The sequence below is a fragment of the Schistosoma haematobium genome, chromosome 4, assembly GCF_000699445.3.
Source record: "Schistosoma haematobium chromosome 4, whole genome shotgun sequence".
Classification (NCBI taxonomy): Eukaryota; Metazoa; Platyhelminthes; class Trematoda; order Strigeidida; family Schistosomatidae; genus Schistosoma; species Schistosoma haematobium.
The window spans coordinates 43,168,157-43,305,050 of record NC_067199.1 but is presented as its reverse complement, the minus strand read 5'-3'; the positions used below and the strand labels follow the sequence as shown (position 1 = coordinate 43,305,050).

General features: G+C 34.9%; 1 protein-coding gene across 1 annotated transcript; it reads right to left on the bottom strand.

The window, feature by feature from the left end:
* Positions 1-41,118: 41,118 nt before the first annotated feature.
* SH3BP5_2 (SH3 domain-binding protein 5) lies at positions 41,119-128,624 on the bottom strand (the record flags this gene model as incomplete). Its single annotated transcript, XM_051219397.1, has 39 exons — positions 41,119-41,504; positions 42,938-43,058; positions 45,793-45,918; positions 47,309-47,413; positions 49,488-49,752; positions 51,022-51,167; positions 52,485-52,662; positions 54,904-55,154; positions 56,364-56,543; positions 57,065-57,197; positions 58,413-58,594; positions 59,748-59,830; positions 63,578-64,209; positions 65,348-65,895; positions 67,802-67,969; positions 70,442-71,319; positions 73,071-73,155; positions 75,448-75,540; positions 76,964-77,257; positions 80,271-80,352; positions 82,440-82,564; positions 84,378-84,448; positions 85,624-85,706; positions 86,417-86,550; positions 87,416-87,546; positions 89,639-89,747; positions 90,371-90,418; positions 92,743-92,896; positions 95,164-95,264; positions 98,704-98,893; positions 113,182-113,265; positions 114,642-114,775; positions 117,522-118,093; positions 120,392-120,758; positions 122,462-122,871; positions 123,838-123,940; positions 124,079-124,144; positions 126,349-126,614; positions 128,585-128,624. 39 exons carry the CDS (start codon positions 128,622-128,624, stop codon positions 41,119-41,121), a joined length of 8,124 nt encoding a protein of 2,707 aa, XP_051067091.1.
* Between the last annotated feature and the right edge of the window lie 8,270 nt (positions 128,625-136,894).

Genomic DNA, 136,894 nt, shown 5'->3' with positions numbered 1-136,894 from the left:
CATTATCAGCAGTAGCAGCAGCATCAATCATCAGAATCTATACAGTTAAAGTTAAGATATTAACATTATGAATTAGTATGATATTTGTTTCTGTTAAATGTTATCATTGATATCATCGGTGTCAATTTCATAAGTCAATATTATAACATTGTTAATCAGATACATTTACTTATAACACTTAATTATGCCCTAGAATTCTGAATGATATCAGAAAGAGAAATCTTTAATAAACCATTAATATTCATTAATATAAGATAGTTTCATGTTTTATTCATTATAGATTGATCTCATTTGAAATGACCATTGGCAATCAGATTGTACTATACAGTTATTTCATTCTCATTTACACCTACAATAACTCTTACACAATCAAGAAGTTTCATCCTAGAATAAAACAATCGTATAGTACTCTTTAATTTAAAACAGTACCTTAATCAATATTAGTTCGTGACAAGTATAACCTATAAATTAAACTAATCCCTCAATCTCCTACTCCTTGTCCCCCCCCATTCGTTCACATAAAAACCCCCCTTTCAACTAAAGTATATAACAGTTATGTGATATATATTGATGAATTTAGGTCAGTAGAGAAATTTACCCCAAGTTGACATAGAAATAACACATTCTATAAGAGAAAAACAAAATAATCACAATTTGCTTAATTTTGATGAAATCTTTTTAACCTCTTTGAAAAGAAAAAAAGAAACAAAAATCTAACTTCTAAGAGGATAAAAAGGATACAACTAAAGAAATGGTTAATCAAATTGACAATGTGATAAAAGAAAATATGATCCATTGGAATTAGGTCAATATTTATCGTCGCCTTCTTCTTCTTCTTCTTCTTCTTCTTCTTCTTCTACTACTACTACTACTTCTTCTTCTCCTACGTCTTCTTCTTCTTCTTTATGATGATAAGATAATTCATGTTTAGACTAATCTGTAAAATGTTTGTTGAAGGCCAATGTCTTTCTTCAAGTTGAGAGAACTTTTTTTCTTCTTTTATTTGATTGCAACTATGTTTAAAGAAATGTTTATACTGTGAATGGTTATTTTTTATATATGTATATATGTGCTCCCAAGTGCCCTGGTACGGCCGAGAGTGGGAACAGTCCGCTCTCCCTCTCGAAATGCTCTCACATGGCCACGCGTAAATAGCCTCTGTCAGAGAAGTGTTACTCACTGCCTTCTCGTGGCGGGGGTGTTGTTTACGAAAGTGAGAGGACGAAAAGCGAATATCTGGCGCTTTAGCCAGTTACTGGACACGTAGAGTCCACCCAGAGGAGTTAGAAAATCCTCAGTCCAAATCAATGGTGTACATGGGCTCCCGAATCCTGAAGGAACAAATGGCGTATGGACCAATTGTTGGTCACCGGCTAACATGGGACTGCATCTCCTTACGATGCTCCACTACCTTGTGAATCAGACCTTTAGGTCGAAGGCTCCGGGTGTGACCCCCTAAGAAAACCACCTGCTTCCGTTTGGGCACCCGTGTAGTACCACAGCCCTCGCACATATCAAATGAGATTAGCGTGGCGCATATGTATTTGGTGCCTCCTTGTACCAATGTCTATGTGTTAAAATAAATAAATAAATAAAATTTTATATGTGAAGTTGTGATGTATACTATTGATGATGGCAGATATAAGTAGTATGTATGATCAATCGAAAGTGAAATATCTGAAAGTAGAAGATTAAGAAGATGGAAGAAAAGAGAATGAGGACAGAAAGTAATCGATGTGAAAATGAAAGAACAATGAAATCTGAGACGATTGATTAACATTTTGCAAATAAAGTATTTACTGTTAGGTACTCAGATTTGACTTAGAGATTCTATAATTTGTTTGTATTCAAATACATTCGATTATCCCCACTTGTGTTCTCGTTCTAATACAATACCATAACAGATACAAATGTTCATTTAATAGAGGGATATTTTCGGATTGCACAACAATATAAATAAATAATGATTAGGGTAGTTACAATTGAGTTAGAATATTTCTAATTTTTGTCTATTGTATTTGTCAAAGCTATGTAAATTACCTCGTTCCACTTTAGGGTAAGCCAATGTTAATATACGTCATCATAAATCTTTTTGAATGAGATCAAGAATTGATCAATTTTAGACACCACCATTATGAACCTGGAAGCACTGGACGGCCTTTTTGTCATATCGTGGGACCCCCCGGCAGTGAGCACCCACGATCTCGCTCGCAAGGTTTGAACCAAGGGTCTTCAGTCCCACGTGAACGCTACTATCTTCTGTTTTTTGAGGTAGATACCTGTCTCTACCCGACGTGGCTTAGCTCCATTGGTCATGACCATATACTCACTAATTAAAAACCTTTCATAATATCTTGAAGAAGTAGCACATAACCAATTAACAAGTTCTTTAAATTTTGTTTTAAAGACAAGATCTTATTATACCCACATAATTATATATTCAGAAACCAATTGGGATTGTTTAAAAATAATAAAGAAACACAAGGGAGGAAATGATTTTATTTTCATGTTGTTGAGTTCGTACATTTGGGCAGGTTATTTATAGAGACTACATTGTAGTACTAGATAGCACAAAATCCGGTTGACGAGTCTCGGATAGGACGAAACGCGCGTCAAACTGGATTCCTCTACTAGCCACCATTCATCTTTGCTTAGAATGCTTGTGAATTAAGGCAACATCAAGGCAATCCGTACACGATGAACATATGCCAATAAGAGACTGATCAATCTCAGTCTTTAACCAACAACAATGAAAAGATACATATAATGAACACCAAGTAAATTAAAACTTCGTCCGATTGCACAAGCAAATGGCTATCACGATTCTGACTAATATTTCTTAGCTATTTTTGAATCATGATTATACCAGTGATAGTGTAGTGATTACATAAGAATTCATGATGAATGTTAGTTTATAAAGAACCATTTTCAAATTAAGCAACAATCAACATTTTCACCATCTTTAGTATATCACCACATAGCGAAGAAGTTATAGCAAGAAGGTGTAAGCATTGAAATGAATCAACTTGTATGTGAAGCAATGCTTCATCGATTACTATAACTAATGATTGTACCATAAAGGAATATGACTGAAGATCAAAAAAGTGATAACAGTTAAGAAACCTTCTGTGTATATGAGAGATCCAGTGTGAGATGATAAGCCATAGAATAATGAATCACTTATCTTCCATAATCAGTAAATTGTTCTCCATTTATAACCATCTTTATTCCATACCTTATGTTGTACGAACGTAAATAATTCGTTGAATAGAATATCTTACATTATTGTAAACAAATTACCGTCTAGTATTTACTGAACTTGTAGATATTCCAGCAGCAAATAGTTGCTATTTATTTTCGTTTACAAGAGTCAACGACCTCAGTAATACATATCCATAATTCCGCCCTTAAGACTCGAACCCAGGACTTTCGATTTTGTACACGAATACTTAACCTCTAGACAATTGAACTATCATCTAATGTCATCAATGTCTAACTCCAATTGATTCATGATCTTGTGCGACGTTTCATCTATTATCTGAAGTTAATAACTCTCTCACACCTGACAAAGATTGAACTCGATTGGTCGCAGCTTCATAGTATTTCTTAATCAAGTCTACCATTTATTAATTCGAACAGAAACAATTCCAATTAGAATTCAATTAGCCTCATAGAAGGTCAACAATATTATTATTTATTTATTTGAATACATAAATAGTGGTAAAAGCGGGCACCAAATATATATGCGCCACACAAAACAATGAGACTTTGAAGAGAAGAAGGAAAAAAATGAAAGGTAAAGAGCGTTAAAAAAGGACAATAACGAACAAATTAGCGTAATAATAATAATAATAATAATAATAATAATGGGGCAACGGAAAGGTACAATCAGAAGAAATCTTTCAGGTAAGGGAGACACAACCACTTTTTATGAAGAAAGTAAAAGAAGGTTACAGCAGGATCGCCACTGGCTTCTATTCTGAGCCATATCTGATAACGTCTCTAGCCACTGAATTGCGCTATCTCTCGGACCCCAGCCAGGGAGTCGTGAAGGACCAACACAAGCCAGCCCTTTGCAGCTTTCTTTCATACTCCAACACCATATCATACACTAATCACCTCTCCGCTTCTTCCAACCAGTCCCAGAGTCGGCAAATAATGCAAGACGTGGAATTCTCTGAGACGACATTCGTAGAACATGTCCAAGCCACCGACGTCGGTGTCTCAAGATGGTGACACCAATTGAATTATCGTCCCTGTGCCCGAACACACGATGCTGAACCACTGCATTACTAACATGATGTTGCCACTGGATGTCAGCAATCCTTCGGAGACAAGGATAATCAAACACAGAGAGTCGTCTAACATCCTCAACTTGGAGATGCCAGGTTTCACAAGCATAGAGCAAAACTGCTATCACCGACGCGTTGTAGATCCGAACTTTTACAGCCATACTAACATCACGAAGGCACCAAAGATGGCCCAGATTGGCATAAGCCGCTCTGGCTTTCACTAAACGTGCATTGATCTCATCACTCACGCCACCACCAGCAACAATCTTTATTAGCCGTGAACGCTAAATAAAAAAGAAATATGAATGAAAATAATAGCTTTATAGTTACGTAGCTTGTAGTAAATGTATTTAAAATTAGGTAATGTAGTTTAAAGCTATCTAATCAGTCACTTTACTTATTGAATAATTGTGTTGATCATTCTGAGATCCATATTCCCAGATTTCAACATTATAGATTGTTGTTGATGAATACAAGTTTTAATTTGGATATACTGATCATGGAATATACAAGATTGATGAATATCTTCAGTCTATAGAATAGTTTTTATAAGTAAAGGATAGAACTATTTGTATTCCAAATTTTATGTGACTAGACTAAGGTCATCCGTCTGAAAGTTTCCTGATAAACGTTGACGCTTCAGTTATGTTCAGAATATACCGTAGTCGGAGACTATTTCTGATACTGGGGGGGGAGGGTTGTGGTACAATGCACCGTAATTATAATAATAATTCTGACATAATCATCATCTTCCGACTAGACGTATGCTTTGGACGTCATGTTGATTATCTCCCAATATGATGATTTCATCCTTCTTTTTCATGGTTGAATTCTTTTACTAGAATATAGATCTCCATCTACATCATATTCATTTTCAAGAACTGTTCCTAGATTGTCATTAATAGAAATATTAAAAGCGAATAACAAGTTAAGATAACTCTAGATGTGGAGGTGTAGATCGGCAAAACAAGAGCAGCATATCTATAATTGAAGAATACCTGGAACTCAAAACATCTGTCTGTCAACCAACACCAAGGTCACAATTTCCAACACAAATATCAAGAAACTTGCAGAACTACGAAAGACATCATCCAAAAGATATTGGTGTTTACTAACAGTTGTCTACGCAAAATAATTCGGATCCGTTGTTCAGACATTATCAGCAACAACTTAATGTGGGAGAGAACAAACCAGATTTCAGAAGAGGAAGAAATGCGGAAAAAGAGTTGTAAGTGGATAGGACACATATTGAGAAAAGTACCCAATTGCGTCACGAGGCAAGTCCTCACTTGGAATCCTCAAGGCTAAATAAAGGAGAAGAGGAAGACGAAAGAAGGACACATTACACCGAGAAATGGAGTTAGACATGAGAAGAATGAAGAACAATTGGATATGAGTAGAAAGGAATGTGGAGGACAAAGTGGGTTGGAGAGCACTGTTCGGTGGCTTGTCCTCCATTGGGAGTAACAGGCGTAAGTAAGTAAGTAAGTAAATTTCAGTTTTCTAACATTTCAATATGCATCTGATATGCATCATATCTAAGCACAAATCACTGGTACAGTGTAGAAAAATCGAAAGAATTCCATTGGCTCCAAAGTTTAAACAAAGATAACATTGGTTATTGCTAAGCGGCTGCGTAAAAATCTCAGTTTCACACAATTTCGATCGTGTCACGGATATCTTCGTGAAAATCCCTTTGGCCGAAAGAATGGAAGGCAAAGATTTAAATCCTGTGAAATGGATCATTTCGCTCAAAGTATAATATACCAATTAGAATGAGCTTTCGTAAACTGTTAAATCTGTCGCAATGAGATATTCGTATCTATTCTTTACTACCATTGAAATTTTGATTTTTAGTGCAATTTCACACATTTCATGCTTTGTTTTGAATGATTCTTCTCACATTTATCCTTCTACTACAATTACTTTTCAGTTTCTATTAACTTTTACCAGTGTAATATGGGGGAATGAAGACTGGTGTGTAAATCTGCCAGGTACTACAACATCTATGACTAACATAATTGAACTTCAGACAGCTCATTTTTGAAATTTTAATGAAATTTGTTGGTGGTATTTGTTATAGATAGATATTAGTCTGGCTAATGTCGAAACCCAGGGAGCTTTGAATAACTGTTCTGACCTAATATAAGCAATCAAATTAGTGGACACATATGACCTGTCCAAGAATCGAATCTAGGAATTATAGATCTTTCTGTAAGTGAAACAGTTACCAGTAATATTAATGGACGATACCCATCCTAAATTGGAAATGAATGAAATTTATAAATATATACAATCAGACGATAACTTGATGGTGTAATGATCAATCAGTTGTTGTAATCTTGGAATATCCTGACTTCATTCTATGTCAGAGTCATGGACGTACATTCTGAAAGAGTTCTATATACTCAGTCAGTCAGCCAGTAACAACGTAGAACTTCGTACGTACGTACATCAGTTCGAGTTGCCATACCACATTAGTACAGAGATACAGTTGTCGATTCGAATCCCGTAGTGGTAGAGGTAGTAAGAATATAAGTAGTAATCGGAAACATTGGGGTTTGGAAATGTTATTCAAGGAATACAATCCAGTGAAATAAATTTTGAAAGGGAAAAAAAGACCCCAACCAGGTAGTCAACACCTACCAAAATTGCTCAATCCACTTGTCAGTGACTTCATAAACTTGCGTCATGTCTTGGTCTGACCGCCCATAGCTTCCCTCCAATCTACTCCTACACCATAAAACATCGCTCGTCGTGGCAGTGGGTGGTTGGGTATACGTAACACATGTCCCAGCCATCTAAACTTATGTAGTTTCACTACCTCACCAATTTATTTGCCATCCTTACCTAATGCCTGTTTCCTAACAACTGGATTACTTATCCAGTGTTCCCAGGATATACGAGCGATGTTTCGAGGACATCTATGATCGAATACTAATAACCTACGAATATCCTCTACTCTTAGCGGCCATGTCTCACTGCCATAAAGTAGGACGGAACGAACTGCTGCACAGTAAACACGTCCTTTGGTTGATAGACGGATATCTTGTCTACTCCATGAATGACGAAAATTGGCAAAAGCTAGTCGAGCCTTCTGTATCCGTGCTGAGATTTCGTCACACACCAGACCACAAGGGCTGATGAGACCTCCAAGATAAGTGAATCGATCGAGCCCCTAAATGCCCTGGTATTGCCAAGAGTGGGATGGGCTCGCGCCCCCTCTCGAAATACTCTCACATGGCCACGCGTATACAGCCTCTGTCAGGGAAGTCCTAATCACTGCCTTCTCGTGGCGGGGGTGTTGTTTACGAAAGTGAGAGGACGAAAAGCGAATGTTCGGTGCTTTAACCGGATTTCAAATCAATGGTACACATGGGCTCCAGTATCCTGAGGGAACAAGTAGCGTATGAACCAATCGTTGGTCACCGGCTACCATGAGACTGCATCTCCTCACGATGCTTCACTGCCTTGTGGGCCAGACCCTTAGGTCCCAGAGCTCCAGGTATGGCCCCTTTAAGAAAACCACCTGTTTCGGTCTGGGCACCCGAGCAGTATCCCAGCCCTTACACAAATCGAATGATTTATGTGGCGCATATCTATTTGGTGCCTCCTTGTATCAATATCTATGTGTTTAAATAAATAAGAAACGGTCGACACGCTCGACTACTTCACTCTCTATCATTAGTTAAGGTGTCGATGCTCTTTGATTACCAATGATACAACTGAGATCAATCTAGAATGAATATTACCTACAAGTTAAAAGAATAATCTCTGGCAAACTATCTCATCTAATGATGTACCAGAGTTAATATCGATGGGAAATCATTAAAATTTGTTTTTTAATGTGTTTTTTATTACTTTTTCAATCGTTCTAATGGAGAATAACAATCGATATCGAATCATAGTGATAAGTTGTTGTTTTTTTCATTGTAGTTAATGACTTTTTCTAAACAAAATTTGTTTTATCGTTTACAAAATCTTTATTAACTAATTCATATAACAGTTATAGTGAGATAAACTGATCATGGTAGATTTTAACATTTTTATGACGCCAACTTGTCTAATTTAACAATCGATGAATGTTAGACTACTATTGAAAACGTGGAAGCACTAGACAACCGTTTCGTCTTAGTATGGGAATCGCCAGCAGCGCACACTTACAATTTTGCATGCGGGATTCATACCCAGGACCTTCGATTTGTCTAGCGTGAGAAAACTTAACCTCTAGGCCACTGAGCTGGTATTTGATGGTGTTAGTGTTTAACTTCAACCAAATCAGACTAGGACGAAATAGTCGTCCAGTGCTTCCAGGTTTTCAATGGTGGTCTAACATTCATCGATTCATGATCTCAATCAAAAAACTTAACAATAATATGATATACCCTTGTAGGCTAGGGTAATTTTACATTGGTTTCCAGGAGAACCAGACATCATCCAGACTTTTATGTGACAACCCAAACAGAACAGTTCAATCCCGTTAAATAGGACAGCCAGACACCGTCCAGGCATAATTCGTGCTGTACAGCTCAATTTCACTTTCAGGAGAGTCAGACACTACCCAGGCTTAAAATCTATAACTCGAATAGTTCGGCTCAACCCCGTTTACAGGAGACTCAGACACCATACTTTACAATCTTCTATGTTTTCGTACATAGGACTTTTTTTCATTTTTGTATACATTTGAAGATATCACAGATAAGCAGTATTTGACAACTCTACAGTCCAAAACCTATCCTTATACAGTAATCAATAAATTCAATCAAACTAAAAGTCAAAATTGAAGGGAATGGTCAACATGTCACAGTGTGGTGTGGGTTACTTATATCCACACAAGTAGTATATAATGGTGGTCAGACATATAATATATTTCAGTAGAAGGCCGGTGAGAAAAGAAAGGGAACGGAACGCAATTGGTATGAAAACGGATGAACAATCAAATCTCAGACAATGGATTGATGTTTGCAACAGGAACAGTCAAGTTTGAGATGATGGATTGATATTTTGCAAATTAACTATTTAATATATGGTTCTCGGATTTTAGTGCGATGTTCTGTAATTTTGAACTCAAATATATTTGATTGTCTCCACCCGTATTCTTGTTCAGTATAAAAGTATGTGCAACCTAAGATGACCGTTTGTCATGGAAGATGTGCTGAATATGGTAACCAAAAGTGATTTGATCAAGCGGCTTGTCCAAATAACTTCGACTAGAAGTGTATCCAGTAAGATTAATAAGGTCAACATCAATGTTGATGGTTCATAAATCTGTATATTTTGGAGATTTATTAACTAATATATATATACTATGCCCCCAGATGCCCCGGTACGGCCAAAGGTAGAGAGAGACAACTCTCTATCTCAAAATGCTCTCACATAGATACGCGTATACAACCACTACAAGGGAAGTTCTACTCGCTGCGTTCTCGTGGAGAGGTTGTTATTTACGAAATTAAGAGGACAAAAAGCGAACATCCGACGCTTCGAGAAGGTTGGTTGTAGAGGAGGATCCACCTTTGGGAGTTGGAAGACTGATTTCAAACCAATGGTGAACATGAACTCCAGTATCCTCGATAGGACAAAAGGCGTATGAACCTTATTTTGGTCACCATAGGACTTCATCTCCTAAGGTTACTACACTGCCTTATGGATCAAACCTTTAGCTCAAAGTTTGAGGGAATAATCCTCTAAGAAAATCATCTGCTTCGATTTGGGCACCCGGGCAGTATCTCAGTCTTCACACATATCAATGATAACTACTATTAACCTCGTTGTTATTATGTAGTGAATATGTATTTGGCGCACACACCTAATGATACTTATCCACAAAAACATAAAATTAACATTTTAATAGAATATTTTGGGAATACAACAAAGAAGGAAAGAAACTAAACAAGGTGCATAGTCCCTAAGCTGTTATCATTCATTAGTTTATTTAAATGTGATCAGAATTTATGCCAAATATACCCTTGTTATATATTATGAAAATCATACAGATTTCCAGTTATTTGCATTACGAATACAATACTGTACAGGATTAGTTTTAACTTCAGGCAACTTATAATGTATGTAATGGTTTCCTCCCTATTAGTTTTAACATTGCTTACTTACTAACGCTTATTACTTCTCATGGAGGAGCATAGGCCACTCAACAGTATTCTCCACCAAACTCTATCTTGAACAATCCTTTCCAGGTCTTTCCAGTTGTTATTCATCCTTTTCATACCGGTTTTCATTTCCCGACGTAATGTGTTCTTCGGCTTTTCTCTTTTCCTTGCCTCGTGATGCAATTTGATTAATTTCTCAATATATGCCCTATCTACCTTCAGTATTTTTTTCTAATTTCCTTCTCAGATGGAAGTTAGTTTGTTCTCTTCCACAGAGTTCTAATGTTGTATCGATCAGACTAGTAGATACATGTTGCAACTTGATCGATAGAATTCTATCAACACATTAACAACTAAACGAACATGACATTGATTACTGAATATATATACATATCATATTTATCACGAAGAGAAATCCGACCTAAGACTTGCTTGTGGCGCTGACAGACAGTGGGAGCAATCCTGTTAACCTACTTAGGAGGTTATAGAGATCGAACCCATCACCCAATCTATTGTATCTAATTCATAGTAGGCTTCAGCAGATGTTTCTGGTTGAGACACCACCACCGTCACTACCACCATATTTATCCCATACTTTAATTATTCTATAGAAGGAGGAATTGATTACTCAACCATTTTGTTTGTTTTCATCATTCACTTTTAGTTTTTTTCTAAAAAAAATTATTTTCCAAATAGTTTCTTCCTTTGTAAAAACCAAATTATCTTTTTGATAAATAGAAGTTCCCTATAAACAAGTCAGTTTTATCTTTTGTGAAATATATTTAATCAATTAACTAGTGTTTATTATGTCTTAAGCGCCAGCATGCGAGGCCAAAAATCCTGGGTTCGAATCCTCCAAGTGAGGTTTTGGATGGGCACTGATGCGAAGTCCTATACTAGGGCGAAACGGTTATTCAGGGCTTCTAGGTTTTCTATGGTGGTCTAGCTTCAAGTGACTCATGAATTCGACTATTAAATCTCATAACATTTACTTAATTAGAACTCATTGATTGATTCTATGAGTTGATATGATCTATGTGATCATTTTAATTATGAAAGTATTAATGATGAGTTTTAATTGAGATCATGAACTGGTCAATGTTAGACTGTCATTGAAAACTTGGAAGCACTGGACGGCTGTTTCTTCTTAGTATGAGACTCCTCGATAGTGCACATCCACGATCTCACACACGAGATCACTCGAATTCAAGATTTTCGGTCTGTCTTGCACGCGAACGTCTAACCTCTAGACTACTGGTACGGGATTCTATGGCGTTAATGTAAAACTTCAATTAATTCACGATATTTCTTTACCATCTTCAGTGGGTAACTGCCTAACACCAGAAACGTCTGTAAAATTATTAAACAATGAGTGCTATGTCAAATTTAAAACTTTCCTATTCTTTTGTTCTTAAAGACTGTGTTGAATTACATCAGAACTTTACAAAAAATATTTATCGATATTATTGCTTACTTAATTACACCTGTTACCCTCATCGAGGAGCATAGGACAACAACTAGCACTCCCCATTCAATCTTTTCCACTTGTTTCCAGCTGTTGTTCACTGTTTTCATGTCTGCTTTCAATTCCCGATGTAATGTGCTCTTTGGCCTTGCTCTTTTCAGGTTCCCTTCAGGATTCCAAGTTAGTGCTTCCCCTGTAACGCACTTTGATTATTTCCACAAACTATGTCATATCCACCTAAAGAGTACTTTCCTAATTTTTTCTTCAGTTGAAAGTTCGTTTGTTCTGTCTCACAGTATGTTTCTGCTGATGGTATTCAGCCAACAGACAATCCGTATCTTACATGGACAATTGGTTATAAATACTTGTGCCATTTTGATGACGATTGTAGTAATTATCCACGTTTCAGCTCCTTACAATCGAACTATCTTGCCGTTCGTTTCGAAGAATCAAACGTAGCTTATAGGATATCTCGAAATATAGGTTGAGATTATATTGTAATTGGATCTTCTTTGAAACTTTACATGCTCTCATCAATGACGTATATTTTAAGCTGAATAAACAATGGTTTTCCATAGGCGAAAAAACTGATTAAGATAACTTTAATCTACATTTATTGCAAACAAAATGTTTTGTAAATGAATGCATACTAACTTACGCCTACTACTTCTCGTGGAGGAGTATAGGCCGCCTACCAGCATTCTCCACCAAACTCTATCTTGAACAATCCTTTCCAGGTCTTTCCAGTTGTTATTCATCCTTTTCATATCTGATTCTATTTCCCGACGTAATGTGTTCTTTGACTTTCCTCTTTTCCGCTTCCCTTCAGGATTCCAAGTTAAGGTTGCCTTATGATAGAAGAACTTTTTAATTACAACGACTTATATTCGTAGGTATTAAACCATGTGTGTTGAATTTAGAAAATTGTTAAAATACTACTGACAAATCTGTGGACATTTATCATTTACAAAATGATATTAACACTATTGACAAAGTCATTACGTCAATAATATAAGTTGAATTCACGAGTCAATCTAAACTAGACCATGAATGAATACGTGGAAGCACTAGATAGCTGTTTCGTCCTAGTATATCCACTACTTAGGAGTTCTATACAATCTTCATAACTTACATTACTAGTAATACTGTTTCATAGTTTCTATCCATTAGTTTACAGTTAAATTTCAAGTTAGTGAAGTTCATACATGAAAAGCTGAACTACATTTAAGCACATTTGTAAGATGTATTCTCTTTTCATCTGTAATTGAGCTCATTCAGTGTTACATAGTCGAAGAGTTTAATTAGGTTAATTTCAGCCTTCAGGTATATCAATTCCATAGAAAAATTATAATAACTTATCATAATATTGAGAGAAAATGGAGAAGTAGTGTTTTATAACTTGTGACCTTGTGTACTATTAATGTATAACGTAATGATACCGCCAATTAGAGAGTAGTGATTTATCGACAGGACCAGTGACGCATAAAACCGGTACGAGAATTCCTTATTGGTCCTTCTCCCTGCCCAACCCTGCCTGTTAGAGTCCAGAACACTAATATCAACCTCTGCGATATGAATCGTTTATTTCAAACATACGGGGTTTATATACAAACCAAACAGACCACATCGTACCATAAAATAGAAAATAACATTTATACAAGATCAACCACAAAAGTGGCTGTGAATGTGGGAGACTGTAATTAATAGACTTGGCATAACTCAAGAACATCAAATGGTATAATAATACTCTTTGGGTCAACAACCTACTGTGGGAAAGAACAAACCGGATTTCATAGGAGGAAGAAATGCGGAAAAATAGTTGTAAGTGGATAGGACACACATTGAGGAAAGCACCCAACTGTGTCACAAGGCAAGTCCTCACATGGAATCCTCAATGCTAAATAAAAGAGAAGAGTTAGACGAAAGAAGAACACATTACACTGAGAAATGGAGTTAGACATGAGAAGAACGAAGACGATTGGATATGAGTAGAAAGGAATGTGGAGGACAAAGTGGGTTGTAGAACACTATTCGGCGGGCTATACTCCACTGGAAGTTACAGGTATAAGTAAGTAATTAAGAGCCAAAATAAAGCTTATAATAGGAGGAACATGAATGTGCATATAGTTTAGCTACTTAACAACTACATAATAAGAAGTGTATGTATATTAGTAGTCCATAAATAGATCTCAATAGTTACCATCCATTATTCTCATCGCTATCTATCAGAGTCAAATTAAACTATCCCCCCCAAACATTTTTTCTAAAAAAAAATCAATAAAATTTTTTTTTGAAAATTCATTGTCATTCCGTAAAATCTGCTTTCATGAATATACACTCTGTTTTTCTTTTCATTAATAAACGATACACTTAATTAGTTTTAAAAGTATTTTATTGTTTAGTTATATCTAATCTCAAGAATACTTATCAATGTTTAGTTGGATTGTAAACAACTAAATTACAGAATGTGGGTGGGTGTGGAGATTGTAGTGCCGGCTCAGTGATCTAGAAGTTAACCGTTTGCTCGCGAAACTAATAGGCTCTGGGTTCAGATCTCGTGAGGCAGAGTCCTGGGTGCGCACTATTGAGGAGTCCCATACTATGATGAAACAGTTGTCCAGTGCTTTCAGGTTTTCCATGGTAGTCTAGCTTTAATTGACTCATGAATTCAACCATAAAAGTTCCTAATAGTTGAATTCGTGGGTCAAATAAAGCTAGACTATCATGGAGAATTTGGAAGTATTGGACGATTGTTTCTTTGTAGTATGGGATTTCTCACCAATGCTCATTCATGATCCTGCATGAAGGACTTTTTGGTCTTTTTGGTCTTGAGTGCACGCTTCTGAGGAATCCCATAGTAAGACAAAACGGCCGTTCAATGCTTCCATGTTTGCAATTGTGGTCTAGTTTAAATCGACTCATGAATATACTAGATAATTCAGAAATTTGTAAAATAATATCAGTAAATCGATGAACAAAGTATATTTCAATGTTGGATTCGAAGATGATATTTAACATAAACCACATAGTGATCGTTCGAATAGTCCAGTGAAAAAAATAACGTATGCAGCCTCAATGTGTACTATAGGTTGACGTGAACCCATCTATTCAAAAAGTATTACATTTCGACTGACAGGCTGAACGTTCTTATTCTTTTTCACTTACATTTAACGATCTAGGTTCATTAATCATTCATCAAAGAACATTTCTAATTATATTTCAAAGAGAAATAATGAGGAGTTATGAAATCGTCTATTTTGCACCTGCATTTGACTTGAATCTCGAAACATCGGGTCCTGAAGCGGAAAGGAAAAGAGAAAGGCCATAGAACACACTATGCTGAGAATTAGAAGCAAACATCAAAAGAATGAATAGCAACTGGAATGAAGTGGAATGTATTGTTCAAGTTACAGTTGGATGAAGAATACTAATGAAGTAGCCTACTCTCCTCCATGATGAATAACAGCAGTAAGTAAGTAATCTGTATATTTTTTTATTGTATTCATCAAATAAATATATAATTTTCACTGGTTAAGATCATGAGTCAGTTGAAGCTAGACCAACATGGAAAACCTAGAAGCACTGGACGAACGTTTCGTCCTATTATCGGACTCTTCAGCAGTGCACACCCAAAGCCTCGCCCCCTGAGAGATTCGAACCCAGGACCTACTGGTTCCGCGCGCGAGCACTTAATCACTAGACCACTGAGCCAGCACCCAACGGTGTTAATGTCTAACTTCAACTAATCCACGAAATTGAGCAACACATCCACCATTGTCTTCAGTGAGTTGATATCTCATAACAGGCATGGTTGAACTCTACTAGTCACTACTTCTCACTAGAACTCCAGGATAAACCTCTTGAAGCCAGTCACTAGTGAGCATATGTTATATGAGTATCTGATATAATTTTCATTTTTAAAAATATAAATCATCAAATTCTGATTGGTTGAAATCTTTTTCACCTACAAAAAAATTTATTTTTTTTTCTAATTTTCGACCAATCAAATTAATTTTATCGACAATTATTTTTTTTTATTTTGGTTATTGTTGCTGGGTAATTTGAACAGACGAAAATAATTATTCCATCCTCTCCCTCCCCCCCCCAAAAAAAATAAATAAATAATTGTGTGATCTAATCATTATTTCAACCAGAAATAAACCAATAGTAGTACAGTTGAAAAAGTTAGAAGAAGAAGAAAAAAAAACTTTTATCCCACTCTATAAATACAAAACTTTTAATGTAAATTATTCTCTTTTTATCAATTATCATAGAAACATATTGAATATTGAATAAATAAGTGAAAGAATCAAATTAAACAAAGAGAACAAACAAAAGAAGAAGTAAATTTTTTGAAAGAAAAATAAAAAAGTAAACAACAGCAACAGCGATAAAATGAACACATATATGGTGCTAATGTTTATCTTAACTATTATAAGTAAGTTATGTATATATGAATTGAATTATTTAATAAACTATGATTTGTATTGAGAGAGATGTTTATTGGATGCCGGCTCAGTGGTCCAGTAGGTTAAGCGTTCGCGCGCGAGATCGAAGGCCCTGGGTTTGAATCCCGCGAACGGGATCATGGATGCGCACTGTTGAGGAGTCTCACAATAGGAGGAAATGGCCGTCTAGTGCTTCCAGGTTTCTAAAGGTGGTCTAACATCAATCGGTTCATGATCTCAATCAAAAAAAATTTATTTTATTTGAACATATAAATATTGATACGAAGGGGAATTAAATAAATATACACTATATAAGTCATTTGATATGTTTGTGGGCTGTGATAATGTTCCGGTGCTCAAACCGAAGCAGGTAGTTTTCTTAGGGAGTCATATTCGAAGCGTTTGACTTAAAAGTCTGATTCGTAAGGTAGTGGAGCAACGTCAGGAGATACAGGTCCCATTGGTAGACGGTGACTAATAATAGGTTCATATGACTTTTGTTCTGTTCAAGATCCTGGAGCCTATATGAAACATTGGTATGAAATCAGAGTTTTTCGACTTTCCTAGGTGGACTTTTCGTATACAGCAACCAGGTTAAAGCATCGGACATTCGCTTTTTGTCCTCTTAATTTCGCGAATAAAAGCCCCGCCGAGAGAAGGCAGTAAGTAGGATTTCTTTGTCAATTGCTATATGCATGTGGCCATGTGAGAATATTTCGAGAGGGCTAGATGACTCTCACCACTCTCAGCCGTACCAGGGCATTTGGGATGTTTTATTCGAGATTAGGTTGTTCAAAGAGATTTGAGGTAACAAGTTTGTATATTGATGTTAGTTGTGTAGCTTCATTCCATACGTGATCGTTGTTTATGTGTCGTATAATCATACATTATGCATTTAGTTTCGAATGGTTATTTGATTATAAACGAGGATAAACAGACAATATTTTGTTAAAGCAATGTAGACTAAGTCGAAGTGGAGAAGTGTTTCGCTTTATTTTAGTACCCATCAGCATTGAGCAATTAATTTTGGATTGAAAATCGAACAGTAGACTTTCATGAACTCACAATGAAGATATTTTCTAACTTTTATGTTTAAATCGCTATGAATCGTTTAGTTTATAGGGAATGTGATTGACAGCGGAATCCGGACTACACGTTTCATCATATCTGTAACTCATCACTTGTATATCCATAGAACTAAGTCTTGATGTTGAATCTGAGACTTCAGTCTGGTATCTGTTTCTTTTGTTTTTGAATCCTAATTTTATGACATAAAGTCTACATCAACTCAATCTGCTCAAAATTCAAATATCCTAATACTAACTGAATAAAATTTCACTCTGAATATAAACAATGGGATATTACAAACTATTACCAATATAATGCATCTTGACTGAGACCATGAATTGATCAATGTTAGATCACCACTAAAAAATGAAAGCACTGAACGGCCGTTTCGTCTTCGTATGGGACACGTGAGCAGTGCACGAGAGACGTGAGATATTGGATGCTCACTGATGAGGGGTCTCATATTAGGACGAGACGGCTATCCAGTACTTCCAGGTTTCCAGTTATTTCCAGTTATATAATTTATCATGCCAAAGTCTATATTCTACCCATGTGATTTAGGTAAATTATTGTTGCTGACCATTTTAACGTACATAATACTTTGTAATATTATTGAAATGAAGGGAAGTTGTTGTTTTTTCCTTATTCAAATATGTAGATTCATAGATTTATTAACAGGGTATCTAGTCATTAAAAAAAAAGACTCCAATAAGTGATTGTTTTCAGAATGAGGGTCTATGGAATTTGTAGTAAATTTTAATGGTTGAATTCATGAGTCGATTTAATCTAGACCACTATAGAAAACTTGGAAGCATTGAACGGCCGTTTCGTCCTAGTATGAAACTTATCAATCCACGATCCACCTAGCAGAGCTTTAATCCAGGACCTTCAGTCTGTTTCACGGGCAAACACTTCATCTCTACATCATTGAGCCGGTATTCAACGTTGTTAATGTCCAACTTCAATCAATCCACGATATTTCGCGACTGTTCATTATGGTCTTTAGTGATTAACTGCCTCGCAACAGACACAGTTGATCTCTACTGGTCATAGCTTTTCATTACAATTTCAGGAAATACCTCTTGAAGCCAGTCATTAGTGAGCAGATGATGATTATTATTAAAAGGTAGTTTCGTAGAGACTGTAATAATTTAATAGTTGAATTCGTGAATTGATTCAAGCTAGACCACCATGGAAAACCTGGAAGCACTAGACGACCATTTCGTCTTAGTATGAGATTCCTCAGTGGTGTGCATCCACAATCCCCCATGCGAGATTCAAATTCGGTTTTTACGTGTAAATTCTTCTGATCTCAATAAACTCTTCTCTTCAATGACTTAACTAAAAGTGTTTCTTTTTCTTCTTACATTTCCCTCAACTAATGTATTTGTACATTTGAACTGGTATTTATCGACCTGAATGTTAAAAATTAGATTATTATTATTATTACTACTATTATTATTGATGACTCTATTCAATATCATCTATATTTTGGTACAAAATAAAATTCTCAGCAAAACGTCTCCATTTCTTACTTCTTGGTCAATCCTTACGATGATGTATTCAATGATCACCAGTTAGAAGTTAGCAGCGCACTCAAGCGACATCTAAATATTGTACACTTTTTTCCGCTGCATATTGTCAGAGCAGTGAAGAGAACACGAGTGGGGACAATTGAATGTATTTAAAACTAAATTACAGGACTTGTTAATAAAATCTAACAATCAAATAGTAAGTACGTAATTTGCAAAATGTCCATCAATTGTCTCATAATGACTCAGACTTGATTGTTCTTGCATTCTCATACAAATTGCATCCTATTTCTATTCTTTACTGTTTAATCCTCTTGTCTCTTTGCTGTCAGACCTTCTGTTCACGACTAAAATCATATACTATTTATGTCAATATAAGTAGCACACACCACACCAGTACCCATGATATCTCTGTTTGGGCTCTTTTGTAACTTGTACAATGAAAGGTTGTACAGTTTTCACAAATGTACTTGAATAGATTATGCATTTAATTGACATCATGATGTATTAAAACAAACAAAAAAAGAAAGAAACAGATAACTTGTTGAGATATCTATATAGTAGGAACTGATAGCTCAGATATTCACCCAGGTCGAATTCACAAGTTTATTTTCATTTAATTTGATAAAATACCAATTATAGAGTTATTTAAAATTTCAGTGATATCTAATTCTATCGTCTTAAAGAGGAAAAAATGTCTGAAACTGATCCTTACGGAGCCACCTCTTCTCTTTTCCATAATTATTTTGTAATGAATAAGAATAGTGTTCTTCCAGTAGTTGTATGATAACATCGTATTAAATTCCTGTACTGATTTTTGTGAAGTGCTACTGATATTGACAGATATAAGTAGTATGTATCATTATTCGAAAATGGAATGACTAGCATCAGAAAGTTGAGAAAATCGAAGAGAAAAGAACAAGAACAGAGAGTGATTGGTTTGGAAACGAAGGAACAATTGATTGACATTTTACAAATGAAGTAATTACTGTATGATTCTTAGATTTTACTAGGAGATTTTGTAATTTTGTGTTCAAATACATTCGATTGTCCCCATTTGTGTTCTCATTCACTACAAATCCATATAAGATAACTTCAAATATTTCTTGGATGGATATTGTAAAGTTCCCCCTTGAAAATTCTTGTAAAAATGTCTACATTAATTACATTTACTTTAGTCAATAAACTATGTTCTGTTAGACAGAAGAATTCACTTTACACAATGTACAATATTTAGGGAACTCTTGTATAACAACCACTTAACTTGTAACTATTCAGCATACATATGTGTATTTCAATGAAGATTTGATAGTTTCAAGTTTGATCCATACCTTTTTATTGGATAGTTTATAATGGACTAATCAAGTAAACACTTCTTGTTATAATAAAAGATGATCAAAAGAGAAACTAACCAACAACCGCAATGATTACGTAATAATTTTATAATATTACATATTGTGTAAGGTTTTTAAGCGTTTTTTGGAAATCGGCTAGAGTAAAATAGAATTAAATCTTAAACAGAAAAATCTATGTGAATGCGTGAACAATTAAGAAATATTTTTGGTTGAGATCATGAACCGATTGATGTTAGATCAACGTTTGAAACCTGGAAGCACTAGACGGCCGTTTCGCCCTATTGTGGGACTCCTCGGCAGTGCGCACGCACGATCCCACTAGCGGGATTCAAACCCACGGTCTTAAATCTCGCGCGCGGATGATTAACCTACTGGACCACTGAGCCGGCATCCAATGATTTTAGTGTCTAACATCAATCGGTTCATGATCTCAATCCAAAATTTAATAATCTCCACAACCCCTATACTGATAATTAAGAAATAATCGGCTCACGGATCCGATCAGAACTTCACTTCATAAATTATAACACCATTCGCAACGCTCATTGTTATTGTTTATCTTTGTTACAGAATTTACTTGATCGTAAGTTTAGCTGAATTCAACCTATGCAAATAAATCTGTACAGGTGCCCCCCACCCGCAAATAAATTTTGTATAATTTACTAAACTACTTAAAACAAATAAAGTACAAAGAAACAATTTCCTTAATTTATTATGACCACTACCATGAGAGAATTAGGTTGACTAGTACAAAAGTTAAAACTGGAATAGAAAATCAGGTTTAAAATAATGAACTTTCAATAAAATATTCTTGAATGATAACCAGATGAATACAAGCATTAAAAACAACTTTCATTTCATTTTGTTAGTGTAATTTATTGTGAACTTACATTACGATTTCCAGTTAGTTACACAGGAAAACGTGTTCTTTTTTTAATACTTTACCTGGAAAGATTTATCATTAAAAGTTGGTATTACTTAGAGAAAGAATAAAGATGCAAGAAGAGAAGATTTTTCTATCGTTTTCTACAAGGAGTTTAATGAATTGACCAAAGACACAACAGTACAAAGAATTGAATTCAGTAGTTTACAGTTTTGATATTGAGATGGTGGAGAAGATTTGTAGTTCAGGTGGATGATTTTGATGGAGTTTTGATAGTTTTATTCCACTTGCTATGCAATACATTTTAATGTTCACTTTATTTATTGATAATTGGTGTATAAAAATGATTGAATATTGATGAAATGATTTATTTATCAGTTAACAATGGAAACTCAGTATATTATTAAGTGGAATGAAAATTATAATCACAGATGAATGGTGGTTAGCAGTGGAATCCAACACTTTTGTTTCGTCGTATTTGAGACTCATCAACTGCATGTACCTGTATCCTACAGTTGACGTTAAATCCATGACACTAACTGCAGGATCCAGGTACATTCAGCTGATGAGTCTCAATTGGGACGAAACGCGCATCCTACATTCCACTCCTAGTCACTATCCAACTTTGCTTATAATACATGTGAATTAGGTCACTATTCAAGCAATCCGTACAGGATGCACATATGTCATTAAGAGACTGATTAATTTTAGTCTTAAATATCAATGAAAAGATTTAAATAACCAATACAAAAATGAATGACAATGAAGATTATTCAGCAAAGTAAATATACTTTTCCACTATAACATTTATTTGAGTTTCATTATGGTATTTATTATTATTCTACACATAATAATCTAATAGTTGAATTCATAAGCTGATCTCAACTAGACTATTATAGAAAACCTCAAAGCACTGGACATCTGTTTCGTCCTAATATGAGACTCTTCAATAGTGTGCATATCCATGATCCTCTTTCTGATATAATAATCTATATATGTAAAAGAATAAGTTTTAATGCATGGGATTATTGAAAAGATGTAAATTTTTTCATTGATTTATTAACTGGAAAACGATTTATTTGTATTTGCATCGATTCTACTGAAGAGAGAACAACAAAAAGCGCGCACACACACACACATTAAACTGGCTTATGTTTTATCAGATTTTTCCCATCAAGAATAGTTTGTTCAGACAAATCTGATAAGTTCTGTGTTGTTATGTTTTTTTTTTGATAAATTTTAAACTGGGATATTAAATTTAGTTTAGTTAGTGTCGGTTACTATGGTTAAGCTGATATAACTTATTGTTGCTTCATATACCTGTGGTTTTTTATGATCCGTGCGTGGTTCGATAGAAAACGTAATCAACGCTTCGTAGTCATCTTCTGATTTATACACCGTTGGAGGGGGGGTGTTATCTAATAACGGTTATCAGGATAAGCAGTGTACAAAGATTAAAAAATTTAAATCGAATATCGACCGCCATAGAATTGATGATTCCTGATGTGATCAGTGAATAATTAACAAGATTGAAGCTAGATCTCTGATGAAAACCTGTTGTACAGAACGAGAACACAAGTGGGGACAGAATCTTTTAGTAATATCTGAGAATCTTACAGTAAATAATTCATTTGCGAAATGTTAATCAATTGTCTCAGACTTGATTGTTTCTTCGTTTCCATATTAATCATTCTCTGCTCTCGTTCTCTTTCTGTTTGGGCCTCCAGTCACTTGACTTGCTATTGATGATACATACTACTTATATCTGTCAACATCAGTAGAACACACCATATTGAAAGGACTGAACAACATCTGTGGGGAAGCATGGGATACGGAGGACAACTAGGATGCAGCTGGATGATCTGGCTCTACTATCGCACACGTAACTACAAATGCAGGAGAAGACAACCAGTGTAGCAACAGCCTCAGTAGTAGTAGGTCTCAATATACACATAAGGAAAATCAAGATTCGCTGATACAACACAGTATGCATCAATCAAATCACACTTGACGGAGAATATTTTGAAGTTAAAAAAGTCATTACATATCTGAGCAGCATCATTGATGAACACGATGGATCTGATGCACATGTGAAGGCGCGGATCTGCAAAGCATGAGCAGCATATCTACAATTGAAGAAAATCTAGAACTCAAAACATCCGTCTGTCGATCAGCACCAAAGTCACAATTTCCAACACAAATGTGAAGACAGTTCTACTATATGTGGGGGAAACTTGCATAAATACGAAAGCCATCATCCAGAAGATACAAGTGTTTATTAACAACTGTCTACGCAAAATACTTGGGATCCGTTGGTCAGACACTATCATTAACAACTTAATGTGGGAGAGAACAAACCAGATTTAGAGAATGAAGAAATCGGGAAGAAGAGTTGTAAGTGGATAGGATACACATTGAGAAAAGTACCCAATTGAGTCACAAGACTATCCCTCACTTGGAATCGTCAAGTCTAAGTAAAGGAGACGAGGAAGACCAAAGAACATATTACACCGAGAAATGGAGTTAGATATGAGAAGAATGAAGAACCATTGGATATGAGTAGAAAGGAATGTCGAGAAAAAAGTGGGTTGGAAAACAATGATCGGTGGCTTGTGCTCCACTTGAAGTAACAGTTATAAGTAAATAAGTAAGTTCATCAGTACAGGGTTGTGAAGATTATTAAGTTTTCGATTAAAGTCATGCACCGATTGATATCAAACCACCAATAAAAACCCGGAAGTATTGGACGGCCAATTCATCGCATTGGGAAACTCCTCAGCAATACGTATCTACGATCTCGCTCACAGGATTCAAACCCACAACCTTCAGTCACGTGTGCAAACCCTTAACCTCTAGACCACTATATCGGCATTCAATCTTCACAAATTCTAATTCTGATAAACCTCTTTTTATGAAGAAAAAAAAGAAACCTCTTTCACTGGTTTATTATCGAGAAGAAATCACAATGTAAAGTACATAAGAACACATTTCTCAAAGGAGAAAACTAATTAAAAATTTCAGGATATTAATTAGGTCATACAATTGTTATATTAATTGGATTTTATTCAAATAGTATATGTTTATCTATGTATTTATGCATATGTGTGTATGTGAGTGTGTATAATGGATTAGGTATAACTGACAGACTGGAAATCAGTTTTGCTTCCCTACTACTACTGTTATTACTACTATTACTACTATTACTACTGCTATTACTACTTACGAACATTTGAGTAGTTCATTTACGTAACAGTTAACTACTTAACAAGTCAATGTAACTTATTCAACAAACTTGTTGTAGAAGAAGAAGAAGAAGAAGAAGAAGAGGAAGAAGAAGAAGAAGAAGAAGAGAAGAAGAAGAAGAAGAAGGAGAAGGAGAAGAAGAAGAAAAACAAACAAACTATTTGACCTAATCCACCCCCCACCCACCTCTTTTATTTTTTCTAATTAAAACTGTCTAAATTTAATTAACTATTTATAGATTGAATAGTGTAAGTATATTTGTATGTATCTATGTGACAAACAAACAAACAAACAAAAAATTCATTTTATTATAACCATGGTGATTAATAAGGAGTACATATATTTATTATTATATTGTTTATTCATTTAAAATTTTGAAATGATAAGATTTATGGTTGATAATAATATAACTGAACAATTCATTCGACAAGTAGTTACTTACTTACTTACTTACTTACTTACTTACTTACTTACGCCTGTTACTCCTAATGGAGCATAGGCCATCGGCCAGCATTCTCCAACCCACTGTGTCCTGGATTTGACAAGTCAATTAGTAAAATTATTTAGATTTCTAATTAAAAGCCTTAAATATAAGTTGATTTAGACTAGATCAGCAATAGAAAACCTGAAAGCATTTGATGGTCATTTTATCTTAGTATACGATAAGTCAGTGGATTGGTTGGAGTTAAAAATTAACATCATTGAATGCCGGCTCAACAGTCTAAATGTCAAGTGTTCGCCCATGAGATAGATCGAAGGTCCTGATTTCAAGTCCCGAATGCAAAGTCGTGGGTGAGGATTGCTGAAGATTCTCATACTCCGACGAAACAGCTGTCCATGGTGGTCTAGTTTTAATCAATTCATAAACTTAACTATTAAAAAAAAATTAGTAAAATATCCACAAAATCCCATCCTGATAATAATTTCCATTAATCATACTGGTTAACATGAATTGAAGTCTGAAAGTAGATTGTTAGTTCTCCTATGATTTCAGATACACTTAACTAATGACGATCATAGGTTTAATACACATTATTAACAAGATAATTATAACTAATTGTTTGATTTTGGTATGATTCCAATCCCGCACGCAGGACTCGAATCCAGGACCTTCATTCCCACACGTGAACGTCAAACCTCTAGACCACTAAACTGGCATCCAATGGTGCTAATATTTAACTTCAACCAATCCACGGAATTGCGCAACCTTTTTCCATTATTGTTAGATGCTGACTCAGTGATCTAGAGGTTAAGCGTTCACCCATGAGACAGATCGAAAGTTCTGGATTCGAGTGGATATGCACTGCTGAAGAGTCTCATACTAGGAAGAATCAGTCGTCCAATGTAACCAGATTTTCAGTGATGGTCTAACATCGATCCATTCATGATATCAATCTAAACTGAACAATCTCCACAACCTCAATACTGATTAAACAGATACTTTTTGTTAAATATGAAAACAGTTTTCCGACTATGCTAAATTCAGTAAAGATTAGAAGAATTTCAGAAAATGCAAGTAAACTTGTATTTTAGCCTTTAAGATTATGTAACTAAACAATAATATTCATAGTTACTGTCATTCGATTTCTTTCTATCAACTTATCATGAATTCTAAGAAGTCTAAGATTCATGTGACAACTTATTAGATGTTTATAGTTTCATTTAAAAGAAGATGTTCCAAAAGCAGATCTTAATTTCACGAAATCATTCAAGTCGAAATGAAACATTCTCGACAAAATACTCATTATATTGATTTATAAGGATTTGAACTGTCACATATTTGATGATAAAGTGTGAAACGACCAGAATCTCTTGGAATTTATTTACCTTACTTTATTCACATGATTTTATTGTTACTGTGTATTAAGATCATGAACCGATTCGTTAGACAATCGTTAGAAACCTAAAAACACAGGGGGACTATTTCATTCTCGTACGAATACACATTGAACCTAGGTTTTTTGTTCTTGCATGTGTCTGACTGAGGAGAAACTCACTGGTGTATTTGTCTTACTTCGTTGAGTTCAAGATATTGAGTGACCATTTTACATTGTCTTCAGTCGGTATCTTCGTCATAGCCGATACGTATGAACTCCACTAGTCATAGCATCACATGGAGGAATGGCTGGTTTTAATGGTGGTCTAACTAATATTAGTCCATGATGAAAACTGAAAATAGACACGAATCGTCAATAACATTTGACCTGAATGACATGATCAGAGCTATGTGTTAGGAGTTTTATACTAGGACGAAACGATCGTCTAGTACTTTCACATTTTCCATGATGGTCTATTTTAGATCGATTTATGAATTCAACTATTGAATAAACAGTTGAGATAATGAATCAATTGAAGCTAGACTACCGTGGAAAACCTGGAAGCACTAGATGGCCGTTTCGTCCAATCGTAGGACTCTTCAGAAATGCGCGTCCACAATCTCGCCTTACGAGATTCGAGGATAAGTTGAGATTAGACATTAACACCGTTGGATGCCGGCTCAATGGTCAAGTGACTAGGCGCTCACGCGAGGCAGGATCGTGAATGCGCTCTGTCGAGGCGTCCCACAATTTATTTAAACTTGTGTTCATTTAATTTTGGTTATTTATTTACCCTGAATAAGTTGCTTACATGAAGTCACGAAACATCAGAAATAAAAATTTTTTATTTATTAAGGTATAACAAGAATATATTTATTACTATTATAAGCAAAGATGCATAGTGGATAACAGTGGAATCTAGGATGAACGTTTCGCCCTATTTACGACTCATCAGTTGGATGTACCTGCATCCCATAGTTGATGCTGACTCTGGGACTCCAGCCTAGCACTATTCGCTTCAAACGCCATCGCGTTATCCACTTTAGTTTTATGAGCGTTTCTTTTCTTACAAAAGCTATCAGCCTCTCAACAGCTCCTTACAACCCTTAAATATAACAACACTGAAATTACCAATAAATTCGGTTGAATGTTGACTGGTAAAGCTGTTAACCCTTCCAATGTTATTTAAAGAATCCATAGCTGACTCTTGTTGGGCACTGAATTTAATATAACTTAAGAGATTATCTAGACTTAGTAGGTTAGTGGTTAATGAGTTCTGTGTTTAAAACTAAGTGTACTGTATTAGATCCCATTACTAACCATCATATAATACGATAGAGCATTATTTAGTGAGGAATATCAACAACAAGGTAATACGAATCTGTAGAAACTAAATTATAAAAAAAATGATTTAACTTGTAAAGATTTCAACTATTAAATGTGAAATAACTTCAGCAGTCTGGTCAGAACGTAATGTAATGTAACAAACATTTTCGAGAGTTAAGATCACAAGTTTATCTAAGCTAGACCACTAGTGAGAATCTAGAAGAACTGGACAATCGTCTCGTCCTAGTATGAGACTCGTCAGCTGTGGGCATTCGCGACCCCGCTCGCAGAATGGATTAAAGTTAGACATTAACACCGCTAGATTCCGACCCAGTGGTTTGAAAGTTAAGCGTTCGCGCGCGTGACCGAGGACATAGATGATTGTCATGATATTTCAAGATGAGAACTAACGAAGATAAGTTAAATAGGATGTAAAAACCAACTTTTGATGAGTCTCAAATTAAAACGAAACAATTACCTAGTACTTTCTTACTTCAAATCGTACATCAATTGAGATCAACATCATCTATCAATATAGTGTGATGATGCAAAACAATAAATCAGATAAGATAGACAGTATAAGAATTTGGACTTGATAGCTTCAATTAAATTGAGCATTAAGTAGAAAGTTAATAATAAAAATAGATTTTTTGTGATATTCAAATTAGTGAAAAATTGTATTTCAGACGTTTTGTAACTTAATGTAAGCCACCTCTTCAGAATTCACTGTAGTGAGCGAGAACCCATGAGTGCGGGACAATCGGATGTATTTGAATACAAAACTACAGAACAATTTGTAAAATCTGAAAACCATACAGTAAATACTTTATTTGCAAAATATTAATCAATCGTTTCAGACTTCATCGTTCTTTCATTTCCACATCAGTCACTCTTTTTTCTCGATGTCTTTTCTTCTATCTTCTTAACCTTCTGTCACCAGACACTTCTCTTTCGACTGATGTTACGTACTACTTATATCTGTCGACAGCACCACACAGCCCACTAGTACTGGTAATATGAATGTATTTATTCATGAATGGACAGAACTTTAAGAGTTTCAGTGACTTGTTCAATGATATCATTTCATGATAACAATCAGTATGGGATTTCATAAAGAAAATCTTTAATAAACCATCAATACAAATGGTTGATTTCAAAATGGTCATAATGGTTGTGGATGGGAATATAAGAAGCTTTCACTTAACTGTTTTCTGTCTCTGATATCAACAGATTACTGATTACATCAGGTGAAGACATTTATAAATGTGAAACAAGCATACTGTGATAGAATTACAGTATTATGAGTGTGCATTTCACTGCATGAAGAAATTTTAAAAGTCCTTAACTATGTATAAAGTTCCTTTTTAAGGGACTCTAGAGATATCGCTTTAACCACGTCATCTGGTATGAAACTCAAAGAATTGACCACTCGTAAGAAATAGATGTGCTAACAGTTCAGTTTACTGCGTAGTACCTATAAATTACTAAAAATCCCCTAAAGTTCATGTTTAAACAGAACTTAAGTTGATCTACTAAAGAATATGCAGGAGTTCTTATGAAGATATGAGTCGTTAAAAGATCTCCTTCGAGTCACTTACATTCTAACGGGTAAAAATTCATAGATTTATGGTATTTAGCATAACGCATGAATTATAGCATTCATATCAATTCTATGGATCGCCATTAGATGCGCTCCAAAACATTCTTATCCTTTCGGAATGAAGAAGGAAACACTATAGTACCACAAATCTAAATTGGGCTAAAGAAAACTTTTAAAGATTAAATAGATAGTTCCATTATCAAGCTGGTCAAAATGTTCTTCAAAGTTACCATTATAAGGTTTGCTCTAAAAGTATGCTTTCACAGTGTGGGCTATGATACGGCCCTAGTGCCCAGACCGAAGCAAGTGGTTTTCCTTAGTGGTCACACCCGGAGTCTTCGACCTAAAGGTCTTATCCACGAGCAGTAGAGAAACGGCAGGATATGCAGTCCCATAGTATTCAATGACAGATAATAGGGTCATACTCCATTTTTTCTCTCAAGATCCTGAAGTAAATGTGGTTTGGAATTAGGGTTTTACAACTCCCCTAGGTGAATTCTCATTTACAACCAACGCGGTTACACCGCTGAAGATTCGTTTTTCGTTCTCGCGATTTCGCAAGAAGATAGTGAGTAGGTCTTCCCTAGCATGGGCTATATACACGTGGCCATTTATATAACTAAACTTCATCAATCACAGCTCTTAATTACCACCTTTTTAACAATTGAATTCATGAGTCGACTAAAGTTAGACCATGATAGAAAACCTGGAAGTACTGAATGACCATTTCGTCCTAGTATGGAACTCCTCAAGAGTACTCAGTGGATTGGTTGAAGTCAGACATTAACAATGTCGGATACAGGCTTAGTAATCTAGAGGTTAAGCGTTCGCTCAAAAGGCAGACTGAAGATCCTGCGTTCGAATCTCATGTGTAAGATTATCGATGCACACTGTTGAAGAAACTCACTCATACTAGCACCAAACAACTGTCCAATACTTCCAAATTTCTCATGAATTCAACTATTAAAAAAGAATTACTAAAATATTCACAAAATCTTATTCTTGATCATAAAATTACTTTTTTTTAGTAAATTTCACAATGTTCACAAATTACTTTACCCAACTTAGGGTATGTCTAAAAATTTGACAAATATTTCAACTCAACTTTAATGGATTCTCAATGTATGTATCTATATATGTATGTAGGTATTTGGGTATGTATATACACATGAATGAATAATCTAATTACTACAAAATCTCTGGGTGTTTTTTTTTGTAGTCAAGAGAAAAATCATTTTACAAGAAAATTACTCAAAATACACAATCCCTAACCCCACCACTACCATCATCAAACACCCACCCACCTACACACACACACACACACACATCGAAATACTCCAATCATGAAACTTTTCACTATGAAAAGATGAACAGTAAAATGCGTTTTAAATTAGTGAATTTAAAAAAAATAAAAAAATAAAAAGGAATTGAAATAATAATTAAGTGTCATATAATTCGGTATGTCTCTCTCTCTCTCTCTCCCTCTTTCTGTTTCTATCTCTCTCTCCCTCTCTCTCTCACACACACACACACATTTCATACATAGAGACAGTAATTTCCTCATGTTTCTTGTATAAAAAAATGGACTTTAACCAAATTGAAATCTACAATTCAAGTACGTATATTGAATAACAGAAAATGATCGAAACATGATTTCTTTTTTTAATATTCATTATGTTTTATGATAATAATTCATATATACTTTGAATAATAAATGAATACCATAGAGACAAAAGGAGGAAAAAAGGGAAAAAAAAAGGCGAATATAGGAGAATAAATAACGTTTTATTGAGAAGATCCACCGCCTTCAAAAGAAAGAATCCTGACGATATGACTAGTTAGTTAGTTAATTGAAAGTAAAGTTTAGTTTCCCTTAGGAATTTCATTAGTACATGCAAATGAACTATTCGATTCTTTGAATATTAGATTGAAATTATAAAAGAAAAAAAAAAAAACTACATTGTACTATACTGTGTGGATGTGTTTTCCCTTAAGAATTTATAAAATATAAGCAGAATAAAAAGTATATGAAAGAGTGGTTAATAGATAATAAATATATTTGAATTTATGAGTCGATTAAAGCTAGATCACCATGGAACATCTGGAAGTACTGAATGGTTGTTTTGTCCTAGACTGGGGCTCCTCAGCAATGTGCATCCATGATCTCGTATACGGGACTCCGACCAAGAATTTTCGGTCTAACGAGCAAACACTTAATCTCTATATACAACTGAGTCAGTATTCATCGATGTTAATGTCTAACTTCAACTAATCAACGGGACTGCACGACCATTTGTCTATAATGCTTGTAATTTAAGGCAATATCGAGGCAATTTGCACGGAATCTACATATGCCAATAAGCAACTGATTAATTGCAGTCCTATACATCACTGAGAACATTCAAACAAGCAACTCAAGAATGTACTTTTTAGTTAATAAGGAAGTTATCTATAAGCATGAAGAGTATTTCGTCAATGAAATAATAAAACCTGTAAGAGTGCAATGGCTTTAATGTGTTCGCTACAATTTCTCCGCTTTTAATATTTTGATAGTGTCTTTATATCAGCATGGAATTGTGGAGATTATCAAGCTTTTGGTTGAGATCATGGATAGATTAGTGTTAGACCACGATTGAAAACCTGAACACATTGAACGGTTATTTCGTCCTAGTATGGGACTCTTCAGCAGTGTATATCCACGATCCTGCTCACGAGATCCGAACCCACGAAATTTGATCCATCTCTCGCGCGCGAACAAGTAACCTCCGAACCACTGAGCTGGCACCCTACGGTGTTAATGTCTAATTTCAACAAATCCACGAGATTGTGCGACCATCTTCCATTGCACTAACGTGGATACCTATCTCTACCTGACATGGATTACCTCCACTCGTTTAGTGTGGTGATTTACAAAAATATAAATGTATTGGTTTCAAGTTGTTATTCTATAAATTAAATCCGAAGATTCTCAGCTTCGAACACATTATTGAAGAGTTCAAAATGACTGAAAACAGTTTTCAATAGTGTTTCATATATAGTCAATCCAAAGTTCCAACTCACCTTAATCACATTAACCTTCTTCAATTTTACTGAATAGTTTTATTTCATTCATAATAAAAATAATCACTGGGGCGTTTTTTTTGTTTCCTGTTAAGTTTATTATATGAATTGAGAGTAAATAAGTCTTGTCATAGTTTGGAAAGCATATTGTAATGTATCAAAGTAATACACAAAATACATCCATACACGTATATAAGTAGTATATGTGTTTCATTAATAAATAAGACAACACCCAAATTATAATGATAATTTCACATTGGATTAACATATCATTTCCCATCCCACTCCACCTCCCACCCTTCATTTAGTTGTTTCATTCCCATCTCTCTATTTATCCTGATTAATCTATAACTTCATTTATGAAGTATGACATTCCTATAATGGATAATAAGTTATCTGTTTACAATGTTTGCTTGTTGGTTTGTTTAGTTGTTGATCTATGCAATAAAATGTAAAATCGAATGAGGAATGTTTAGAGACAAATGGACATATTGATAAACAAAATAAACAGATCACATCATCATCGTCATCATCATCATCATCATTAAATGATAAACAAGGAAACTTGATCATTTAATCCTGTTGATTATTATTATGATTATTTCTTTCATGATCTCTGATTGAATTTGTTTGTTCTATTATAGTGACAGTTTAAAGAAATCATTTTAGTTTATTGAAAATAATCTAATCAATAAATCAGAATAAGGCATCTGTATATAGCTATATCTTCTTGTAAACAAAGAGGTTGTACATAAACAAAAATGTATGGAATCCAGAATGCGCGTATCGTTTTATTTGTGACATGTCACCTGGATGTACTTCCACCTCAGAGTTGATGTTCATTCCATGACTTGAACCCAGCACCATTCACTTCAAACACCATCGCATTATCCACTTAGTTACTTAGTTCTAATAGCCACTTGCTTGTGTAATGTGATGAAGTCTTTTTGGTGAAGTTTTATTCTCTGAGCTGGATGGTGAACTCTAAATTCACTTGGTATTGTTTACTTGAAAGAGGTCGTTTTCATGAATAAACTAAATATCAATTGAATTTGTAGTGATTTGGATATTTTAACTCGTCATAGTTGACTATGCTGATAATTATGATTATTATGATACAAATTCACAAGTGAGTGACTATCAGGAGTCAGTAAGTAAGTGGATAATACGATGGCGTTTGAAACGAACGGTACTGGATTAGAGTCATGGAGTGAACATCAACTGTGGGATGCAGGTACATCCAGCTGACGAGTCCCAAATACGACGAAACACGCATCCTGGATTCCACTGCTAGCCACTATCCATCTTTGCATATTATGATACAAGTTTACATAGAATCGATGGAATGTGGCTAGCGGTGGAATTCAATATGAGCTCTTCGTCCTTGTCAACTAGGTGTAACTTCATTCCATTGTTGATGTTCATTACTAGATTCGAACTCAATACCTTTTATTCAAACGCTAACGTACTATTCACTTAGCTACTGAGTCCAAGTAACTATTCATTTGTGCAACATGTATGAATTTTAATTGAATTTATAATGGTTTGGATTATTAGTGTGTAAACAAAAATTTGGGATACAGGTATATACAGTAGAGAAGGATTCCACTGATATCCAAGTCCCATCACTTCTTTATAAAGAAGAAATGAATTATTAGACAATTGATTCGTACTAGATTAAAGCCTCTTCATACATAATTCAACTGAATTAGCTATTCAAAACCTACAGTGATATTTTGATCGTTTGAGATCACTGAGTTGGCATTCGATAGTCCATAATTACAATTTTAGTAAATTCGAATTGTATAAAACTACTATGCAATTGTTTTCAGTGATATCTGTTGTCTGTTTTGTTGTTGTTGAGATTATTCAAAAATACATACTGTACAACTAAATATGGGATTGAATCAAAGACCTTCATGTTTTGCAATTAGTGAAATCACATCAATTTGTTGCAATACATTGATCTGGACACGTAATCTAGAGCTAGACTACAATTGGAAACCTGGAAGCAATTTATGGCTTTCTTGTCCTAGAATAGAACACAGTAGTGCGCATTCACGACTCCGAAAATGGGACTAGAACTCTGGACCCTTAAGCTGGCATATCATGTTGTTGACGTCTAATTTCTCGAGCGAATCTCCATCTATTGCTTGTGGTAAATAGCTGTTCATAACCAACAAAGATTGGTTCAAGTTAGACAATTACGCTGTTGGATACCGACTGAGTGGTTAAGCGTTCATAAATGAGAATAAATGTTCTTGGTTCGATTCTCAAGTGGATAGACACTGTTAAGGAGTCCCGTACTAAGACGAAAAGGCTCTCCACTCCTTCCAGATTTTCAATAGTGGTAGTCTACCTTACAACAAATTATGTTTAATGTACATGTCTAATTACATATATTCATCTATCCAATATATGATTGTTTGTTTTTTTAATTTAAAGGTGTACACTTTCAAAATACAATCGGTTTCACAGAAGTAGATGATTATGATACATGGCAAAGATATCCAAATTATGATTATCAAATGGCTTATACAAGAAGATATCCAGATTATCATAAACGTGGATTACGTAATATGCGTATGGGTAAACGATCAATCTATGAACGTATGAAATCTATACCAATGGAATAGATCATAATAACTCTTACTTATCATCATTATTATTGTTTACAGAATAATATTGGACACATAATAATAGTACTTATTGTATTGTTTGTTTATATGAATGGATTCGATAAATAAAGATGAAGGGAAATTTTTTTCTTCTTTTTCTACATAAAATTGTCAATATGTTGCTAACGGCATTGACTTATGTGTTACTATGCAATTTATCTATCTATATACATATACATATTCATATATAAGAGTTTATGCTCCATTACAAAGTATATCTATGTGCAATAATTGAAATGTAATTAAAGAAAAAAAACATTACGATTGTTTTGTTTTCTTATTTCAATCTATTTATGATAAGTTTTCTAATTGAATGCCTAGATTCAGTTTCCTAAGCTATTCTAGTAATCCTCCCCATCTCAAGGGACAAATGCCTTGGTACGGCCGAGAGTGGGGAGAGTCCGCTCTCCCTCTCGAGATACTCTCACATGGCCACGCGTATATAGCCTCTGCCAGGGAAGTCCTACTCACTGCCTTCTCGTGGTGGGGGTGTTGTTTACGAAAATGAGTGGACGAAAAGCGAATGCCCGGCGCTTTAACCGGATTCTAAACCAATGGTGCACATGAGCTCCACTATCCTGCGGGAACAAATGGTATATGAACCAATTGTTGGTCACCGGCTTCCATGGGACTGCCTTGTGGATCAGACCTTCAGGTCGAAGGCTCGGGGTGTGGCCCATTAAGAAAACCATCGGGTTCGGTTTGGGCACCCGGTCAGTATCACAGCCCTCACACATATTGAATGAGATTTTTGTGGAGCATATGTATTTGATGCCTCCTTGTACCAATATCTATGTGTTAAAATAAATAAATAAATAAACAACGGCCAAATCTATACAGCGACTTGAACATGAGTGAAGAGATGCGAAATATGGCAGAAAATGCTTTACTTCAAAGGTTCATTTATGCACAGAGAATCTAGGATTTTTATAGTAGTTTGGATGATCTCAGGCTTCCGGAAAAATCTGAAATGCAGTATAGAAAATCATCCGATCAGAAACGTGTTATGTGACTTTTCACTTTTTAAATGTTCCTGGCAAAACGTTTATTGAATGTTGGTTAGATAAGATGTTTCAGAGCCTTTTTCGGCTTCTTTTCGAGGAATTTTCTGGATCTCCCCAACAATTTCTTGATTATTCGTTATAAATCCGTTAAAAAAATTGTCTTCAAATGGGAAAAGGTTTACATTCATAATCACTACCTTTCTAAATTGATCGTTCGATCTGATCATTGAGTTACTATTCTAGACATCAAACAAATAATTGACAACTAGATGTTTGTATTCCCCTGAACAGAATAACTACTCTTCTGTAACTAATGTTTAACAATAATGATTACCTGTTGTCTTCATAGACTATCATTTAAGAGATATATATAACCATTCTTATGGATATTGCTTAATATTTAAACACTAACTATACATTAATATGAAAATAATACAAAACTGATAGAGACAAAATAGCAAAGATGGATGGTGGTTAGCTGTGGAATACAGTTTGACACAAGTTTCGTTCTATTTGGGATTCGTTAGCTGGATGTATCTGCATCCTACACTTGATCTTCACTCAAGGACTCGAATACAGTAACGTTCGCTTCAAACACCATCGTGTTATCCACTGAGTCCTGATAGCCACTTGCTTATGCAATGTAGTGAAGTTGAAATTCACTTCGTATTGTTTACTTGATTCTTCCGATTGATGTTTAGGACTGCAATTGAGCAGTCTCTTATTGGTATATATACATACTGTGTATATTGCTTATAATGCTTGTGAATTTAGGCAATATCGAGACAATCCGCACAAGAAGCACTCTTTATTTATACTGACTGAATATAAATGCTCTGAAGCTTTTTTTAAACGAAATATTGAATTAAGAATTGAAATTCGACTGGTGGTAGATGATAGATAGAGAGACAGATTACGCAGCCTAAAAGTTAGTATTAAATTTTAGCACTGAGGTGTACATGAAACTTGTAAGTTTGTCAGATCGATAAGAAGTACTCACCTTCCAGAAATCTCATGGAAGACAAATAGAGGAATCAGATTTTTTAATTAAATAACGACTAAAAATTATAGAATTGTAGAACTTATAAATAATAAGCTCTGGATCACAATATTAATTAATACTTTGTATATTCTTCATAATTGAGATCATGAGTCAATTGAAACTAGACCACCATGGAAAACCTGGACTGCACCTCCATTTCGTCTGATTGTAGGACTCCTCAGCAGTGCGCATCCACGATTCTGACTCGTGGGATTCGAACCCAGGACATATCAGTCTCGCCCGCGAGTGTTTAACCACTTGACCACTGAGCCACCATCCAACGTGGATATATGAAATAAATTATTAGTCAATGACGTCATTTGAGTCATAATATTCTGAAATCTGAATAGTAATTTTGATGAGGATGAGTCCAAGAATGTGAGGGCAGCCTACTGGCGAACTTGAGGAAGCTCAGAAAGAGCCGAAGATATTCTATCCAATCATCCTATGGAAGAACATTCTAGAATCTCTACATGCAGTTTCCCTATTAGAGAAATGTTGAAAATTCTTGTATGCGAATTGGATGACATTAATGATTTTACTTTTACTAAAAACTATAGATACCTGAGAGTTTTGTACCATATCTGACACTGTTGGAATAATATTCCTTCTCATTCGTCTTCTATCTTGTCATTTTGCGACTTGGAGTATTCTAGCGTTCGAGTGGTCAAGTTGTACGCGGTATATCAAGAATCTAAGCTCTAGATATAACAAAGAATCTTTAGATTTGTAATGACCACTTATTTCCAACTGACAAAGATATCCAATATATATCGTTTGAGTTTAAAATATTACAGTAGAAAGGAGCCTAAGATATTCAGTTCTCTTCACGATCATTGTATTTTGAACAAAATAGTTTTTAGGCAATCCACGATTTTTGATGAATTTGAAGTTAATCTGTAAAAGCTAACCAAATAAATATCAAAATTACATTCTCTGATTTTGAGCAACCCTTCATGCATTGTCTGCATCCGACACAAATTGGACTCTACTGATCACCGCTTCTGGCTAGGTATCCAGGAAATCCATTTTGAAGCTAGTCACTAATGAGCACCCAATCATCAGAACTGGGATTTATGGAAATTGTAGTAATTTTAACAGTTGAATGCATGAGTCGATCTAAGATTAACTACCATCGAAATCCTAGAAGCTCTTCAGCAGTGCGAAACTATGATCTCACATTTGAGACTCGCACTCAAGACCTTCGGTCTCGCGCGTGAACGCTTGACTTATAAACCACTGAGCCGGCATCTAACAGTTTTCAATGGTGGTCTAGCTTAAATTGACTCATGAATTCAACTATTAAATTTATTATAATCACCACAAATCCCCATTATAAATGTATTGTAGTTTAACATTAACACCATTGGATTCTGGCTCAGTGGTATAGAAGTTAAGTGTTTGTGTGGCAGACCGAAGATCCTGGGTTTAGGCCTCTTGTGCGGGATTGTGGATGCGCACTGCTAAGGAGTCCCATACAATGATGAAATGGCAGACCAGAACTTTCAGGTTTTCAGTAGTTGTCTAGCTTAGATCAATTCATCAATTCAACTGTTATAATTAAAATAACCCATTATGTCATTGAATATAAATAAAGAGAATTCAACAAAGAAAGAAAATTTTCTCTTTTCGACGAAACCATTTACTTAACCTTTTATGATGACCTTTATATTTATCAAGTGAACAATTATCTTTCATAATTCTGACCCGTAAATTATTTTCATCCTTCTAATCTGATCTAATCCCTTGATTATTAGGTGACCTCATTTGATAATTAAAATCTCGAATCATTTTATGATGTAACCTTTTCTATCCTTCTATAAACTTATATTTTGTAAATACAAATGTAAGTAAATGATTTTGTTGAAAAGAGGAAATTTCCTTCGCTTTATTTTTATTCAATGACACAAAATGATCAAAGTATAAATATATATATATATATATATATCCAATATATAAAGCACGATTCTCCTATACAAGTCAACATACATCAATCGAATCACACATGACGGAGAAGCTATGGAAGATGTAAAATTATTTACATATCTGGGCAGCATCACTGATGAGCACGATGGATCTGATGCAGATGTAAATGTGCAGATCTGCAAAGCAAGAGCAGTATATCTATAATTGAAGAATATCTAGAACTCAAAATATCTGTCTGTCAACCAACACCAAAGTCACAATTTTCAAGACAGTTCTACTATATGGGGCGGAAACTTGGAGAACTACAAAAGCCACCATCCAGAAGATACAAGTGTTTATTGAAAGTATTTATTAACGAAGGAACAACGAAGTCTGAGACAATTGATTGACATTTTGCAAATGAAGAATTTACTGTATGGTTCTCAGATTTTACTAAGTTGTTCTGTAATTCAGTATTCAAATACATTCTATTGTCCCCACTTGTGTTCTCGTGCACTACACTAGCAGTGTGCATCTCTTAGTAGTCAGTAATTAATTAATTTAATATACATTATTCATAAAAATAAAGCTCTATAAACTTCTAATTTCACTTCATGAAATAATTTAGAATGTTCACGACTAAAACACTGTTGGTAGATGTAGACTACGTAGGTGAGGGTCAACTTAATAACAGCGATCAGTAGTTGATATCAGCTGATCTGTCTTAGAATTGGTCATGTTGGTTTATTTACTTATTAAAATACTAAAACATTAGTACAAAGGGAGACCAAAATGTATATGCCACGTAAATCATTAAATTTATGTTTGATCTAGGTGCCTAAAATGAGATAGGTAATTTGCTTAGGGGGGGATTCCAATCTTTTGACCCAGAGGTCTAATGCACAACGCAATGGAGCATCATAAGGAGATGCAGTCCCATGGTGGTCAGTGACCAAGAATGATTTTATACACTATTTGTTCCCTCAGGATACTGGAGCACATTGGTTTGGAATGAATGTTTTCCAACTCCTCTAGATGGATCCTCCATATCCACCAACCAGATTAAAGAGACGAACATTCTCTTTTCATTCCCTCTATTCGTAAACAATAACTCCGTCACTAGAAAGTAGTAAATAGGACTTCCATGGCAGTAGCTGCGAGAGAATTTTGAAGGGAAGAACTATCTCTCCCCACCCTCAATCCTAACAGGGCATTAAAAGGTTAAGTGTCAAGCTCTACATTCATTATAATCAACTAAATTAAACACACTATATTAAGATCAAATACAAAGACCGGATCTTTCATAAAATAGGAAATTTATATTAAATAAAGAAAACAAATAAATACGATCTTTGTATTTAAGTTCAATAGATTTGTTTGTTTGTTTAGTTGGTTGGTTGGTTCACTTTTTTAATCTGGAGAGAAAAGATGACAGAGTAAATATAATAGGCAATTTTGAAGAATACATACATGTATTTATAGAATATAGAAGAGAAGATAGTTGGTATAGGAAATAGAAAGTGATAGTTCTTCTTAGACATATTGACTGAAATACAATATACATAGATAAAAGATTATCTATTTCACTAATCCTATGCTTTTCATCATACATTCTCACATACTTACATATATGAAAATGTAGTTAGAAGGATTATTTCATTGTAGAATAAGAGTAGAATCAATTATACAACTATTATAAGGTAAACAGGAACGACAACAAATAATAATAATAATAGTGATAGTAACAACAAAGATTAAATAAGGTGATGGTGGGGGGTGTGCCGAATTACCTGTTCTTTTCTTCTTCTTCTTCTTCTTCTTCTTTCTGTTTTCTAACGTGGTGACGTAACAACATAAGGATTAATTCATAAACTAAGCATAAAATATACATAGTTTAATCATTATAGATCATCACAGATAGAATATAATTATGATTGTATAGAATATATGGTATAGTATAGTATTATTATTATTATTATTATTATCTTGAAGAAGGGAATATATTCATGGATAAATTGATCATTTGAATGAGAAATGATAATTGACTGATTTAATGCAACCGCGAGCGCGTGCACGCGGACGGACGAATGGACGGGTAGACAAGAGAGAGAGAGAGAGAGAGAGAGAGAGAGAGAGAGAGAGAGAGAGAGAGAGAGAAAGAAAGAAAGAAAGAAAGAAATTGAGCGTAATTTGATTGAAGGGATATCATCATTATGCTTCAGAGTTTACATTATATGTAACAACATACATACATACATACATACATGTTGTTGAGAATGAATTAAGAACCATTTTAATAAGGTATTTGATTTTGCATATATTGTAAAACATCATATGATTTATCACGCCAATGTGCAAGACATGTACGTATAATACGTAAATATGATGCAGCTGCTTCACGATCAGATAATTGTGGTGCAAAACGTTGTCTTAATAATTTAATAGTTTGTCCACGAAAACATGGTAAACCACTATCTAACATTAATGAAATCAATGATACAATACATTCTTGATATGGTCTTAATGCAAGATATGCTTGTATAGATAAATGTTCAAACCATAAATATGATGGACTATCCATACGACCACCCATAATCATAAACATTTCTTTACTTAATTTCATATCACTTTCCCAGCCTAAATTACCACCAGGACTACTTTCTAACATGAAACCAAAATCTGCGAAAAAAAGAAGAGAAAAAAAGAAAAAAACTTTTTTTCATTAAAACATCATTTCCTCAAACATTTTATAATAAGTATAGAAAAATTATCGCTAACTTCTAGTCTGAACCATGTTCGTAGACACAGACTACATGGTTGGGGTCCATGAGACTATCGTAACCAATGGCTGGAGACTCTGGGTGACATGGCTTAGAATCGATCACAATCGCATCAGTGTATACAATCTTTGTCTTCCCTTAAACCGTGCGAATGAAATTACTTGATACCTTTCTTTCTACGAACTAATTCTTTCTCCTTGTATCATATGGTATGATATGGCAACTTGGACCTGGTCCAACGTTGTAGCTGATCGACTGATAGAAAGGCTGTTAGATTCATAGTTTGGTGAGACTATAATTTATGGACGAGCCAATCAGAACCGCTTGGGCTACTTCAAGGTCAAGGTGCCTACGTCAGTACCTGATTCTACGACCCTCAATCAGTTCGTGATATTGTGCAAAACATCTTCTAAAACAGTTGGTGGGTGACTGACTCAAAGTCTATAAGACTGGACTGGATTGCTCACTTATCAAAAGTATTTTTACTTCGGTGAATATATTTAGTTTCATTTTATTTATGTAACTTATTTAGTAAGTACACAGGTTTGAGGGTGACTCTTGAGTCACAATATGAAACACAGGATTAATACTATTTGAATATTCACCTAGGTAGAGTGAGATTCAAACTAGGGACTTACATCGTGGAAATCTTAGTATTTTAATTATGATTATGTAAAAACACTACAGTAGTCTGTTAGAAGTATTGACGAAATTAGAGAAAAAAAGAAGCTTAGCAGAATATACAATGGATGAAGACATGTAAACCAATTCAGGGGAAAATTACATGTCTATGTACTAAAATAATTGACAATATCTCAATTTGAAGTGGTTAGTTGAGACTCATCAGCAAGGTGTACTGGGGACAATGAAGAAAGGGATACTCAAAAGTGGATTTGAAGTCAAATCACCCAAATTGAAAGTCTGAGAGGTTACTATTGAGCATAGTACCACCTAATTTTAAATTTTAAATCACCTAATTTAAAATATAGTGTATGCAATGTCGAGTGATGACGCGTCTCAAGCAGTTGTCCCTTGAACAGTGCAGTCATACTTTTAGGTTATTAAAACTATCTCTTCAACCCAGTTCCCTTCACAGAGTATCTTTCCACCGGATGAACGAATGACAAGTAAAAACCACCCTCGTACTTCTGACAATACTCGAGTAAACAACTTAATGGAATAGATCATTTATGATTTATTTTGTGCAGAAATGACAGCGAAATCTGTCCATTCCAAACTATCGAGAATACAACAACACCACACAAAAAAAAAATAAAGTGACTGTGACCATAGTTACAAATAAAAAGAAATCCTTTATCTATTCTCACTTACCTATATGTATAATATGACCAACTTTATCAATCATAATATTACCATTATGACGATCTTTAATTTGTATTAAATAAAGAAATACACTGTAGGCAGCTAAACTTAATGTAAAATTTCGACGAGCCTAAAATCAATATGCAAAAGGGATGAAGGGAGAGAGAAATCAAACGAATTAATTAGGCGTTAATCTTGAATAGAATGAATTACATCAAGTGTTTTAGTTACTTAGAGATAAAACAAACAAATAATGATTTGTACTAAAGGTTGTAGACATGGCTACAGTAGCAACCAACGTCGTGGAATCAAAGCTAGGCACCACAGCAAAACCCATGCCACCTTTAGATCTGGAAGGAGCAACTCACAGTAACTAGTAGCTATGGCATGCAAAAAAGCTCTCGGTCACTGTTTTTCAATTTTTTAATACTCTATTGACCTGATTGGTTGTTTTTGTTTTTAGTTTGAAATTTTTCTTACGTGTTCTGAGGTCACAGTTGTAGTTATTTTATGACGAGTTTGAATTTTTGAAATATCAACGTATCCTGACTTCCTTCGAATTCAGCTGAATGGATCCGAGTTCCTACTATAAGAATCTGCTAATCGTCCTCTCAAAACAAAACAAAATCATTGAGTTCTCGTTAACTGTAATCAAATTTGAGTAAAATCGGACGAACATTGATTAGGATTGGTAAAACCCATAATCTCACAATCAGATGTAATTGGACACTACAAGTCATAACTTCATTATTTGAATTGTGGTAATTCACTTCAAAGTTAATTACAAGTGACCACATTAATATTATTAGCTGGTGAAAAGAGTATTGGACATTCATCATACTCGTTCATAAGGATAAAGAGAATAAGCGGTATTAACTGACCTCCCTTTTAACATACTACATTCGAAAGCATGTATATATTCAACACAAAATAACCCATATACCTACATGTGACATTAAAACTGATTAACATCAATTTTATGATTATTTTGTGAACTTCGTTTTTCTTTTACCTTCTTCTTGTTGTTGTTATTATTATTAACATACCTATGTATTTTTCCTATTTCTCTTCAATCCTACTTTTCTATTCCAATAAGTTAACAATCCTATTCATAATTTATGTTTTGTATTCCTTTTTGTTTTGTTTTTCTTTATTTCTCTCAATAATTCGGCAAATTTTCACATTAGATACCCCTTTCCCCCATCCCCACCCCCAACCTTCAACATACACAATTATATTCATCAACATGAATGAACAATATAAATAGTTGTTATCATAAGGAATTCTCTCTTAGTGAATTGATCTAATATCGGTAAGATATTTCTATATGGATATAGACTTGTATGAATCTCTAAAATTGAGATTTCTATATATAATCAATATTATACACAAAATGAGTGAAATATTAAGACTAATTAGTTAGTTAGTTAATGTGATAGGATTCTGTTGGATACACACAGGTAGATATAATAAATTACCGATAATCTCCAACATTAAATATTAATAAATGTCGATGATAATGACAATGATGAATACCGAAATGATTATTATTATTATTATCATTACTAACATAAAGAGGTATATAGAAAAGAAAATAGTTCAAATGAACAAACATTATTGTTTGTTTGTTTGTTTATTTGAAACAGAAATTAATCATCATGATAATAAGTATGAAATATTCATTAGCTTAAATAAATGAATTCATCTTGACTAGTCCATTATTGAAAACCAGGAAGCATTGGATAGTTGTTTTGTTCAAGTATCAAAATTACTCAGAAATATGCATCAAGTAACCTGGTCAAAGAGAATTGAATCCAAGATATTCAGACCAACAAACTGGGATCAAATGGTATATATATATATATATATATATATATATATATATATCGTACTTCAATTAATTCACACATGACATCACTGAACTCTATTGGATATAAACTAAGGGACACTAACTTGGTGGCCTGTAGATGTTGAGGACTTGTGTGCGAGTCTATAGGTCCAGAGTCTCGAATGCACATTGTTAAGGAGTTCCATACAAATACAGAACAACTGGTCTAGCTAAGATCAGCCCTTTACTTAAACTATGAAAAGTTTACAATCTTCACAAAACCTTATACTAACAAAGCATTAAATAAACAATAAGTGGGAGACTCGTGGGGATATGATTTTAAATGATAAAAAAGAGCAAAAGTTCACCAAAAATCGGATTCTGTAAGAAACGGACGACGAATCGTGGAATAAATCTGTACTTAAGAACCGACACAGAGATCAAACGTGGAAATTTGTATATTTTTGTTACCGCCTAAGTCAACTGGCCAATTGACTCAACGAACTGACATTATATCTCAGTTTGGATACTTTAATATTTCTTTCAAAGAAAACCCACTGTTAAGAGGTTGAGAGTAGTCGAAAAGAGATCCTGCTCGAATAAGGTTTCGTACTAGTTGACAGTCTTTGATAAGGAATGTCTACAATTTAGAGAGGACTGATAAGCTCATGAGGGATTTGAACCAGTTTCATCTATCTTTACACTATAAGACGTTACCATTGAAATATTTGGGTCACGGATGACCTCGCCTCATACTCATTTTATAACCATAACATAATAACAGAGTGAACGGTAGGTAGATAGGTGTATGTGTTCAATACATTTTCCAGCCATCAGAGAGATATTATTATTCATAGTGAAACATAATTTACTGTTGTGTAGAGTATATTAACCTAACATATAACTATTTTAGCCTATTCTCTATCACAACTTATTAAAAAGATATTTATATTTTAATGTCTATGGAGAAACCGAATGTAAGCAAATATGAAAAACAACAACAGAACAATTGTTTACAAACTAAATATTCACATACCGTTTGGTAACTGGGATTAGTTTCATCACCATATATACTTAAAAAGTATTCATATAATTTGCCATCAATTTGACGTCCAATTTGATCACGTGACTTACTATCTGGTACACATTCAATGACACCACGCTAAAAGGAGAAAATTTTTTTTAATAAATACACCTTTTCGATTAGATCCTTAAATTGTTAGCTCGTATCTCTTTGGCTTTTACTATGTGTAACAGATGAGATCGAAACTCATAAAGAAAACTAGTAAGAATATGATAAATTACTTCAAATGACCTATTTCTGTCAACTACATGACCGCTATCGATGAAATATGAAAGAACAGAGCTGACTATTGCTTTGACGATATCCTTTCTTAACCACGAGAGGAGGTGCTCACTAATTCGTTGGCTCAGCTGTCTGGTTGTGCGCTCAATATACCATTCTACATGGGAGCAGCTCAATTCGTAGATACACATAGATGCAGCAGAACCAGGTAATTTAACCTTTAGTTGAGGAAACACCAAAGGTCGAGTCAAGAACGATAGACAGAGGTTAACTGCATTATATACTGATGCACATTAGAGTAAAACCTGATGAAGATCTAATCGAAAACAACTATTTTGTTGACCTTTCATTTAAATTAATCATCAGCGTACACTGATAACTTTACTGAGGGGTCGAAACTTAGTCTTTACGATGAGCACCTATACCAGTCTACATTTCCAATGTCAGTTAACCAATCATATCGATCTCAAGTGGAGCGTGGGGTTCCACGATACGATTAAACGCTCGTCCGACAGCTTCCTATTATTAGTGATTGTAAAATTAGCAGAAAGTTCATGAAACAACTTATCTGTAACGTAGGATCAGGCAGACATATGCATCGGTCCAAGTTGCTATGCCTGAGGAACACTAAATTCATAGAAGTAGTTACTTCAATGGTAGTAAAAAACATTTTATATAAGGAGAAAGAACTAGTTCGTAGAAACAAAGGTATCCACTTTAAGGGAAGACAAAGAGTGTATACACCGACACCATTGTGATCGATTTTGAGTCATGTTACTCAGTCTCCAACCATTAGTTACGGTAGTCACGCGGACGCTAACCATGTAGTCTGCATCTACCAACATGGCTCAAACTACAAGTTAGTGACTTCAAGGACTAATGCCACGTTTTAATTTGGCCACCCCTTACTTTCTTTCATCCGTCTCCAATACTAGTCAGCATTACGCCTCGTGGTAATCAGGGTTCAGGCATATGTAATACGTGGTCCAACCATTTCTGTCGATGAAGATTCATAACCTCATCAACCGATTTATCATCAATCCCTAATACCTTGCGTCTAACTTCACTATTACTTACTCGCTAATCCCAAAGGATACAAGTAATATCTGTGATCAAATACTAGTGAACTTACAAGTATCCTTCAATCCTACTTTATACTTTCTGTTTAATTCAACATTAAGGAAATAATAATATTTATACCAATAATAATAATAATAATAATAAAAACTGTTATTAACCAACTTACTCCTGGTGCAGTTGCAACAACTTTATACGGATAAACAAATAATTCCAATCCACATCTTTCAAATATATTTTTAAATAATTGTAAAATTTGTAATGCCAATATATCCTTGTAAAGAATAAATGTGAAATAACATGAAAGAGAAAAGAGAGAAAAGAGAAAAAGAGAGAAAAAAGAAAGAAAAAAGCCCAACAACAAATGATAATTAACATTGAAATATCTGTCAATCATTATTATTATTATTATTATTCTTATATGCAATGATTAAACAGATGTATTTCAATTCAATTGGAATCATATAAATGATTGATGCTGTCAATAGAATGAATAGTTTCATTCATGTAATTGGAATAGGCTTGAAATCATATTAAATGTTGATTTGTTAAACTTTTTTTTTTCTTCAATAATTGAAGTAAATGAATTTAAGCGAAGTGATGAAGAAGATTTGTAATTGTTCAACTGAATAACTTCAGAGGTGATCTTTTTTTTTCTTTGTTTTCTTCTTTTTTTTGAACTATAGAGTTTAATTGTGAAACTTAGAATATCATTCTAGACAATATGATCAAGAAAAACTTTAAGTAGTAGTCAGTCGGTCATTCAGCTATAACGTAAGACCAGGCACATATATGCATCGGTCCAAGTTGCCATATCTCATTAACACAACAAGATGAACACCGGATTTATAGAAGCATTTAATTCAGTAGTTGTAATATATGAAAGAAAGACTGTAGTTCATAGAATGAAAGATATGAAGCGATTTTATTCTTTTAGTTTAAGGGAAAACAAAGAGTGTATACATTTACGCTATTCTGATCGATTCTGAGCCATTTTATCCAGTCTCCAACTATTGGTTACGATAGTCACGCGGACTCCAACCAAGTAGTCTGCATCTCCCAACATGGCTCAGACTAGAAGTTAGTGTCTTCAAGCACTGATGCCACGTTTTGGTTTAGCCGCCTCCAACTTTCTTCCAACCATCTCCAACACCGGTTAGCATTGCATGTCGTGGTAATCGGTGTTCAGGCATACGTAACACGTGGCCCAATCATCTCAGTCGGTGAAGATTCAAAACATCATCAACTGATTTACCATCATTCCCTAATACCCTGCGTCGAACCTCACTATTACTTATCCGGTGATCCCAGCAGATGCCAGCAATATTTCTAAGGCATCTGTGGTCAAATACTAATAGCTTACGAGTGTCTTCTACTCATAATAGCCATGTTTCGCTGCCGTAAATTAAAACAGAACGGACTGCCATACTCGTCCCTTTATTGATAGACGGATAAGTAGTAGTGAACATAACAAATTCCAGAACATATTAATAATAACTTGTTCAGATGACTTTAATATCTGAAGGATTGTTGTTAATCCTTGTCTTTTCATTATTTTCATATTTATTTCGATTATTTTTTTTCTCTTTGGTTTAACTTCTGAACTTAGATCAGTACAAAGAACAATCAAATTCAAGGAGATCAGAATAAGTTGCTAATCAATATGTGCAGAGATTCAAAATGTTCAATACTTTTTGAAAGTTTTCCCTGATGATGATGATGAGGTTGTCTATAAAGGATAGTAAGAAGTTCACAGGTAAACTATGCAGTTCAAAAAACAGAACAGCATACGCAAAAAAACTTCAACCGCATATTTGATTCAGTGAAGATTTTCAATCAGAAGACATTAAAATGACTAGTAAATTGATTTATTATGCTTTTAACACCTGATTATACGAAATTTAACAACAAATTAGGTCTGAAATTCACAATGTACAAAAATTAGTATTGTGTTTGGAGTGAAATTGTCGTGTATGCGGACCATTTATCTCATCTAATAATCATGTTTTAGTAAGCTTTTTATACAACTGAACTATGGGAGATTAACGTGCTAGAGATTAAAGATCAATGCGGACAAACATGGATTGTCTATATTAGACCAACTTCTAATTGACCCCTAAAGAGATTCAGCTCTCCCTCTCAAAATATTCTCAAATGGCAACGTGTATACATCCACTGTTAGGGAATTCCTATTCACTGAGGTGTTGTTTACGAAATTGAGAGGACGAAAAGCGAATGTCCGGTACTTTAATTGGGTTGGTGGATATGAGGGATCCACCGCTTATTAAGTTAGTTAGCAACAGTAAACGATTATCATTGATTCGTTTTCCATGGTAATAATTACTTACTTGACGAACATCATCTCCAACTTTGAAAATACAGGCTTGCATGAATACATGACCTAATTTCGTGGATGTAGTTAGTTGTTTATCATCTGTGGGATTCGTTGTGCTGCCACCACTTGCGGTAGGTTGACGAATTTTATTAGCACGTGATGCAACTGTACTGTATTTATGAGGAACTGATGCTAGAGTTTGTCTAGATGGGCTATTCGGTGATTCATGATGACTATTACGTCGTCTGTATTTTATTCCTGCCTGGGAAAGCATTTTCCTATTCAAAATAAAAAAACAACCATATTTTATGTTATTTTCTATTTTATGATATGATGAGGTTTGGTCTGCTTGTATATTAAGCACATATGTCTGAAATATTCATACAGTGGAGGCTGAAATTGCTTGTTTGAGTGAACGGGAAGGACAAGGCGAGAGAGACCAATAATGATTCGGAGTTGACTCTAGGCTGCATGTACTAGTTAACGCGTCATTGGTTCGGCACAGTGCCAAGGTCATATAAGTCGTGTTCCAATCGAGGGTCTAGTCACGGGGTAATCAACACGGTAAAAGTCATAACAGCTTGCTAGTGTAGGAGTAAGTTGTAAAAAGGTTAGAACCACCTGAACCAAGATATAATATCAGCCTATCGAGTAAATTACTGTTGGACTGAGTCATGTACGTAAGCTCAGAGTAGGTGGTTAAGGTCTGCTCGATTATCTCAACAAACGACTGGAGATGTTAGCTGAAATGACTCAGAATCAATCCCGAAAGGTCGGGATAATACTGATAACTTTTATTTTGGGAACTCATTCTTCCTTTTCAAATCACATTGTCTACACTGTTATTACTTATATATAACTAGTGTTTATCTTGATACCTCCACAATGTCGTATTAATATGATGTGGCAATGTGACCTGTTGCACAAATGTCTCAGATTTTACGTTGTTTATGGGATAAATGCAAAATTTCTGATCATCTGATGAACCAATGACAATCCGTTTTATTTCGTAGACTTCAAAAAACCTATTGCCTTCTAGTAGGATGGCAATAGTAATACTACCCTAAACTGTAACCCGAACGTTTTATTATGAATTACCTGTCAACAAGTCACTTTTCTTTCTGAGATTTATATTTTTTGTTGAATATAGATATATAATTATTGCAAACTGAACTTGATTAGAAACTTAAAAAACCTCTCCAAACTCCCTTACCTTATTCATAATAAAAATCATGAGCTCAATAGAGATTAATTTCGAAAAGTCATAAGAAATTGCGACCAGCGCAGTTCAGTTATGTCGAGTATGATGCAGGTAAAGTGGATGCCGACTTAGTGGTTTGAATGTCACCGTCAGACTTAAAGGTCTTGCTTTCGATAAGCACTTGAGCTGTGAATGTAAATTACTAAGTAGTCCCATATTCGGACGAAACAGCTGTACAGTGCTCTCTGGTTTTCAATGGGTGCCAAACTAACATCAATCGGCAATGTAAATTACAAAACTCTATAAACCTCTTACAGTGATATATCTATCGATCTGTCAAACTTACACAACTGGATTAATGCCATCTATGGAATCACGATGATGATGCATATGTTGAGATGAAGGATCGTCAGGTATAGTTGTAAGATTTTTTGCCTCTTTAGCTGCATTGATAGCCTCAGTTTCTAAATTTTGAACACCGACTCGACGAACCTAGGTATCAACAATAAAACATTAAATGATATAATATAGGTATGAAAAGTGTATTTTATGTGGAACAATATATAAGTGAATATTGAGTTCAGACAAGTGTATAGAAACATAACAAAGTATCATTCTAACATCAAGGGTTTAAAACGACGAACAAAATATACTATTTGAATAAACCTATTGGCTTTTAATATATATTTCTTTTGATAATGATGCATGTAACTCATTTTAATTAGTATATTATGAATAAACTCTGGTTCCTTGTATACTCTGCCGTCAGAGCATCCACAGACCCAGGATCTTTACATCTCGCTGAAAATACTTGATTGTTGGATCCATTGGTAGAATCCTTCACATACCTGGGAAGCATAATCGATGAACAAGGAGGTTCAGATGCAGAAGTAAAGGCGAGGATTGGCAAAGCAAGGACAGCACTCCTACAGTTGAAGAACATATGGAACTCAAAACAACTGTCTGTCAATCAATATCAAAGTCACAATCTTCAATAAGAATGTCAAGGCAATTCTACTGTACGGAGCTGAAACTTGGAGAACTACAACAACCATCATCAAGAAGGTGCAAGTATTTATAAATAGCTGTCTTCGCAAGATACTCAACATCCATTGGTCGGATACCATCAGCAATAGCCTTCTCTGGGAGAGAACAAACTAACTTCCATCTGAAGAGGAAATTAAGAAAAGACGATGGAAATGGATAGGATATACACTACGCAAATCATCAAACTGCATCACGAGGCAAGTCCTAACCTGGAACCCTGAAGGGAAACGGAAAAGCGGAAGGCCAAAGAACACATTACGTCGGGAAATAGAAGCAAATAGTAAAAGGATGAATAACAACTGGAAGGAGCTGGAAAGGATTGGATGGCGAATGCTGGTGAGCGGCCTATGTTCCTTCACGAGGAGTAACAGGCGTAAGTAAGTAAGTAAGTGGATCCATTGGGTCGACATCCAATTACAGCAAACTTATAATTAAACGAGTCAATCGTCTAATATCAGCCAGCCATACAGTTACAGATGGTAAATAGGAATCCTCCTGCAAACTATTTACTCATTAATGTGATATTCCAGTCAATTCAGGAGAAGGAAATCACGAATTCTATGAATTTCACTGATGAATCGACATAATTGTAGATCAGTCAAATTATTTCTATCCAAAACAGAGAGTATTTAATGAATCCCACTTTACCAGTCATAAATCAACTTATTGCTTACATATAAAGTGGATTCATAAAAAAAGAAGACATGAACAGCACCTATACAGATTTGTTACAATATTTAAACAATTAAATTTATTTCTAACCTTGAATCGTGCTAAGAATGGAGCTTTTGCTGCTGATTGCATTGGTGTACCAGACATATAGTCAATTTCTAATACAACAGAATCTGGATTCGATGGTAAATAACAACCAGGTTTCACATTCACTTCACGTAATGCCTCTAAACAAGCCTTTTTACGTGCTTCACCTTTAGGGTATGATCTATAAAATTTAGGAGGAAAAAAAAAGAACCATCAGAGTAAACTTTACAGTAATATTTTCACAGTTGAATTCATGAGTCCATCCAAGCTAGACCACCATTTCAAACCTGGCAGAACTGAATACCCGTTTTATTCAGTAGTAAATAAACAGATTTTCGTAGTCAGTTTCTAGGTTAAATTGTTCTGTAAGGATGTTAACAGTAATAAACGCTTTTTTGTTTCAAACTAAGTAGATTTTAACTCAAACTTCAAATCACCCAAGTGACAGCTGACCGGTTTAATCAACAGAGGCATAACATCACAGAAATTTCCGTTATAAGCACACCCCCCAGAAATTAAAAAAAGGGTTAGCAAAGGAACAGGAAGATACGTTTGTAAAATTAGGGAAAAATGCCCTCAATCGAATGAAAGCAATAATAACAGGCATATGGCATGGTGACCTGTTCGTAGTAGCCACCAGTTCTAAAAGTTCACTCAGTTCCCTAAGGATATAATCTACTGACTAAGAAGCTAGATATATTCAACTCAAAGGAACGAATTGATATTAAAATTGACCGAATGGATAAAAATTAAGGATTGGAGGGTTGTTTCGCGACCTATTTTTTTTAATACTCATCTATCCTCCTATAAGTCACATTGATTTGAAGGAATATAGTTGTATATGAAATCATTAACTGAATGAATTCCTTGATATCTAATCCATCGGGTGATTGGTTGTGCTAGTTTTTCGAAAGCTGTTCAGTTAAAATTTGGAGAAAGACCCTAAACAGTGAAAATATCACTTCGGCGAACTGAGTTACATTTTTATGCCACCATAGTAATCAGATTGATTGTCATAAAAAACGAAATGCTGTCTTAATTTGAACGAGCTGTTCACTGCATGATTAACCCTTCTCAGAATTGAACAACATTCAGTAAATTGATAGGTTTTGTTTAACCATTGAAAGGCTGAAATAGTGAATGTCCGGTTCGTTCGTGTAGATGACTCCTCAACAATGTACATCTACGATCCAGCAACTGAGAACCAAACCTAGGAACTTTGGCCTTGTGAGAGAACACTTAACTTCGTCGATCCACATTGCTGAGAAGTGCTAAACTAGCATGAACCGGCCGTCCAGTGCGTTTCTGGATTTTTATTGGTGATTAAACTTATATCATTACGTGATTTCGATAAAATTCAACAAACCTCCATAACACGATACTTATTAATTGACGAAGAATCGACCGGTGTTCATTGATTGATGTATAAAAACAACACAGTAACAAACCATACTCTTGACCAAGTATTTCACATAAATAAATAGCTCAATTGTGAACAGATTAATAGATAAAGGAAATAATCATCTACTTCACTAAAATTACCAGCCCATCAGTGAAGACAATTATGACGTAATAAATAGAAGTGGCATTCTTCCAGTTAAATCCCATTAGAAAAAAAATAATAAAAAACTTCACAATTAAAGCAGTCCAGCTTCAAAAATGTACAGTCACCAGAAATTAAAAAACGATGGTTCACCTTTTAAAAAAATACATTAGAACGCACGTAAAGCAAACACATACACAGAGAAATTCTCATAAAAACTGGAAAAAAAGTGTTTGTACGAGAATCAATGTAAAAAAAACTAAAGATTGAGATCATGAACAGGTTGATGTCGGACTACTATTGAAAACGCGGGAGCAACGGAGGGTCGTTTCGTCCTATTATGAGACCCCTCGGCAGTGCGCGTCCATGACCCCGTCGCCGGGTTCGAGCCTAAGACCTTCAGTTCCGCGAGCGAACGCTTAACCTACTAGACCACTGAGCCGGTATCAAATGATGTTAATGTCTAACTTCAACCATGTGCTCACTGGTGACCGGCTTTGAGAAGGGATTCTTGGAGTTCTAATGAGAAGCAGTGACCAGTGGAGCTAATCTGTGTTAGGTATAGACAAGTATCTACCTCAGTATAATGGAAGATGGTCACGCAATTTCGTGGATTGATTGAAGTTAGACATTATCACAGTTGGATACCGGTCGGCTTAGAGGTCTAGTAGGTTAAGTGTTCGCGCGTGAGACTGAAGGTCCTGGGTTCGAAACCCGCGAGCGGGATCGTGGATATGCACTACGCTGAGGAGTCCCACAATAGGATGAAACAGCATTCCAGTGCTTCCAGGTTTTCAATGGTGGTCTAACATCAATCGGTTCATGGTTTCAATCAATAATTTAATAATCTACAAAACACTATACTGAAAAGAAACTAACCGAATTTTCGCTGAAACTGATGTGATTTGATCGAAAAATTCAAATTCTCTTTGATAAAATGCTAAAGTTGGCCCATTGAAATTATTTTGTATTATACTTGATAATGCTAATAAATGATTACCAATTTCATTATCAAATTTTAAACTTTCTTCATCACGATATATATTTGTTTTCATATTCCATAATAATTGATGTGCTAATAATGGTGATCGTTTAGCTAAAGTTACAATTGATTCAGATAAATAACCTAACTATAGGGGAAAGATAGAAAAGAAGAAAGAGAGAAAACAATCTTATATTTGTACAATTGTATTACAATATATGAAACATCTCAGTAGTGAGTATCTGTGACCATTCCATAAGCCTTTCAGCTACAGGTATATCCATAAGGCAGTGAAGCAATGTTAGGAGATGCAGTCTCATGGTAGTCGGTGATCAAGAATAAGTTATTACTCCATTTGTTCCCTTAGAATCCCTCTATATCCATCAATCCGGATAGAGCGTCGGACACTCGATTTCGTAAATAATAATAACGAGAGGAGCAGTTTAGTTTAACAAAAAAACCCAGAAAGAATTCTTTCACTTACAGAAATTACATTCATTTTAATGAGGAAAGTAACATAAAGTTACAGAAGGATTGACACCGAAGTCAGTATATCAAAATGGTAACATCAATTGAAGTATAGTCACTGTGCCCAAACATAAGTTGTCAAAACTCTGCATTACTTACATAGTTTTGAAATCCTTCGGAGACAATGATGGTCAAACATAGAGTTGCTTAATATCTTCAACTTGAAGAAATCAGGTTTTACAAGCATAGAGCAAGACTGCTCTCATCGACGCTATGTAGACCCAACCTTTTACAACTAGACCAACACAACGAAGGCGCAAAAGATGACCTAGATTGACATAAGTCACCCTGGCTTTCACTATACAAGAATTGATCTCATCAATCACAACACCGACAGCACGTACACATCAACCCAGATCCACGTAATTCTCAATTACTTCTAACTAATCACTACCAAGAGTCAGTTCAGGCGCAGGATCCTGATAGTTTAGTGAAAATACTTTGCACTTAGAGGGTGCAGAAACACATGCCATAACTCCGTACACTAATTGCCAGATGACACAGTAAGGATTGCATTGTGTGCGCATCGTCGTACAGTAAGACAATACCGTATATGTATTCAAGACAGAAAAGGCTTTCTCCAGGTAACGGATTAACACCACCATTACCTACATCCATATAAGCTGTTCCCAACATTATGCTTGGAAGTATGGTTTGAAAGTCCTTTAGGTTTTACGGAAACTGGCAATTTACTAAACAAACATTCAATCATGACTAATTATTGAATTAAAGTAGTTTTCAAACTAATCAGTTTCAATAATAATAATATACAAGTTATGGGGAAAAACTAAGATTTAAACCAAAAAAATACACACAGAGATTAGCTTACTTTATCATAACGAATACCTTGAACAAATTGTGGAACATAGAATAACATTGTTTCCGATGGATAATCAGATAATACACGTACAGCATATTGATGTGTTAATGGATGTTGAGGATACATACGTGAAAAGAATGATAGAGCAACGACCGGTGCAACAGGTGACCATGTTAGTATATGGGACAACTGTTTTTTTTATCGAAGAAAAAAATGTGAACAAAAGAATCAATCAAGACAATCACTTTAAACCGGTAGAATATAAATCACTTGACTGTATTTAACTACACAAAGTTTAGGGTGTAATTCATTGTAGAATGAATACGTTTACTTGTCAATTGATACGGAAGTGTAAGGTGAAGTAAGCTCAGTCAAAAGAAGAACCATGTAGAAGAATAAAATCAGTTACTTTGTTAACAACCACTAGTTAGAATAGAATTCATCAATATCAAATTTATCGGAAGGTGTATGCATTGAAAAAGTTAACTTTCAGAAGAATAATTCCCGTGTAAATCGTAACAAAAAATATCTATTTAGGAATGGAACAAGATATTTCTTCGTCAAACAATGAATATAATCACTGTTACGATTCATTATACTGACATGTGCAACAGATGATGCAGAAAAACATGCACGAACACCATATACTACTTATTTATTTATGAATAGTTTAAAAAAAAAACATAAAGAACAAAAAAAGCCCTACTAACTTCAGGACGTCCGTCTTCAATATTACTTGAAGTAGCTAAATATTGTAAAGCAGCTGGGATATGAGTTACAAGCAATGGATTGGCTGTTACAAATAATGACACTTCACGACGTAGTTCATCTGAACCAGTAAATCTATCCGAAAAAAATATGTGCAGAATAAAAAAATATATACAAATGATCTACATTGTTATTTAAAATGTTTTTGAACAAAGAAATTAATGAAAAATAAAACTATGTGGTCCAGTGAGAAGATCTATTTTTACCGATTTAATTTGTATATATGTATATATAGACGTGATTGTACAGTGCTGAGAATAAGATCGGTGAATGATAACAACTTTGAACCGCATTCTTCGCTTCATTACTCCGTGAACATTCTCCGTCTAATCATAAACAGGTGGACGATGTCATTAGGTTTGTATTCAATGAGATACTTGCAGTTTGCTATTAAGTATACCAAGAAAAAAAGTTCTTTGATAAAAAAATCACTCATCTCTGGAATGATTGTGTATTTATTTATTTAAAAACACAAACATGAAGGCATCACACTTCGTCTTTCGATTTGTGTGAGGCTCAGAACACTGCCTGGAGGCCCAAAACGAAGCACGTGGTTTTATTAGGGAGCCATTCTATAAGCCTTTCACCTACAGGTTTAATACATAAAGTAGTGAAGCAACTTTAGGAGATGCGGACCCAAAGTAGCTGGTAACCAAGAATAAATTCATACTCCTTTTGTTCCCTCAGGACCAAGAGCACAACATTGGTGTGGATATTCGCTTTTCTACCTCTCAATTCCGTAAACAACATCCCCGCCGCCAGTATGAGTCAGATGTACTCCTCATAACAAAATATAAAATTTGGAATATGACGGGGATTGACTTTAAATGTTGAAAGCTTGAATCGATTATTTGATATTAAATGAACTTCGCATTAGTGGTTAACCGTCAAATAAATTTTGGGTATGATTACAAGAATTCTTTTACATAAACGATAACTTAAGGACTAGGGATGGGGTACAGAACTCAAGTTACCTTCTGTATATTAACACCCTGGTATGCAAATACACTTAATTGACAAAATCGAAGTAAGCCCAAAAAAACCATATTGTAGGCTTTACAAACAGTTATTATTCATAGTGAAAATATAACTGGTAATTGCTACCTAATACATAGGAATCCGCTCGACAAACTGTGGAAATACATTGATGCAGTAATTTATTCACAGTAGTAATAGCCGACGAATTTCGCTGTTGAAAACAATTCCAATGACTGAAAGTGGTAAGTTCCAGAGCAACTAATCATGACATTTATCAATTTGATGTATAATGGTATGATTTAATGTACTTACCTTTGTGGCATGTAGACAGCTACTGGTGGACATAAATCCCATGCTAATGATATCCATCTACGCCAGGATTTTTTACGTAATGTTTCACGAAGCCAAGTTTCAACTTCAGCTTCTCTAATTCCAATACGATCAGATAAACCTTGTGGATTAAACCATACTGAAAGTCGTTCAATTTCTGAAGCCTATCAAATATTATTTTCAAGAAAGAAAAGAATAATTTAAGATGAGAAATAAAAATCCGATATATTTGTTGGAGTGAAATACAATAAAAAAGTTACCCAATCTTTTTCGATTCTTGGCATAAACTGTTTGATTTCACGCTTTGATTGTTAAGAGAAATTGATTACACTTGAAAGGGATTAAGTAGAGTACTTCTGCATTTAAAGGCTGGATGTTATGTACACCCACAGGTTTCGATGAGAAATACATTTTTCTATGTCCCCTGATTTTAAATTTGATCAGTAAAACATTATATTCGGATATATAAGGACTATTAAATATAATCGGTTTACAATTTTTCATAGAGAATTAAACTGCTACCTAATACTACGAATTATAGTGTCATCAACTTAAGCAATACAATGAAAAAACCTATCAGTATGAAGACCATGGAGTTTCTTTAATTTCACTGAGATCATGAACAGATCCTAACCAGAATAGCATTGAGAAACTGGAAGCATTGGAAGGTCGTTACGTACTAGTATGGGACTCCTCGATAGTGAACATTTACAACCCCTTCACCAGGTACTGAACTTGAGACCTTTGTTGCTATACCATCAGTTTGAGTGGGATAATAATTTCTTGAGAAATAAATAGATACGCTGAATATTAGCAAGTATTTTTTGACGATCAAAAGGTATTTCAAAAAACACGTTCTTTGACGGGAACAGTATGGTCGAACAAATAAAACTTCTTTACACCAATAAAGAAACAGTCAATTTACCATTAATTAGTGTAGCACCAGAATATAAATGCAACTGAGTTACTCATAGGCAATAATATATGGTTACAGAACACAAAATTTTCAAACCAGCCACTTATTCGAAAAGCATCATCAACACTTTCGTGAAATTTAACAGTTGAATTCATGAGTTGATCTAAGATAGGCCACCATTATAAACCTTGAAGCACTGGACGACCGTTTCGTCTCAGTATGGGACTCCTCATCAATGTGCATCCACAATCCTGCACGAACAACTCGAATCCAGGACGTTCGGTATCGCGTGCGAACACTTAACCTCAAGACTACGCAGCCGGCATCCAACGGTGAATAACTTTATAAATTTATGTTTAAAGTGATCTTCAAAAGTTAGAACAACGATATTAATGACATACCAATAGGATTAAAATCAATTCACGTTTCTGTAAAAATATTTGCTTCAAATAATTCTCTCCATTGGTTCTGGCACTTTGTTTACCTAATTAAAAGCGAAATATTGTACAAAATATTTTATACTACTAACAAGTAGGTACAGTTTTATGTACCTAAAAAAGTGAAGTAAAAAGTGAGGGTTCCAGACAGACAAGATGGTTTTTCAATAAGACGTTCTTTTAGCTAATTCAAGATAGCTTATGAAATATCAGTAATAGTTCAGACATGAAAAGGAAGCAATGAACACCTAGATTATATTAGATTTCAAAATAATGACGTTTGTGGAGATAGGCATGATAAACTTATTTTGTAAATAGTTCTTGATGTTATTTGTATTTATTGTGTTAATTCTACAGTTTATATATTTACTGTAAAATGATTGTACATGTTGTTTGAGTGCATGACTCTGAACACACTTTCTTCCGTTGTGTTATACATATAGCATGACACACGCTGTTAACTGCTAGCAAATACACTACTATACACACACCTCTCGTTCTCTATAGCTCGGGGTTGTGATAACTGAACTGTAAATCATCTACTGTCGACACTTATAGACTGAAGCCACATTTACGTTATATGCTCCGTTTGACTATATCACTGAAAGTACAACAATCTTATTGTAATCATTAATCATCTATAATTGTGGATTCTGGTATGAAATGCAATCTGAACACGCATAAGCTAGCTGATTTAAGTAACGTACATAAATTTTTTATTGTGTTCATAACATATGACGTATATTATAACATTACTGTTTCTACGTAATAACTTTATTACTATTTATGAGTGCATATATTGTTTGGTCCACCACAATTATCTGGTGAGCCTCGAGTTTATTCTGATTGCTATATTGCTTAATTATTTTTTAACCTTACACATTGGCTTTTTTTCCACATACACTTAACGACATAGACAGTCCCTCAGTAGATGCCCTCACTTGTTTACCGAATTCGGCTGACACTATTGTAAATTCAGTTAATTCTATTTCGGAATCTAGACTGCCAGTTTATGGAGCCAACAAACCTAGAATCTGGTTCGCCAGAGTAGAGGCATTATTCATAGCCAGAGAAATACTTTCCCAAGCAACAAAGTACGCTTATTTAGTTGGGGCACTTCCCATAGAAATTGCAGCCGAGGTGAGGGACTTAATTGACCAAGTACCTGAGAATGATCCTTACGAAAAAATAAAGGCTGCGGTTATTCAGCGCACCATAGTCTCAGATGAAAAAAGATTACAACAACTGTTAACGTCATGTGAATTGGGAGACAAAAGATCATCACAGCTGTTAAGACATATGAAACAGCTAGCACGTCCGTCCATATAAGCTAGACGAAACCCTGCTAAAACAAATGTGATTTCAACGTCTACCACGTAATGTGAGAAAAATTCTCAGTGTTAATCTAGATGATTTAGCAGATATGGCGGACAAGATGATGTAAATTTACCCAGATAGTCACGGTGTTAACTCAGTACTAAGTACCGGTAAAGAGGATAAAGGCAGTATATCCAACTTTCAACAGCAGTTAGCAGAGCTAACAAACCAACTGGCATCATTACAGGCCACCATTGCCACGATCCACTCCAGACCAACCAGATCCTCGTCTAGAAGAGATCGTTTTCCAGACAGCTTCCTAAGTCACCTAAGCGGACCACCGGAGTTTGTTGGTATCATTAAAAATATGGTGCAAATGCACGGCGCTCCGCACAACCGTGCACATCCTCAACAAACAACCACGAGACTCAGGGAAACGGGCATACCAGGCAGTGATGGCGGCGACTATTTCTGGCCCCATGACAATCCGTCTTTTCCATATCAGGGATCACATTTCTGGTTCAGACTTCTTAGTCGATACAGGAGCCGAAATAAGCATTATCCCACTCGAGCCGTCTAAGTTCGAGGTCGAAGGTCAGAGACTGTTCTCCGTGTGTTTTGATAATAGTTTGATTGGCCGCTTGAAGTGACACCTTGCTACATGTGGTGTGTTGCCGTCGTGAGAGTTCGAGTGGGATGATGCTTATTTCGACTCCTGTATCGATTAAGAAGTCTGAACCAGAAATGTGATCCCTGATATGGAAAAGACGGATTGTCATGGGGCCAGAAACAGTCGCCACCATCACCGTCTGGTATACCCGTTTCCGTGAGTCTCGTGATTGTTTGTTGAGAATGTGCACGGTTGTGTGCAGTTTTGTGTGGTGTTTAGATTATCAATCTTTTCTGCTACAATAATATTAATTTCTAGAATTCCAGTTTGATTGAGGTAACATTTTAAGTATAAGTGTTACAGATGACCGGAATGAAAAGGATTATCGTTAAAAGTTAATTTTCTGAATAACTTTCGAAGTATATTCCTTCTGATCTAGTGGGTCAAAGGATTGACCTCAACATTGTTTTGTGAGAGTTCGGCTTCGTGCTAAGTAGCACTAAACACCAAGGCGTATCTGCGATCTTGATAAAACCAATTTTTCTGTAGTACTAAAACCCTCAGTTTCACAATATGAGATGTTACTACTGACTACATGACTGACTTTAGAACTGTGATATGTACGATCGATCGATCACTAACTAATGATGAATGTCATGTACCTTTAAATAGTGATTGGATTCTATCAATCAAGATGGATGAAGAGTATAAACATTTTTGACGACCATTTAATCGATTATTTGAACAAATGTAGGCATCGTATGATATTATGGATTAGCGACTTAACGGTTAAATAGCATAAAGCTGAATTACACGTTAAAAAACAGTATTACCTACTACAAAACTCTGATAATGAAATAAATCATTAAGTTAAAGAACTAAGTCAACTTTGTCACAAACATATCCTGGTTGTTAACCCAATAAGAAGTGTTCATTATAACAAATAGAAGATAAATTATCACCACAAAGAAATAAGTAAGAGTTCATGAGAGGGCATTTTTAACATGAGTCAATCTCACTATATTTCACCTAACTGCATACGTCTAAAAATGTGAAGCAGTGATGGATTATTCATTACTCCACTTAAATAACAACTATCAAATCGTAGATTCAAATTTAACTGTGTAGTAAATTGAGATTCGATTATTAATCTTTCAACTACAAACAGATGATGTTAAAAAATATCTTCTGAGTAACTGTTCGCTTCATTGAAGAACTAGGTATCGCTTGAGATTGACGAACATAGACGACTGTCTCTTATATGTCACTGAAAGAGGAAAATACTTGAAAGTTGATCTATAATTGTATGGAATGTGAACATGGTGATCAATCAGTCACAAGTAGTATAAAATGGAGTACATTTATACAACGCTTCCCATAATACATCAGAAGGAAGTAATAATTGTAGAAATAAATGGGTGTAGCGGAGATGATAACAGTATGCATATACACCTTCGAGACTTATTCTAGGCCACGCCACTCATTAGTTGAAATAACTGCATTGGTATCAACAATGTAGTTAGTATTTACTTATACAGTTACGTCCAACAGTCAGTGACTTTATGGATTGATGTCACAACCTGATTTGGATGCACCTACGTTTCTCGTACACCACCAAATATTATGTGTTGTGGTAGACGGTGGTTGGGCATGTTTAGTATATAGCCCATCCAACCTCAGTCGATGAAGATTCACTGCTTTATCAACTGATTTGCCATTTTTGCCTAACACCGCGGTATCTAACTTCAACATTGTTGATTATGTGGTTCTTTCAAAGGATATACGTGGACAAAAAGGAAATTATCGGAATTAAATATACATCAATGCCTTATGAACACTTCCCTTCATTCATTTCTATACGACTTACCTCCAGTAGCTGAGGACCGTTTTGAGACAACCGAATGAGCAATATTAGTTCCAGCTAGAACAGCCGCATTTTGTAATGTTGGTGAAGTTGTAGAATTCAAAGCTGACGGTAGAATAAGTGAGCCAACACCAGGACGTTCTAATGGTTGATCCGTTAACAGCATAACCTGTGAACGCAGTCTTGGAAGTGTAGCTCCACCACTGGTAATACTAGTAGTTGTCATTGTTGTTACATTGGAAGTAATCCATGATTCAGTAAATACATTTGAATTCACATGTCGTATATTTGGTGAAGAACTTGTAGTGTGATACGTTGTTGTTACAGTTGACATAGGATTCGTAGGAAAACCTGACGAACCAATCGAAGCACCAACAACGCCACCACCGACAGCGATAGATTCTGGTGTATTAACTGTCATCTGATCCGAAAGATAAACAGCTCCATAGTCAAAATCACTACCAACTATGAAACCACCACGACCAACAGCCTCTAACAACGCATCCATTTCTGTTTCAATCATACTAGTATTTAAATATTTACGTTCAGCTTGCATCAAACTCCATAGTCGACTTAATGCCTTCAATTCATCAGATAAATCGGCATCATGTTTGATGGGATATTGTGGTTTTACTCTGTAGAAAGAAAAGATATTAAACAATCGAGATTTCTTATTAAAATAATATATTCATAAAAACCTAAAGACAATGATCTAAATGCTTTTATGGAGTAGAGTTTTAATCGTCCAACTGATTATATTTCTGATCAGTGAGAATAGTTGAAGCAGACGTAAAGGCGAGGAATGTCAAAGTAAGGACAACATTCCTACAGTTGAAGAACATATGGAACTCAAAACAACTATCAACAAATATCAAAGTGAGAATCCTTAATACGAACGTGATAACAGCTCTGCTATACGGATGTGAAATATTGAGAACTACCACAATCATCATCGAAAAGGTATAAGTATTTATGAATAAATGTATACGCAAGATACTCAATGTCCATTGATCAGATACCACCAGCAACAACCTAGTGTGAGAGAGAACAAACCAGCTTCCAATTGATGAGGAAATTAGAAAAAGACGTTGGAGGTGGATAGGACATACGATACGGAAATCGTCAAACCGCATCACGAAGCAAGCTTTAACTTAGAATCCTAAAGGGAAACGAAAAAGAGGAAGACGAAAGAACACTGCACCGAGAACTGGGAGCAAACATAAAAAGGAAACAATTAGACTGTTCAGGACAGAGTTGGGTGGAGAATGGGAGGCCTATGCTCCTTCACGAGGGGTAACAGGCGTAAGTAAGTAAGAGATAGGTTAAGAGAATATGAAAACCTTCATCGTGTTTCATATTTCGAGTTAACATAGTGACTTGAAAGTTAATTATCGTGTAATCATCATCAACCAACTTGTGTGAAATAAATGAAGAGCTACAATAGCCCAAAAATGGCATACAGTACCTACTATGTGGAGTGTATTTCATGAAGGTTCAGTAGTGATTGGAAGATTCAAACTTGGACAGTGTGCAAAAGAAACATATTCACTCAATATGATTTAATGGTTCAAGTGTTTACAGTGTTACAGATGCTTGCATTACGCTAGCGATTTTGAGTGAGTAGAGAATTTAAAAACCTTAGTAATATCTACCAACCAAAAGAATCTATATACCGTTCAAGTCAATGGCATATTCACTTCCATAATATTGATGAGAATTTAAAAGGCTAAATAAATAACTGTATGTTACAAACCAGATGATTGATAATCTTACGTGAAATAATTCAATATAGTTGCATAAGCTTTCTCTCGAAGAGCGATTCTAGCTAAAGGAAATAAACATCCTGTATCTATTTGACCTTGACTTCCACTACTTCCACCAGTTCTTCCTCCAGCACTAACAACACTTCCACCACTGCTACCTACTCCACCACCAGTTCCTGTTGTTATTGTCGCAGCTGTCATTACACCACCAACATGACTAGATAATTCATCAGTTGATATTCCTTGACCTCCAGAATAATTTGATTTAAATCCAGTATTTTGTAATAAACTAAGACACATTTCAACTAGACGACAACGTACACCTAATGCAGCTACATTATTAGTTAAACGTCCTCTTATAATTGAAGATGGATGATCATGACGACGAGAATGAGGTTTTTGTGAGTTTTTTGAAGTTTCTGAAGAATTTTGTACTGTATGTATACTTTTATTTAATGAAGCAATTTCTCCTGCTAGAGTTTTTTGTAATAAATCAAAAAATATATCTAACTGTTCTTGACTTGATGATTGTGCAACATATAGACGTTCACTGAAAAACTTGATTGCGAATAGAGAAAAGAAGAAAAGAAAACATACAGTTAAGTGACATTTTTGTGTGGATCCATTACATGAATACAAATTAAATTACAACGTTGAATGCTTATAAAATTTGATATTTTTGGATAAAAATATATTATCCATCAAATATAGTTCCCAGGCGTCCAAACCGAAACAGGTGGTTTTCTTAGAGGGTTACTTTATGAGCCTTACACCTAGATGTTTAATTTACAAGACAGTGGAATAACGTTACGAGATGCAGTCACATGGTAGTCGGTGACCAACAGTAGGTTCAGACGCCATTATGAAAAACACTACATAGAAGGAAAAAGCCGTCCACTTTGCTTAGATCTATGCGATCACTAGCTAACTGTTATACAACATGATACAGTCTTGTTAATATCAATGAATATGGAGCAACTATGAAATATGAGTTCGACTGATAAAATATTGAAATATCGAACAGGACAGAACGTAAGGAAAGTTAAAGAATTCTTAAAATGCCTAATGTTTCAAATAAGCATCAATTAAATAAACATTCAAAAAGGATAAGCAACTGTATAATCAAAGATCAAGTCAAGAGTAAAACACAATCAAAACAAACATGTCAACAACAATCCTAAAAATTGTGAATAACGTTCAGATAGTGTTACATCTGAACGAAAAGCCAATGAATAGTAACCGCTAGGATCTATTTACGGACTAACATTATACGTGAATTGTTACTGTATAACCATTAAGCAACTATATTATATGTGTATTCATATCCCCTTTATTATACGCTTTCATTTGACTTATTGACTACTATTATACGATTGACTATTCTTAACTTATTCCCAATCTAATAGTTATAGTCTCTAATAATATTATCCATTTTTCGACTTGATCTTCTATAAATGTTATTTTCTATGTTATGGCATGATGTGGCCTGATTTGCTTGTATATAAACTGTTTATGTCTGACATACATGATTCATACAATTGGGATCGGGATAGAATTCTGGACTGACACGGGTGGGCTAAGCAATAAGATAATACACCGAAGACCAATAAGAAATCACAGTTGATTTAAGGCGGCTAGTGCTGTTTGACATACCGTTGGTTCAACACAAGAATGAGGTCGTAGAAGTCGATATTCTAATTGGCAGTTTTTTCACATGATAATTGACAGAGGTGAAAGTCATAACGGGTAGATCACAAGTGAACACAACAAGTTATCATTTAATTTTGGAGAAATTCTATGAAATCTAATACTTTTGAAGTGCATAATAACGTCATGTTGTCTAGAAAGATAAGGTACTTGACCTATGGACTATTAAATATGTGAGTCTTCCTACTCCGGACTCACTGAGTATAACTGGTTGTAATTATGTTGAATAAAGTATTATCTAGTCTATACTCTGGTTCTCTATTTTGTCTCGTGAATCTTGGATCTGGTAATAACGTGACTGACGTCATATAGGAATAAACTTGAGGGAGAGAAAAACATTTTAAACAATCCAGTTATATCACACATTTTGCCGATTGAAACATAGGATTTTAATGTAACAGAGGGTCGAGAGGAGGTGGACATATTTTGGAAACTTTTGCTCATCACTATGAATAATAATAATAGTCGACGTTGTAAATCAAATGGATTTCTGAATGTTTTCGACAAGAATTCGTCAACTGTTGAGTTAATCAAGTTGGAAATAAGGATTAAGTGGTGACGAATGGATTTACACGCAACATCACCCATGGGACTGAAGGATATCGTATAGAGAAAGAGTTAAAATAACAAAACTTATCAACAAGCCGATCAATATTAATGATGTGTGTACACTTATATATGCGTAAAGGTTATCACATAACAAGTAATATGAAAAACTTCTGTCGCTGTACACACATATATACACACGTGTAATTACCTGTGACCATAACTGATGGGGACCAGTGTTACATTTTGGTGGGCTATACTTTATTTGATCTGATACAATTAATGGTAAAACTTCGCCATCATCGGCATTATGTACAGAGAATACTCCAAGACGTCGATGAATGGTTATTTGCCAAGCATCACTCAATTCGTTCAAAAGCTGCATCACAACAATAATATGAAAATAGAAACCAAGAATAAATTGAAAACATTGAACAGGAGAAGTCATTGCAAAATAAAATTGATCTGATGTAACATGGTACATTTACTGGTTACAGGAGTCATACATGATATTGACGAGTTTTTAACGCTTATTACTGTCTTTTAAGCCGTTTCCTATGGTCCCAGACTGCTCCTACATATAAAACCTAACAGTAGAGGAAAGGTGAATAACTTGAGTGGAGCCTATTAGGTTAATTGGTATTTATAAAAACCAGTATGTATATGTCCGCTTTCATATAACCTCGACTTTCGAAAAAATTCAGGAAACAGTAAATATTGTGACACAATAAGTAGTTATTCGACTGAAACGCGACACCTAATCCTTCATTTCTCTAGATGTCTTTCTAAAAGGCTTCAGTTCAATGTTGATTGGGTAAAATGTTCTCAACCCCTTTTAGGCTTCGAGAGACATTCCCGAGTGATATTTTTGGACACCCGACAGAAATACCTATTATAACATTAAAAATGCGTAAAAGTGATAGGATGTAACACATTCTTCTCTTCAATACTAGTAACATTGGCCGTAGAAGCCATATTGAAGATACAACTACCAACATGTGTGTATCAAAATACCATGAAGCGACTTCTTGTGATCTAGTATGACATAAAATGAAAAGCTAAGTAACATTGTACATCATCTGGTATCCTCTAAGAAGTTAGAAGTTTAAGTACAATGCTTTTGACTGGCACGATAACTAAACTAGACTTACTAAGATAGAATCAATGAACTTCAATAGACACACGCAAAAAACCATTAAACTAGTTGTCAACATCCAACATAATTGTTGAAGTTTTCAATTTGATGACTCCCCTCCCTCGTATATCGAGTAAACGACGGAAGTACAGAAAATATATCAATACTACTAGCAATTGTTGAAGTGTTTAGATGTACACTGTTGCTCACCCAATAGGATGAGATAAAATAAACTTCCCAAAACAGTTAAAAGTATATTTTTGCGATAACATTGAAATGAGTAACGTCTTATAGTAGATAAAAAGAGATTTACAATGTTATACAATAATGAACAATGCAAAATTTGATAAGAAATCTTGAGAGAATTCAAGTAATCATAATTCATATTTGCATAACCACAGAAAACCAATGGAACAAAAGTGAATTTGTGACGACGGAACACGGGTGAACTCGAGGAAGCTGTAAGAGGCTCAGAAGGAGCCGAAGATGTTCCATCCAATCATCATTCGGAAGAATATTCTAGAATTCTTACGTGTAGCTTCCTGATTGGACAATGCTAATAGCCTCCTGTATGTGGATTGGAGGACTGTAATGATGATTTCGTTCTTACTAAAAACTATAAATACCTGACAATTTTGTACTATGATTGACACTGTTTGGAATAATATTCCTCTCATTAGTCTTCTGTTTTCTTATTGTGACTTGGAAGGGTTTTGGTGTTCTAGCGTTCTGTTATACGCGGTATATCGAGAAATCAACATTCAAGATATAACAGAATTGAACTAACAGTATCATCGATTATGGCATTAAAATAAAACCGTAAAAGAATGAATAGTTTAAAATAATTTGATAACCTACAATCGGTTGATCAATGATTAGTTGTGTGTACAATGTCACTTATTTCAAGTCCTCCTTAGTTCTGATGAAACTCTATCAACCTATAAAGTGGTCACTAGTTTGAATAACTTGACATAGCATGTACTATGTTGACATGTAAGGTGGTGGTTGGAGGTGGTGGATAGGAAACTCATGGCATAGATTCCATGCTATTTGACACTCGTCTGCAAGATGTACCTGTAATATTGAGGGGATACATTTTCTCTGGCGGATTAAATCACGTGTTAATCAGTTTCGTAGTCAGAGATTTTACCAGTGAACTATTAGGGCCACAACTAACTTCCTCTTAAAACTGTTAAAACTTGAAATTTAGAAGACGAAACCATGTTACCTACAATCACCAGCCTGAAATTAAAATTAACTGACATGGATCATGATCAAGAAAACTACATCATTCGACAACCAATTATTTCATGAACTAATGCCATGTTCATGTTTGACCTAGCGGCGTTGAATGACATTATCGTAAATATTGTTACTCTACGAGTATTGCAAGTCAAGGTGGGCAATGGCGAGAAATACAGTAAATGAAGATTCACAAATAAATAAAATGTTTTTGAATATAACAGTTATTATATTATCAGGAGGGGTTTTTGTGGGGGGATCATGGATACACACTGCTGAGGAGTCCCATAGTATGACAAAAGGGCCGTCCAGTGCTTCCAGATTTTCCATGGTAGTCTAGCTTCAGTTGACTCATGATTTCAACTATTGAAGTTATTGTATTATAAACTAATGGATGAGATTTGTTCACATTTCAGGTGGATATTGAGAAAACTCTTTAAAAATAAGAAAAAAGATAGTTTCATTTATTCTTACCTGAATAGTTAACTCCGGTCTACCAACAATTAACCATTGCCAACATGCTAAAGCATTTTCTAACATTTCTGTAGTAAATAATCTTAATGGTGAATGACATATTTCTTGTAATAAACGCCTTGCTGTATCACCTTTCATAACATACAATTTTTTTCTTGATGATGTTATTGTTGTACTTGTGATATCAATAGTTGTAGGATTTTTTGTATCATTGATTAAATGACATGAAGAATTAGGATTACCGGTTGTTGATACTGTCATTGTTGTTGTCACTGGAGGAACGGGAAAGTTTGTAGTGTTGGGATTATTCAATCGAGAAACTGATCGTTTTGGTTTAAGCAATAGTCGTTTCATAACTGATCCACCATATTGAAGATGATGATGAAATTTACGACGATGGGGATAATGGCGTTTCTGTCGTTCAGATGATCTAACATCATCTTCATTATCTTCATCACCATCTAAGTCGTCATCATCATCATTATCATCACTGTCATCGTCATCGTCAGAGTCACCGTCATATTCATCGTTATCTTCCTCCTCTTGACATTCTTCCTCCTCATCATCATTGTTATCATCAGCATCACCAACAATAAGATCTTGTCCAGTTAAATTAGTTTTATTCATCATAGGATCATGGTTTTGTGATTTATGCATCACTAATAAAGCTGTCATACGAAATAAACATGCTTGTACAACATCCAATGCAATGGATTTTTGATTTTGTAATCGTTTAATCTGTTCAGTGGTTTCATTGACTAATAGATTATTACTTGTATTATTATTACTACTACTCAAAGATGATTTCAACAACTGTTGTTGTTTTGACTTTGGCTGTGATTCTTCTAGATTAGTAAGCATTTTAGACAGACGTGAAGCTGTCAAAAAAGCAAACAACAATAGACGTTGAAAATTTGAATAAACGGGGAGAGAGGAAAATTTCCACATAGAAGTCAAGAACAGATATTAAACAGGAGACTGTTATAATAAGCTTTATTACGATACTGAACATCGTTAATTTATTAGTTAAATTCATTATACAATTTAGATGAACCGATTGGATTAAGGTAGATGCGTACTGTGGATGACAACTGTCAAACTGAGATGAAAAAGCTGGTCAATGTTTTCTATTTTTACAATTGATTGGTCACTGGATATTAGTGGATCAATGTCATGAATGTCGGGTCCTTTTTAGTGCTGATAGAATTATATCAATCAAGTTTCGTAATGGCCGTCTAACGAAAGTCAGTAGGTGATTTAAACTACTAATATAATCAAGGGTTTATTGATAATAAATTACGAGACGTAGTTGTTCCAAAAGTCATAGTAATAAGCTGTAACAGGAGAGTTCAATCATATCGATAATGAAGCGGTTACCTACTTATAATGTTGAATACTGGTTGCAAAGTATCGTGAATCGATTGAAATCAGAAACTAACATCACTGAATGTAAACTCAGGGATCTTAAAGTTAAGCTTTTACAAAGAGGCCAAGAAGTTAATGAACTCGAACATTATGGCAGTTATTAGTGTACATCACTGAGGAGTTTAACACTGAGACGAAACGATTGCCAAGCGCTTCTTTATTACCGATGGTTATGTAATTGCAATTAGTTCGCGAGGCAAAATACAAGGTTAGCGATTTCCAAAAGCCCTCTAAACCAATATAAATATAATTATCAGAATGAAGATTTGTAGAGACTGTAGTAATTTAATAGTTGAATTAATCAGTCGATTTTAGCACTGGATGGCCGTTTCGTCAAAGTATGGGACTCCTCAGGAGTGCGTATCCATGATCCTGTGCTCAGGACTCGAGCTCCGAATGGCTCGGTTGTTTATTTATTTAAACACATAAACATTGGTACAAGGAGGCACCAAATATATGCGGGCCACACTTCTTCATTCTGTTTGTATGAGGGCTGAAATACTGTCCGCGTGTCTAAACTGAAACAGCTGGTTTTCTCAGGGTGCTACTTCACGAGCCTTTCACTTAATGGTCTAATCCACAAGCCAGTGGATCAACGTTAAGAGATGCAGTCACTTGGTAGCCGATGATTGATAATAGGTTGATACACCATTTATTCCCCCAGGATCTTAGGTCCCATTGGTTTGGAATCAGGGTTTTACACCTCTTGTAGTTAGATCCTCCATATCCACCTTCCCGGCTAAAGCAACGAACATTCGCTTTCCGTCCTTTCAATTTCGTTAACAACACCCACCCGTCGCGAGAAGGCAGTGAGTAGGACTTGCCTGGAAGTGGCTGTATACATATGGTCATGTGAGAGCATTTCGAAAGGGAGAGCTAACTCCTCCTACTCTCGGCCGTACAAGGGCATTTAGGGAAAGAACAATTCACCACTGAAACATATACCGACAAACTAAATAATACAACTTTATAGTACTATTTAAAGTTTGTTACATTGTAAACGGACATGTCTAAAGTATATTAAAAGTTTAATGAAATATCTTGTTATGCTAGATAATGCTAATTACAAAATATTATGACAGCAATCATAAGTTGATTACAAATTTGCATACTGTTACAATAGATAAGAAATGAAAAAGATACCTTTGAATTAAGTATTATATTTTTTTGCATAAATAATAAATTTGTTTGTTTGTTTTCTTACCATTATGACATGCAATTTCTAAATCTTTACTCATTTTATTCACCAGTTTCATTGGATCATCAGAATAACGTAACATTCCTGATGCCTATATACATACATACATAGAAAGTTATATTATACACATAGTGATTAAAGTATATTTATTTCAATAGTTGAGATCATGAGTCAATTGAAGCTAGACCAACATCGAAAACCTGGGAGCATTGGACAGTCGTTTCGTCCTATTATGGGACTCCTTAGTAGTGCGCATCCATGATCCCGCCTCGCGAGATTCGAGCCCAGGACCTATCAGTCTCACACTCAAGCGCTTATCCACTAGATCACTGAGCCGGTATTCAACGGTGTTAATGTCTAACTTCAACCAATCCACGAAATCGAGCGATAGATTTATTTTGTTTAAAAACATATAAACATTGGTACAAGGAGGTACTAAATAGATATGTGCCACATAAATCAATTGATTTGTATGAGATCTAGGATACTGACCGGGTGCCTAAACCCGAAGAAAACATTACACTGGCAAGAACGATTCGAATAAATAGACTTTATTCTCTGCAAAAAATGACAATATATTGAGACTATTCTGTTTTACACATTTATATGTAGTTTAAAGGTACTTGACTGATGTACATAATCAAGATTGATTTTTGTAGAGAAGATGTGAACTGTGAATTACATAAACAATGAAAGATTTTTATTCATTAATATAATCTAAAATAGGATGAGACGTGTATCCTAGATCCCACTGCTTGCTACATTTCCATTTATTCTACATAAACATATTGTTATACGATAAAAATACTTAAAATTTACTAAATGAAGTGGATTTATTTTATCATTAAGTAATACTCAATATTATGTTTATATGATGCTTTTTGTTGGTAACATTCTATGAATTACGTTACAATTTGGTTAGTAGTTTAAATGATTGTACAACTCAACTGAGACATATTTATCAGTATGGGGGTTGTGGAGATTGTTAAGTTTTTGGTTGAGATCATGAATTAATTGATGTTAGACCACCGTTGGAAACCTGGAAGCACTGGACGGCCGTTTCGTCCTAGTATGGGACTCCTCAGCAGTGCGCATCCACGATCCCACACCTCGCGGGATTCGAACCCAGGACCTACTGGCTTCGCGCCTGAGCACTTAACCATTAGACCACTGAGCCGGCATCCAATGGTGTTGTTGAAGGCAGTCACCATACTAGTTGAAGACTAATGAACAAGATGTTTTTGGAATCTAAAAAGAATTGATACTTCCTGTGGGTTTCGAAATTGCATTATTCAGTATCGAAATTTCAAATAAATCCTGCTAACGAGTGAAGACAAGCATGAAATTTAGGTTCACGATTCCATTATAACTACCTCCTGTTGTAAAAATATGTACCACCGGCAAAATATGAAAATCACAGCCTATGTAACAGAATTAAATTTTCAACCTAGTAATGCGCATGTTGTTATCGATGTTATCTGGTGTAGGAGTGGGTTGGAAAAAGAAACTAAAGAGTGTTTAAATAAAAACATAGCATTTGCCTATGATGAAATAGACTGCTGAACTACGGCTATATCGATAGATGTAAAATAAGTAGTTGAGTTCTGTATGATTATCGGGACTAATAATTCGAGACGTTAAGTAGAATGGTTCAGAAATGGTTATAATCACACAGATGTATTCACTCTTTATCTTCTTTTAGGCCTTGGGTCTTAGAAAACTATTAGTTTTTTTACGAAAATAATTATTTCTTTTAGAACCATATCTTTCATGTCTAGGTTTTTCTGCGAACACTAATACTGTTACTAATAATGCTAATCAGGCAACTCATTATGTTGATGATGCCTATAAGTGCACAATTTCTTATTGCTCATGAATGACTTGCAGAGTACTTAACCATCAATCGTATCTGCTGGGATCACCGGGTAAGTAAAAGTGAGGTTAGATGCAAAGTATTAGGGAATGATGGTAAATCACTTGATGAGGTTGTAAATCTTTCATCGACTGAGACGGTTAGGCCATGTATTACATATGAACTTGGTGTTTATTTTTGTGTGCTAATGAGGTATGGCAACGTGAATCGATGCGTATAAGTGCCTGCTCCTAAGTTGTGGATGACTAATTGATTGTTTAACTATCAATCGATAGGTTTAATCAAGTAATCAGTATGTTAGGTCATTATGGTAGCCGTTAGATAATTCATGCAATAGGTGTATACACACAGATTGAATGAGAAATATAAATTAGTGAATAGCAAAGAGATTAAGGTCATCACTAAGATGTATGTGTAAATATTTCATTGTTTAAAAACAATTACACACGATAGATAGATTGCCAAAAGAGAAAAAAATAATAATAATAAACTAAGATAGACATTGCTTACTTCACCCAAATAACGATTACGTAAGATTAAATTATACATAAAATTTGATGAATCCATTTTTGCACAAGTTGGACGTTTATCAAGTGCACTTGTCTAGGAATAATTAAAACAATTAGAATATAGACTTCAATTAAATCAAGTGTTGTACTCGAAGTAGATTAGATTATTGGTAACATCCAGAAAATAATTAAAGACTACTATTAATAGTATTATATATATATTCTTATTGTATGATCATTACGTAACCAGATTATATACAAATTTATATTCACCTTATCATAAGTTTTCATTTGACCCATTAACAACTGTTCTTTTACTGTCTCCTAAACTCACAACCACCTTTTGCTTGATCTCGTATGATTTGTGGAGATTGTAATCGAATTCACGAGTCAATCTGAGCTAGAATACTATTGAAAACCTGAAAGCACGGGATAGCCGTTTAGCCCTAGCATGGAACTACTCAACAGTGCGCACCCATGATCCTACATGCACAACTCGAACTCAAGACCTTCGATTTGGTGAGCGAACGCATAATCTCTAGACAACTGAACCAGCATCCAAAAGTATAATCGTTATTTTTTTATTTTGTGATATGATGGATATAAACTACATACGTCAGAAATATACGATTCATATAGTGCAGACTGATATTTGTGTTTTGGACTGAACAGTCTGGGCTAGGCGAGAAGCTACTACATGTAGGATCAATAGGGACTCAGAGTTGACTCAAGGTTGTGAGTGCTGTTTGACGTAGTAATGCGCTTAGTACCAGGACAAGGTTATAGAAGACGATATTCTGATTGGTGATTCGATCACAAGGTAATTGACAGAGGCATAAGTTTCAGAAGTAAATATTTGTTATGTGCTGTAAAATGTGATATAGAAGTGACATTATTTCATCTTATCATTATAGTTAACTGATGTTCACAATCTATTTAATAAATATACGAATTGAGGTTATAAACACTTGATTTTACAAAATTTAGAGTACAACAGTCATGCATCTTTTCGTTATATGTGGTGATATAAATGATCTCTTCTTTGTTTTCATTGTTCAAATTACCTTTTGAAGTCATGGGAAGTCAAACAATTTCGTTGTTTTATGTTTTATTGTCAAACTATCAATTTATAGTCTTAGATAGATGTTGCAATTAAATAATTTATGATTCAGTCCTTCTCAGCTTTTGGTCATATGACAGTAACTTTTAAAGTAGTGTCATCAGTAAGTAGAAGGCTTCAAAATCATTCATCACACTTCATGTAAATTACATTGATATGGTTACTAAAAACATGAACTTTGTAAATAGATGTCATCTATCCTCAGATGATTGCTGTTACTATATTGAAACCATCAATAGAATAATTATGCAGATATGTTTTTAATTACCACAGAAATATAAGAAAACTATGTACCAGATTGCATGTTGTATGATCGATGAATTCAAAGTAGGATCAAATCACAGAAACACAGATTACCAAACGAAGAAAAAACTCCAAGTCGACTGACTTTACTTACCCCTAAGAAAGATGCTGAACGATTATATCCGGCATAATTTAATACGGATTCTGTAGCCAATGCTAAACCAGTATGTTGTGGTAAGTCTGTAGATGGATGTTGTATTTCTAGCATATAATTAATTAAATGTGAACGCACTAAATTTGGTGCCCATTGTAAACCAACTTCAATAATTCCTTTACAACGTTTAACAAAATCAGTTAACATTTTCTCTCTAGCTGGTAGACTATCGGAAGTAAACAATTTGAAATTTGTCCCAGGAACATTATAAACTGGTGCAGTCAGATTTGGATCCTAGAGATATTGGAATGAAATATTTAAGATTTACAAGAAAAAAAACAGTTCAAAGGTGGACGAATATCATTAATTGGGAAAAGTTAAAATAATAATCAATAAAATGTGAAGATCTTGAGATTTCGAATGGTGATAAAGTATACGAATAAGTAGTGTATGAGGTGTAAACAATCAATACAAAAATGAATAAAAGGTCACCCCGTTGTACGAGTTAGTGCCTATCAAGACTCGGTAGCTAAGTGGATAAAGCGATGGCGTTTGAAGTGAACGATACTGTGTTCGAGTCCCGGAGTGAGCATCAATTATGAGATGTACGTACATCCAGCTGACGAGTCCCAAATAAGACGAAACGTGCCTTGGATTCCACTACCAGCCACTATCTTTACTTAGAATGTTTGTGACTTAAGGCAAGGTCCACATATACCAACAAGAAATTGATCAATTGCAGTCATACACATCAATGAGAAGATTCAAGCAACCAATACAAAAATGAAGTGGTGCATATTGTTGAAAAGTCAAACAAAAGAATGAAACAACTTCAAACAATTTTCTGTTGTGCAATACCTATCTAAGACCTCATTACGAAACTCAACCACTTTCATACTAGTACACTGAAAATATTATCAAGAATTTGTGTTTGTATTTAAACTAAGAAAAATCGTCAGTAAAGAGAAACTTTTTCTGAGTCTGAGAATACAGAGATCAATCACTTTAAATGGATCATTTCCAAAGTATTTCTGAAGTTTAGATAATGACTATAAATGAAACTTAGAAGAAAAAACAACGTATTTCATCTCAATATGAAACTCGTCTGTATCCTTGTGTCTATGCTCACATTAATGAGTTAAAATAATCACTATAGGTATCAATGAGACCATAGAGTTAATGATAAGCATTAACTTGTCAATACCACATGCTATTGTTACGAAACAGTAAACAGAAGAAGAAAAAAAAAGGAATGCAAACATATTGCTTAGGTCAAAATAATCTTTTGGATTGTAGCTCTCTTGTTCTTTTTTAACTTCATCGAACACATACATACATACAATTATATAAACACACTATTCAGTAGTACTTCTGAAATCAAACAAAATACAACAGTACACATTGATAGAAATATTCTTTTTTAATGAATTCAATAACTAGAAAACAAACACATCCAAATACTGATGAATATCATCAAGAAATCATACCATATTTATAAAAAGTATAATGTAAACCTAAAGGAAATAAACAATGATCTATTTACTAATCTTCATTGTTCTCATTGAATAGAATGATGAAACTTCTTGTTTTGTTCACTGCTTACAGACTGAATTAATATGATTGAAATGATTCTATGAAAAGTATGGATACAGAGAATTGTAATGTTTAAAGAGAATAAGAGACCACCTAAAATCAGTGAACGGAAGGAAGGATCAGTAACATAACGACAAGACAAGTTAAACCATTGCGATACATCCCAGATCTGCTAATTAGAGGGAAGAGACCAGGTTCAGATGAGGGAAAGGTATATCACACAGGCAGCCAGAAGTATCAAAAAACCAAGAACGCAACTCAAGCATATATATATATAGCATAAAAAGTTCCGTTAAAAAAACGTCACAAAGTAATGTATTAAAAGAGGCAACCAACTAATGACAACATTTACCATCCTTCCAAGTGGGAAATACAATCTCAAAGTAAAAATGGACGTTCTTAGCGAGAAAACAAGAAATAAAAACTTCCAAAATAAAATTACAAAAATAAGACGTATACCAAATGATTTCTGGGGATCTAGCATCCCCAAAATGAATAATGCATTGGGGTTAGCAATTGAGATCAGTCCTGAAGTGTTAGGTTTGAATGGAATGAGTATTACTTTCTATAACATCACCAATTTTGAAATATGACAATGACATTAAACATACTACATTTACCATGATTTTCATTTATTTCGTTGTCTTGTCTTGAGACATGAAAGTGGTCTTGAGAATTGCATTGATTGATAGCAAAGTAGTAATTCATCTCGTTTTTGTATAAACCTTAGTGCTGCTTGAATTCTATCGATCAAATATATTAAGTGTCTAGTAATTTCATTCACTAAATTTTGATGCAAGGTGTTGAAAATCAGTTGGAAGACAGGAGCATTCCCCACAAAATGATAACTACACCAAGTTGAGGAGTCCCAACTATTAAGAAAATTAAGTTGAAGGCTTTTTGTTGGCCATCTTTAACCAACTAACACTTTTTTAAAAGTCCCATCTCCTTTCAGTTAGCTTTTCTGGAGTCCTAGTTGTCAGAATGAAAGCAAAATGGATCTCAAATGGCGTCCATATGAGTGAATTCATCACCATTATTGTCATAATTAAATTAACAATATAGAGGATTGAATCACAACGGAGATATCGGTTGACATCAAGATGTGATTTAGCGAGTACTAATCAGTATGAAATAAATACCAAGAACTAGAATCGACTTGAATGCACAAGATATCATTAAAAAATTCACCTAAATACATATGAGCTATACAAAATAGTTATTATTCAATTTGTGTGTAGATAGCATCCACCCAGAAAAATCGGAAAAGCTTGATTCTAAACCAATGATGCACATGGGCCCCAGGATCCGAGGGGAAAAATAGCATAGCAACTTATTGTTGGTCACCGACTACCATGGGAATGCACCTGCTAGTGTTTCTCCACTGCAATGTGGATTGAGCCTCTGGGTCAAAGGCTCAGGGTGTGACCCTCTAAGAAACTACCTGCTTCGGTTTGGGCACCTGTGCAGTATCCTAGCCGACAAACACACCGAAAAGTACTTAACTGACTACATGGGTACACAGGATTTTCGTGTAATGTCACTTGTTTATAACAGAGATGCAGTTACGGCTTTCGTATATAGTGGAGTTTAACAAAAAAAAAGTCATTAATACTCAAGTAAACTGCTTCCAAAAAAACAGGTATCTATATACAATGACTAGACAGAAGAAATTATTTAAGTGTTGTACAGAGAGAGAAAGAAAGCAACTTACCACTTCTAATGATTGTGATAATAACTGAGCAACATCTAACATTGTGAATAGAACACGTCCACTCCACATAACATGAGGGAAACTATAAAGTGAAAAGAAGTTCCACATAGAATATGCAATGAAGTAACACGAAAATTTAGATAAACTATGAACAAATAATTGCTACTACTGACGAATATACTTTGGATTGTTCAAACACTAGTTGGTAATAATTGATGTCAGGTTTGTATAATCCTTAGTATCAATCAAATTTTAACGCGGTCACTAGTTTATGTGCTTCAGCATCATCTGTACTAAGTTTAAATGTTAGATGGTTTAAAGCAGCCAACATAGAGCAACAGTTCCATGAAGATTGTGCGTATATCTTACTAGCAAGTGTTAAATAGCATGAAGAATGACGGGTTCGAGGGTTGTATTCAGACTACCTTAAGTCAGTTTACATCAAGATTGAACCCGGTTAAACATATCATATAACTAAGTGGATCAGGGATAAGAAAATTGTATAAACATTGTATGTACGTTTGTTCCGCCTGAAGTTATCACCATAATTAAGGATCTATAAGTTTTGTATACAAAAGGACACATAGTAATTTCTGTCAACAGAACTGAATACACCTAGATTTCATATGCCTTTTCAAGATAGATATATGACAACAAAGAATGGTCAAACGTCAAGGTAACTACTCAAAAGGGCGACCATCCTACAACACATTCTTCACTTTAGGGAAGTCTTGCACAACAAAAGGTAAATTGAACATATTTTACATTATAAAAATGTTATTAACCATTTAATGCTAATCCTTAATAATATGTGTCATTTCGATAGTAACCCTGATTAATGTGGAACTTTCTGATGGTCGCTCTTATTAAATTGTGCCCCCTTGTTTGATCCCTTAAGAGTATGAACCGAATGTTAGTCAAGAATATTAGCAACCGGATAGTAAAAAGATTAACGAATGTTAATTTGCTGTTCGCTCAAATAAACTTTATACACTGAATATCGTGTACATCTCAATTCATAATATATAACTGATGTGCCAAGTTAAAAGGATAACATTATTTAGGTCAAATTCTTTTTAATAAATTCATTATGAATATCGACCAGAGTGACAAGTGTTACGTCGATATGAAAACAAATGCATGAACTAGAAACAAGTTATTTTGTAGTTTAACATCAACACTAAATACATAGCGAGGGACCATTGTATATACACATAAAACAATCTCACTTGAAATGGAACTCATAACAAAAGGACACTCCGAAGAGAACAAAACATTAATCTCGATAATTTAAATTTTTATCTTCAATCACCCAACATAACAAATGGAATCAATCACAACTGCTTTGATCAATCCTGATGTCCCTCTAGTGTTGGTTGACTACTGTGTGTCAGCTAACAGACACTCAGCTTACTGAATATTTAATATGTGATTTTTTTTCCTATTATTGACTTCTGATCTGCACACATTAAGTGTAAATCGTTTTGTAATTGTATTGAATAAAACATAGCCTAGTTTATACTCTAGTTCTCTATATATATGATCATGAATTGTGTATAACACGATTCAATTGAGTACCCAATCTAATGATAACATAATCTCGGTCACTAGTTTGGTGGTATTCATCATATTACAGTAAAATACCATTATATCAGAACCCTTTTCTCATAAATCTATAATTCTGATAATAATAATCACCTGCTCACTAGTGACTGACTTCAGGAGACACTCCTGGAGTTCTAGTGAGAAGTCGTTACCAGTGGAGTTGAACCAGGTCTGTTGTGAGATAGGAACTCACTGAAGACAATGGTGTACGGTGGCGCAACTTCGTGGATTGATTGGAGTTAGACATTAACACCGTTGTATGCCGACTCAGTAGTCTAATGGTTAAGTGCTCGCGCGCGAAGCCAGTAGGTCCTGGGTTCGAATCCCGCGGGGGCGGGTTTGTGGATGCGCGCTGCTGAGGAGTCCCATACTAGGACGAAACGGCCGTCCAGTGCTTCCAGGTTTTCTATGGTGGTCTAGCTTCAATTGGCTCATGATTTCAACGTGTATAATTTTATTGCCTAAAATCATTAATCTCCATGAATTATGTTTTATTATGAACTGATAGGTATCGTTCCACAAACTGTTAATTAATAGGAGGAAACAATTTATTACATCACTTACTCTTTAGCTAACATACTAAGAAACTCGTCAGCTACAATACGTAAACTTTTATGTATACGTGTAAACATGACCAACAAGAATTGAGCATGCATATCCATAATTGATTCACGTACAATATCTAATGGCTGAGTTAGTAGAAAATTTTTAAAAAAAAACAACACTGAGAAAATTAATACACGAATATTTGTATGTAAAATTATAGTTTAGTGACAAGTCAATCAGAATAGTGGAATCAATCTTTTAGTTTTTGAGTGAAATCTCTAATTGTAAACTGATGAAATAAAAATTCATGCCCATATAAGAGTTCGAGATATATATATTCTAAAAGTATAGAAACAACTTCATATTTCGTTATTTTTCTTGAATTACATACAAAAAGGAATCATTGAGCCGCCAAAGCCGTTGTATGTTCAATGGTGGGGAGAGTCCACTCACCCTCACGAAATGCTCCCACATGGCCACGCGTATACAGCCACTGTCCGGGAAGTTCTACTCACTGCCTTCTCTTAAACGGTGTGTTTATGAGACTGAGAGGATGAAAAGCGCTTTACCCGTGTTGGTAGACACAGAAGGTTCACCGAGGGGAGTTGAAAAACCTTAGTGGTGTACATGGGCACCAGTAAACTGAGGAAACAATCGGGGTAAGAATCTATTGTCGGTCACAAGTTACTATGGGACTGCATCTTCTGACGTTGCTCCACTGCCTTGTGGATTAGACCTTAAGGTTGAAGGCTCCAACTGTGGCACGCTAAGAAAACCAACTACTTCGGTTTGGGCAACCGGGCAGTATCACAGAGCACACACAAATCAAGTGACTTGTGTGGCGCATATTTATTCGATGCCTTTTTGTACCAATATTTATATGTTCAAATATTATTAAGAAGAATAGATTGAATGACAAGATCAGTTTTCTTAATTGGTCAACAAAAGACTGACATTTGAAGCGGTTATTTAAAAAAGATAGCTCAAACATGTCACTGTACTATACATATTTTCTCACTTTTCAAGCTTAATATTTAGGAAACAGAATATACACTATTTCTTTTTTGAAAAGCAATCATAAATGATAAATAGAACAAGAAATGTTCCAAGATACTAGTTGAGAAAAGTGATCAGTCTGTAATGTTCACCTCGACTCACTTGATTCAGCAGTACAACTTGTGGTAACATTTTCCCATGAAGTGAATCTATTCTATCAATTGTGTTGACTGCAATCAAGTTTACAAATTCAATGGTTTTGTTTTGTGAACATCAGTTTTCGGAATCTGATTAAAATCATGACCACCAATGAAAACCTGGAATAACTAGATGGCCGTTCCGTCCCAGTATGAGACTCCTCGGTAGCGCGCATCCATGATCCCGCACACAGGACCTTAGATCTCGCCCGAGGACGCTTAACGTCTAAACCACTGAGATGGCATTCAACAGTATTAATATCAAACTCTAATCGATTCATGATCTTGCGCAACGCTTTATCCATTGACTGAAGTGGATAATTGTTTCACATCCGATCGAGATTGGACTACACTGGTTACAGCTTCGCACTAGAACTCCATAAGTTATATCTAGAAGCTAGTTGCTAGTGAGCACATAATTACAATCAGTATAGTGATTCATGGAGATTGTAGTATTTTCACAGTTAAATTCACGAGTTAACCTTGTTATATTTTGGCAGGATAATAGTGAAAAGGACAGAAAGAGTCACATTCATTGTATTAAAATTGAAGTAATGAAATATTAGCATGGTGACTGAACATTTCATATCAGTACTAGGTATTTTCATAATCAAACTGATATAGTTTATAATCGAGTATCGCATCAGTGAGTTACATTAGATTAAAGAATGAAGAGATGATAATTATAGTAGTTATAGTAAAATAGAATAACAAAGGAGACTGAGATCTAAAATGAAACAAAAAATAATAATAACTACATCACCTTGGCTTTCATTTGAGCAAGATAACGTGTAAATATCCGTACAGCCACTTGAGAAATACACGTCCACATACCTAAAAGAAAATACATAATTGAAAATAAAAGATAGAATAATAAGGAGAGTTTCTTCATATGAAAATCCTTATGCATTGTCAATTATTCATATGTAATATAGAAACCGGTACATGTGTAATGGAAAAGACTAGGTATTGAAAACACAATTCTAGTTGAGGATATGGATTGATAGGATTAAAAAATAGAAAAAAAATCGACGAAGTCAACTAGAACACTTAAAATTTAAGGGAAGACAAAAACTCAATGTACCCCCCTCACCATTGAGAACGGCTTTGAGAAATGCCAACCAAAGTCTACAGCTATTGATTATAGTAATCAAGCGGATCACAAGCAGATAGCCAGCCGCACAAACAAATAACATGTATAAGGTGAACAGTTTGAATGTAAATGACAATAAACATTCATAAATTATATCGTTATGTAGCTATTAAACGTTCTAACAAGTAAAATGGATCACCCAGATGCCCTGGTACCGGCCGATGGTGGAGAGAGTCTGCTCTCCCTCTTGAAATGCTTTCACATGACCACACACATATACAGGCACTGTCAGGGAAGTCCTACTCACTGTCTTCTCGCGACAGGAGTACTGTTTAAAAAATTAAGAGAACAAAAATCGAATGTCCGGCACATTTACCGTCAGTGAATATGGAAACCACAATTCCGAACCAATGATTGATTATAGTTATATAACCGTTGAAAACCTGGAAGCATTGGATGGTTGTTTCTTCCAATTATGGAACTCGTCAACAGTGTTCATTCATAAATCCACATCAGGAAATCGAATCCAAGAACTTCGGTTTTGTATAACAGGATATGGTATACATCGTTTTACAACAAAAAATAACCTTGTTCAGTTGAATGAATTCCTCACAATTTTATGAAGAATATAAAAGGAAAATATGGTAAGGTTGTCATCGTCTTTCATTTTGAGCCATATGTGATAACACATCAAGCCAATGAGTTGCACCGCCTATAAGATTTGAGTCAGGGAATCATAAAGGATGGACAGATCCAAGCCCAAATCACAGCGCTATACTGTAAAGTGAAACTGATGTTGCACAAAAAAACAACAATGAAAGGTGTTCCACTAAGCCAACCAGTATCAGAGTAAAGATAACAAAATTTTACAAATATACAACTTATATGAATATCAATAGTGAAAAGTAAAACTTACCAAATTTATCCTTTATAATGATATTATCTTCTAAATACATGAACAAACGATGCAATGCTTCAGGATCAGATGAATGACCAATACTATGAAAGTAATATGAGAGCAAGAAGTGAAAATAAACTGTTATGACACATCTATAGATAAACAAAAATTAATGAAACTCAAAATATACAATTTGATCAGATTTCTATCATTACCTCCCCCTGTCCAATTATCCAAAGGTAAAATAAAATAAAAAAGGGGGAGGGTAATTTCTAATCCAATTGATGAAAAAAGGGGAAAAATGTAGGTATTTATAGAGATATTAAATGTGAACATGGGAATCAATCAATTAGAATACAAGATTTACAACACTTCATTTAATGGTATGCATTCGATTAAAGAACAATTAGTAGTAATCTATTTTTTTTTCAGGTGAAATTTTCAGGAAACATGGCAACAACACAACGCAAAAAGAAGTGATCCATTGTGAAAACCAGTAAGGAATAAGATAGATATTTCGGTTAAAGTCAACACAGGATAGCATAGTTAGTTGATGAGTACCAGATAAGAAGAAACGTATATCTTGTACTCTATACCTAACCATGCAGGAAGGGAGGGTTACACGGAAAACCTCTTGCGATGATACAGGGAATGAATTAAATTTCGAATAATAACAATATGGATAAAATGATTGTCCGATATGTCTCAACTTAATTTGTGATATTAGGAAGGTATCATTTCAATACACTAACTAATCAAGTAGAAAACAAAACAATAAATACGTCAATTAGAAATAATATGCAATACTCACCACAATGATTCGAGTCTGTAGACTGCCATTAAATAAATACATTGAGTAACACTCATTCGATTAATTAATGAAGTTGTTTCAGCATTATTATCCAATAAAATGCATAATTTATTGCGTATATCAGTTACATCAATCTAGAAAATATTCATTGAAGAAGAAAATTACCTGTATGTATAGCATAAATATCACTAAATTCAAATTATCAATGCATTTGTACGTGCACTTGAATTCATCGTATTACATGAATGAATGACGTATAAGCATTTCAATAAGAATATTAGTTCTATTTCACTTATTTATTTAAGCAAACAAATATTGGTACAAGGAGGCACCAAATATATATGCGTCACATGTGGACAACTGGTTTGGAATTGTGGTTTTCCAACTCATGTAGTTGGATCTTTCATACCCACCAACGCGATTAAAGCACCAAACATTCGCTTGTCGTCTTCTCAATTTCGTGAACAACACTGCCATTACTATGTGAAGGCAGTGAGTAAGACTTCCCTAAGTGCGGCTATGTTGGCGTGGCCATCCAAGAGCATCTCGAGAGGGTGAACGAACTGTTCTCAACAACCGGCCGTACCAGGGTGCTTGTGTCTTATCTAGAATTATGATAGGGTCTTATGGCTAGCAATATAATCGAGAAATCCATTACATTTTGAATATGATCTCCATAGTCTAACATTGTCAACATGATCGTGGATACCCTACACTTGAGAAGTCTTATATTAGGACAAAATAACTAATCAGTGCTTCGAGTATACCATTTACTGAATAAACATTCATGCATTGAGCTTCAATTCACACATTTGTTATACGTGTGAAGATTAATCATACTGATTGAGCTCTGAAATCAAAATAAGCGAAGCGAGTATCGAAGATGTGATTTAATGAACGAAACCCAAATGTTTTGTGGAAATAACTCATTTTCTTCCATATATTCAAAGACTTTTTAAAACAGAGGAAAATACTACTGTATAAAGAAAATGTACTTACTTGTGATAAATTCCGAGGGCTTAATGCAGAGCTTTGTTGTAGTTCAGCTCGTAAGGAATCATTTAAAAGAAGAACTGGAGATTTTATAGCAATTTCACAAAGACCACGATAGTATTCTACAGGCCATATTGCTTTACACAACAAGTTACAAGATGATAACAGTTATTTTTACAGGAAAAAAAGACATTACATAATAACATAAACAATAGTTTATGCCTTGGAACAAAAAACGAAAAGATATCACAAGTTGTATTGACATTTAAGTTACGTAATCATACTGATCAAAACATACAAATCCTAAATAATGAATCTAGAGACGTCTAATTCTCTGCTTAGGCAACCAAGCAACATCATTAGGTCTAATTACAAAACTATGGTTTAAAACCCAATACATAAACCTGTTCTAGGTAAGCGAATTGAAGTAAATAGCACATTACTGACTAATATGATTAATCAGAAACTATTGTACAAATTGATGGATAAGTTTGTAAATCATCATCAATTGAAATCGTTGAATTATATATTGGTGGTAACCAACCGCTGTATACTACAACCAATGATTTTTGTTTAATTAGGAGTAAGTTAAAAGAAATACAGAAGTGAACAGTGCATAAAATCATAGACTCAGTCAGTCAGTCAGTAACAACGTGAAACTTCGTACGTATGTACATCAGTTCGAGTTGCCACACCACATTAGCACACAGATGCACTTGTCGATTCAAATCCCGTAGTGGTAGAGGTAATAAGAGTATAAGCAGTAATCGGGAAGATTAGGGTTTGGAGATGTTATTTAAAGAGTATAATCCAGTGAAATAAATTTGGAAAGAGGAAAAAAGGGACATGAAGAATTCAGAAGATTAGAATTTGGGAGAACACAGAGAGTGGATGCACCTGCGCAATTGCAAACGATTTTGAGCCATGTCATTAAGGGTCTCTAACCATCGGTTGCTATCATCTCGCGGTCCCCAACCAGGTAGTCTACACCTACCAACATGACTCAGTTCACTTGTCAGTGACTTCATGGACTTGTGCCATGTTTTGGTTTGGCCGCCCCTAGCTTTCTTCCAACCTACTCCTATACCACTGAACATAGCACGTCGAGGCAGTTGGTCGTTGGGCATACGTAACACGTGTCCCAGCCATCTCAACTGATGAAGTTTCACTACTTCATCAATGGATTTGCCATCCTTACCTAGTACCCGTTTCCTAACAACTGTGTTACTTACTCGATGGTCCCATGATATACGAGCAATGTTTCGAAGACACCTATGGTCAAATACTAGTAACCTACGGATATCCTCTACTCTTACCGGCCAGGTTTCACTGCCATAAAGTGGGACGGGACGAACTGCTGCGCAGTAAACACGTCCTTTGGTTGATAGACGGATATCTCGTCTACGCCATAAATGACGCAAGTTGGCAAAAGCTAGTCGAGCCTTCTGTATCCGTGCTGAGATTTCGTCACAAACCAGACCACAAGGGCTGATGAGACTTCCAAGATAAGTGAAGCGGTCGACACACTCAACTACTTCACTCCCTATCACTAGTTTGGGTGTCGATGTAACCCAATCCTGAAGCAACATTTTGCATTTCGAGGGAGAGAATCGCATCCCGAACATGCTCGCATTGTTGCTTAGAGTGGTCAGAAGACTCTGCATTTTGTCAGCGTCTTCACCAAATAAAACTATGTCATCAGCATATTCTAAGTCAACAAGTGAACCTCCTGGTAGAAGTTCAACCCCTGTATATTTAGATGAGGAGAGTGTTATCTCTAAAAGTACGTCAATGACAAAGTTGAACAAGAATGGGGAGAGTGGACAGCCCTGACGAACACCACTTGAGGTGATCAATTCTGATGACTACTGAACAACGCAATGCTAGTAGATGCAAACTGTATAACTATGGTAAATCATAGTTAGAGATATTGAAAGACATGACTGAAAATTGGTTGCAATAGTATAAATGAATCAAATCTCTATCTCAATCTAGATATTAAGTTCACGTATTCTTTTATGTTTAAAATATCATTTAGTCTTTTCAAATCATACTGTTTCTGATTATTAATGACAACTTGAGTCGATACACATTAGTGCTAGGCTCTAAACGAATAAAGTAAAACTCTTACCATAAGACTATTTAACTGTAAAACAACAAAACAAAACCATCTCAATCCACAGATAATAAACATTAGCAATTCATCTTATCTAAAATGAATTAACTAACTTGAATTTGGATCAGCAAATCCCATCACTGTAACAGATAACCAAAATTCTCGAAATAATTTTTGTAAACGTTGATTTGGATTTTGTATTGGTGATAAACGTTTTAATAACTAAACATTAAAAATAAATAAATAAAATATCAATAACAACAATATGATCATTATAAGGTTGTGAAGATTGTTGAGTTTGTCATTGAGATCATAAACCGATCAATGTTGGACTACCATTGAAAACATAGACAGTTGTTTCGTCTTAGTATGCGACTCCTTGACAGTGCTTATACACGATCCCGCAGGCAGGATTAGAATCCAGTTGTTGTCTGTGGGAAGTTAAGGATATGAAAAATGAATTGGCAAATCCAAATCGTTAATTACTCTACTTCATATACTAAATGGTTATAATATATGCCTTGGGAGTTCCAATGACACTTTGTGTATGAAGGTGGGTGTTACGTTTTCCGTACTTGTTTCCATTAAATAAAATAATATTACATATTTAATCTAGAATAGGGCAGTAGTTTAACATACACAGTCCTACTTATTAATAATGAAAATCCTGTCTTGTCTAATTGTTTGCAAGTCACTAATTGATCGATCTGTGTTGGTTAAGACTCAAGGTGATCGAAAATAATTGTGGATAGTTCACTGACAAATACATACATATATACACACGCATCCTGTAATATATATAAAGTGTAAAGCAAATAAGTAGAAACATTACGTAATTAACTTACGATTGCAATCACAGGAATAAGTTGTCCAAGACCATGAGCTGCTATTGTCTACATTTCGAAATAAAGTGCCGACAACAGGAGATAAGCATTTACAAGATTTAAAAAAACGATCAGTAATCTTATCTGAGGTTATAGATAATCGGAAATGGAAAATTGCAACAATTTATAGAACGTTCCATAAACAATTACTAATACGCAGTAGGACAGTAGATGCAATACAAACGAAGTAATTCACATGAAAAAGGAGCAAAAAAATATTTTGAAGCTGACAGAGACTATACACAGGAGGATAAAACATAATATATTAAACATATGACAAGGTTTATAACTCTTAGATAGAGAAAACTAATGAATGTTCATGAGTAATTTGATTGGAGCAAGGAGGAAAATAAAGAACGCTTCAGTTAAGTCGTTTATTGAAGATGTATCTCCAACAAAAAAAAGATAGATCTTTTCGTTGAAAAAAACGAAGATGATACAGTTCTGTGCTGAAAGCCAACCTCAAAATGACAATATACAAACTTCAACAGTTGGATAGCAACAGAAACTTAATCCGTCTAATGTTCTTAACAGTTTAATAAATATACATTGAATAATACAATGAATGAATGTCCCCAAATGCCCTGGTATAGCTGAGAATGAGGAGAGTCATCTCTCCTTCTCTAAATGCTCTCACATGGCGACGTGCATACAATCACTACCTGGGAAGTCCTACTCACTTTCTTCTCGCGTCCAAAGTGTTCCATACGAAACTAAAAGAACGAAAAGTGAATGTCCAGCGCTTTAACCGATTTGGCGGAAACGAAGAGACCACATAAGGGAGTTAGAAAACCCTGACTCCAAATTAATAGTGTACATGGGCTCCAGTATCCTGAAGGAAAAAATGATGTATGAACATATTGTTCGTCACCAGCCACCATGGCATTGCATCTCATGAAGTTGATCCACTCCCTTGTGGATTAGACCTTTAGGTCGAAGGCTCCGGGTGTGGCCTTCTGAGAAAACTACCTGCTTCGGTTTGGGCACTCGAGCAGTATCCCAGCCCTCATATAAATCGAGTTATTTATGTGACGCATATCTGTTTGGTGTCTTCTAGTACCAATCTCTATGTGTTTAAATAAATAAATATAATGAATGATTAAATAAATGGAATAGAATGAAAATGTATCAACAGTGGTTATTCTCCTATATTTATTGAGCATTATAGTACTTTACAGCATATATGGACGTTTAAAAGAGGACACTATAGAATAAATCTTGAATAACTGATTGTTGTAATCTTTGAGAAAGATATTTTATTCGATGACGTTTAGGGTTAAGTTCTCTTTTTGATGACGAATCTTTGAATGTCAAGAGTGGACTGACTCCTTTGAAAATATCTGAATATGTATCTATTGATTTATCTGTTATTATGTAGAGCAAGGTTGCAAAGTTACACAATGGATGTCATATGAAAGTAGATTTCATTATTACACCACTGCCTAGCTATAAAAACTGAGAATGAAAATGAATAAACAGCCTAAATTTCGAATAATTCTGGTCAAGACTTTACAGCATTAATAAGTTACAACATTGTCGAGAGAAACGTTCTTCTTCACATATACTTCGTTTTTAAAAAAATCAAATAATACTCAATAAATAAAGCGAATAGTAGTATTGTCAGTCAGTCTTGAGTGTTGTTATAGGTATAAGGGTTGTTATCTCTTCTTGGTTTCCCGCACTGTGGAAGGGTTATTCTAGTGGTGCCTGAAAAGGAGATTGGATAAGAGTTGGTGTTAGTGAACGCAGTGTCCAACGGACATATACTTCAGGTCGGTGACACGCGACTTTTTGTGTTAGCTTCGTACTGGTTGAAATTTCACCAACGAACAGGGAAATTCGTGGGATAAGAAGTGGTGTACATTTTTAGGGTCGACCTTTTCTAACGTCGCCCTTCCTTTGTGGGAATGCAGCATCGCTGTTATAACGGTTGGCCTGAGTGAAACACTTTACTACCGTCACACCACTGTACAGTCAGCAGTACGACCTTGTCCTCGAACTTTGGATTTGCTGCTCTTAGTCTAACCGTTCTTCAACCGATCTATCTGGCATGGTAAGATCTTGAGGAACGATTGTTCTAGCCAGTATAGCCCGATTGGTTCACCACGATAGGCAAGCCCGACCACCACGTCAATGTGGTAGTAACGTTAAGAAAACAATTCATTAAGTACAGATGTACGTACACGGTTTTCAGTTGTAATGTATTTGTGAAAAACTAATGATAAAAGGTGATACATGAAATGAATGTCAAACCTGTCATTTTGTGATTAAAAGTAGGACAACCTTAAACACAGTAGAAATAATTCCCGTCTAAACAAACAAATCCAACTTACAAGAATACTGGTCGATTTCGAGTCTTGATCTAATTCCATATCAACATGAACATAATGCTCTAAAAGACGATGTAATAATTTGTACAGTTTCGGTTGACCTTGAACAAAAGTTGATATATTAGCAAACACATTAATCATAGCTTCGGATAACTGTCTATAAAACAAGACAAAATCGAAATAAAGAAACGATTAAATATACATAAAATGGAAATAAGAAGATAGAGAAAGAGAGGTAAAGAGTAGTAAATTCGACTGCATCAGCAGGCCTCAACATACACAAGAGAAACATAAACATCGTGAAATACAACACGAAGAACAACTCAAGCACATGATGGAGAAACGCTGGAAACTTTCACGTACCTACCTGGATAGTATCATAAAGAAAGAAAGATAATATGATGCAGACGTAAATGTAGGGATCGGCAAACCAAAGGCCGAATTCCTACAATTGAAAAACTTATAGAACTCAAAACAACTGTCAACCAATACCAAAGTAGAAATCATCAACACGAACGCCAAGACAGTTCAACTGTACAGAGCTGAAACTACTACTACTAAAACTATCATCAAAAAGGTATAAGTACTTATAAACAATTGTCTACGCCAGATACTCAATGTCCGTTGGCCGAACACCATCAGCAACAAACTACTGTGGGAGATAACAATTCAGCTTCCATCTGAAGAGGAAATTAGGAAAATACTTTGGAAGTGGATAGGACATACATTGCGTAGCTCCTAAAACTGCATCACGAAGCGAGCACTAATTTGGAATCCTGAAGGGGAAGATGAAGGCCAAAGAAATGGAAGCAGACATGAAAAGGATGAATAAAAACTGGAAATAACTAGAAAGAATTGCCCAGGACAGGGTCAGATGGATAATCCTGATGGGTGGTCTATGCTCCTCCATGTGATGTAACAGGTGTAAGTAAATAATAAAACGTTTGTAACTTCGTGAATTGCATCTGATCATTCTCTGTCTGTCTGTATACGGGTTCATTGATGAACTGATATACGGATATTACTTGTAACAACTAGTTGATTTGATTATTTGAACAGAAGTTAGAAATAGAATCATAGATTAACACACTTCACTTTTGTTTGTGTCTCACTTCACCTAAATTTCACTATTGAATATGGCATTGAAACTGATTTGTAACTCTACAAGAATCCAACAGAAATTAGGTTAATTCAGAAAAACATGAACTCGGGGAATAAAAAATCTCATACCTATATAACAAGTTGCTGTTAAGTGAATAACTAGATAGTATTTAAAGTCAGAGATGTCAGGTTCAAGTTTCAGTAGGAATAATCAGCTGACAAGTTTCAAATAAGATGAAACACATACTCTGAAATCTATTGTTAACTACTAACCAAAATTATAGTGTATAAATAAAATAATATTAGCAGCAATGGATTTCAACATAAGACAAACCATTTTATTGAAATTCAATGCAAAATGGTATGACCCAGTGGTTAGGGGACTCGAACTAATTCGATCCAGACAACCAGAGAGTATTATTAGCTCTCAACCATACGATATGACTCGAAGTTATGTACATGAATCTGTAACTGGCACATGAATGCTAGTTAGTTAGTCATCAATCACCAAAAAAACATAACACAGTCTTATCATAACTGAACACTGTGTTTCAATTGTAAAAGGATAGAAGTACGAGTTAAAGTTCTATACACATATCGTTGAACATTAGCTAATTACTTAAGCATAATAATTTATTATTTAAACACAAACATTGGTACAAAGTAACACCAAAATATATATGCGCTACACAAATCATTCGATTTGTGTGAGGGCTGGAATACTGTCCGAGTGCCCAAAACTAAGCAGGTGGGTTTCTTAGAAGGCTAATACTCTTTAAACCTTTCATTCAGAGACCTGATCCATAAGGCAGTGGAGTAACGCAATGAGATACAATCCCAAAGTTGCTAGTGATAAACAATAAGTTATTACGTCACTCTTTCCCACACGACCTTGGAGCCCATGAGGATCACGGGTTTGGAATTGCGGTTTTCTAACTCCTCTAGTTGGATTCTACATATCCACCGACTTGGTTGGTACCGGATATTCGCTTCTCATCCTCTCAATTTAGTAAACAAAACCGCCACAACCGTGAGAAGGCAATGAGTAGGGTTTCCCTGATTGTGGCTGTATACGCGTGGTCATGTGAGAGCGTTTGGAGAGGAAGAAATGACCCCCTCTAACCCTCGACCGTACCAGGGCATTTGGGCGATTAAGTATAATAAACTTGATCGATAGAATTACGTCAGCATTGAAGGACTAAAAAATGACAATAGACAATACTCAATGAACTTAATCGTAGGTTTGCTAATTGACTTCAACAGTGAATGACAACGTTAATTATTTACAATCTGAAATAATTATATACGTAAAATTCAACTAACCTTAATCTAGAGTTTTTCATTTGTGGATTTAAAGCCATTTCACGGGTACTACGAACACGAATTGCAGTTAGTATATCCATAATTTGATCATAAACAACTGACTAGAACATGAATATAAGTAAAAATAAACCGTTATTATGAATTATTATTTTTACTAAGGTAATTTGTTTTTTTTTATAAAAAAAACACACTTTGATTTATCAAAATTCATGCAATCACTCGGATGCGCACTGCTGATGAGTCCCACAATAGGACGAAACAGTCATCTAGTGCTTCCACGTTTCCCATAGTGGTCTAGCTTCAATTGATTCATGATCTCAACTATTAAATTATTATATTATCCACAAAAACCCTTTGCTGTTATTCATATGTTTGAAATATAAGGAAAGAAGTTTATTAAAATAATACTTTTTCATATCAGTCACTTACAACATGGAAACTGACATAGATGTCAATGAGTTTGATTTAACACACAGCATTAGCACAACGCAATAAAATTAACAAGACAAATTCCAAAGTAATGAAGGTAATAACAGTATTAGTAGTAGCAATCTCTAACCATTCGTTAAGATAATCGCGTAGAACCCAACCAGGTACTCTACATCAATTTACATGGCCCAGTTCAACTATCAGTAACTTCATCGACTGGTGTGACATCTTACTTTAGCCTCTCATAAATTTTGGTAACCTACTTCCGAGGTAGACGGTAACAGTTAGGCATATGTAATACATAACTTTATCATGAGTAAGTAATCATTCAGTTTGAATGACTGGAAAGAAGTGGGATGTGTAACATGTGATGAGCTGTTTTAGCATAGCATTCTCTCATTATTACTTAAAGAGTTTAAAAGAGTCGGCATTTAAATACGTTTTTTAACAACAGGCACTGATAATAAAACCCGTTGTCCTATGGAATCAAGCTCAGCTTAAAGTTAAATATTTCTGTTCCAAACACTCAGATATGTATATCGTTGAAGTAGCATCGATTTACGGGCAGTTCTTAACAAACTAATGTCAGTCAAAATAATATATAATTCAACTGTTAAATGAAATTTTACTTTGAAAAGTCCATTAACCAATTCACCAAAGAATAGTTATCAAAGCTACGCAGACTTCATTTTGTTGACATTTTTTAACACTGATGAATTCAGTTTAATTCTAACTATGTTTATTTATGATAAATCTTCTGACTAAACACTTGAATCGGTTCCTTAAGCACTTCTAGTAACCCCAGGCTAAATCTACACGATAACTTGAATACGATAGAAAAGATGCGAAATGTGGAATGGACGCTATACTCTAGGGTTAGTCTGTGTACAGAAAATCGTGGGCAATTATAGTATTTCAGATGGTTCTGGGCTTCCGGAAGGTTCCAGTACCCTTCTAAACATAGTAGCAAGATAGATAATCATCCAGTCAAAAATGTGACACGTGACTCCTGACTTTCTAGATGTGTCGGCGAAACTTTTATCCAATGATGATTCGATGAAATATTTCCCAAAGTTTTCATGACCCCTATGGACTCTTTGAGATGGATACTCTGGATCTCCCCAACAATTTATATTACTAAACTTTTCAACAGTTCATCATATCAACACAGTATTCTATTTACTCAGTTTAGGGTTACTAATTCGAAAAAGAAATTAATTCCATTGACGATTCACCTATTTGAGAGTCTAGTTATATGTAATGTGCTTTTTTATCAGTCACATACAATTCCAGTTATTCTAGACTTATCATACAAAATTTTTCAACGGCGGTTATGTATCTAATTCGCATATATTGGTTGATTGAATCTTCTCAACGATGTTTAGAACTTTAATTGATAACTCTCCTTGGAATATGTAAATCTTGTATGGACTGCTTCAATATTGCCTTGAAGACGCAAACATTTTAAGCAGAGATCCATGGTTGCTAACTTTCGGTTCAAGTTCAAGAGTGAACATCAACTCTGTGATGCAGTTGTATTCAGGATGAGTATTTAGTCCGATTTAGGACTCATCAGCTGGATGCACCTGAATTCAGAGTCGATGTTCACTCACGGAAATGAAATCAGTAACGTTAGCTTCAATCTCTGAATAGCCCTAATTGGTTGGTGTCTGACGAAATCTCTACACGGAATCAAAAAGCTTGTTTGGCTTTTTCAGACTTACGTTACCTATGGCGAAGACGAAGTGTCTGTCTATCAATTAAGGGACGAGCATACTTCGCAGCAGTTCGTTCTGTTCTACTTTACGGCTGAGAAACGTGGACATTAAGTTATTTGTAAGCTACTAGTCTTTGACCACAGATGCCTTAGAAATATTGCTCGCATCTGCTAAAATCACCGGGTAAGTATTAGTAATGATGGTAAATCAGTTGATGAGGTTGTGAATCTTCATCGATCAAAATGGTTGGGTCACGTGTTACGTATGCATGAACACCGATTACCACGACGCGCAATGCTGACTAGTGTTGAGGATGGTTGGAAAGAAGTTAGGGGTGGGAAAATTAAAACGTGGCATTAGTCCTTGAAGTCACTAACTTGTGGTCTGAGCCATGCTAGTAGATGCAAATTACTTGGTTGAGGTCCGCGTGACTATGGGAACCAATGGTTGGAAACTGTGAGTGACATGGCTCAGAATCGATCACAATAGTGTAGGTGTATACGTTCCTTGTCTTCCCTTGAACCGTGAGAGTGAAGTAACTTTATACCTTTCTTTCTACGAACTGATTCCTATATGCAATCTTTATTTTATATATTACTACGGTTGAAGTAACTACTTCCATGAATTTGTTGTTCATCTTGTTGTGCTGATAAGGTGCAGCAACTTGGAATGATGCATATATGTGCCTGATCCTACGTTGTAGCTGACTGACTGAGGTCTGATTATCAGACTTACATATTCCCAGTCATATTACCTCTGAAATTTTAATGTGTATGACGCATTATGTCTCCATAACTTCGAAGATTAAACGCTAATTGGTTAACACTGAGATTAGCTCGAAAACGTTAAACTATAGTTAGCGAAGGTTATAACCGCATGGGATGATGAATACTTATGAGTTATGATTCATTTTGACTCCATAGATGAATTTTTAAATGTGAACTAACTCCATGACTCAAAATGTAAATCGACAGCGATATAAGTGCGGCTTGATTTTATAATCTACATGAATGGTATGTTTTATTGTGAGAGAAATGAAGCCACTCCTGTAATATTCAACACCTTTTAATATAATGATTGTTACATAAACAAAATTAACAAGATGGTAGGTCATTTACAAGTTTAAATAATAAATGAAGTAGACAGGCGATATGTTGAGATAGTAATAGACAGGTTATAGGCCCGAGTCACTTCAATGTCAAAAGGTAGATAGAGACTAACCTCATTACTGGAGGAAGTCGATGATACACATTTACTCAAAGTTAAATCTCTATCTAGATCAAACGGATAAACGGTATACTTTCGATTTATGTACATTAGAATTCAATCGAGTAAAATATATATGTGTAGTGAAAAAGTAAAGATAACAATTAAACAATTTATTTATACTTACCGATCCACCAATCACCATACAACCTAATTGTTCCATTGATTTAATTTCTAATTGAGGTAACAGTTTAGCTGGATTTAAATTTTGTTGGAGAAATTGTAAAATTAATTCTTGTGTATGTGGCATTTGTGCTAGTACAACACCCATGTGACCAAGGCAATAAACAGCATTTAAATACATCAAATTGACATCTCTAGATAATGATAGATAATTAATTATTTATAATTAGAATAGAACAATTTATGAAGATTGATTAATCTGTAGAAAGCATATATCATAAACTGAAAACTAAGGAGTAACTAAACAAAGGAATTGTCTAATTATGAAGATCTTCGACAATTCACAAATACGAAGGAAGAGAACGCATAAACTTTAGGCCTTCTTGAAGTGATATACTATGGTAGTGTAAAAACTGTATCACCAATGGAAATGGATAATGGTAGTAAAATATTGCCAACCCATTACAGAAAAAAATATGAATTATTGGATATCAATTTTATAGCTCCGCATAAGATTTAACAGTTCGACAGGCCGTAGGTGTACACTCCTAAGGAGCCTCATCTAAACAGCACGAAACGGCTATTCGGCACTCCTCTCCCTAAGGTTTCAAAGGCTGTCTGTCTGATGTCAATCAGCAGTGTGAACTACAAATTATCCATTTAATCAACAGGCATGATAAATTATAACTTCGACACATAGTTCAACTTATAGCTACCGATGATGAATAAAATCAGAATCTTTAGTTTACTTAGACGGAAAGCATATTTTTAATATTCTTGAGCTATAAAAAGACTAGAATAGTATTTTTATCCAATTACTTGATGTATTAACCACACGAATGACCAATTTGTAATCTCTGAACTATTTTTGTCTAGTTCAATAACGAAAAAAAACGAAATAGAGTGACAAAGTTCAAACAAAGTTTGTATTACAAAAAGCTGGTTTATAGCTAGTGTATTCCAGAGTTAAATTAATTAGAATTCCATTGGCATTGTGAACCAATCAAAGCTAGGCAGCTATTTGAAACCTAGAGGCATTGGACAACCTTTTCGTCCTAGTAAGGTATTTCTGAGTAGTGCGCATCTAGAGGTCAAGCGTTCGCGCGAGAGATCGGAGGTTATGGGTTCAGTTCCTGTTTTAGGGAGTATGGATAGCCAATACTATGAAAAATGGCCATATAGTGCTTCCACGGTTACAACAGTTATCTAACTTTGATTGGATACTGATAATTAGAACTAAAAAGAAAAAAAAGTAGCAACAGAACACTAAATTTTATTTTGTTTATTTAGACACAAACTTTGGTACAAAGGGGCACTAATACATATGCGCCACACAAATCGTTGAATTTGTGTATGGACAGGGATACTGCCTGTATATCCGAAAAGAAGCAAGCAGTTTTCTTAAAAGGCTACTCATTCAGAGAAATGAAATGTTCAGTAAAATAAAAGAATGTGATGTGATTGCTAAAATTAGATGAGCTTTTACAAGGAAAAATTAAATAAACAACTTCTAATCAGTAATTTACACACTTAGTGTTGAACGATAAAACACTATTAGATGTAAGGATTAGAGAAAGATGATATTGGTGACTACTGAATAATTGAAAAGTGTAAATATATATGTGTCCAAGTGGTAACATTAATGACTGTTATAAAAAAAAGTATTATATCATTTAAGCATGACAACTAACCCGCGTCAACTAACATCAAACTTAGATCAATAAACAATCACTTGTCTCTCGTTTTCAACTACTTAACACTAAAAACAACGAATAATTATTATGAAAAACAAAGATATTCTGAAGGTGAAACATGATTAATTTATATTAAGCAATATATTTCATCATGGAAGAACTTTAACTCGTTTACACATGAAACTGACAAGAATATAAAACCTCAGTTAAAAAAGAGTAATAATAATATGATTACATTTTGTTAAGTTAACAATAAAACAATGACTAAAAACCTAAGTACATAATAAGCAAAGATGAATAGTGGCTACCGGTAGTACCCAGGATACATGTTTCGTCTTATTTGGGACTCATTAGCTGGATGTGCCTGCATCTCAGAGTTGTCGTTCACTTTCAGACTCGGAACCAGTTCTGTTCGCATGAAACGACATCCTGTTATCCACCTACCTACTGAGTCTTGCTTTTGGAATGGGATAAAGTTTAAATTCACTTGAATTTTGACATTGATATTTAGGACTACGATTGAGCCCCCCAATGCCCTGGTACGGCTGAAAGTGGGAAGAGTCAACTCTCACTCTTCCAAATGCTCTCATATGGCCACGTGTATGCGACCATTGACAGGGAAATCCTACTCACATGCCAAAGGAGAAGAGGAAGACAGAAGAAAATACTGAGCCGAGAGATGGAAACAAACATGAAAAGAATGAAGAACAATTGGATAAAACTAGAAAGGAAGGCTCAGAACAGATTGGGTTGGAGAATGCTGGTTGGTGCCCCATGCTCCATTGTGGATAACAGGCATAGATAAGTAAGTATTTGATCCTGGTCCCAATCAGTTAGAATGAATACTTACAGATATTTATTTATTTATTCATTTTAACACATAGATATTCTTACAAGGAGGCACCAAATACATATGCGCCACACAAATCTCATTCGATATGTGTGAGGGCTGTGATACTGACCGGGTGCCCAAATCGAAGCAGGTGGTTTTCTCAGGGGGCCACACCCCGAGCCTTCGACCTGAAGGTCTGATCCACAAGGCAGTGGAGCATCGTAAGGAGATGCAGTCCCATGTTAGCCGGTGACCAACAAACGGTTCATACACCATTTGTTCCCGCAGGATACTGGAGCCCATGTATACCATTGGTTTGGAATCCGGTTAAAGCGCCGGACATTCGATTTTCGTCCTCTCATTTTCGTAAACAACACCCCCACCACGAGAAGACAGTGATTAGGACTTCCCTGGCAGAGGCTGTATATGCGAGAGCATTTTGAGAGGGGGAGCGGACTCTCCCCACTCTCGGTCGTACCAGGGCACTTGGGGGCCCTTACAGATATATGTGAACACATTTCATCTAGTCAACAAGAAAGTTTAAAAAATAATAATTGATCATTTAGATAAAACAATATAAAAAGATTTAACATATATAGTGAAAGATTGTTGATATTGGAGACTAGAGTATAAAAAGTAACTACAATATATAATTCATTATTAAACACTTGCACACACACACACACACCCATATGATGCTGATTTGTTTAATATGATCTATTACTTTTAGTTAACATGCAAACAAGTAGTAAGTTTTTGTTAATAAAAGGAGTTAAATATGAAATAATCAAGCACCATTAGGTATAAAGTTATAAAATAAAAATAATAAAAAAAGAACAATCATATGATTTGAAGAAGTTTTGTAATATTCGAAAGAAGATTAAAAGGAATGATAAATGTTAAGATTAATCAATGAACTATTCTTATTGTATAGTTATTAGGTAACTATGCATTTCTATACCCTTTTATCATAAGATCATGATAAACCGCATTAATTATTGTTGTATAATTTACTATTTTTAATTTATTGCTAGTTTATTACTCACGGTTTCACTTATTCAGTTATTTTGTGATGCGGTTAAGTCTGTTATTATATAAATTACATTATTCTGAAATACATATTTAGTGGAGGCTGCTTACTGATTTCTGGACTTAAAAGCAATCCGGAGAGAATTTAGAGACTGGTGGACCAATAAGAAATAAGTGCTGACTCAGGGTTATCTATGCTGAACGGATTCTGATTGGTGGTTTACTTTTCACGCGAATATACACAGAGGCTATAAGTCATAACAGTTTTAAGGAGAGAATTTTTATTCATAAGTAGTATTTGTCATATACAAATTTTATTTGATCCACTACAGAAAACCAATGAGCAATAGACAACTGTTTCGTTCTAGTAATGTACTCCTCAGAAGTACACAACCATGATCTATTGGTTTTGAAGGTTATATACACTTGCCAAAGAACGTGACGGTTCTAAGACAGATTTCCGGTGAACTTGTAAGTAGATATTATTTCTGTTCAGTGCTTCTTTATTTTTAACACTTTCAATTTAGATTAATCTGTTAGGACTATAACTTACAAGATTGAAAATTATCGGATATTCATCTGAATAAGTTCAATGAGCTTAAGCATTTACTATTTATCGTAAAAAGAATTAAAAGACATAGAATACCAGAAAACAAATGATGAGTTACAGAGAATAATATTTACAGGTGAATAGTAAAGAGTTGGTAGAAAGCAATGAACAATTATTAGACTTTAATTAGTTATATGATAAAATAATCATTAAAAGTGATGGAGAAATATTTGTAAGAGTATAAGAAGGAAAGGATTGGAAGCACTTTGAAAAAAAAAGTTATTCAATGAACGTACCGAATACGTGGGAGATATGCTACAGACAATGGCCTAAGTCAAAATATATATATAGATAGATAGATAGATATAACTTTTATGAATATTCAATTAATTAAAATAGAATTCACAGGTACATTTTTATTAAACGACATGAATGTAAGTTATAGATAAATAGAACGAAAGATTTTATTCAACTTAGATCAAAGGTAATTGACTAGCTAAGGTTTATTTTGCGTTGAGTGGTGGATAAGTAAATAACGCTTCTTGAAGACCACTTACATGAATACTACTGATCAAGTCAGAGCTTATGGTGAACTGTTATTGGAATTGCCCACAAATGTCCTGGTACGACGGAGAGTGGACAGAGTCAGCTACCCTTCTCGAAATACTCTCACATACCGGTCACTGACAGGGGAGTCCTACTCATTGTCTTCTTTTAGCGCGAGTGTTGTTTACGAGATTGAGAGGACGAAAAGTAAATATCCGTGGCTTTACCCAAGTTGGTGGAGACGGAGAGTTTACCTAGGGGAGTTGGAAAACCCTCGTTCCGAACCAATGGTGCACATGAACTCCAGGATCCTGAAGCAACAAATGATGTATGAACCGACAGTTGGTCACCGACTACCATGGGACTGCATCTCCTGACTTTGCTCCACTGTCTTGTGGATCAGACCTTTAGGTCGAAGGCTTCAGGTGTTGTCCCCTAAAAAATCCACCTGCTTCGATCTGGGCACTCAGGCAGTATCACAACATACACACAAATGAAGTGACTTATGTGGCGCATATGTACCAATATTTATGTGTTCAAAAATATTAATGTTATCTGAATCGATAACAACAAGTGATGTTTGTCAACGTTGCGCACAATCACCGTTCTTAAACATGATTTTACAAATAACGCTCACGTCCAACTTTTTCCGTAATTGAACTTTCAACAGGAGATTCACTTTCTAAAGATGCAAACAATATTCAAATCCTTATGATAACTATGAAAAAACAATGCATGCGTTGATGAGATGAGTTTCTAAGTATATCCTTCTAAATGTAAAATGTAACTTCAGGATTGGTTGGAAGTTAACTGCGTAAACCACTTAACTAGTATTCCACTAAAATGGTAAACTTTACCATGTCTACTATTAATATTCATTGGGAAAACAACACACCAACAAGGATTTCAATCAATATACACAAATCAGTACATTTAATATGAATGGATCATTAAATAAACCAAATTTTGTAAAGAATTAAATTAAAAACTTGCGAAATGATATTAGAACATGCATATAAGAATAAATTAGAATAACAAAACGGAAAAGAAATTCTGCAACAAAGCATAGGGAAAAAAGGCGTAATAACTATATTATCAGAAACAAAACAAAGCTATAGTATATGATTAATTTTGTCAGTATAAGGTTGTAGAGATTTTTACGTTTCTGATTGAGATCATGAACGGATCAACGTTAGACCACCACTGAAAACAGTGGATGGTCAATTCGTCCTAGTATGGGAGTTTTCAGAAGTGCATGGGATTCTAATCAAAGACCTACAGTCTTGCGCGTGAACGCTTAACCTCGAGACCACTGAGCCTGAATCTATCGATATTAGTATTTAACTTCAGCCAATCCACGATATGGCGCAGCAATCTCCCACTGTCTTTGGTGGATGACTGCCTCACGCCCGACATCGTTGACCAGCACTGGTCACGGATTCTCACTGGAACTTCGGGAATTTCCTCTTGGATCTAGTACCTAAAGAACACATGATAATAATCAGTGTGTGGTTGGGGAAATTGTTGAATTGCAGGTTAATAAATTTCGCACGAGACCGAAGGTCCTGGAGTCGAATCCTGCGTGCGACATCGCGGACGCGCACTGCTGAGTAGTCCCATGCTTGGAAGAAACGTCCGTTCAATGCTTCCAGATTTTAAAATGTGGTTTAAGATTGATCGGTTGATAATCTTAATTAGTTTTTTTACTTATCGTACGAATCCATAAATGATCAAATAATTTTAGCGAAAACAAGGATAGTAATCACAAAAAAACGAAATTGAATTTGGCTAATAATACTGGTAATGCTAATTACCAGTGCTTTGTACTTTGTATTCTTCTTGTATTAATGGCTTATTTTTTGAGGTGTTTTGTCTCAGTTCCCGTTGTCGTATTTCGACAACGCGGATGTATACGCAACCTTAAAGCCCATACCTTTTTCCAGAACTATTTAACGTTTACAGTTCAATCAGTTAGTCATAACATACATTAACAGACATTCATACCACACTGTAAGTTACGACACCATGTCACCAAGACTGGATGAAATTAAATTGAATGGTAAAGAAGTTGAAATACTCCTAGTTGAAATGATCAAAAACACTAAATCTTAAGAACACAGTACAAAAAGCAAAATGAGATAGAATGTATACAGAAATATTGAAGCACAAATTATGGAACAGGATAAAGGGTAAATCCACTTTTAATACCGTAACCGATTTCCATTAACATAACCAAATCTCTTCAACTACCGATAACGTTGTCCCACAGATCCTAACCAGGAAATCAGTATTCATCAATGTAGTAGTTGTAAAGACGTCACTAACAGTAAAAATTCGGAATAACCAATGCCTTAAGTAACATAAAGATTATGGTATTTTAGTGATATTCATTACAATATGCATGTTAATCGAGAATTGCAATAAAATATCTAGTTAGACTAAGTCCTTGTAATTTCATGAAGTTGGATAAATCTAACAACATAAAATAATTAAAGAAACTATTTATAAATCATTTGGTAAATCAATTGAAGCCGTACAAAAGAAAACAGATAACAAACAGAACAACTGAAGATATATTCTTCGATAACAATCTAACAACTTAATGTCATCTGATTGGTTAGATTATGATACTGTTACACAAGTTTTCAATACGTAAAATCAACTAGTTGCTTATGCTAAGATAAAAAGTTTTATGATTAGACAAAATCGGGAGATATTTATGCAACTCGTAATAGTGAGTTAAGGTTGTACTGCTAGCTAGGTACTTCAGACACATTGAAGACCTAATTGCCGCCTTCATGAGGTGAGGATATTGTTTACGAAAATCAGGACGAAAAGCCTAAGGTTCAGCGCCTAACCGGGTTGGAAAACCCTGATTCAAAACCAATGATCCATATGGGCCCCAGGATCATGAGGTCAAAAATAGTGTATCACCTTATTGTTGGTCACTGGCTACCATATGACCGCATCTGCTAACGGCGCTTTACTAAGCTGTAGATTAGTCCATTGGATCGAAGGCTCGAGGAGCGACCCTAAAAGTATACCACCTGCTTCATTTTGGACACCCAGACAGTAACGCTGTCCACAAATGCACTTAGCGGTACTTTGTGTAGCGTATATATGTACATCTTTGCACGAATGTTTATGTATAAATAAAGAAATAAATAAAAGAAACAAAAATGTACACCTAACATCAATATATATATCCCTTAGAAACTTAAGCCACATGATCAAATACTGGTATCGCTCTCCTTAGGAAAGGAAGAAATGTCAATAGCCTGGCCTTATCATTCGGGCGATGTTTGACTTGCTCACTGTATCACTTCTTATCTGAAAGAAAATAGGTCGATTTCTTAAGTCAGCTGTAGAAATTGAGATATGGGGCACGTCAAATAGTATAAACTGAAGAGCAATCAATCATGTTTTTATAACTTGTTATTAAACATTAATTATGGCATTTTATATAAATAACAATAATCAAAACTATTCAAAAGGACAACGTTCTAAAGTAGCAGTGATATCAGTGAACTGATGAGGATTCCCACACCAGGATGAAACGGCCATCTAGTACTTCTAGGTTCCTAATTATGGTTTACCTAAAATCAGTTTATGATTTAAATTATGATAGTTGAGAAATAGAAATGAATCGTCTGATTTCTCCAACCTCCAACCAAACTAATTAAAGGTGTGTGTACTGACACTTTATCATACATCAGCAATATTAACCGATTGTCCAAAATGTAATAATCAGAACAGTGTTAACAATTGTGATCAGCTCTACACACTACACTTTTCTAAAGGACCCTACACAAAACGTTTATTCTATAATCACTACACCCAATTAATTAAGTTCTAAACTCCTCATTGATTACTACTTATATTGTACAGTATATATGTACCTCAATAGTACATTGGCAATCTGCTGGTAGTTCAATTATTCGGTTTTCAAAGCTTAAATCTCGAGTTTAAACCTCATACCACCTACATTAATTCGAACATCAGTGTATATTAGTAGCCCTCACATAAACAATGAGCGAAAGCGAAGTGATAACTTCTCTTCCGCCATACCTCTAACAGCATTTAAGATACTCTTGTTCATCTATCAATGACTGAAAAACAGTGTAATTCAAAGTCAAGTACATAAAATTGTATTTTCTTACACAGTAATTAAAGAATTAAAAAGATAATTAATCTATTATGATCAACATAATAATAACAAAAAAAGGATAAATTGCTCTTTTCATAAAAGTTTACTCTTAATTACTTAATTAGTCAAATAACAAGTAGCATAAACTTTCCATTCATTAACATACATAAAACCAAAATGAAAAAATTAGTTTTTTTTAACAGAACAAAATAAAATTATAATTAGAGAGGGGTTTTGTGGATATTATAGTAATTTTAATAATTGAGAACATGAGTCAATTGATGCTAGACCATCATGGAAAACCTAGACTGCCGTTTCTCCCTATTGTGGGACTCCTCAACAGTGCACACCCACGATCCCGCACGTGAGATCACTCGAACCAAGGACGTACCAATCTCGCTTAAACTATAGACCACAGAGCCGGCACCCAACGGTCTAACTTCAACTAATCCATGAAATTGAGCGACACATCCACCATTGTCTTCGGTGGGTTATAGTCTCACCACAGACCCGATTGAACTCCACTGGTCATGGCTTCTCATTAGAACTCCAAGAAATCCCTCTTGGAGACAGTCACTAATGAGCATTATAATTAGAGAGGGGACCGATAGATCCTGGGTTTGAAGCTCGTGAGGCGAGATCTTAAATGAGCACTGCTGAGGAGTCTCACAATATGACGAAATGGCGGTCCAGTGATTCCAAGTTTTCTATGGTGGCCTAGTTTCAATTAACTCATAATCTCAATTATTTAAACTACAGAATAAAATTTGTGCAACTAAACACTTATTATTAAATCAATTTGATTAAATACTCTATACTACTAGTTTACACCAAGTTAACGACTACTAGCCAATTGTATTGTGTTAATTAAGCAAATATAAGCTATTTGTTAATATTAAAATAAAGAACACCATTACAATCTAATGAAAAAACTATTACACAGTGCATTGGTACGCTTGTGAATCAAAAACCAACCGATTATAATAATAAGGTAAAAAAAAGGAAAAGAATAACTGTAGATCATATGGATGTGATATAATTAACTTTCTACAAATCACTAAACAAACAAACAGATATCTATTCATAGTGGTCATGGTAATAATGTTTAGGTTAATTGGTAATAAAATCACACACACACAAACAAACAAACTGAAGTAAGGAAAGCAGTAACAAGACAATGCAAAACAAAATATCTACATGTGAATTAAATATGTGAGTGTGTATATGTATCTATGTATGCATGTATGTATGTATATGTGAATGTAAATAAGTGTATTTAAGGATTAATTGTTTACCTGGTTGGTATCCTACAAATAAATCAAGAAGAAAAAACATATCAAGACATGACAACAACTCGATTGTTACGCTAGAAAACAACAAGAATAAATACTAGATTCATTTGTATGTGTCTATTGAACCTTGAGAAGAATTTACACAACGGAAGAAATGTGATAAAATCGAAGAAATGCTTGAATGCTATATACAGGCAGTTGGTAATTCCTAGTTGGCCACAATGTAGAAGGATATTTAGGTTTGTGATATTTGAGAAACAAACCGGATAAGTATTGACTTGTGTCAATGTTAAAGTGTTTATCATGATGTTTAGTCAACAGCCAATAAAGCCAGTCAATTATAGCCTTTTTTTATGAAAATATTTGATGCTTGAGCTTCATATTTTCTAAACCTTATAGTCAGCTCTTTACAAACGTGATCAAAGCTGATGTGTGCTAATTTTAGGGTCGAATTTGTCTAAACTCTCACTTTTGTTAAAATCGCTTGAGATATTAGGTATCAGGGAAGAACACTTCACTGAACCTACATCTCAGGACAATCAGCAGTACGTCATCTTAAGACCTTATATCACAGCTTGCTACTTATGTTCTCGCGGCTCTCCAACCAACATACTTCGTATAACGAGACTTCGAAAAAAGTTAGTGCTTGCCTCGTGATGCATTTTGATGATTTCCGAAATATATGTCATATACACTTCCATCGTCTTTTTCTAATTTCCTCATCAGGTGGAGGCTGGTTTATCCTCATCCACAGTAGGCTGTTGTTCGTGGTATCCGACCAACGGACATTGAGTATCCTTCGTAGACAATTGTTTATAAATATTTGTACTTATTTTAATTATAGTTGTAGTAGTTCTCCAAGTTCCAGCTTTGTACAGTAGAACTGTCTTGACGTTCGTATTGAAGATTTTCACTTGAGTGTTGGCTGACAATTGTTTTGAGTTCAATATGTTCTACAACTGTAAAAATCCTGCCTTTGTTTCTATATTGATATTACACTTTGTTCTTATTTTCACATCGTCATCTCCACGAAATCGCTACCAAACATTCTGAAATTTGATGGGATTAAATACTCTGAAACGTTATCAGAATGGGTTTTGTGGAGATTTCTTTAGAAATTACACAGGTTAAAATCATGAGTCAATTGAAGCTAGACTATCATGGAAAACCTGGAAGCACTGGATGGCCGTTTCGTCATAGTACGGGACTCCTCAGCAGTGCACATCCACAATCCCGCACCCCGCGGATTCGAACACAGGACCTACTCTGAAACGTATTTAATGATTGTAAGTGATATATCATTTTACAACAGTCGTTTCACCAATGTGTTGTCAATTCTTCACGTTCAATATTTATTACTCATTACTAAAATATGATTGACTTTAGTGTCAGTCTAGAAAGTATTATGTCTGGATGCCAAACTTTGATGTCAACATAATGTTAACCAGTCTAATTTATCATATCACATATAATAATAGTCGCTTACGTAAGATGACAGTATGAAGGTGTTACTGTCTGATTTTTTGTACAGATCACATTGCTTTAATAATTTTGCATCTGAACGTTAACTACTGTTATATGTAACACGACAACTACCTTAGAAACATACATTTAACAAAATTAACGACTAAATCAAACTAAGGGGTTAGATGTTACAATACGTAGTTGAGGAAAAAAGCAACAGAAAAATGCAATGAAAGAATTTGTAATTGTTCGTTAAAACAATGGGCGCCTAGAATTTTTGTCATACTTCTTAACAATTCAAAATATATAATCGTCTTGAAAGTATACATCGAATATAGTGAAAAAGAAGAATTGCCAATGATTAAGGTGAAATGTAAGCTACTGGGTAAAAATTACCGACTTATTGATGACATTTTAAATCTTTATTGGATGAGAAGACTGAGATATAACTTAGGAATATCCTACCACCGTTTACTTTAACAGATTGTTTTGATTGCTATAGATGAGGAGAAAGAAGGATGTGGTTAAAATGAAAAAAAGAAGACTGAATCATTGTATAAATTTATTGGCTATTCCAGTGAGCAATGGGTTGGTAGGTGGAGCATTCGGTAACCATAATGAGTTGTTGAAGACCTCGGGAGATTTTTTGCACGGTCAGTTCAATTGTAAATAAACTCTAACACTTAAGGTTGGGACTGAAAAAAAATATGGGTACTATTCTATTTTGACTGACTAGTAGAAAGATAAGGTTCTTCATTATTGATAGCTAATTGCCATAGTCTATCAAACAACTACAAAGTTTTATTACAACGAATGCAGCTCTCTGATATCAATGTATGCACGGCACTTGGCAATAGAAATAAATCGTAATACAATAAGACTAATTATCGATATTTCTAACTTATGGGAATGACATTACATGTTAGCTAAAATTATTGTTTTGACAATTTGAATATTGATAATGCGAATGTACACTTGTAATGGTTTCTTCTGTCATCTATGACTAACTATCCTATATGCCTAGCACATAACATGTTAATTGGAACTTTGTAAGAATTAACTGTTCAACTATACACATCTTTCCGTGTTATTAGCATCAATTAAAGAAATCCAAAATAGTCGACAATTTCTCATAAAGATTAAGTTCATGAAAGTAACATAACAGGAATCTGTTTGATACGCATCATTCAACAGAAAACATTTAATTTGACTTAGTGATCAAGGCATTTAACTTCGGGCGTCTAAGTCTTATGTTCAAGACTTAGTATACCTTCGGTTCAAGCAACTAAGTAGTATCATTAGCCTTCGTATTAAAGGTACAGTGAATGGATTAATTTGTTGCTTTTATAATTATACCACTAATAGGAAAATGACGTTAGTGATGAGAATGATGATAATAATAGCAACTTATCCAGTAAAAAAAAGCTAAATACTCTGAATGATATACCATCATGCAGGAAAGATGATGTTCTGTGTAAAACGATGAATTACCGCTGTAATCGAAAGAACAAAGTTGAACACAGAACAATCATTGTGAATTCTCTAAGTTAACTGGTTCGCCGAGGAAACATCATGATATGAGATGAACTGCTCACACGGGAATAATTGGTGTCATAAAGCAATTGATCTCTTTTATAAATGCTGATAAAACAATGGGATTAGATTAGCTCCGTCTTCTCATTATTCTGTCAAAATGTCATATTTGCTCAGTTACCTATGTGAAGATCATGTTACAATGATACTCCGTATGGGTTTTTAAGACACATCTAGTAAAATCTGAAGCGTTATCAGTAAGTTATTTGGACAGCAAATGACCTTCTTTAAGTACTGAATTATAACAAATATCATGTTCACCTGATTCTCAATACGCCTCGAATTCCATAGATCAATAATGCGGTGTGTTTATGAGAATAATTTCTATGAAAAGCATTAAGCAACACTTGCCCACAATGGAAGTAACCCTATCATCTATGATAAACTACGAGTGGGAATAGACAGTATTGAATAAAATGAATAACTGAAAACGATATAAAATATAAATGAGCAAAAAATGACGCGTACATGTTTATGAATGTGGATCACATGTCTTCATATTTGGGGTTGGAATTGCAACTAAACACTACAAGATCGCTGAACAAATATGTTGATATGAATGAAGACATTACTCGGGTGAGGAAGCCCGAATGGTAAGTGCAGAGTGGAGATAGAATAATAGTTCTAATGGTAGACAGTCAAGTGGTCTAATTGCTAACCTGCTAATACATACGAGTGTAATTCAAAACTGAATACATATTTCTATACTTGTTAAGTGTGAGTCAGATAATCCATATGTATTATTAATCTTATCAAGTCCCAGAGTGAACATCAACTCTGAGATGCAGGAACATCCAGTTGACGAGTCCCAAATAAGACGAAACACGCAACCTAGATTCCACTGCTAGCCACTATTCATCTTTGCATAGAATCTTATCAATAGTTTACAAGAATAAAGCGAATCTAATTAGAATAGCTAATAGTTTAATTATTCAGTAATTAATTATGAGAACAATAACGAATAACGGAGAATAAAACAATTCTTAGCATAAATACTGTTTAACATTATGAAATCTTCAAAGTTTAACCAAGTATACAAAATTGTATAGGTTACAACACGGATTGACATTACCTAGACAACCACTGAAAACCAAAAAATGAGTGTGCATCTGTTTAGATTTAGCATAAAGCTACTCCATAGCAGTGCACATCTACGATCTCAAAAGAGGTCGATTACATGACATTCAGAATCTAAGTTTCAATAACAATCTGACTGAGGTCAGACCGTGAAGTAAATCATAAAAATCCAGTAATCAACACAAACCCCTTGCACTTATAACCATAAAGTTAATGACAAATAGATTTAACGCGTATCAACCCACAAAACTATCTTACCGATCACTTTCAGCAGCATTGAATATTCGACATGATAAATCCGCTAGAAATGTTTCAATAAAACTGGGAGTAAGTAGTAGGATGCTAAAAAAGGAAATAGAAAATTTACAAAAAAACTGAGTGAAGAGGATATGAAAAGATTCAAATAAACTGATGAAATAAGGTTGGAAAAGAAGAGAATGCATTTCAAATTGATTGCTACAATATTATATCATCTATAATAAGTCGAGACCGAAGGTCATGCGTTCGATTCCCAATGGTGATGTTGTGGATGCGTGCTGCCTAGAAGTCTCACAGTAGGACAAAACAGATGTCCAATGATTCTAGGTTTATATGGTTTCTCAAAAAAGATCAGTTTCTGATATTAATTAGGATTATTAAAATATGTTCCAAGTATCCCGTTGTTGAAAATTAGAACTGGATTTTAACTGAACATGTGCTCTCAATTTCATTACTGCTACAGTCTATTCATTCTACATAAAACTTATGACGGAATAGACAGAGTGAAACAATCCACACAAATATATACCACATGTCAAGTAATATTTATCAAAATTCAGTCCCAACTATCAGTAATGAGATAATTTAAACCCTTGCTAACAATGATACAAACATCATACACACTGAACAAGTTAATTATTATTGAATACAGTAGACAAAGATTTAGGTCCGAGTGAAAATATCAACACTATAATTCAAGTACATTCAGTTGACGAATCCCTAATCAGATGAAATGACCGTCTAATACTCTTACTTACTTACGCCTGTTACTCCTAATGGAGCATAGGCCACCGACCAGCATTCTCCAACCCACTCTGTCCTGGGCCTTCTTTTCTAGTTCCATCCAATTCTTGTTCATTTTTCTCATGTCTATCTCCATTTCCCGGCGTAATGTGTTCTTTGGTCTTCCTCTTTTCCTTTGACCTTCAGGATTCCATGTGAGGGCTTGTCTTGTGACACAGTTGGGTGCTTTCCTCAATGTGTGTCCTATCCACTTCCAGCGCTTCTTCCTGATTTCTTCCTCCAATGGGATCTGGTTTGTTCTCTCCCATAGTGCGCTGTTGCTAATAGTGTCCGGCCAATGGATCTGAAGTATTTTGCGTAGACAATTGTTAATACACACCTGTATTTTCTGGATGATGGCTTTTGTAGTTCTCCAGGTTTCTGCCCCATACAGTAGAACTGTCTTGACATTTGTATTGAAAATCCTGACCTTGGTGTTGGTTGACAGTTGCTTTGAGTTCCAGATGTTCCTCAGTTGTAAATATGCTGCTCTTGCTTTGCCGATCCGCGCCTTCACATCTGCATCAGATCCACCCTGTTCATCAATCAATCCGTCTTATACTCTACTATTATTAAAAATCCATTTATTCCCTAATTTTTCTCATTAAAAATTAAATTTTCTACTTTTTAATTAATAAAACAAATGGAATTTAATCAATTTTTTTTTTAATTATTACCGACAAAGACTTTCAATTGCAGCACCACGTACGTGTTCCAATATACGATTATAATAAGTTAAATGTCGTTCAATTCTAGATAATTCAATTAATTGAGTTTCATAATTAACAAATGAACAATTTGAATTGGTCTTCTATGAAGCAAAGAAAAAAACACAGAAAGAAATCTTCAAAAAAGAAACAAAAAGCAACCATTGACCTCAAGATCAAACAGATTATAATCATTGAATAAAACCTGATATCAAAATATACAATAGCTCAAGTTGTCAAAGATGAAATTCAATGTAGTATCAGATAGTATTTGTGAAAGAGTATTGGAAGTTAAGCTCTACGGGAAGATAGATAATGAACACATTTGAACAGATTTTTGGTTGAGATCATGAGTCAATTGAAGCTGAACCACCATGAAAAACCTGGAAGCACTGGACCGTCGTTTCGTTCTATTGTAGGACTCCTCAACAGTGCGCATCCACGATTTTACTTGCGGGATTCGAATCCAGGGCCTTCGAATCTCGCAAGGCAGGACCTTGAATGTGCACTGCTGAGGAGTCCTACAATAGGACGAAACAGCCATCCAGTGCTTCCAGGTTTTCAATGGTGGTTTAATATCAATCAGTTCATGATCTCAATCAAAAACTTAATAATCTCCACAACCTTATACTGAACAAATTTTACCGATCGTAATCTATGTTACTCATTATTTTACACCATTGCATGGAATTATCAGATGAACCTCAACAAATTAGTTTGGACCTATTAACATGACTATAAGTTATTCGAATTACTATGTAATTTATTTACCAAACTTACAAACATATTCGGATTTCAACTATACCTTAGTTATGTGACTGACAGTATGTTGACTATCCAGTTATCTAAAACGAAGTAAGTAGAGTAAGGTTTAATCCTGTAAACTATTCATCACAAAAAGCTAAACCAATGTGTTTTCACTTATACATATGAAATAAGCACATTAGGACGGGTACAAGTTTGTAATATATGACTTTATTGGGTAACTACAAACATAAATGCCACGTATTAAAAAATCTTAACATCCAATCTCTTTTATCAAATGTACTTCTCTATTCTGCCATATTATTAATTTCCATACCTATCTTTCCCAAGCCACGTGGATTTCTTACCATTAATGATGTAATTATTCTGACAACACTGCTTTAATCATACATTACAATCAATCACACAACGTTGATATTATTATTAGTATTAGCTCGGTTAACCAAACATAACATTTCACCTGTTGTGAATTTTGTCCGCATGATTGTACATCGACAATCAATCCATCCGGAATTCTCCTACTTTGTTCTTAAATGACCATTCAGCACTACGAATGACAGATTTGGGGTGTATTTTAGCCGTAATCGTTGTTGATTTCTATCATTTATTTTCAAAGAAAGATTTATGCTTAACTTGCTTTAAATGAATAAAGCTTCCTTGTCGCTTACAGTCCTCTCATTCAAGCACATGGGTTAGGACGGTGTTCAAGAAATATGTATATCAGCATCAGTATTTGGACGACCTTTATGTATATTTGGTCTTATAATTTAAAAAATATATATTTCTTAATCTACTAAACCCGATCACAATATGAACATTGTTACAGGAATGTGTACTTGATCACGTTAGTTTTAGATTGTGTCAGTAATGCAGTTCAAATGCTGATTAGGTAAACATTTTCGTTCGTTTGAATCAACCACACACACACACACACACAAAACAGAAATCAATGATGAGTATGATTTATTAGATGGATTTATAATTCTCATTATGAAAAGTGATAGGTATCAGTAAATAGCTTTGTGATCAACTATGATATATCTAATGAGAAGAGTAAGCTTTTTAAAAATTAAAACTGAGAAGCTTAAATAACTCGTAAGTAATCTGTATTCCTATCATGAAGGTTTAATATTGTATGATCATGACAACATGATAGATTATGTGAATTGATGTGAAATAGTCGTTTAGTTAAAACTGAACACACAGTTCATTTATTGATTTAAACCTTAGAAAGTGAACGAATTTTATAACACAGGACAAATGACCAGTCAAATACGTTTGGTTTTAAGTAAAATAATACACTGATTAAAAAAAATATTGAATATAATCAAAGACCATTTGCAGCTTGATAGTGAATTACTGAGGTCAGTAGATTGGAGGTTCAATACTTGATCAATCTAATTAGGCTTCAGAGATTGAGTAGTACATATCTTAGACCATTGCCTACCTCGACACCCAGAGCCTCTAAGTGTAGGGAGAATCTGGAAGAAATATAGGTCTGTCAAACCAAGACAGACTTAGAGTCCATCAAGCTAGTAACATCTGAACTAAGCAATATAGTAAGTACATAATACCTGGTTGGTGTCCGCAAGCTTATCGTAATCAATAGTTGGAAACATTGAATGACATAGTTTAGAATCAGTTACAACGAAGCAAATGCAATTACTATTCGTTTTAAAATACTGATAGTTATTTTAAAATGCATTCTTTCTTCTAGAATTATATTGTCGATCCTTAATCTTTACTACTATTAACTAATACTGTTATTGCTTTTACTACTTTGACATTTGTCTTGATAATTTCATTTTGTTGTATTCATATTATGTGGCTTCCGAATGCCCTGATACGACCGAAGTTGGGAAGAGCCCACTCTCCGTCTAGGAATGCTCTTATATAGAACTACGTGTATTTAACCAATCCGCAGTCACTTTCAAACAATTGAAAAAAGAAGTATGCATCCTCAGTATGGGAAACTAAGACGTGACAATCCCTCTCATGACTTTAACAACAGGACATTCATTTAATTTTTTTTAGATAAAAAGAAGATGAAAACATTTACGTCTTTTTAAATGATTAACAACTCACCTTCATTGTTTCAATTAGAACCATAATACCAGATTTTGAATGTTGTAATCTATCAATTTGTCTATTCAATCGACTTAATACAGGACTTGGATCCAATAAAAAACCAATTAAAGCATCTAAACTAGCTTTGCCTAAATGTGGAAAACGTTGTGTTAATTGACCAACACTATCTAATACAACAACTAATAAACCAACACTACATACTAAATGTGCAAAACGTGGTTTCTGTTTTGTTTTATAATTATTTAATAAACTATTCATAATAGCAGAATTAGAATTAACCGATGTTGATGTCACATTATAATTAGTTAAATAGAAATTATTCATTGGTTTCGAAATATTATAACCTCCACTATGTGGTATAGCTGTTGATATACGACGTTGTGGTATTGTAAAATGTCCACGTAAATTTTGTACACCCCATAATGATGGTATAGTAGGAGTGGTAGTAGTGGAACTTTTTAATGTTGGTACAAATGTTGAATCAAGTACACGATCTGATTGAATAATAAATTTTAAATCAATGCCTTTTGTAATACGATCCAGTAAACGAATTAAAAAACTTTCAGAATCTGTGAAAGTTAAAAAGAAAAAAACCCAATAAAAACACAGTGATAATAAGCCATTAACAGTCATGATAGTGGTATAAAATTTTAAATATGAGTAAATTAACATGCGGGCAGGATCATAGATGCATATGGCTGAGGATGCCCATACTTGAACGAAACGGTTGTCTAATGCTTCCAGGTTTTGAATGATGGTCTAACATGGATCGATTCATGATCTCAATCAAAAACTCAACAATCTACATAACATGATCTCGATATAAAAAGACAATCTGAGACTTGAATATTAATAACTCCTTAGGTGTTGAACATGTTAGTTAACTATCGGACATCAATAATATAATGGTTAATTTGTTTGCATTTAAAATGTGATACGTGTTATATTGAAGTTTTAGTGTGAGCATCAACGCTACGACATGCAAGTATATCCAACTGATGAGTCCTAAATAAGACAAGACGATTATTCTGTATTCCACTGCTAGCCACAATCCATCTACTCCACTTCAAATTAAATAACCGGATGCGTTGTACGATATGTTTAGAAATGGATCGTAATAATCCGGATATATCTGTTTTCTATAATAATTTAGACGTTATTTGAAAATAGTTTCTTTTTTTTAAATAGCTGAATTCATGAGTCGATCGAAGCTAGACCACCATGGAAAACCTGGAAGCACTGGACGACCGTTTCGTCCTAGTATGGGACTCCTCAACAGTACACATCCACGGTTCATATTTCTTTCTTGCTATGATTTTATTCGTTATTTTCAAATAAGATCTAATTACTTATTGAGTGTATGTACTTTAACGACGTTGATAATATTCAAGGTTACAACCGATTAAACTATGTTGCTCCATGTGAATTTCTTAGAGATTGTTTTGATAATCTCTTTGGACGACAAGTCTTTTAGTGTATTTTTATTTTGGCTACAGCAATGGTACTACAGATAAGCACTTCATTCATTTTAGGACTGGTCAGTTGGATAAACTGATGTAATTCGTTGTTGATTCTCATACTGAGACTCAAAAACAAAATTTATCGAGCTATGAATTCCGATGCATTAAGAAGAGTTCAGATATCTGCTAACATGTGAAGTTATTTGTTGTAGGGATTTATATTTTGATGTAAAGTATAAGAGTTAGTTAGCTATTATCAACCTAGAAACAAGTATTCATATCTCGCATTACTAAAAGGAGAGACAATTTGCGCGATAAGGAGAAAAGATATCTTAATTTCAAATGCAAAGCCAATCTAAGTATGAAAAATGTAGTTTTGCAAAAATGAAGGAAAATGAGTTAGAGATTATGTTAAACTTCCAGTATGGAGGAAAATAGAAAAAGGATGCAACTGCGACACTACGACCGATTTCACAGCTGATGTCAATAACCACTGATTTCGACTATTGACCACCTTTGAAAACCTCAGTACAATGGAAGATGGTCACGCAATTTCATGGATTGGTTGAGGTTAGACATTAGACCGTTGGATGCCGGCCAGCTCAGTGGTCTAGAGGTTAAGCGTTCGCGCGCGAGACTGAAGGCCCTGCGTTTGAATCCAGCGAGCGGGACTGAATCACTTTATGGAGTATTACATTTATTTACCCCCCTTAATGTGAGCTTCTGTTGGACTTACTTCTGTCATTTTTAAATTACTACTCAGTAACCACTCACTTCTATCTCCTTGTGTCATTTATGATTTGATTGTGTATAAAGTATGATTCTTTACTTCAGTATGTTGTGGTCTGATCATTCATGTTTGTATACTTGTGGGTGCTTCAAATGTGATAAAATGTTTAGGAGTTGCTAGACCCAATAAACAGACAGAAGAAATGGCTATATCTTGAAAAACAGGTGTTAGATTATCTTGTGACAGTTGACAGTCATTCGTTGTCAGTAGCACCACCTAGTGGGTCAAAACTTATAACGTTGTTAGCATGCAGAAAAAGTGTACTCCGCGTAGAGATTATAGTTCACATTCTGATTAATGGATTTCCTCTAATGATAAGAATATTCAAAGACTACAATAATAGCCTTTAGACCACTGAATCAACATCAGGAGTTGATGGTAGACAGAAATGTAAACCATTGGATATCAACTCAGCGATCAAGAAGATTAGGCACTCATCACTAGACCTGACCGTGGATACGTACTGTTGCGAATTCCCATACTAGGACGAGACAGCGATTCGATGCTTTCTCAGTAGTTAGTAATTGTCTAAGGTCGATTCACAACGTAAACTATAAATACCAACAATCTCCACCAACTCCCCATACTAATCACTTTGTTAATATTAATGTACATACCTGCCATATCTTTGATTGATTTAGTTAATATTTGTATACAGACAGCTGTTGATGCTGTGACCAAATCGAACGCAAACAATGCATTCGTTGAATTATCAGTTCGACCGTCGGATGATGTTGTCGTAGTTGTTATAGTGGTACTGTTAATATTGGCGCTTTGTGATACACTTTTCTTTGGTTTGATGGAAGACGAAACCGATGCTGCTGAAGATGGGGGTGGGTCATTATCACGACTCACACTAACAATATTAGTGTTAATTAGATTTGATCCAATATTTGCTGATTTTTCATAAATAACTTTTGATTCTGTCGGTATGGTAGTAGTTGAAGATATCACTGATCGAGGGGACTTCGATTTAATAATAATCTGTAAACAGAAAACAGAATATGCAGAAAAGAAAAAAAACGGTTGCTCAGGCGAAAGTAGACAGTGATTGATTGTTATTTTACGCAGACAGATATTTTCCTAACCTTTGCACTTATTCAATTATTGATTAATGTACGTGCTAGTCAGGCGAATTACGTGTTCGTGATATGAATTATTTGATGTATGATAGATTAGTTGTTGGCTTGATACCACCTAGCATACAGCAAATCAATTGGATACGCAATAGGATTGTTCATTTTACGACCTAGATAAACAGGTTTCCAATTAATGTTGTAAAATAAACCGAACGTTATTTTAAAAAAAATGGAGAAAACCAATTACTTCAGTTCATAATTAGTAGTATCCACACGAAGTTTACACTGAATAATGGAAATCCTTAGCTATGAATTACATTCGCTGAAGTTAGTAAATTAAGATCTCAATCAACAAATTTGATTCAAAGCATAGTACACAAACTTGTTCTTGATCGCTCAAGTACTCTGATGACTAGAAGATTCGGTTCTCAATTAGCAGATTGTAAGTATGGAACACTTCCAGTCTACTTTAGTTTGGTTAATCAAGTAGTTTCATTGGCGTTTACATAAAATGTGATGTTTACAGCTGAGTACATGGATCTTTCTTTAGTGGTTTACATCATCATATTAGCTTGCATTGTGTAGTATTTATAAACGACCAATAACGACTACTAGATCTATTGGGAATCATCTTTGAAAATGAGCAAAAACTAAAATCCATAAACTGAACCACCATTAACTGTTTATGTAACTCATTTACCGAGTACAGATAAGAAAATTGCAATTATCATAAATCATGATGAACAACAAAATTAAGATAATTCAATTTGAAATGTTTGGGATCAACCCGTTGACAATATTTTTGACCAAAATTTAATCAGTCTCTGTTGGCATATAGGCATCTTGTGGGGGTTGTCTCGACATACCCATTATGACACAAGTTGATATAGAATAGATGGATTGTGACAAGATTCATCATCATTTATTCATTCTAATCAGAGCTGGATGATGATAAGCAGTGAAATCCAGGACGCGCGTCTCGTCCTATTTGGGACTCAGGTGGATATACCTGCATCCCAGAGTTGATGTTCACTCCCATATGCCAACGAAAACTAATCGAACTTCAGTCAAAAATAACAACGGGATAATCTAAACCATTTCAAATTGAATTAAATATCATACCCGTTGCATAAGCAATTGGATATCTGGACTCAGTGGCTAACTGGATGACGCGATGGTGTTTGAGGAAGCCGGCACTGAGTTCGAGTCCTGGAGTGATCACACTCTGGGATCCAGGTACATTCGACTGACGACTCAAAAACAGGGCGAAACGCGCGTCTGGAACTCGACTGTTACCTACTATCCATTTATTCTATATCGAAATCAAACCATTTGTAAAAGGTATTTCCAAGAAATAACACTAAACTCCTGCATAGACTTATCAAACAAACAGGGTTTAAAAGTCAATTAGTTAGTAAGCTTAACATGATAATATAATATAGAACAGTAATCCAATCACAAATTAGATAGTTGGAGTAATAGATGAATTATAGTCCAACTGATTTCTAGATATCTCTTATTCACCTTACAGACTACATGAAAAATTTAGAAATAACAGTGACGATATAAGGAATGTAAACTAACTTACAAAATGAACTAGAAACTTACCACATTTTCATCACTCTCATCAAAGTTATGGATTTCACCAAGTGGCTGTTTATTGTTATTCGAATGTCCATTGTATAGCTTATTTGACAAAGTCTCTTTAAACGCACCATTTTCTCTACACGATTTTAAATTATTCCTAGAATCAAACACTTTCGGTTTTTCACTCTCTGTTCCATTAACCCTATTATCGTCAGTATCATTTTCATCATCAGGATTAGAAAAATGAGGTCGAACATTATTCATAGGTAGTGGAGTTTCATCTGATGAAGACTTTGGTTTATTTTCAACTTCTGGTGATAATGGACGAAAACCAGCTGCTTCTGCGGATAAATATGCCACGTCAGTTAAACATGTTGCGTAGACTTCAAGCATGAAATTATGTACAGTAGATGACAATTTATCACTGATTTCTAAAAAGAGACAAACATAGTCCATCAGGTTATAACACATAAACTAAGATAAAACTGGGATTATTAGTTATGGACGGAAGTAGGTAAACAAAAACCACTGCCAGGAAAATTCTACTCATTGCCTTTTTGCGGTGGGTATAAGTCGTTTACGAAATTAAGAGAACGGAAAGCGAATGTCCGGCACTTTATACAGGTTGGTGAATACCGAGAGTTTAAATACAAGAGTTGGAAAACCCTCATTCCAAACCAATGATGCACATGGGCTTCAGGATCCTGAATGAATAAATGACTTATGAACATATTGTTCGTCACCGGCTACCATGGGACTGCATCTCTTAATGTTGCTCCACTGCCCTGTGGATTAGACCTTTAAGTCAAGGGCTCGGGGTGTGCCTCCTCCCATTGAAACCACCTGCCTCGGTTTGAGCACATGGATATAATCCCAGCCCTCACACAAATCGGATGATTTGTATGGCGCATATCTACTTGGTGCCTCCTTGTACGAATGCTCATGTGTTTAAATAAGTAAGTAGCATTGTGTATAAACAACCATCAACATGAACTCGATATCTAGACCTTAGAGGCTTATCCAAATTCAGGTACTAAGTGATGAGAATCATTACTCCGTTCTCTGCGTAATAAACACAAAAAGTGAACTACTACATGACAATTCGATCTCAGTACCTTGAGCTTCAAACATTTAACACGCTATCCACTAAGCTGTTGTGCCCCAATGTGGAAATAAATATTGGGATATAGTTACATCCAACTAAAGAGGCTCAAACAGGACGAAACAAAGTCCTGGATGTCCACTATTCAATTTAAATAAAAATATTATGACAAAATAGGAATATCGAGGTAATCGGCAAAGAATAAATATATGTCCCACTAGAGAAACTGATCAAATGCAATGTTTAACATCAGAAGAAATATGAAATTACAAACTATTACAAATGAACTACTTACCTTGTTTAGGATTATAAAAAATATCCCGTATTAGCAAAAGACAACATAATCTTAAACAATGAACAAATGATCGATAAGGATAACGACCAGTTTTAGGTCGATACTGAAAAGTACAGTAAAATTAAAGAAAAGAAAAAAAGATGTAGTGAAAGGTTATTATTAATTATTAACCATGGTATAGTACAATAGTTAAGTACAATAACAAGTGAGAGAATATACTACTATTATAAAATGAACTTACCGGCCAAAAATTAAATGCTAATGAGTCTAAACGTTTGGCAAATCGTTCATTCATTAATTGATAAGCCTATGTAGAGGGATTTAAAAGAAAACAGTTCAACATGAATTACTTCAGTTTAACACGAGCTGCATATTATAATAATAATAATAATCCATAGGTTGTATTTGACACAGATTGATCCCAGATGAAGTACCAATGAAAGTCGGTGAGCACTCTACAAGTATTTAGTTTTAGCATGGAACTCTTTAATGGTATACACCCACAACCCTACCAAGGATAGCGCTCAGGAACTTCCGATTTGTTGGCAAACACTAAAGCATTAGAGCCAATGAGTTGAAGTCCAGTTGTGCGATTCTAGCGTCAATCAATTTGTGATATATCGGTGACTATCATTAAACTCTGTTCGAACACGAAGAACGCTACATATAAATCAAATCTGCACAAAATCCCTACAAATAAAATAACAAACATCTTATGTACATAGATTCTTTTACTACTTTGAAGAAACCAAACCAACATGTTCTTTAAAACAATCAAAGGTTGATAATTATATCTCTCATGTTATCACCAAATGTCCATACAAATTTCACATGTACCCGTTAAAGTAGTTACACTGTTAGAACAGAAAGGACAGTCTACATACAATTCAAAGGACATATTCCAAAATGTCGAAGGTCAAGTGGATCAAAAGCATCCAGAAGCGCCACCTCAAGACATCTCCTCGATACATTACATCAAGTGGATAAACTGAAGTCTTTTACAATGATTAATAAACAATCAAATCCCAATCGTCTCAAGTTTGCTGAAGCTATAGCGACTAAACGTCTAGAACTAGATCTATGTATTCAAAAACAAACAGTAATAAATCTTTCTTTACCATGTTAATATTATATCAATTTCATTGCACCATTCATCATTTCAACTCTTTCTCTTGAATTCATAATTTTCATTCAATCCATATCTTTGTTTATTGTTATTAATATATAAGTTGAATGAACAAGACTGATATGCAGAAGTGATTGGTGAGTGATAATTTGTATTGCTACAGGGTCGGAAAAACCCTACTGGACAGTACTTCTATTGATTAGAAAATGCATACAAAGAGTGATATTTCACTCCATACATGCATTAATTCTACCCAGTCACATGCCAGATCTCCTGAAGCGCTTTTGGGATTACTCCCAGTACCAAGACCGGGTAAAGAAGGAGAGTTTGGTATGGGGTCAGTAATACCATCCCACAAAAAACGTTAATTCTAGGGATAATTCTGATTTTAAAATATTACAGACTGTAAACAGCTAATGATAACTTAGAGAAATTAAATTAATTCATATTATTCTGCATCAATCCTACCTTTAGGATAATAATAATAAACAGCTAAAGCTAACTTATACGTGAATTAATCTACATAAAACTATTGGGAAAGAAGAAAAACTGTATGTTTCATTAGTCAATGATTTAGGATTCGAATACATCTGTAATAAACGTAAACTTATCAACTGTGGTTAAAGAAAATCATGAGTTATATCAAAAGCAACACAAGTAACTCAACACACTAAAAAGTCAATATTTCTCAGATAACTAACCATTTCTACGAATACCATTTTAGAATACACACACACAAGATGATTTTATGTAAAGGAGGAAAAACAAAAAAGAACTGAAATATAGAACCAGAAAGAATGGTTCCAGGTAGCGATCATTGTTTGACGGATTTATTCTCAAAGATGTCTAATTGTAAGTAATTAGTAGTTACTTCTGAAATGCTTATCAATGCATAAGAATAATTTACTCTGAAAATATAATGACCATGATGTTTAGAACTACAACATATCAGTGTCTTATTGGTATATGTGCATCCTGTGCGGATTGCCTCGTCACTGACTTAAGTTACAAGCATTATAAGTAAAGATGGATAGGATGAAGGCACATCCAGCTGACGAGCCCTAGATAGAACGAAACGCGCGTCGTGGATCCCACTGCTAGCCAACATCCATCTTTCCTTATAAAAGAGTAAAAATGTTTCCTTTTTAATTAACAGTCTAAAAATTTTATAGATAAGATCCTAAATCGGCACTTATATTAATAGCTGTAAAACAAAGGCGATGCTTAACTCATAACAAAGCGTTTTACACAAATGATCTCAGTTGTTGAGTGATGTGAGATCCGCCTAGTTTAAAATTGCGTGCACAACATCGAAATACTGGCTTATAAGCGGAAGAGAAAAATATAACAGATCTTTATAGTGATTAACTAAATACGAAACTCACCATTTTTAAAAGAGACCTTAATTGACTTGGTGTAAATATTGTGACGGCCAAATTGTTAGAACGACTAGAAGATGTCAGATACTCCGAAAATGTTACAACATCACAAGCCATGTGATCCTCACTCATTACAGCACGATGTGGAAGATGAGATGCGTACACAGATGCAACCTGACCAAGTAAGTATTCACTTCCATTAGGACTGAACCATGAACAACTCCAGTTATGATCACTTGACAAGTCACAAACTTCAGTATCTGATAATTTATCTATTGAGAGAAATTGAATATATGGAAAGAAATAAGCTGAGATATACCTAGTAAAAAAGGAGATGCTATCTAAATAAACTCAACGACTCAACAAAAACAAGTCAGATAACTATTTCAGAATAGTAAGATTATTTTATAATGAACAATTTATGCGGCATTATTGTGGTGAAGAATGACAAACTATAAAAGCTATTTTCAAGGACATAAGTACGCTTCACTTTTAATCTGTAATTACAAGCAGTTAGCTCATGTTACATACATATATCCTTAATTGCAAGCTTGAGTTTGATTGATGAACTGTTGTTATACACTTTTTCGTCCCTAAATTATGGCAATTTTATCATGAGCCTACCATCCCAACTTTGTATTCTAAATGTCTTATTTCGCAATACATTGTAACTGCTTAATCATTGTACGTTGCCGTCTAGTTATGTATACGTTCAATAATGTACATTTTTCAGCTACACGGAATCATTAGATATGGGGGTTAATACATCCGTCTTTATTCTTATCCCTCATTGGGCCTTTCCAAGGAAATCCTGAGTAACCAATCAACTGTCTAGGAAGTCATTCAGCCAAATTATTAGGATAGTAACCTCCCCAAAGTCAATCGGCGGTAATCGAACTCAAGCATTGCAGTTACAAAACTAAATCGAGAAACGTAAACTATCAGGAACATTAGCAAGGTGTGAGTTAATTCCTAGCATATCTAACTTTATTACCAGAGGATATCTAAGGTCATAACAAGGATTTACGTGATGGTTGAAAGATCATATATTTATGGAGCCCAGTTCATCTCTAATCATAAAATCGGAACCTCAACAAGTAGGAAGATAGCAATCGAAATAAGGAGCCACATTTTAGATACAAAAACAAAGATAATTTATGCTTACAAAAAAATACCTCAGTTCTACAGAATCGAAAAATTAGTCGAAAAGTCATAATAACTTGCACATTCACATCCAGTATGATAAAATAAGACTTTTGTAAGGGTTCCGAGAGCAACTACTGACACTTCCTAGAAAACTAGAAAAGGTAAACAATGCTAGTCTACATATGAAAAATTTTGCTTATTTGTTATTATTTGTTTGAACACATAAACATTAGTATAAGGAGGCACCAAATAGATATGTGTCACATTGACCAACCGAATTTTGTGGAGCCTGGGATACTCCCTGGGTGCCCAAACCGAAGCAGGTTGTTTTCTTGGGGGACCACAACCCGAACCCTTCACTTAGAGACCTAATCCATAGGGAGTGGAGCAACGTTAAGGGACGCAGTCCCATGATAGCTGGTGACCAACAATAGGTTATTACGTCATTCGTTCCCTCGGGATACTGGAGCCCATGTGCATCACTGGTTTGAAACCAGGGTTTTCCAACTGCTCTAAGTGGATCCTCCATATCTACTGACCCAGTTACAGTGCCGGACATTCAAGTTTCATGCTCTTAATATCGTAAACAACCCCCTCCCCATGAGAAAACAGTGAGCAGAACTTCCCTAGAAGTGGCTGTGTACGCGTGACCATGTGAGAGCATTTCGAGAGGGAAAGCAGACTTCCCTCACGATCAGCCGTACCACGGAATTTTAATTAAAAGCGATTTAAGAAAATTACCAGACCCAGGAAGAAACATGATTTGATCTAGAATTAAGAGTGAGGTGCATCTTGATTTGCAAAGCCCAATGATAAATCATTGAGAGAAACCAATAATTCTTGAACAAAATTTGTTTCGTATTTCTCAAATCATGTATATCAAAATAGTTTGCTTTAAATATTCGTCTGAAAAAAAGTGAGATTTCAGGATTTAAACTTTCTATTCCATTTCACGGAAGTGGTCAACTCATAATAAATTTTGTCAGGGATAACTTTTATATAATATATGTAATCCCTGGTAGTTTTATATCTGATTTTACAAAAATAAAACATATAGTGGCAATACAATAGTTTGATTTAAAATAAATTCCCTTGCCTGAATTTGTTGTGTCCAAACACCTATCACCAGTACCCATCAGTAGTGAATGAGAGAGGGAATGAGGTATTATGCAACAAAAAGAAGGATAAACACTGAGGGTGAATTCGTAGGTGGCTTCTGTTAGTTTATGAGGACAACTGATGTTATAAGTTCGCGATCTAATTTTGTCTGCATAGTTAACAGATTTTGTAGACCGGTACAGCTGGGGTATCACTGCAGACGAATTTTGTTCGTGAGAATCCGTGGAAAAAGTCACATGTCCAACGCCACGAGCAGCTCCCCTCAAAAGGCCGATAAGAGTAGGAGCAAGGAAGGTACACAGTCGTTCAGCTGCTAGCTGTTGGCTTTGAAATTTAACAGCGTCAGGTGAAGTATTTCGGGCGCGTGGCTGCCGAAGAAAAGCTGAAACAGCTGCGAAACGATCCAAGGGCTGCTGCAATAATTCATTTATTTGATCAATGATATTACTTGCAGAATCCAAAATACCAGAAATGATCTATTGAAGACGAGATGACGGAATAGGTTTTAAGCAACAAATCAGATATTAACACTCATAAAGTCGCGAATGTAATTACAATCATAAACTTTCGAACAAATAAATCGATTAATAAGACTACAGCTGCTTTGGGTTTAATTAGAGAAATCAAGAATGCCACTACATGGTTATAAGACAGACAGATAAATGGATAGGTTCTTGATAAACCACATGTTGTCAAGTGATTAAAGATAATAGAATCCCCTTGACCCATGATTCAGACTCCCTCATCTTTATACAGCTAAGTAGTTACGCGACATTTGATTAGGTATAACACTGTAAAAGCTTTATTGTATATACTAGCGAAAGAAATTACATGACTTCGCTGTTTAGATACTAGATTACCAGTTTCCACAACTGAGACCATATAGTTGTACAGCAAGTGTTTTGAAGTCAGAACATGCATAAAAAGCATTTTTTTATCACCATGTTTGTCTTACACAGGGTTTTATTCTTTAAATCGAAGCTTCTTTGTAAAAAATATCGTCACATCACTAGATGGTTATTAATCAGCAAATAGACTGTAGTGTAGGAATACGTCGTTTTTAACTTTGGGTTCGAACCATATAAAGCCCTATACACATCCTAGTTCAAAGAACAACATGAAATGAAATAATAAGTAGATTAAAACCACTTAATGAGTACTTGCTTTGCCTATTACATATTAGGTCGATAGTTTATTGCAGGCTAGCCACATTGTAACAACAACATGACTGACTTGAAACTAAGAATGTATTGGAGGCAGAAATTTGCATAATATTAAAGACTAATAAACACATGTGCCAAAAGCACTAAATGAGTCACAAGACTCAAAATGCTGGTTCCTGCTACACTCCAATTTACTGCGAATACATATACGAAGATAAAGATAGACGCTCGCTTAGACTTACCGTTTCTGAACGAGTTGAATCTAAAATAGCGATTTGAGTCAGTAGACTAGAAAGAGCGAAACTAAAACATTCGGCTTGTGGAAGCTCTGAACAAAAGAAAATTATTATGCATTATTTTTACTTTGAAAGTCAGAAGAGATAATATTATCTATCAAGTAGCTTTTGTGCAATTTTCGTAACACATTGAGCACAATGGGTAACAACTTGTCAACAAACTAGGGAACAAATGAGCAGTAATCACAATCCAAACCCTCAGGTTTGACTCGACCAGGAATACTCCGAGACTTATAATCGAACACTGGGCTTGGCCGTCCAGAAGATATCCTCCATTAGGTTCACACGTAGGGCAAAACTCTAGTAAACGTTTAACCTGTGGACATTAAACATTATTACTAACTGCACCGTACAGTATCATAACTTTTGCATGATTTTAGTGATCGAGCAAGGCGAATGTACGAAGAGTCAGACAGATGACTATGCGGTCTATACATTATACATAAAAACCAGCCGCCAAGCCGCCAGCTTTTTGATTCCTTAACCTTGACAAAGGTTGTCCAAAGGCCTTGAAAAGGTCCAATTAATCTTTTGTACCACTACTATCATACTTCAAAATTAAAGAAGCAGAAGGCCTCATGTATGAAAGATTTACGTTTTTGTACTCAACGTTTATATCTAGAAGGAACGAAAACTTTTTTAAGTGAATATGACGAGTAAACCTAAAGTATGTATTTTTGTTTCAGTTGCTTCCCAAACTTATTTTCTATGAATTACTGAAAAAATCACAACTATCGAAAATTCCGTCTCGAATATTGTAGGCGTTTTCAGGAGGTAAGAATTCTTAAGTCTTTTTGATCGAATGTGTAGTATCCTTTTCTCAAGGTTGTATAAACCGACTGAATTTTTTTCTCTGGCTTCTGATCCAACAAAAAAAATGGAGCGATCATTGACGCTAAAATACACCAGCCAAATTGTTTACCTTATATCTGAACGAACAAACACGGGGCAGATGAGGGGTTACCTTTGTATAAGTGAACGTGTGCGCATAAACTCAACAGAGCTACTGAAATGTCACAGATATCACCCCAGGTTATCCACCGACCTGAACTGTTTTCATTGGTCATAGACCGGTCCATTCTTTAATGTGTCTATACTTTGTACTTCCTTATTCTATTCTACCTGTTTTGCATTCTGGCTTATCTGTATCTCATTAGAAGAATTCATTTTTAATTCTCCTTATTATCCACAGATTTTTGACATTTACCCGCTGATGTTGCGTGAATTTTTGTTAACAATGTCCCACTTAACACTATATTGTGTCAGATTTCATAGTGGTTTACCGTTCTCTGGCTACCTTTGTTTGAACTTACGTCAAAGTTCTCTATTTTTAAAAGAACGAGCGATAGGGTTTTTGATTATCTACATTTCTGTTGTCAATATTTTACAGATGAATATGTCTAGTTTCTTGAGTGCCCATAGGCTCTAAAACCCATCTCGACTAAAAACTTTCCGTATTGTCTGAAGTTTGTGATCAGAATTTGGTGAAGATGGGAAAGAAACGTCAGGCCACTTCGAAAAACAATCAGCGACTATAAGTACACATATTCGCTAAGAAATCCACCATAATGGTCGGCATGAATTGTAAGCCAACGCGTCAGATGATACTGGCCATGGAGTCCACCTCGAAGGCTAATTGTTAAACTTATGACATTTTTCACAATTTTTTTGCTGTACGACATATATCTGTATTTATCTCTTGCCACCAATATGTGACCCTTGCCAATGACTTCATTTTCTAGATGTACACCATGATAATCTTCGAGGACAGATTTACGTAAAGAAGCAGGGATAACAACACGATCATTTGTACACAAAATATCATCAGGAGTAGTGGAAAACTCATCCTGCTTTGAAAAATAGACAAGAAATCTACAATTCAGATTAGTATTCCAACAATTCCGTATAGCACTGAGTATACATCCGAAGTATCTAGAAGTTTCTCTAATGAGATATGGACGTTTGTCGGCAAAAGTTGTACTAACAAACAGTCTGAAGTATTTACTAATCTATCTTGTAATGATTTCCGGGAAATGTAGTCAACAGGGTGAATTGGTTTGGCACTCCCGTGCTGAACCGTATAGTCATAGGCGCTAAAAGCAATACTTCATCGTCGAACAATAGCAGATGAAGAATATGTTAAAGATTTTTCAGGATGATGAATAAATTTCAAAGCTTCATGATTAAAAAAATATATAGAATTTCTTTCCGAATAATTATTTACGGCACAAAACAATGGATGTACGTAAACGCTTTGGAAGATGAGCATTAACTTTCGGAATCGTGGATGAAGATAAATGATCATTATAAACACCGGAAAGACAGTAGTTTGGAGAACTAACTGGATGTATCCAATTTAATCAAATTTAAAACATTTAGCATTACGAATTAGGAAAATGAAATTTACCACAGGATAAACATTTACCAAACTTGTGCTCACCTTTGTGACATTTTCTCGATTTCTTGTTGAGTAACTTTTCATATTTCTACGAGAATGGGAACCTGAGTGTGTAGTTCATCATGACGGCGAAGCAAAGTAATATAAACTTCGGCCAGACTATAATTTATGGAAGAACCAATCAGGTATGGGATAACAGGCCTCAGATTTTGGCGCGAAATTCACCCATTACACGTAACGTTACTAATATGAGTTTGTTTTTCTTATTGCAGGGCAGTGAAGCACAAACGTACTGGAGGAAGCGAAGCCAGCCCTACCTAAGCTGAACCTGCAGAACAATGGACAAAACTATATTGTTATAAGTTTCCCTTTTGTATTCGAATCGCATCTTTCAATTTTAAAATATATCTGTTCTGCCAGTACGTCCAGTACGCCGCGTCCTTACTTCAGAGGCATTTACCGGTATCGACTGTTGTATTGTTGTTTCAGATCGCTCCTGCTTCCAAGTGAACGCTAATATAACGTGCTGTAATTTGGCTAAATAGTCTTGGCATTATAGCTGATGTCAATTCGTGATGAAAACCCTAAATCTAATTCCCAACATTAACCATCAACTGTAAATCGTAAGTCGAATTCTTCACACAAATTTATAACCCTCAGTTGGTCCTATTTATCATGTTAACAATCTAAAGTTCAGTCCAGCGTCGCTCAATGGTCGTCCATAGATTATAGTCTAACCGAAATGTCTATTGACTGAAAATCAAGCTCATTCACTACCTCAGGTTTATAGATGCAGTTTTTGTTACTCGGAGTGAAGTTTTAAATTTCTGTGGTGTTTTTATTAACTAAATACAGTTTTAGGTTTGGTTTCTGATTGATTTCGAATTCTTAATACAATCCGTTCACCTAATTTCAGAGTCTGAATTTTCTTGCCTGCACATGAAAATGAGCGTACATCGGAGTCCTGTGTAATTTTCTGTACTTTTATTCCGTAGCTAGCAAGTTATCAAGAACCTCATTAGAACTACTGTCAGTGGGCAACAAGGAAAGCTGATTTGTTAAATATTCTGGGCCTAAAATAGACGGTCAACTCTCAGTGATGAAAACTTTACAGTCTTATCATTCTAAACATCGTTCCTGGTCATAGTCGAATATACAAAACTTTCCATGTAATCCTTGAAAGCTTCACAATTCGAATACACATCTAACTGTTCAAACACAGGCTCTGTCGCAACGCCAGTGTGATAATTAGAAGTATCCAAATCATTGTATTAACTAAAAATTCACAAAACAGAGCAATTTCAGCCGAGTAGAACTACGTGGACACAAACGGACGTACTGTATTTAGAATTCAAAATTAAACAAAGATCAAGCACAAAGCAATTATTATTTCATACAAACACCACAACTAGCCATGTTAGGTTTACAGACAACAAGTAGTTGAAGTGGCCAATTGAACCATTCACACCAGATTACATTGCAACCCCTCACAGAACTCTTCCTATACCCAAATTAGCCAGTTTATTAGCTCTTCATTACGTCACCTCGTTAAATACTATCATCGATGTCTTATTCCTTGGTGTATTTCAGGTTACTTCGTTCGAAGGTGCTCTTAAACGTATATTCCTCTGTTTTCCCGTTTTAAATTAATTTACAGACGTGTCAATCTGCTATATACCTTTCTTTAGTAGAAAAGATCGTGGAAATTTCGATGAAAACTCTTAACAAGGTATCTAATATGAGAATCCTGTACTTCCGTTGTAATTTTTATATTTTATTTGAGACAATACTCTCAAAGCATTGATGTTCATGAATCATCTTAACACAACTTCAGTTCTAATTCATATTAATATCCTCTAACCAAAAAGTGGTTCGGGTAATATCTACACTGATATAGTTTAAATTTTTTTGTAGATTCCTGTTGAATGTTGGACGCACTTACTTCTTCACAGGTATGTTTAAAAAGCATTCGCTTGGTTTGGAAATGTTGTAATCATAGAAATTATAAATATGAATTGGACGAAATCGTTAGACACATAAAGCTGTAATTGTACACGGTCTAATCAGTTGTTCAGATAAGGTTTTACCGTAGGATATAAATATATTAGATAAATAAATTGCCAGAACAGTTGAAAGTATTCATTTGAAAGAGAATAAAAGTATTCCTGCTATTCAAAGAATGTTCACACTGAATATCACATCACCGATCAAAACATATACGGTAACTCAATACGTCAGCCAACAATCTCAACAAACGATGAGAATCTATAAATAAGTAGGAAAAGTATCAAAAACAAAATTTATAAACAAAATAAATGGTCCTCATGTGATAATTAGAAGTATTTGAATTATAGTACGAACTAAGGATTCCAGAAATAAAGCAATTAGATCAAGAAGTAGTAGATAAGCATGAACGAATGCACTGTATTTGGAATCCGAATTCAAGCATTCAACAAGTATAAGGGAGTCATTAGTTCATTTAAACACCATATCCAATCTTATGAGAACCGAAACGAAAAGTTTATAAATGAACGCATCCCAAATAGTGGATCTGCATTTGAGGATTGGTGTTATAGTTATATAGAACATATACATGAATACAGACGACAACAACAGAGTGAATATTTCACATAAGGGAACACAAGGGAATATTTGTCCAGGTAAACATACGACATGAATTTTTTCCACATATATTCACATGAAAATACACAAAATGAATTCAACAGTTAGTTCTTGTTCTGTTCTGAATACTTAGTCAGTTATTCTTATTTGAATTCAATGAATACTCTATGTCAATGCTTGTTATGTTACCATTATCCACAATAGCTGACTTTCTTTGAGTATGTTAATCCATAAATACTCAAATATTTGAATGTCTTATGAAAAAAATGTTTATCAGAAGGGGTTTGTGGAGATTTTAGAAATTTCACCGAATGAAATCATGAGTCATTTGAAGCTACTTCTGATAATAATCAACTGCTCACTAGTGACTGAATTCAAGAGATACTCCTGGAGTTCTAGTGGGAAGCCGTTACCAGTGGAGTTCAACCAGGTCTGCTGTGAGACATCAGCTCACTAAAGACAATTGTCTACGGTGGCGCAACTTCGTGGATTGGTTGAAGTTAGACATTAACACCGTTGGATGCCGGCTCAGTGGTCTAATGGTTAAGTGCATGCGTGCGAAACCAGTAGATCCTGGGTTCGAATCCCGCAGTGTGCGGGATCGTGGATGCGCACTGCTGAGGAGTCCCATACTATGACGAAACGGCCGTCCAGTGTTTCCAGATTTTCAATGTCTGTCTAGCTTCAACTGACTCATGATTTCATTCTGGGAAAAAATACTTACCAAACTGATCATCAAACAAAACGTCGACAATCAAAATCAATAAATTGACAATTTCATCCTGAATGAAAAGCATCATTTTCATTAGATCCCAAATGAATAATAAAGGTCGACAGAAGTAACTGTAGTTCATAAACTCACGAAACTTCTACTATTCTATTCTTTGACAAAATGTAATTACAATCAAGAGAAAACTAGATACTCACAGAAGCATACTAGAAAAAGAAATGAAATAGGCCGTAGTCCTTCTGTTTTTAATATACAATTCTGAATCTGGATCTGACATAGTAATGATTGTGTTGTTGCTCTACTTGCAGAAGTATTTCGTTAAGTTTGTAGTGCGGCGTTCAGTCGAGGTTGACTATGATCACCACTACTAAAGTTTGCGTACCAGATATCAGAAGGCGATTGAAGGTTGCAGCGAGATATATTTGTTGGCGATCTCGTGGTATCAAAAGAATACCGGGATCATGCCAAAGGAGAACAAGCGGAATCACTGAGCAAACGTAAGTGTGTGCAAAGTCACAATCAACGGAAGGAAGAATGTCCTTAGTGCAGTTTAACCAAAAATACAGTGAAACAATCACTAGTGCAATTGGTCATAATAATAATTGTTTCCATTAAACCAATCGCTTTCTCTTGATAAAAGTAGATCACTACAAGTTCATCAGCAACTAGTGAATTAGTATCGTCTAATGTATTCACAATGTTATCAGTGCTGATTCCCAGATGTTTGATAACATCCCAAACTCCTTATTTAAGAGAAACCTTTTATCACTTTCGGATAAATTTTGGGAAAACCGCTATAGAAGCGTTTAGAACAAAACCCCCATAATTTTGAGGATTTCCCCAATGTTTTCTCAGTATCTTATAACACCAATATTGGTAGAAAGTTACAACGGGTTCCTGTTGATAACTGCTGTTTGAAGTAATAATAAATTGACATTTCCATTTCCATACACAACAATAAAAATAATGTATCTGCAGAGTGATGAAATAAAAACAGAATACTCTTTTTTTTAAAAAAACATACAGACAGATCAACACTAAGGTTGTCATTAAATGATTAGTGAGTAAATGAGAAAGT